General features: G+C 41.8%; 11 protein-coding genes, 7 long non-coding RNA genes and 1 pseudogene across 29 annotated transcripts in view; 12 read left to right on the forward strand and 7 right to left on the reverse strand.

Annotated features, from left to right (window-relative positions):
• Nucleotides 1-10210: 10210 nt before the first annotated feature.
• Nucleotides 10211-11619, forward strand: LOC124201623. Of its 5 annotated transcripts, none has more exons than XR_006877620.1 (4): nt 10211-10298; nt 10375-10471; nt 10816-10960; nt 11078-11619. It is a non-coding gene; the product is annotated as an uncharacterized LOC124201623 (long non-coding RNA). The 5 variants fall into 5 exon arrangements; XR_006877619.1 differs by adding an exon at nt 10570-10604 and having other exon boundaries at nt 10217-10471; nt 10686-10960; XR_006877616.1 differs by having other exon boundaries at nt 10375-10960.
• A 5766-nt stretch (nt 11620-17385) lies between these two features.
• LOC124202950 lies at nt 17386-18099 on the reverse strand. The gene has a single exon (XM_046599472.1). It carries the CDS (start codon nt 18097-18099, stop codon nt 17386-17388), a length of 714 nt encoding a protein of 237 aa, XP_046455428.1.
• A 389-nt stretch (nt 18100-18488) lies between these two features.
• Nucleotides 18489-19970, reverse strand: LOC124202951. The gene is made up of 3 exons (XM_046599473.1): nt 19295-19970; nt 19067-19189; nt 18489-19000 (listed from the first exon to the last, which is right to left on the reverse strand). Exons 1-3 carry the CDS (start codon nt 19968-19970, stop codon nt 18489-18491), a joined length of 1311 nt encoding a protein of 436 aa, XP_046455429.1.
• Nucleotides 19971-32274: 12304 nt separating this feature from the next.
• LOC124202493 lies at nt 32275-33371 on the forward strand. Its single transcript, XR_006878189.1, has 4 exons — nt 32275-32910; nt 32976-33026; nt 33100-33154; nt 33217-33371. It is a non-coding gene; the product is annotated as an uncharacterized LOC124202493 (long non-coding RNA).
• Nucleotides 33372-33543: 172 nt separating this feature from the next.
• Nucleotides 33544-35465, reverse strand: LOC124202494 (annotated as a pseudogene).
• An 11233-nt stretch (nt 35466-46698) lies between these two features.
• LOC124202563 lies at nt 46699-48131 on the forward strand. Its single transcript, XM_046598918.1, has 2 exons — nt 46699-47624; nt 47696-48131. Exons 1-2 carry the CDS (start codon nt 46739-46741, stop codon nt 48079-48081), a joined length of 1272 nt encoding a protein of 423 aa, XP_046454874.1. The 5' UTR covers nt 46699-46738; the 3' UTR covers nt 48082-48131.
• A 1517-nt stretch (nt 48132-49648) lies between these two features.
• LOC124201776 (DCN1-like protein 1) lies at nt 49649-51126 on the forward strand. The gene is made up of 5 exons (XM_046598006.1): nt 49649-49807; nt 50040-50262; nt 50332-50500; nt 50568-50781; nt 50859-51126. Exons 1-5 carry the CDS (start codon nt 49805-49807, stop codon nt 51021-51023), a joined length of 774 nt encoding a protein of 257 aa, XP_046453962.1. The 5' UTR covers nt 49649-49804; the 3' UTR covers nt 51024-51126.
• Nucleotides 51127-51763: 637 nt separating this feature from the next.
• On the forward strand, nt 51764-54488 carry LOC124201775 (rab proteins geranylgeranyltransferase component A 2-like). Its single transcript, XM_046598005.1, has 8 exons — nt 51764-52084; nt 52156-52535; nt 52609-52852; nt 52934-53156; nt 53221-53418; nt 53489-53604; nt 53702-53943; nt 54027-54488. Exons 1-8 carry the CDS (start codon nt 52036-52038, stop codon nt 54174-54176), a joined length of 1602 nt encoding a protein of 533 aa, XP_046453961.1. The 5' UTR covers nt 51764-52035; the 3' UTR covers nt 54177-54488.
• A 4527-nt stretch (nt 54489-59015) lies between these two features.
• On the forward strand, nt 59016-93941 carry LOC124202378. Its single transcript, XM_046598719.1, has 7 exons — nt 59016-59623; nt 74331-74611; nt 78116-78257; nt 78475-78561; nt 79863-79987; nt 87673-88033; nt 92714-93941. Exons 1-7 carry the CDS (start codon nt 59461-59463, stop codon nt 92848-92850), a joined length of 1296 nt encoding a protein of 431 aa, XP_046454675.1. The 5' UTR covers nt 59016-59460; the 3' UTR covers nt 92851-93941.
• A 3627-nt stretch (nt 93942-97568) lies between these two features.
• On the forward strand, nt 97569-104266 carry LOC124201719. Of its 3 annotated transcripts, none has more exons than XM_046597904.1 (8): nt 97569-98061; nt 99877-100239; nt 100736-101584; nt 101678-101838; nt 102228-103008; nt 103110-103313; nt 103459-103656; nt 103886-104266. In XM_046597904.1, the coding sequence occupies exons 2-8, from the start codon at nt 100161-100163 to the stop codon at nt 103960-103962; spliced, it is 2349 nt and encodes a 782-aa protein (XP_046453860.1). In that variant the 5' UTR covers nt 97569-98061; nt 99877-100160; the 3' UTR covers nt 103963-104266. The 3 variants fall into 3 exon arrangements, with proteins under 3 accessions (XP_046453860.1, XP_046453859.1, XP_046453861.1); XM_046597903.1 differs by having other exon boundaries at nt 97630-97758; XM_046597905.1 differs by having other exon boundaries at nt 97635-97884.
• A 6327-nt stretch (nt 104267-110593) lies between these two features.
• Nucleotides 110594-113405, reverse strand: LOC124202580. Its single transcript, XR_006878238.1, has 9 exons — nt 112471-113405; nt 112307-112382; nt 111991-112242; nt 111816-111846; nt 111593-111745; nt 111356-111535; nt 111151-111287; nt 110915-111087; nt 110594-110847 (listed from the first exon to the last, which is right to left on the reverse strand). It is a non-coding gene; the product is annotated as an uncharacterized LOC124202580 (long non-coding RNA).
• Nucleotides 113406-123775: 10370 nt separating this feature from the next.
• LOC124203244 (DNA replication licensing factor mcm7-like) lies at nt 123776-127188 on the reverse strand. Of its 2 annotated transcripts, XM_046599951.1 has the most exons (15): nt 126978-127188; nt 126821-126921; nt 126505-126764; nt 126371-126441; nt 126194-126303; nt 125991-126128; nt 125741-125923; nt 125459-125679; nt 125266-125342; nt 124991-125202; nt 124746-124927; nt 124513-124664; nt 124350-124450; nt 124176-124285; nt 123776-124108 (listed from the first exon to the last, which is right to left on the reverse strand). In XM_046599951.1, the coding sequence occupies exons 1-15, from the start codon at nt 127012-127014 to the stop codon at nt 123907-123909; spliced, it is 2157 nt and encodes a 718-aa protein (XP_046455907.1). In that variant the 5' UTR covers nt 127015-127188; the 3' UTR covers nt 123776-123906. The 2 variants fall into 2 exon arrangements, with proteins under 2 accessions (XP_046455907.1, XP_046455906.1); XM_046599950.1 differs by having other exon boundaries at nt 124513-124927; nt 126978-127130.
• A 792-nt stretch (nt 127189-127980) lies between these two features.
• On the forward strand, nt 127981-128849 carry LOC124203247 (single-stranded DNA-binding protein, mitochondrial-like). The gene is made up of 3 exons (XM_046599957.1): nt 127981-128276; nt 128339-128458; nt 128514-128849. The coding sequence occupies exons 1-3, from the start codon at nt 128105-128107 to the stop codon at nt 128720-128722; spliced, it is 501 nt and encodes a 166-aa protein (XP_046455913.1). The 5' UTR covers nt 127981-128104; the 3' UTR covers nt 128723-128849.
• Nucleotides 128850-130195: 1346 nt separating this feature from the next.
• Nucleotides 130196-131280, forward strand: LOC124202953 (E3 ubiquitin-protein ligase RNF113A-like; the record flags this gene model as incomplete). The annotated part of the gene is given in 3 exon segments (XM_046599474.1): nt 130196-130424; nt 130508-130691; nt 130755-131280. Coding segments are annotated over 3 exon segments (741 nt in total), but the record flags the coding sequence as incomplete, so codon positions are not given.
• Nucleotides 131175-134057, reverse strand: LOC124203246 (protein unc-45 homolog A-like). 3 transcript variants are annotated; one of them, XM_046599953.1, is made up of 11 exons: nt 133826-134056; nt 133675-133745; nt 133538-133606; nt 133300-133449; nt 133012-133217; nt 132789-132951; nt 132611-132730; nt 132029-132236; nt 131709-131970; nt 131462-131630; nt 131175-131377 (listed from the first exon to the last, which is right to left on the reverse strand). In XM_046599953.1, exons 8-11 carry the CDS (start codon nt 132145-132147, stop codon nt 131271-131273), a joined length of 657 nt encoding a protein of 218 aa, XP_046455909.1. In that variant the 5' UTR covers nt 132148-132236; nt 132611-132730; nt 132789-132951; nt 133012-133217; nt 133300-133449; nt 133538-133606; nt 133675-133745; nt 133826-134056; the 3' UTR covers nt 131175-131270. The 3 variants fall into 3 exon arrangements, with proteins under 3 accessions (XP_046455909.1, XP_046455908.1, XP_046455910.1); XM_046599952.1 differs by having other exon boundaries at nt 133300-133467; XM_046599954.1 differs by lacking the exon at nt 132611-132730 and having other exon boundaries at nt 133300-133467; nt 133826-134057.
• Nucleotides 134058-134551: 494 nt separating this feature from the next.
• LOC124203248 lies at nt 134552-136056 on the forward strand. Its single transcript, XR_006878474.1, has 5 exons — nt 134552-135155; nt 135213-135293; nt 135383-135463; nt 135521-135631; nt 135697-136056. It is a non-coding gene; the product is annotated as an uncharacterized LOC124203248 (long non-coding RNA).
• A 677-nt stretch (nt 136057-136733) lies between these two features.
• LOC124203250 lies at nt 136734-138623 on the forward strand. 2 transcript variants are annotated; one of them, XR_006878477.1, is made up of 6 exons: nt 136734-137224; nt 137291-137620; nt 137696-137803; nt 137891-137957; nt 138021-138166; nt 138234-138623. It is a non-coding gene; the product is annotated as an uncharacterized LOC124203250 (long non-coding RNA). The 2 variants fall into 2 exon arrangements; XR_006878476.1 differs by having other exon boundaries at nt 136734-137620.
• Nucleotides 138580-139511, reverse strand: LOC124203249. The gene is made up of 4 exons (XR_006878475.1): nt 139378-139511; nt 139203-139316; nt 138926-139139; nt 138580-138855 (listed from the first exon to the last, which is right to left on the reverse strand). It is a non-coding gene; the product is annotated as an uncharacterized LOC124203249 (long non-coding RNA).
• LOC124203251 overlaps nt 139492-140563 on the forward strand; it is a 1260-nt gene continuing 188 nt past the window's right edge. The window contains exons 1-4 of one of the 2 annotated variants that reach the window (XR_006878478.1): nt 139492-139815; nt 139895-140117; nt 140192-140309; nt 140376-140563. The exon at nt 140376-140563 is cut by the window's right edge and continues 188 nt beyond it. This is a non-coding gene — a long non-coding RNA (uncharacterized LOC124203251). Of the gene's footprint in view, nt 139816-139894; nt 140129-140191; nt 140310-140375 lie in introns of both variants that reach the window. The other variant, XR_006878479.1, reaches the window with a different exon arrangement.

Consider the following 140563-nt stretch of genomic DNA (forward strand, 5'->3'; position numbering starts at 1 on the left):
GAGAGCAGCCAAGAGATTTCTTCCCGTTGGGTTAATCAATGCAAACTTGGCTAATAACAAAGTGCCTCTCATCGCTCACTTCATTCAATCTAATAATCTCGATATCCTTGTCATCACGGAAACGAAGTTTTCGGTGGCGGACGGTCCCGACGATGCTCGTGCTTTATGCCCAGAGGGTTTCTCATCAGTTCAAGTGTCTCGTGATAGTGTTAATCGTGGCGGTGGCGTTGCGGTGCTCTATCGTGATTCTATTGTGGCTACCCACAAACACCAATGCGTACCACAAAGTCACCCTACTACGTTCGAGTATATGTCGCTGGCACTGACAGTCAACTCTGTTGTTGTTCGTCTAGTGGTTGTTTATCGCCCACCAAAGTCGAGTTTGCCATGTTTCATACAAGAATTTGCCGAGTACCTTGAACTTCTGTCTGCGTCGACGGGAAAACTACTGATAATGGGCGATTTTAACATTCATGTCGATCGGCCTGATTCGCCGGCGGTAGCTAAGTTTTTATCAACGCTGGTGAATTTTGGTCTGACTCAGCATGTTGTTGATGCCACACACATTGATGGTCATACTTTGGATCTAGTGATCACTCGGTCGTCCGATGATTTTATCTATGATTCGTTTGTGTCTGACTTAATCAATGATCATTTCGCCGTCATTTCTGTGGTGAGAGCTCATAAACCGCTCTTATTGAAGAAAAAAATCTCGTATCGGTGTATTTCCGTGGTTGACGCCGATGAACTGGCGAGCGATATTTCTCGGTCTCCTCTTGTTTGCAATCCTGCATCGACAATCGACGGGCTTCTTCTGCAGTATAATGCTGCAGTGACTGCTGGTCTCGATAGGCTTGCCCCTATGAAGACTAAGATTTGCATTGTACGACCATCCAGTCCGTGGTTTAGTGGAGAAATCTCTGCCGCAAGGCGTCGGTGTCGGAAGCTGGAACGGGTTTGGCGAAGACGGCGATTGACGATCGATAAAGACATCCTCCTCCACCATATTCGTCAATTGAGAAAATTGATGAACGACACGAAGGCCTCGTTCTTCAAATCGAAGATTGATGAAATGGGTAACGACAGGCGTGGCTTATTCCAGCTGCTGTACAAATGTCTATCGAGAGACAAAGTGTCGAAGCTTCCCGTGCATGCTAATCCGGCCACCCTGGCTGAACGGTTTGGACGATACTTCGATGAGAAAATTGTCAACATTCGTGCAAACCTGGATGCCAAGAATGCCCCTTCAGTCGACTCGTCTTCATCTGCTCCGAATACTTTCTTATCCGTGTTTGAGCTGGTTTTACCCGCCGAGATTTGTGAAATTGTTGACAAATGTCCGGCCAAGTCTTCCTTTGTCGATCCCGTTCCCACCAATATTCTGAAGAAGATTATTCATGTTCTTGCTAAACCTTTTGCTAGCCTTATCAATCTCTCATTGTCTAGTGGTGTCTTCCCTGACTCTATGAAACTTGCCTCGATTACTCCACTGCTGAAGAAAGCTTCTTTGAACCCGGAGGAGCTTTCTAATTTTCGTCCTGTTTCTGGTCTCTCATTTTTGTCTAAACTTCTTGAGCGAGTTGTGCTCAGAAGGTTAACATCTCATATGTTATCGCTCGACTTGATGGTACCAGTTCAATCGGCATATCGGGCTAACCACTCAACAGAGACGGCTCTACTGCGAGTTATGAACGATCTTCTGCTGGCGGTCGACGAAGGGGATGGTGCAGCATTGGTGCTTTTGGATTTAAGTGCGGCGTTCGACACCATCGATCATTCTGTGCTACTGAGCTGCTTAGAGTGCCGTTTTGGGCTCAATGGTGTGGTTCTTGACTGGTTTCGCTCTTACCTCTCTAACCGGAAGCAGTCAGTCCGCATCAGTGGGAAGTCTTCAACACCATCGCCTTTACTTTTCGGCGTCCCACAAGGATCAGTTCTTGGCCCAGTTTTATTCACTATGTATCTCAGCCCACTTGACGACATTGTCTCCCTGTTTGAGGTGCTGCGCCATTACTTTGCGGATGACACCCAACTTTACAAAAGATTTCGGATCTTGGCCGACGGTTCTGCTCAGCGTGCCGCTTTTTCCTGCCTGTCTGACTGTGTTAAGTCCACAAATTCATGGATGGTTAGAAACAAACTCCAGCTGAACGCCGGTAAGACGGACGTACTGATTGCTTCCTCTGCCCGCTCCAGAAAATCCAAACCGGTATCGTCGCCCCTGGACATCTGTGATGAGCCGATCACTCCCTCTCCGTTTGTGAAAAACTTGGGCGTGATTGTCGACTCCCATTTAAACATGGAGCGCCAGGTGAACACTGCTTGCCGAAATGCGTACTATCATCTTCGTCGCATTTCGCGCATTCGAAAATTTCTGGATGCAGCCGCCTGTAACCAGCTTGTTTGTGCCCTCGTCATCCCGCATCTTGACTACGGAAACTCTCTCTTCTATGGCCTTCCGGATTACCATATTGACAAACTACAACTAGTGCAGAATGCAGCTGTCCGTCTGGTAACTCAGACTAAGAAGCGTGAGCACATTACTTGCAAGCGGAAAAGTCTTCATTGGCTCCCGATTCGTCAGCGTGTGATGTACAAAATTGCTGTCTTCGCCTATCAATGTGTTAATGGTACTGCCCCATCGTATCTATGTAAACTTGTATCCCCAAGGTCTGTTAATCGTCGCCTCAGGAGTTATAGTGAGATCTCACGTGATTTGGGGGTTCCGGTGAAGCTACCGGGGCGTACGGGTCTCGTAGTTTCACTTATGCAGCGCCCCAGATTTGGAACAGCCTCCCCATCGATCTAAAAATGTCTCCCTCCATCGAGAACTTCCGAGCCGGCCTGAAGACCCATCTATTTAAACTTGCTTACCCCGACTGATGATTGTAATCCCTGCCTTTGATCAGCGCTTTTGAGCATAATTGATTGGAAAAAGCGCTTTATAAATACAAACTATTATTATTATTATTATTATTAGTTGTTCTCTGGCAGCCGGTTGACTTTCTAAAAGTTCTTCCAGTGCTACCATGTCCTCGACATTATCAAGCGGCAGCTTGATGTTGATGTTTGCGGGCACAGTCTTTCCTTGACCACCGTTTCTCTCTACCTTAGGTTGAAATTCTCTTTGTTACCTCAAAACAATCTTAACATCTTCTTTTCGGTTATATTTGGCCATCTGGGAGTCATTAGAGAAATATGGGATGAGAAGTATGTGATGAGAAATATGGGATGAGAAATATGGTATTTAAACGATGATGGCTTCCTTTGGTCATACAAAATAAAGACTAAACCTTTTCTTCACCAAAGGCATTGGAAATGTCTACTGCAATAAATTGGTCGCCATTTCTCATGTAAAGGGCTACTTGATTCTCTTCGACCGTAGGAGCCCGTTCAATTAACCTCAGCAGCGTCGCCAACAGATTCGTTTTCTTTTTGGCCAGACACTGAATCTTCTTCGTCAGAAGATCCACTGCTCGATTCCTCAGCATAAGGCTTAGGTTATAAATGAGTTGTTGGAGACGGTATGTAGTTTTTATCTTGCGTTGTTTCTTGCATTTTTGAAAAGGCAGTTGGCAACAAAAAATTATTTTCCTTTGGTGGCCTTCCTCATCTTTTTGGTGGTGGATGAACCATCAGAGCTTTTTCATCTCAAAAGTCTACCCCTTTATTCTTCTGTCTCGATTTCGCCATAACGGGACTAACCCCAGTCAAACAACCTAATGAATACACATCAAAGTTAATAAAGAAAAGTTATTAAATCCAGGAACGGGATGTTAACCTTTAGCAATTAGGACAGATTCGTTTTCTTCTTGCCCAGACACTGAATCTTCTTCGTCAAAAGATCCACTGCTCGACTCCTCAGCATGAGTCTTAGGTTGTGAATGAGTTGTTGGAGATGGTATGTTGTTGTTATCTGGCGTTTATTTTTGTATTTTTGAAGAGGCATTTGGCAACAAAAAATTATTTTTCTTTGGTGGCCTTCCTCGTCTTTTTAGTGGTGGAGGAACCATAATAGCTTCTTCATCTCTTAAGTCTACTGCTTTATTCTTCGATCTCGATTTTGCCATACCGGCACTAATCCCAGTCAAACAACCTAATGAATAGCACAGTTAATAAAGAAAAGTTAATAAATTCAGGAACGGGTGGTTACCTATAGGTATTAGGGGAGCTTCAATCTTCTTAAGTTGCACGAGACTGTTTTGTTCAAGTGGTTTGCTAACTAGAGCATCTGAGTTGTTCCCTTCTGAATTGGACCCAGCCCTCGTGCCAAACCTACTGGGCTTTTTTTTTCCTTTTGGGATTTCCGGGCCCACGAAATACTTCAGGAGTTATGTAAGTGTCATAGGAAACGTCTTCCAACACTTCCATTCAATCTGGAACGACATTGTCTTCTTTTTCATTCATCCTAAACAATGGTCAAATCCTAAAGAAACACAAATTAATCAAGTGGTACACAAACTCATACTTCTAAACACTTACGCAAACTCAGCAATTGAGAAACACAAATTCTGGAATCATATAATGAAGCGTGACAATCACGCGCGAAGACGAATTCTATTAGACAGAAATATAATGTCGGAGCCATCCTAATAGCGATACCAAATTAAAAGACAAAATTTTCCCTTTTGCAAATAATATTCTCGAAAGTTATTGGCTATTTAGTATTGGAATTCTTCATTTTAAAAATTAACATTTGCCAAGCAGTTTTTTTGGTTTTTTAAATTTAAAGACCTCTTGGCTAATTCCAATCGATTACTAGTTCTTGGAAATCTGAAACCGAAACGTAAACAACGTGACTTCCAAGTCTCATCACCCTGTTGGAATAGTTTTACGTCGTGTGGGATATACCGCAATTCCAACCATGAAAGAACTTTCAGTGATAGGCTTGGATGATAATGGAGAGGGTATTGTTCCTTCGTTTACGGTGGTTCGTCAAGGCTATGTAAAATGTTGTTTCGAAGGCCCCTTGAATGTTTGTAATTTTAATGTGGATGAGATAGGTATGCTAATTAATAATCATAGGGCTTGAAATGCCAATTATAACACGTAATTTTATTTAGTATTCATAGGTAGCAGGAAAGTTACTGTATATCCAGACGTATCCATGAGACCACCTGTAGGAGAGGGTCTGAATCGCAGAGTTGAAATCAGCTTAAACGGAATCTTGCCTCAAGATAAATCTGGATTTGCTACCACTTATCCCCAATACCACCGCAACAAATCCATTCTTCTTAGGTCTGAAAGAAAACTTGCCAGAGACTTAAACATTTTTTATGGCAACATTCATTAATTATGAACCTATACAAAAGGAACAGTGGTTTTCGAAGTTAACAATTTCTCCCAATATGGATTGGATTTTGATGGTTGTTTGTATGTGGATACCCTTTGAATAAATTTGAGGTGTCAATTAATCTCCAAATAATAAAGTTTGTAATAAGACAGTGATTTCCAAGAAAGATTCAGGTTCAGGATTCGTGAAAAATTCTGCAAAAAAAGTTTATATTACAAAAATGTGTTGATAGCAAAGGAATTATAACATTTTACCTAGGAATGGTGGTGGATTATTGGTACCATGTAACATCCATTATCCGTGGGCATCACCCAGCATTTTGCATGAAAATTCAATTCGTCGGTGGACCATACATGGGAGTTTACTACAAGACCTCTTGATTTGTAAATATTAATTGACCTTGACCACAACGGTTTACTATAGAAACTATTGAGTCTTGGAAATCCTTGTCCACTGATGTGTGATTCAATAATTTCGTTAGTTTTGATTACTAAACCATCGTTGGTTAGGTAAAGGAATCAGAGCGTGTCCCAGCCTTAACACTTTTAAGTAATGGAGTCTTTCCTGTGCTGTTAAATATAGATGGTGAAACTCGGTTTCAAAGGTTGAAATATGATTAAATTCCGAAATTCTTATAACCATCTACGCCAATGGTTTACTGGGAGACCTTATCAGCTTTTTCAATTTCACAAGTTAGTTTTCATAAGGGAATGCCGAGAAGCGATCCAATGGGCCATGAATGTCACACTCGTCACTTAAGTGAATCAAAGAATGGACATTGTACATCAAGTGATGCCACCATAGATTTTCCCGAACTGGTAAACGATGTACTATATCAAAAATTGTTTTGCTAAACTTGAATATTTTTTGCAAAGCAACGGTGAGGCCAATATTCTTATAGCAAAATGAAGATATAAAAAATGTTCAAACTTTTCGGGTGATAGGTTTCCTTTTAATACAGCTGGCCCTGAATAAAGAAGAAAAGATTGTAATCTGACAGCTTTCCACTTTTGAAATTTGATCAATTTTTGTAGATATCCGATGAAATTCCTTTCGATACGTTTTTCTTATCTGACGAAGTTTATTCTTGTCTATATCAGATCTTTCTACATCTTTCTCTGGTTCCGAGTTTATGTTTAAGTTTTTTTGTACCATTTCCCAGTCCAAATCATTACAAGTCTTTTGAACACGCCAAGGCCGGAGTACGAGGTGCATATAATCAAGTGGGAAGGATGAAATCATGTCGATATCTATTTGCTCAAGTGGGCTTTCTCCTGTGTGATGATTTTTCTGTATTTACTTACGAAAGGAAGCGTCAGTACGAAGAACAACATTTTCGAAAAGAGGGAAAATTCTACATCTGTGTTCCTTGATGTGCACGCCTTTTTTAGTACAGCGCTCACAAGCACCGTACCCGCATTGTCTCTTTATGGACTTAACAAACTGCCGGGCAGGAGCATTGCAAATAATCGCACTTAGTTCAATAGTGTACTGCACCCCGTCAAATGTAAGTCCTTCAGATAAGAGCTCAAGCATTTCGGTCAGAAAAAGTTTAAGACAGTGCTTTGCAGATTTGGGTTTTCCATGTCCAGCAAAAATGCTGACGACGAACGACTCACCATCTTCTCTACTCATCACTCTGCATAAAATGGGCCACAACTCGACAGAGTGAAAGAAGATGGGGATTCCTTCAATATTGATTTGGAGCACGATAACTAAGTGGGTTGATAATTCCGGTTTTTAATTTGCGGATGATAACTTCACGAAGAGAAAAGTGATGAAAGTACTTTTGCCCCACTTTACTCGTTGGGGTATTCAAGAATTTTCTCGCATCTTTTGGAATATCATGTCCCAAATCACTAAGAAGTTTGGCGACTTCACACCTAGAGCGCTAAGAGATAAACTCTTTTTCGAGTACAAGAGTGCCAAATGTTGAATAATCTGGTCTTTCGTAAGAGTGGAGGAGGATCGAAAGACACTTTCTACGTGACTTCGTGGGTACTAGCTCATTTCCCACACTATCTTCGCCAGTCAGACAAGCTTTTGGGAGAATTTGTGCCTCAATTGAAGAAGATTTGTGAATTGCATCGTTATAACATTCGTCATGGATTGCGTTATCAACCTTGTCTTCTATGACAGCAGGGATTTGTTGACTGGGTGGTGTAGTCTTGTGTGTTTCCATTTGACGAACTGACGGGAAAGCGTCAATCATAGATCTGTGACAGAAAGAAAATGTTGACTGATTCAAAACATGAATAATAATTAAGGGTTTGCATATAAAATGCTATTTCTCTTCTAACTTCAGTTTTAACCCTTTAAGTAGTGAATAAATGTACCTAGGTATCACAGGGACCCTAGAACTACTTTGAGCACTGTTTGTTGTTGCTCGAACAAAGTCTTGTAGAGCCCGATTGTCAGCCTGTGTCTCTTTTTTTATCTTGACAGTTTATACATGATCAAGAATAAATCCCACAACAGAAGACGAGAATACTTTTCACAATGTGACAAGCTTAGTAAGATATGACTAGAGAGTCTGCTTTACAAGCAATGACATTCAAAATGAGTGGAATAAATGACAGATTCACAATTGGGCCGATGACGTCCCATTCTTGGGAATTAGTTGTAACATAAGTTCATAAATAACTTGAAAAAATTCAGAAACGGCGTGGTTACAACATTATAATTGGCTGAATCACGCGTTCGAATTAAAGAATTTTTTTTTTAGTAATGGGAAAATAATTCAGAAACGGTGTCTGAAATGTTGGATAAAACCTGAGATGAAGCTTTTCGAAATGATGGGGGAAAAGTCTGAAACGGTATTGGCTCTGCGTTGGCTTCGGGATTGAATTACAGAATGTGACGATAAAAATGGGAAAAAAATCATGAACGGTATTGGCGAAAGATTGGTTGAACCCCGTGAGGGAATTTTAGGAAAAAATGGGAAAAAATTAAAATATGATGTTGGTGTAAGGTTGGGTAAACCTCAGGATTCCATTTTTAGAAATGATGGGGAAAAATTAGAAAAACAGTGTTGGTGCAATGTTGGCTAAATCACGGGATTCCACTTTTAGAAATAATGGAAAACAATTATAAAAACAGTGTTGGTGCAATGTTGGCTAAACCACGGAATTCTATTTTTTGAAATAATGCAAAACAATTATAAAAACAGAGTTGGTGCAATTTTGGCTAAACTCTAGGATTTTATTGTTCGAAATAATGGATAAAAAAGTCAGAAACGGTGCTGGTACAATATTGGCTAAGTATCGGAATGCAATTTTAGGAAATAATGGAAAATAAATCCAAAACCGGCGTTGCTACAATGTTGGCTAAAATCTGGGATTTAATTATTCGAAATAAATGGAAAAAAAGTAAGAAAAGATATTGGTACGACATTGGTTCTACCAAAAAATTCCGATGTTGAAATTCCGATGTCGTGACGATAATAAAACGATATATCGCATTGAAAACATTAGAATGCCAATTCAAAATCAACATTGGTACAATCAATATACGTGCAATATGGCATGCTACCCTAGACCGTTTCACAGAACTCTTTAAACTAAGCCATTTCATTTTTGTTCTTGTAACTGGAAGTAAAAAATTATAATAATTGTGGAAGAAATTCTTCAGTTAGTGTTCCCTGCATTTCAAACACCTTTGATTATAAGTGGAAGTTATGACAAGAGCCTTACACGATTCAGCAGAAAAATTGACTAAATGGAATCTTTGACTTTTAAAATTCAGTTGGTAATGCCGCGAAGAGTCCTTCAGCTTTTGTGTCTTGGTAGCGTTTAATTTTAAGCATTTCTGAATTTAGTTTTCCATCTCAGAAAGACGAGGGTATCACTTCCATCATATTTTTCATTGGTATATGTATCTGCAGCAAATGAAATTGACGATAAGCCTATTAAAATGTGTGTTAATGCGTTTACAAAAATAACAACCCCTGATCTGTTCGATTATGGCCGAATCGAAAGAACTTCTCACTAAACGTAAGTAACAGTAGTTTCTATTGGAAAAACTCCGCCTTACAACTCGCTTGAATAAAGTGTTTCATGCCTAAGTTAAGATTCGATAAGTATTGTCGTACTTTCCGATGAGAATTGCACTTCATTATTTTTATAATTAAAGATATATATATATATATTCCGCGCTTGACGTATCCGGAATCCAGTCAAGTATTTATCACGGCTTAAACTTTCGTTTAGAATTCGACCACAGGTCTGTTACAGATCTGTTTTTATTATGTTTCCCATCATTTGGGTAACAGCTAAAACTCAGTCTGTTACAGGGATGTGTGCCACCTGGGCGTGAAGTAGCATGGAAAATTTTTTCAGCCTTATATTTATTAGAACCAATTCTTTGTTTATGAAGGACCCTTTACACACGGTAAGAAAATTTGCAAAGTTCACCTGGCAACCAGAGACAACACGGTCTGTTGGTTTCAGCTTCCTGTAACCTAGATAAGAGGTTTTGATTGCCGACTTTGATCCTGGGCCCCCTCGAACCGGTAGTATCCGGCTTTATCGTCGTGAGTCTGGCTTTGTGGAGGAAGTGCTGAAGAAACTGGCTGCTGGATTTTGGAAAGGGGAAGGATTGGATTTGATTAGTCGGAGTGATTAGTTTTGGGATAATTAATCAAAATCAGTATTCCAAACATAGGATACCCGATTTTGCACGACGACCTCACTGTCTCTCGTACTATACGGGGATACAAAGAAAATGGACGTTTAATTTTACCCTTTTTGTCCTTTTCTATTTTTTAAATCGTTTGATTCTTTATTGTTGGTGGTTTTGGTTGCGCTTTCAATAGTTTTTTATGCCTTTATTATAGGAGAAGGTCGTTTCTGTGAAGACCTGTTCTAAAGAGCGCCTATTAAGAGAGTACTGTACTTCTACAGAGGACTGTTCTTAATGAGAAAAGGAGTTCATTCTCTCTCTGGATGCTCGACTTGATGACAGCCAATTAAAGGCTTCGTCCCATCGAAAACGAGCATCCGAATCGGTGAGCAAGTTGTTTGTGATTTGTTAGTGATTTGTTAGTTGAACTAACAAATCACAATTCGGTTCCTACTCAATAGTCGACCAGCGAGGAATAATAGGTGAATTCGTCGACAAAACCTAGACGACGCCCAGGTCAACCACGGCATCGCGCAAGACTGTGAAGAAGACCTCCGGGTAAAATACCTAAACTTCATTCGGGTTGCTATTTTTTTTTTACAAGCAGTGACGCAGTATTATTCTGAGTGTTAACTTTGTTTGAATTTCAAATTCAGGGACCCAAGTTTGATGCTGTTTAAGCACGGACTACGTATTAAAATTTGAACTAAACCTTATTGAAAAGGCTATTTGTAGATTTAATATAATGTAATTTTTTTAATGTATTTTGTAGGTTATGTACTTTTTTTATTTTTCCTTTTTTAATGAAAAAAATCGCAAACATCCCTTCGGGTAACTTGCTAACGCAGGTAGCTGACAATCCTTTTACAAATATTGATTTTAACTTTTACAAACAATACTAGATGGCATGTTTAGAAACGGTCACGCCATCTGTTGCCATCTACTCTACCGGTACCAACCCCCAGAAAAACTTCCGCACCACACGCGGACCAACATCAAAATAGGATTCTCTTTGTTGGCTTCCAACTTTTTACCGTTTCACCGGAGGTATGCGCAAACATGCAAACGAAAACAATTTAAGCAACGGAATTCTTAAATAAAATGTAACACTCCGTTACCATAGCAGCATTTTTTTAATTTTGAACATTCCTGTATTAACTGTAGAAAAAATTCAACCCGTTACATTAGAGAAACTACCAGAATTTACAAGTAAACACAAGAACGACTATACAATGAAACAAAAGAGAGAACCGATATCAACAAGAATGACGGGAGAATCAGCCTGGCTAAAGACTGTACGATAACTGAAGTACTAGCTTCTTCCATTTGGATTCGTATTCGTCGATCGACGGGAACCGTCCCATTTTCCACGTTTTCCATGTTACATCCACAAAGACGGTCACAAGTATTCGAGCGGGGGCGTCGTGTGGAAGTCGCCCTATATCTGATCCAGTGCGTCCAAATACCGGAGCAGCCGAGGGACACGAGGTACCTCTTATCCAGTTCGTGGCTGTTACACGTTCTGGGCATCCGAGATGGTCAGCCGATATTTTACTTTACCACTGCACTGATTGTTGGAAATTTATTGCATCCCAACAGTGATCGGCACTATTGCTACTGTTAATTCTATGTAATTTGTAGGGACCTCAACAGAGGGCCCCAATTTTACCCTCTCTTTCCACTCAATCTATTGTTCCTATCCTACTCAACCCTAAACCAACTATTGAAAGTCCAAAATGATGTATTATACGGCAGTGTGAAATATAAGGACTAACTAGCAACAACAAAGGTGTCATCTCTTATCTCAATCTTATTGGAAGTTGGACACCGCCAACAAGAGTTCCATTTCCAACACGGTCCTTCGAACCGGAGTTTTCTCCAACCAGTGTTAAGTTAGTTTCGCTCTATCACACTCAAATCTTTCTCTCGTTATCTCCTTTTGCCTAATCACTGCCGCCATTTATAAAAGAAAATTTTGTTTAATTATGGCAGGTCAGTCATTTATTAGTATCTTTCTCTCTCTCTGAGTTTAACTTGTTCTCAGGGGTCTAGTAAGCAAATAGATCTCTTTAAACAGTAAATTATTTTTCTTCTCTCTCTTGAATTAAAGCTAAAATATTTCCTTAAAATTAAAAACACAATTCCTAAATCATTTTTGAAGGGGGATTTTTTTTTCCTTGTCACGCAAATTATCATCGCCTAAGTTGATTATTCTCTCTTCCCTAGTTCCCTTTCAAAGAATTTTTTTTTTGGGGGGGGGGATAGGCCTATTGCTTTCCAATCTCTTAGATTGGGCAAACGCGGGAACTTCCGTACCTCTTAAACGTGTTCACCTCGTGTGAGCCTTGGGTGAAATTCCCTCTCTATCTCTTGATACGCCTCCCATCATTGTCAAAACGAATCTCAGCTGATTGGGTTCACTCTTGGCACGTTCTTTAAAACTGAGACAACGCGGGAATCTCTTTCCTTTAAAGAATTTTTTTGGGGGGCATGCTTCCCTACCTCTTAGATTGGGAAAACGCGGGAACTTCTCTAACCCTTCAACGAGTTCGCCTCGTGTGAGCCTCAGGGTGATAATAAGACTTAAATAGTCCTCACTCTCTTTGCTATGGCGTTCAGCCATACACGAAAACAAATCTCTCTCATTTTTTGAATTAATTTGCATTGTTTGTTATTCAATCATTTGGGTAAATCTCTCTCTGTCTCAGAAGGCGCAACGCTCCCTCAAAATACGACAGAAAAATATTCTCTCTTTTTGGGGGCTTGCCCGGTTTCCCCTTTAAACTGAAAAACGCGGGAAAATTCTCTACCCTTTCAACGCGTTCGCCTCGTGTACGCCTCAGGGTGATAAAACTTAATTTTGTTTTCTTCTCTCTCTCTATTTACAAAAGGCCTTCCGCCATTTTCAAAACAAATCTAACGCTCTTACGCCCATGCATTTTTGTATGTGTAAAAAAAAATCTTTCTCTCTTTCTCAAAAGGTACAAAGTGCCCTCTGAGCACAAAAAGAAAATTGGGAATTAGAAACCGCCGTCTTGCGGCAAAAACTCTTTAAATTCTCTTTCCTAAAAATTGTTATTATGCCGTTTGTGGAATTGTAAGGAGCTAGAAAATTACCCTAGCTCCAAAATCATTCAGTTTTTGCAGATATCTTTACATAAAGGAATTCAAATAAAGTGGAAAAGACAGCAGAATTTTATTCGGCACCACAAATCTCCGAAGACCGAGCAGAACAACAAACAAAAAGGCTAATCAACTTAATCAAAAAATTAATTTAAACTAATTCTCTTCTCTATTTCGTACTCTCAGCAGCTCCTTAGGAGCCACCTCTAACTCACAATGGCTCCAAATTACGCAAGAACTATAATTAAAAGGCATCTCACCCGTATTATTAACCTCGCCAAAGCTTACAAAACAACCGATATGACTTTGGAAGCTTTTATCAAAGTCAAAAAATTAGAAAAAAAGCTAGATGGATTTCACAAGAATTATGAGATATTCTCAAAAAGGATCCAAGATGAAATAAACAAAGAAGGCGTAGACCAAGCGACGATCGATGCAGACTTCAACACCATGATCCAAACAATGGACGAGGTTATTTTTGCAAAAATAATTTTCATCAAGAACAAACGTAGAGAATGGTTAGACAAACTTAAAGACGAAAACCAGGAAGAAGAATCAGATGAGGAAGAATGGGAGAAGGACAGAGAAAAAACGATTCTCAATTTTTTCCACCAACAGGAAGCAACCCATGCACAACTCACTCGTGACATAATCAGTCAGGTGATCGCAGCCATCTCAACAGCCTATTCAGTGCCCTTCGCTCCAGGAGATGTCTACCTATCACCAGCAGCTTCTCAAACAAATCCAGTAGTGGAGTTAATCCCCACAACCCTCGCAACATCTCAATTCGCAGCAGTATCAGTGCCAAACCCAATTCCACCAGTAGTGTCGTCACTTACGAGAGAAAGCTGTAGTTTTCCGCACACCCCTTCATACCAGTCAAAAGAAAATATCCAGACGGAAGAAAAAGAGGCTGGAACGGCCAGTCTCCCTCACCCACCGAAAAAAGGAGACCCACTCTCGGATTCTCTCCCACTCTCGGATGGGCCAGACGGATATCCCGACAAAAAAAGGTTTGAAAGGAAAGAAATAAAAGAAAATAATTCTTTTGGTTATAAGTTAGAAAACTCAGCAAAACTGGATGGAGCAGAAAAAATCACATCATCAACCGCGAAAAGTTGCTACAGCGACCAAAACGTCAAATCAGCCCAGTCAAAAGAAGCCCCGATGGAAAAGGAGCCTGGAACTGCCAGTCTCCAACAACGACCAAAAAAGGACTATCAATCTCAGATCTTCCGGTCCAATCCAGTGGAAACAAAGACAAAAAAAGGTTTGAAGAAGACGAGCTGAAAGCAACTAACCTCAAATTTGCAAACTTAGATGGTGTAGATGCAGTGGAGTCCAAAAATCTCTTGAGCTCCTCTAGCAACAAAAAAACTGCTTGCACACTCAATATTCAAGAAGCTCCAGCTACTCCGACAGAAGCTCCTTGTTCTCTCATTATCCAAGAAGCTCCAGCTATTTCGGCAGAAGCTTCTTGTACTCTCAATCTTCAAGAAGCTCCCACCATTTCGGCAGAAGCTCCTTGTGCTCTCATTTTTGAAAAAGCTCCAGCCAATCCGGCAGAAGCTCCTCGCTCTCTTACTCATCAAGAAACTCCTACTTATCAAGCAGAAGCTCCTTGTACACTCATTTGTCTAAAAACTAGAGATTCATTCACTAGCATTTCGCCGGACGACTCCAAAGGAAAAGCTATTCAGGCCTTTCTTTCTTTCCCATCGGGAAGGCCAGCTGCATCGCTGGAAACACTAAACTCTTTTCCGAGTCAACTTAAACAAACAAACTTCTCTTCTTCTGGAAATTTATCATCATCACCAGAAATCCAGGAAGCTTCGAAAGAAAATCACCAACAAGCCGCTGCATTTGTAAATTCAACAATCGTAGCAAGTAACCAAGAAGTCATTCCGAAGTTCAGATCGCCGTGCAGTCAATCAAAAATTCTTCCGGAATTTGCAAGTCAACAAAACTCAATGAAACGGAAGCGCTTGAAGCCAGTAAAACCAGCCCCTAAACGCCTCTCAAGGTCACCAAGTATAGAAGAACATCTCATCAACCAGTCGCTGTTCTCTTATTCGTTAACCCAGGTACCAAACAAAATCATTTCACATCTACTAAACAATATTCTTGTATTAAAGGCCATGGCCATTGAAGAAGATTCCAACACACACCAATCGGTATGGGATCCTGATGGCAAACTTCCAAAGAGAGTCAGCAAACTCTCAATCGGAATCAAATGGAATGGACAATTAACTGAATCTGGTGCCAGCTAACGAAACAGCTCATCGTAATCCAGGCCATCCATCTTCAACCGCATTCTCAGATCTCTAATCCAACGGATAATCAAGTCGATCAGGATGTCGAGCCAATTGAACGGGCTCTACTGGGGAGTATGTTGGGAATTTATTGCATCCCAACAGTTATCGACACTATTGCTACTGTTAATTCTATATAATTTGTAGGGACCTCAACAGAGGGCCCCAATTTTACCCTCTCTTCCCACTCAATCTATTGTTTCCTATCCTACTCAACCCTAAACCAACTATTGAAATACCAAAATGATGTATTATACGGCAGTGTGAAATATAAGGACAAACTAGCAACAACAAAGGTATCATCTCTTATCTCAATCTTGGAAGTTGAACGGTCCGACACCGCCAACAAGAGTTCCATTTCCAACACTTATCGCATTCAGGGTCCAACTTCACGTCTATTCGGTTGGCCAGGTTTCGCGTATAGAGGAGGCGATGGTTGAATAAGAAATAGGAATCGCGTAGGGGAAAGGGGAGGCGCGGTAACGTTTTCCAAATGTTGGCCCAGTCGAGGGACGGATGTGCCATTTTGACGTGGTCCGGCTAAAACACCGACTTATTCTGGTGGTGATAAATTTTCAGGTGGATGGAGAGGTGGGAGATTCAAAATCCACTACTGGTGTGTCCGGCACGCATTTTTCCGGCGAGTTTAGAAAACAGGGAGATTGGGAATTTTAAAGATCTTTATTTGCCACTTGAAAAAAGGTAACAGCATTTGCCAGATGCAGTTGCTTCTCGTTTTAGAGTACAAAATTGAGTGAGTGAAACTATAAAGTTGGGCGCACAAAGACAAAAGGGGAGAACGGGCTAGGCCAGCTAGTGGACGGGGAAAGCCCTTTCTTTGTTGCAGGATTGATTATTTGGCGTCGTCCGCCACACAGCCGGCCCTGTTTCCAGCACTGGGAACATCTTCTTCTTCGTCAGCTTCTAATAGACACAGTTTGTGTGCGGACCGCACAAAACTGGACGTTTTAGTAGGTGGATTGGAGGGATCCTGTCGGTCTTTTCTTCCGGTAGCCACTCGGATAACTTTCCCCTCTGCCAATCGCACGAAGCCGTCTTGACCATGGATAACGCGAGTGATGCGGCCTATGGGTCATTCTTTCCGCTTCACGTTCGGCATGACGACGAGTACAATGTCGTCGACGACCAAATTTCTTCGCGGGCGCAGCCACTTGCGTCGTTCGATTAAGTCGGGGACGTACTCTTTCAGCCACCTATTCCAAAAAAGGGTGATGAGAGCTTGCGATTCTAACCAGCGCCTTTTGGTTAGACCACCAAATTCTTCCGCGTCTTCGACATGAAAACCCGGAGTGGGCCGTCCCGTCAGGAAATGGTTGGGAGTGAGGGGTTGCGGATCGTGCTGATCGACGCTGACATGCGTCAATGGTCTGGCGTTTAGTAGCGCGGTGACGCCGGACATCGCGGTGAGCAGGACTTCGTCGTTGAGCGTGCGCTCGTTGAGCACGCTACGAAGTGCGCGTTTAGCTGATTGAATGAGACGCTCCCAGCTGTCGCCGAAGTGTGGGAAAGCAGGCGGGCTAAAGCGCCATTCGACGTCTTGATTGGCCATTTTGTTGGCCAATATTTCCCGATTCCAACCGGCGAGTGCGTCCGAGATTTCTTGCTCTCCGGCGACTAGATTCGTGCCGTTGTCGCTGTAGCAGATCCGTGGTAGACCGCGTAGATCGACGAATCCATCATGTGGAATCCAGATCCATCGAGTGGGTAACGTCCAGATGAACTGCACGACAGTCAAGGCAAGTGAAAATGACGCCATAGCGTTTCACCTTGCGGCGAAAGATGGTTAGGAAGAACGGACCGAAGAAATCGATTCCTACATTTGAAAATGCCGGCAAATGAGATTGAAGTCGGCTAGCGGGAAGCGGACCCATCAATGGAGGATCCGGTTTGCTGTTGCGCAATTTGCACTCGAAGCAATCGCGGATAATACGCCGGATTTATGCGCGAGGCCGTAGAACGTGAAATTGCAGGCTTAAATCGTGTAGCGTGAATTCAGTTGACGCATAGTCCAGCCGCTCATGTGCCTCCCGGATCAACATGGTGGAGAGTTGACTGGTGGGATCCAGGATGATAGGATGCTTGGCGAATTCCGGAATGGACGCATGTGGAATGGACGGAATGCGCATGCCTTCCGCCAACGCGCATAATTCGGTGCTGAGTCGTCAGGTGGATTGCCGAAATTCCTCTTGAACAGTCGTCGGCTGGATTGAGATTGCCGGGCAAATGACGCCATTGACTTGCTTTGCTGGTATCGGCGATCTCCGTTATGCGATGGGCGACAAATGCGTGATATTTGCACCTTGTCGGATGGATCCACTGGAGGACAGTCTGAGAGTCGCACCAGTAGGTCACGTTGGAAGCGATTGGTCCGAGCTCTTTTACGGCGCTGGCACACAATCTGGCACCGAGGACGGCTCCTTGCAGCTCCAAGCGAGGGATGGACAATTGACGCAGAGGAGCGACTCGAGCCTTTGCAAGGATTAAATTTAAAGAAAAATTCTCTTCGCCGTATTTCGTGCGTATATAGACGCACGCACCAAAACCAGCTTTGGAGGCGTCGGTGAATACGTGTAGCTCGTATTCCAGTGGCTTCGACTGTTTTCGAAAACAGCGGGGTATCTTCAGTTTTGCGATGAATTCGAGCTCCGATGCCCACGCCTTCCAGACAGCTAGCAGATTCGGTGGCAGCGCGTCGTCCCAGTTAATTCCGGTGCGCCAAACATCTTGCATAAGAATTTTCGCGACCATTATCACCGGGGAAAGAAAACCCATTGGGTCATAAACCGAGGAAATTTCTTGCAAAATTTCTCGTTTTGTCTTGATGTCAGTCCTAGTGGAAGTTTTGAAAATAAAGATATCAGCTTGACAATCCCACAACATTCCAAGCGTGCGCTCGATCGGAAGTCGGTCAGCGTCCAAATCCAAGGAGCGCGATAAATCATTTTTATCGATGGTGGCCAACACGGAGCGTGATGAAGACAGCCATTGAACCATATTGAATCCGCCCAGTTTCAGCAACGCGGATACGTCCTGGCGGAGTGTGATGGCCTCTTCTTCGGTTTCGGTGCAGTCCAAATAGTTGTCGACATAGATGTTGCTTAATACCTTGTTTGCGACGTTTAGAGGTGGCCAAAATCTTCGGCCGTACGTCGGAGCGCGAAAATGCATGTGCCAAAAATGTGGACCGTCATTTGAAAAGTTGTCGGTGGATCTTGGCTGCCGGGCGTCCTCCATAAAAATTTGAGTAGCGACTGCTGGTGTTTAGCCACTTGAACTTGGTGATACATTTTTTCTATGTCACCTGACATTGGTACCGGCAGCATCCGAAAACGCAAAATAACTCCTATTAGGCAAGTTAAAAGATCCGGGCCTTTGAATAATTGGTCTTTCAGGGACGTACTGCGGTGTTGTGCGGAGGGATTAAAAACCACGCGAACTTTGCCAGGTTTCGCGGGCGTTTGGACACCATGATGCGGCAGGATCCATTCTTGGCCGTTTGAAGCAGGATTCGATGGGGCCGGGATGGCATGGCCAAGAGAGATGTATTCTTCTACAACTCGAGCGTAACTTTTCGCGAATGTTGGATCTTTTTCGAAGCGTCGCTCCAGCGAATGAAGATGCCGAAGCGCCACTTCTCGATTGTTGGGTAAAGTTGGAGTTTCATTTCACAGCATAAGCGCCACCTCATACCGCTCACCGATATGGCGAATTGTTTTGTTTAAGATGCTGAGAGCTTTCTTGTCTTCGTTACTCATCGGCGGGTGTGCGGGAGAGTTGACACCGAAGGATTCCGTGAGCCAGAACTGCGTGACAGCATCTTCTAATTTTTGAAATACAGAATGTTTATAAACATGAAGAATTTTTGAATGCGACGTGTCTTGTGGTTGCAGCATTGTGGTTGGGACTGGGCCTGTTAGACACCAACGAAAATGGGTTTGTATTCCGTCAGGAGCTTCTATTCCGTCCGGAGGCATCCGGACGTCCAACACATCATGGACTCTCATGACGTCAGGTCCGAGAAGTACAGATACCTTATTGGAGTCGATGAGAGGGAAGTCAAAGTCATTCAAATGTTTCAACTGGTGTTTAAGAGCTGGCCAATTGATTTTCCGGCTCTTCACTTCCAACTTCGGGACAGAGTATGCATTTTTCACAGCGAAGGCACGACTCTGATCTCGAGGAAAAATATTGAATTTGACTCTGGTTGTTTTGATTTCTGGATCGACGCCGTGGAAGGATCCAAGTCGAGCGATTTCAGTCGGCCCATCAATTTTCAGATGAGCGGATAAATCTTGAAGAATGAGGGAAGCTTCACTTCCAGGATCTAGGAGAGCGAAGGTGTCGACTTTATTTCCCTTATGTTCGACCGTCACGGGCACTACTTGCAATAAAGTAATTATTTGAGCCCCATCTACGAAGTGAGTGGCTACTAATTTCTTTTCTTCTTTTTTGTGAAGAGGGGGTTTCTCCGTTTGAGGTTGAGCTTTTTCCGATTCTTGATTTTTCCAAGAAATGCGTGGGGCACCATGCATCAAAGTATGATGGCGAAATTCACAGTCTTTGACGTCGCATTTTTTCTTGCATGTACACTCTTTGAGCATGTGACCTTTGCTTAAGCATTTAATGCAACAACCGGAACTTTTGATGAACTGCGCTCTCTCTTCTAGAGTTTTTGCGCTGAACTTTGGACACTGGGCGAGCCGATGATCTTCTTTGCAGAGAAGGCAGATTAACTTTTTCGGATGGTTCTCTGCTTGGTCTTTTGCTTTTGCTTTGCCTTCTTTGTTGCCTTGTTGCTGGGGCGGAAGGGGGGGGGGTTGGGAACCGAACGCCTGGATTTTTTTGCCGGCCCATTTTTTGCCTTTGTTGTTGCTGGTCTTTTTTAATCTTTAATTGACAGTGCTTGGCCATCATCTCACCTTTTACTACCGAGTGAAGCCAGTCAGCGAAATCTTGCAGGTTTAGACACCGAGGATGATTCTTACTTATCTTTTTCCCCCACCTGCTTTGGATGTCGGGGGGGGGGCATCTTCGAGTGAACTAGCTCCATAAGTGTCACGGAGTGAAGTTCTTTTTCATATCCGCCGCTCTTGAGTGACGCAACGGACCCGTTGATTGTTAAGTCTGCGTTAGGCACTGTATTCTAAGTCCACAAGGCGTATGAAATACACAAGACGGGAACGGTAAGACCTTCCTCCGCTCTACTCTCGACTCGAATGCCGTTCACTCCGTGGCCCTCTGGCGTAAGCCTTTCGTGCGCCATCTGTGATCGCATTCAATACATCACAACTCCTCCCGAGCCCTCGCTCGGTACAAACAAACAGAACAAACAAATAGAATGATGATTCCATGAATACATCCAATGGGAAGCGAATGTCGGCGACACTTTGGGGTGGATAGGGGACACTTGCATATTAAACGAGCACAAATGATCAAACGGGAATGGTTGTACGACATGGAATAAATTACACAGATGTGATGACCCTCTGCTTCCGGACGCGAGTTCCACGGCGTGGGCCGTCCGGCGCCGGAACGATGGGAGGCTGTTGGGTTGATGCGGGGGGAACGATGACATCCGCTACCGTGGGCGCGCTGCCGTCTGCCGATGGGTTGATTCGGACGATCGTCGCCGTCGTCTCTTCTTCCGCCGGGACCAAGGGGCGGAGGAACCGCCGATTGCGCCACAGGACGCTGCCACTAGCAAATTTGATTCGGTAGGATCGGTAGCGGCCAACCGCCACAATGACGCCCACATGAGTCCAAAGCTTGGAATCCGGGTCTTGGATCCGTACCGGCGTGCCGATCCGAAGTGGTGACAATGGGCGGGTATGAGCGTCGTACCGAAGTTTAGTTTCAGCAGCCGCCGCCGCCTGTCGCTCCCGTGCTATCATGGCGTCCTTCCATTTGGGAGCATAGGATGATCGATGCGCCGGGACGATGGAGCGGAGTTGGTGGCCGAATAAAATTTGTGCCGGTGATGCACCGCTCTCGTGGGGGGTGTTCCGAAACTCAAGGAGCCCCGCTAGAAATTCTTCCGATGATAAATCTCCGGTCTTCGCCACTAATTCTTTTATCGCCTTCACTGCTGCCTCCGCATTGCCGTTGCTCTGGGGGTAATGAGGGGAAGAGTTACCCCATGCCACGCCCCAACGTTTCAGTGTCTCTTGGAAAACTCCGGCATCGAATTGAGGTCCATTATCCGAGCGGAATCGCATGGGCACGCCCAGCTCGACGAAATTGTGCACGACTGCCTGGACTACTTCTCGCGCGGTGGGATCGCGTCGCCACTGGTGGACTACCGGCCAACCCGATAATCTGTCCGCGTATACCAGCACATGGAGGTTTCCGTGCTGGAATAAGTCGGCCGACACGTCTTCAAATACGAATGTCGGTAGCGGGTCTGACATCAGTGGCTCCTGGCACTGGCTCGGTCGCCTCTCCTGGCACTTGGAGCAGCGTTCGACGAGCATCGTGACGTCGTTCGATATTCCCGGCCAATATACCGTCTGCTGGGCCCGTCGTTTTGTCCGGACGATGCCCTGGTGGGCGGCGTGAAGTTTTTGGAGAATGTTACGGCGAGATGAGAACGGCACCACGATGCGGGATCCAAAGAGGACAAGGCCGTCTTCCGTAGACAGTTGGTGACGAATGGACCAAAACTGACGTATGTAGTTCGTCACGCGGGCACGGTCCGTGCCGAAACCTGATTCGACTGCCGCCACTAGGGCCGTGTAGTCCGCGTCTGCCACGGCGGTGGATCGCAGATCGGCCAGCAAAGCGTCCGGCAAATGATCCGACGGGGCCGATTCGTCTTCAGAGTTGCATACAGCCGCGATCGACTGAATCACCACATTCCGAACGGAAAAATCAAGGTCTGCACCCACACGTTCATCTTCTGGCGCTGGGTCGTTGACTGGGGCCCGTGATAAGGCGTCTGGAATGGCGTGCTCCTTCCCCTTTCTCCAAACGGTTGTGAAAGAATAGGGCGACAGTCGCTCTTTCAGACGCTGTATTTTAGGGTTGTCTATAGCATCCAGGGTATGCTTGTCTAAGATTGCTACGAGGGCCTGATGATCCACCATCAGGGTGAAATTTGGAAGACCAGATAGGTATAAGCGGCACTTTCGGATCGCCCACTCGACTGCAGCCAGCTCCAGCTCCACGATGGCGTATCGTGATTCGACATCGGAGCACCAACGGGAATTGGCATCCACTAGACGCCAGCCTCCGTCGTGTCGCTGCATTAGCGCATACCCCATTCCGTTCTTGCGCGAGGCGTCGACTTGGATGACTGTTTCACGGTCTGGTTCGAAATGGACCACCACGGGCGGGGAGATTAAAGCCAACTTAACGGCGGCGAATGCTCGGTCATGGTCCGGCGTCCACACGTATGGGTTGCGTGTGCTGAGAAGAGGTCGGAGGGGTTCCTTGGCCGCTGCCACCTCCGTCGAAAATCCGGCGAGTTGCTCCACCAAGCCCATGAATGACCGTAATTCTGAAATATTAGTCGGCCGGGGAAATTGAGACAGGGCCTTTAATTTGGCCTCCTCGATGGTGACTCCGCCGTGCTTGATCTCGTATCCAACCCACGACACACGATGTTGGGCGAAACGAAACTTTTCTTTGCTGAAGGTGATCCCGGCGTCGCGTGCCGCTTGAAGAACTTCACACACTCCCCTCACGTGCTCGGGGAAGGTACGATCGAAGCGAAGCAGATCGTCGACCACACGCACCGTATTTGACACTGCGGCGAACGCAACATCCGCCCTCCTGTTGTATTCGTCACCCGAGCAACTGAGGCCCATGGACGCGCGGAGGAACTTAAAACGGCCCCACGGCGTCATAAAGGTGGTTAAATGTTGACAGGAGGGATGGAGGGGAATTTGATAGTACCCGTTGGCGGCGTCGAAACTGGTGTAGAATCGGCACTCGCTGTCTATTTCGGCGACCGCATCACGTGGAGTACGCGTAGGGTGAGTTGGCCGCAGGACGAACTTATTTAATCGGGTATGGTCGACACAGATGCGGATCTTGCCGGTCTTGGCATTCCTAATCACCACCAGGGGGGCGGCCCATTCCGTCGCTTCGGTCACTGGCACGATCACTCCCTGCGACACCAATTGGTCCAGCTTGGACTTCACTTCCGGACGATCACTAAATGGGATTGGTCGGGCGCCGTTCACATAATATGGCACTGCATCGTCCCGCAATTGAATCATCATATCTGGCCCCGCCATTGTCCGTAAACCATCTTCCTGGTCGAACACAGAATCGAATTCTGCTGCGATAGCCGCCTCGATTTCTGCGATCTGTTCCGCTGATGGGTCCAAGGGTAAGTGAATGCCCCGTAGAAATTCCCACTCTGATGGTTGAGACGGCTGATCTGCATCCTCTGTCGGCGAAATCTGCACGGACTGAATTGGTGTCAGTGGCTGTGGGTAATCCGCATGGATGATTGCAAGATTCACGCAATCCAAACGGCAGATGAGCATTCCGCGTATTTCCGGGCAAAACACCACCGTCATACGGGTACACCGACCGCCATAACGAACGGAAATTTCGTGCTGCCCGATGGATAGGAGTGGAGTGGACCGGTCAGCCATGACCAGTTCGAAAGGGGAATGCAATAGGTCCGCTTCGGTCATACCTAAAGCCGCCATGACATCGCGCCCGGCCACGCTCACCTCTGCTCCAGGGTCGGGGATTGCGTCATCAATTGTCGCGACCGACGAGCCGCTCTCGTCCAACAAAACCTCCAATGCGATGGTGGGGGATCTGCGTTGCCGATGGTTGGCTTGCACGTTGCCAATAGTAATGTGACCGACTTTTGATTTCGATCCGCCGCTGCCGCCACCGCCGCCGCTGCCGCCACTGCTGCCACCGCTGCTGCCACCACTGCTGCCGTTGCCGCCACCCCCGCCGCTCTTTCCTCTTTCGCGATTGGGGCACTTTGGGGCAAAATGGTCCGGTTGACCGCATGAATGGCACGTGCGTCCTATGGCCGGGCACGTAATCCCAGTGGAGTGCGCTGCGTGACCGCATGATTTGCATTCGTTTGCATATGGGCGCTCCGTGCGATTGCGTTTGTTCTGGATCAATGATATGCCGGAATGGCCACTTAAAGAGCGTTCATTGGCCCGTGCGGATTCTTCACTCCTGCAGATGTTGACTGTCGATTGCAGGGCGGGAAATGGGCTCATTGCCAGCAGCTTTTTCTTGGTTTCAGCATCTCTCGTGCCGGCAATGATGCGCGTGACTAGACGGGTGTCAAAACAGGTTGCACATAAATCTGCCGCTTCAGCTAAGCGGCGGAGTGCGATATAAAAATCGTCGAACGTTTCCGATGGACCTTGTCGCCGTTCTTCAAAGGCGACTCTGTCGAGGGCGATGTTACGTTTCGCGCGGACGTAATCGGCGATGCGATCCAGTACCAAATCCGGAGTGGTGATCGTGGTGGGCAGTATACCCAGCGCCACCTCGACAATTTGTTGCATGGCTGGGTCCAGGGCCATACGGAAAGCCGCCATCTGCTCCGACCCAGGATATGTTGCCAGCTGGCTTAGTTCGGCGAAGTCGTTCCAACGGTTCCTCCAGGACCGCAGGAGGGGAATGGTGACATCGCCGTGAAGTTTTTCCACGCTAGAGGTGTCCAGCCGCCGTCGTTGAGGCGTTGCCGGAGTAACAAGACCGCCGCCGCCGCCACCAGCGCCACCGCCACCGCCACCACCAGCGCCACCGCCACCGCCGCCACCAGCGCCACCGCCACCGCCGCCACCGCCACCACCAGCGCCTCCACCGGCCGCCGTGATCAATGTTTGCAGTTGACCAGAAATGGCCAGTAATTGAGCCTCCAGGGTGTCGATCCGGTTTCCGGCCGCCGCCGCCGCCGCTAACGCATCCGCCGCCGTTGGTGCCGCCGGTGGTGTTGCCATTGCGTGTGTGGCTCGCAGACGAGCACGGGTGATGATGGGTGAAGTAGCGATATGTTGCTTCCTTTTGGACATAAACGGAGCGCGAGTAGAATCACAGCCGCTCACTGGCCACTATGTTCAGCGATGCTGTGTCACGCAGAATATACGATGCAGGGATGGTACAAAAGGCACAGCGACGATTTTGCACCGTGTGTTGCGCCACCTGTTGGTCGAAAGCGAACTTCGTGGGAATACGGAACAAGCAGGCACAAATAAGGCACTAATAACACTCGTCGCACAGAAAAAGAAAAAGTCGGGTTGAGAAATTAACTCAGCGAGAAAAGTAGTTGGGGCCTGATATGCCGTGACTCTGATCTGCCGACATAAACGAGGGGCTGCAAAAACCAAGATGGCGGCGCCCATAAGCCGCGTGCGTTGGTCGGGTTCGCACCACAAAAAAAATGTCGATAAATCGAGAAAATTCAAAGCAATCTGAAATGCCGCACAACTAACCGTACGGGGACCGGCACATGAGTGACGCCTCCGACAGAGTGGCCTCCTGCACTATCAGGAGTGGGGATTCGATCGTCAAGGCAAGATGGCGGCGTACATGGGCCGCATGGACGAAAGTCGAACACTGAGGGCGAGGAACACAGGGAAACGCAGGGTTCACTAGAGTCACGAAAAAAGTACACCACTATGTTTAGCAATCGTAGGTGCGTGAGACCAACTGCGCCATGTTAAGTCTGCGTTAGGCACTGTATTCTAAGTCCACAAGGCGTATGAAATACACAAGACGGGAACGGTAAGACCTTCCTCCGCTCTACTCTCGACTCGAATGCCGTTCACTCCGTGGCCCTCTGGCGTAAGCCTTTCGTGCGCCATCTGTGATCGCATTCAATACATCACATTGATGTTTTTCGAGACTTTCCTCAATGATTTGTAGTCGTTCATATTCAATTTCGGTAGATTGATCAGTGATTGAATATAAGATCTGGAGACTAGTTGCGGGTGGCCGTAGGTTTCTTCTAGTTCCCGAAGAGCTTTATCATACAAAGCTGGACTGCTCAAAGAATCTCTGAGGCCATCTCGAATATCTTGAGTTAAACACTGCTTCAATATTGCCATCTTCTGGGTCGTCGAGATGGACGAATTCTGGTGGACGAGATCTCTATAGATCGCGATCCAATCGGCCCATTTTTTCCAGTCTCCGTCGAAGGGTTGTAATTTCGGCAAACGAAAAACAGAGAACGAGTTTTTGTTGTTGACGGACGGCTCGGGTGTCTGGTTGACTGGCCATTTTTTTTAATCGATAAAATCATGTTTTTAGCTGGACTCGTCGTCGATCGTATAATAAGAAGGCGGTTCTGGAAATTGATCTTCGTCTTCATTTTCGTCCGGTTCTTCATCGGTGAATTCCGTTTTATGGGATGCTTGATGTTTTGGTCTGGCACCCATTTCTTTCTTGTTTGTGTCGACAGTGTTTGCCGAGTTCTTTGAAGCGTGCGAAGCTAATTTTTTATCGAAAGCCGTAGTGAGTTCGCTAATGCGAGCCTCTAACTCTCGTTGAAACTGATTTTTGTCCGTTTGACGAGACATTTTTTCGTCTTCGAGAAGCCGCTGTTGATTTCTGAGATCGGTTTTTAAGGTTGCTTCTAAATTTTGCCGTTCCTGCTGCTCTTTTGCTAGAGCCTCGTTGCGCTCTTTGAGCCACGCTGCCAAATTTCGGTTGTCTTCGGCGATTCCATTGATCGTTTGGGTCCTCAATATTGCTTCATCGGTGTATTGTTGGTTGATCTGCGCTATGGTCGCTTGGAGACGTTGTAGCTCACACTGAAGATTTTGACGAGCTACTTTTTCTTCTGCTAACTCACGGGTTAAAACACGCGTGGTTTTTTGGCTAGGTGATATACTGTCGACAATGCTGCTTTGGTGATAATTTGGGAAATGCGTGCTATTCTTGGATTCTGATAGATGAGACGGCAAACTGACCGAACTGTGAATTGATGAAGCGGCTGAGGGAGCTCTTAGAACATTTCTGATGTAGTCGTCGATTCGTGCGTAGCATGCTGTTGTGACCTGCTCTAAGTTGTTGACCCAGTCGTTTTCTGGAATTAGTCTTTGCGTTAGTGACGACCGAAAAATGTTGTGGGCCCGGTTGGCTAGATTCTTTCTCATAAAATTCAGCTCGGTCCTGTTGCCTAGTTCAGACATGTGTTTTTTTATCCCCGTTATTAATTTCGTGTGACGGCTTTTTTCGTTGGATCTGACTTGCTTGTTGGCGCGATCTTGAAATAGTGGGGGGAAATCGTCGGTGACGTCCGTCTGAATATCAGCATTTTGACTGGGGGGCCTATTGGCTTCGGCCATTTTGACACCAAACAACAGTGAACGAGAGAATTAAGGTGAGCGTGACGTTCGAAAATAAAGGTAGAGAGCCCAACCAAATGCCAGACCAACCAGCTCTTTTTTACAAAAGAGCCTAGGACTAAACAAATTAGGACTACTCTATGAATTTTGAGAGGATTACCACTTGCAGCAAGCAAAAGACCAACCAAGTGTAAGCCCAACCGACCTTCCGGCCTAGGACTATACTCTCTAGGACTATTTGAATGCTAGTGGGAGAAAGATTTTTTTTTTTACTTGCGCTAATTGGACTTGACTTCTTGATCGCCGAGTAAATCTAAAGGATCTGGCTCGATTTGCAAGATGAATTGCTCTTCAGCTTCTTCTTGGAGAATAGCAAAATGTTTATGAGCTTCAATTATCGCCTTGTTGATTTTCTTTGATAATTCTCGTCTTTTTCGGGACGAGCGATTTGCTTGACTTGACGGTGTGGCAGCAACTGGATGCCTCTCTGTGCTTGAATGTCTGCGAGGTATTTATGAGCTTCGGAAATGGCGTCGCGAATTCTTTTTGACCGGTCTTGATTTTCTTCGGGACGATCTTCTGCGGCTCTAGCTTTCTGTTGCTTATCAAGTTTTTCGTTTTGGCGCCTTTCTTCGTGCTGGGCTGTCCGATTTTCCCGGCTGTACGGGCTGTTGTGTCGGCGCGGCAGTTTTGGAGATGGGAGGGGCGCGGAAAAAAAACTTATGGTGGGAGTGTTTCGAAAAGGGACGAAACGAAGGAGGGAGAGAGAGAAATTAACGGGAGGGATTTAACGCAAACGAATGGGATGAAAAGAAAAACTGAACGGGAGGAAAATTTTACCCTAGCGCTTTGTTGAACAAACAAACGAATGTGACTCGCGCGCAATCCAACAAATTGAACAATCGTCGCTTGTGGCGAAACTGTTCTGATTGAGACGCAAATGAATTGAGAAACAAAAGGGGGGACCACGAGCTAGCTAGACTAATGGCTCTCTTTTTTTACGTGAATTTAAAGAAAATTTGCATGGATGTTACGGATGAAAATGTTCAGAAACGCTATGTGTGGGACGACGAGACCCAAAAAAAAGAAAACAAAATTTCAAATATGGATACAAAATGTAAATGTGAATGAGGGGGGAAGGGTTTAATGAAAAAAATAAATAAATAAATTACTGCGAAATGAATTTTTTCCCTGTGACTTTCGATTGGGCAAAAGAGTGAATTTACAGATAGCTAACTTTTGGTACCTTGTCAGATGGGACTGATTTTGAGAGATAACTACCTGGAGATGGTGACGCCGAACGCGTTACTGACAAAGTCGACCACGTGATTCACTAAACGGCCAAGGGGAACGAAACGGATTGTTCTCGAGATCGAAATCGATGCACCGCAATGTACACCGGAGTTGTTTGAATTTGAGAAATGGGTTCGAATGCAAGGTCGATGCACCAAATGTCCGGCACGTATTTTTCCGGCGAGTTTAGAAAACAGGGAGATTGGGAATTTTAAAGATCTTTATTTGCCACTTGAAAAAAGGTAACAGCATTTGCCAGATGCAGTTGCTTTTCGTTTTAGAGTACAAAATGGAGTGAGTGAAACTATGAAGTTGGGCGCACAAAGTCAAAAGGGGAGAACGGGATAGGCCAGCTAGTGGACGGGGGAAACCCTTTCTTTGTTGCAGGATTGATTATTTGGCGTCGTCCGCCACAGGTGAGCTGTACGATGAGACCGAATGTTTATTCCACGTGTGTCTGTCGATGAAAGAAAGCGCCTGGAGCAGGTGTTGAATTGTAATGGCCCAGCAGATTCCTAGTGGGGAAAGCTAGCCAATACCTAAGGAGGAAACGGTCGTTAGTATCCGGCCCAACAAGGAGGATATTATATGCCGTAGGAAAAGGTATCCTAAGAAAATTTCAGTGTGGATCATAGTGAGTCCCTACACTCCTGTGGATGGATCCAGGGGCGGACTTTCCAGCCGGCTGGCCCATAGAAATTTCAGAACCGCTCGATAATTCTTCTCGATTATCAGTTGTGGGCAACTGGGCATTGTAAAATCGACGCCAACGTAGATAATCTTGGAAAAGGCTTCAACCTTTAGGAACATGATTCGTTGGTGGGCTACAAGCTAAAGCAACGGCCGACTTCTCATTGCAGGTGGTCCTGGAAATTGCCAAACGCCGCCTCCCATCTCCCCCCCGCAGCTCCCGACAAATGTAGCCATTGGTGCAATTTCCATTTCGACGTCCCGCTCTCCAATGAAAGCGAAGAAATCGTGGTTGACAGTCTTTACTGAGTTTACTGATCCGTTCCCTCCAGGCTGGGCATCGCCGATCACCTCCGGAACTGTCTTTTTTCAGACGGGCCTCCACTACTGACACAGTAATCTTATAATAACAGTTGAGTAGGGTGATGGACCAGTAATCCGTTGCTTTCGTTGGACGCTCGCACTTTTGGATGAGGAGGATAATTACCGTTATTTGCAGTCGTTCTTTGATGTTATCAACGAAATGTTGCCCCAAGCGTGGGTCACCGTCGTGTACCAGACAAAAAACAGACTGTTATCCGTCGGTGAGGGTGGCATTGATCTTCAGTGTGTAACTCCACTTTTACTCTAACCTTCTTATAACTCCCATTAAAATCCAATCATTACTCTTTTCCTCCCGCACATGGAATAGGGACGTCTATGTCGCTACTGGCCACGCTTCTGCACCGAATTTTTGCGCCTGTGAGTGCACGTGGATGCCACTCACGCGCTTCTTCGCGTAAAGCTTGGAATGTAAGCCAATTGATGTCTATGGCTGGGTCCGCGATTTCAACCACTCTCTCATAAGAGGAGTTTGCTAATAGCAAACAAATGTTTACCTATAGCCAAACAGTTTGGTTTACCTATCGCAGCTGAAACATGAAATGTTGGGAGAAAATGACGAAACAGAAATGTTTTGTTATAAACCACCCGAGGTGGTTCAAGACATAGAAGGTAATGGGAAGAAAAGAAAGGTCTTAGCACTAATCCAAGGTGAACATCCCTCATTCAAAAAATAAAATTCCTATTACGATGTATACTACCATTAGTCTAACCTGGAACCTGGATTCGAACCCACTCACTATTCGTTATATATATTAGTAGATCCGTAATATATTAGTAGATCACTACGCTACCAACTTTGCTATATTATCATGATCATCTTTGTTTTATCAAGAAACATACGTTAGATATTACCCTCGGGAATGACCAAATAGGGACTTATAAATTTTTCGTAAACCAAAGTGAGATCGTCCACACGCTGCACTAACGCTACTTCTCTATGGTGATGTATAGCTATTTATTTATTTCAAACAAACCCAATCGGCGTAATACAGACATATTTCTGCTTATTTCATAGTTGATTTTTCTTTACCCCATGAAATCGTAAATGTCAAACCTGGCGAATCTTAACTTATGGAATCTCTTCGTCCGATAATTCAAAGTGGGTCAATACCACCCTATACAGAAGGGGGATGGGAGAAGTCGTTCCTACTAGTGAGAGAAATGTGGGTGGGAGGTTAAAGAAAAAAAAAGGATTAAAGGCGCTTCACATATGATGGGAGGTTGAGGTGACTAAAAGAGGGGTAGATTTCATTTTCTTTGTTTTCACCGACGGAAGTAAAAGAAAGGGATGCACCTTTTTTTATCCCGCCAGATTCATTGTACACATGTCTCTAAACGAAAATGTTGCGTATAGCAAAATCTAACAAATGTTTACCTACACCTAAACATTTTGTTTCCTATACCTAAACATTTTGTTTCCCATACCTAAACATTTGTTTGGAAAAATCTTCAAACCACAAAATGTTTGCAACTTAGTAAGCCACATTTTTCTCAGAGCAGGCAAAAACGAACCATTTCCTTTATCACAGTCCCACCACTCCAAGACTTTTTCGTTTCGGAGCGGCTGAGACGTGGCGTGTAATAGGAACGTGTTGATCTGCATTCGAAAAGCATCTTCCACCAATATCTTCGTATTAAGATTCCAGATGGATTGCTGGGGAGGACTGGACGCTTCCGGCACTGGGAGAATTTAAGAAACAGCGTGAATCCCCGCATTGTCGGTCACGTACATAGTATCATTAGCAATTAGGGAGAACTTTTGTCATATAGATAGGGAGCAGTAAATGCGGTCGATCCGAGCCGATTCACCCTGGTGGAGTTACATTAGGCACCTAAAGTATCCGGACACCCGAGAGAACCTTGGGAAAACGCTGTTTTCGCAATGGGAAAAAGTGCTCCAATTTTCATTAGATTTGAATGAAAATTTTTGTGTAGGTTCTCTCGGGTGCCAGGAACAATCCAATTTTTTTTTTTTAATTTTAAAATAATGGGAAGGCTAGGTTTTTGTCCGAGGCAAAAGTATCCGGGCAGTAGAGAGGCCCATATGGAAATGGGCTTACTAGTTTAAGTTCAAATTGTGACTCACTGGGAAATGCTAGAGAAACGCAAACGGTCTTTAAAAAAAGATCCTTTATTTGTTTTTACTATTTGATTTTTGCTGGATCGTGATTGGAACGTCTGAGTCCTTACGTATTGCGAAAAGTTGCAATTATATTTCAGGCAATTATTTCCTAGAATAATTTAGAGTCGTGGTTAACTGGTCCCTGAGAGATTTTTAAAATTCTTATTTTAAAAAGCCGAAGGCTTACCGCCTTTTAAGGGTGAGAGATTTGAAGAAACAAAAGTTCCGACAGCGCTCCAAATAGTGTTAACCCTGAGAGGTCCCTGGGGAATTGGGCGGGGGGAGACGAAAACGGTTTTTCATACTTTCACGCTCTCGTGATCCTCCGATCATGAAGCGACCTATCTCATTCAACGTAGAATGACTTTTTACATCTAATACGACTAATTTTTACAAGTGTTAACGAAATTAACGGGGTTATAATCGGGGAAAAGAACAAAAAAAAGGGAAAACTTCTAAATGATGAGAAAAAGTTCGCTTCTAATATTTGAGAATCTAACCACCTCTAATTTAAAGAAGAACTTTCCCTTTAACGAAAAAAACTAGAATTGCGATATCTTATTTGTTTTTCGCGAGATATCTGCAAAAGAAAAAGACACCCAGATTGACTTTTAGTTGGATTCCCCAGCAGACGACATTTTCTATAGCCTGTGTCTGCTTGTCGAACGTCAAGCTCAATCAAAACAATCAACGAGGCTAGAATTTCATTTGATTATCGGACGCTGTGTCTCAATTCGCTTCCCAATCTAATATTTGTCACCCATTCGCAAGGTATGATACAACTTAAGAATTACTCAAACGTTATCCTTTCTTATTTTTAACATTTTTAAATGTAGATCCGGAGATCCTATTCCAGTTTATCCTATCTGTGCATCAGTTTGTTTTCGGTACAACTACTCACTATTATTCTCGATGCTTTGTAATCTTTTAGATGATGGAATAACCACTTTGCTACAACAGGGGCTATACCAGTAATTCCACAAGTATGTTTACACACATCAAGACGCAGGGAATGGTTGGTCTCAAAACCACTCCTTTAATTTCAATTTATGATTTATCTATCTATTCACATTTCAGGTTACTTTACTAAAGAAGCTCAGTTTGTTTTCGGTACAACTACTCACTATTGTTCTTGATGCTTTGTAAAATCTTATTCAAATTCCCAAAGATTTGAATTTAAAAAAAAATTACGTTGTGAAACAATAATAAATAATGAAAGAGACATGGTAAAATTGAATTGCATCACAATTTGAGTACGCTACTTTTCTTTCCAAAAGGTTTCCAGTTAAGTTTCAATTGTTGGAATGTAAAAAATAAAGATTAGGAGGAAATCATTTTAACTAAACCAATTTATTTTTGTTCAAAACACTAAACAGTCGTTAATTTTCTATTATAAAAAAAATTAATAAAAGGAAGGAAAAATAAGGCAGACAGGTGAACAAAAAAAATGTTTAATCTGTAAACGTTTAGGTAATATTGAGAGAAAATCAGAGTTTCGGTAAACCAGCTGTGATCTGACTTTCAATGCCACAATCATCTTTCCCACGAAGAAGTTTGATATAACCATTATCACCCCAGTCGGTATTCCAGTTGTTAGCAATAAGCCAGTATGGAACACCTTCCTCAACGCCCCATCCAAGAATTCGGATGGCGTGACCGCCGACTGCTTTCCATGAACATGTTGGTAAACGCCTAATTGAGAGATCATAATAGCAATAAAATTTGATTGTAAAAAAGGCCTAATTCTTTCATACCTTATTTGTAAGTAGGAAAATCTTCGTAAACGGTTAAAGCTCTTTCAACCGGACCATTGTTTAAAATATCTCTAACTGAATATCTTCCATGCGTTTGTGAACAGAGTAAGAAGAAGCACCTAATTTTTAGGAAACAAGCTCTGTTAGTTATTTTGAATTGAGAACGAGAATAAAACCGGACATACCATAGTGAAGAACTGAAGATCTTGCGTATAATCGACTGTATAACAATCTTCACAAATCTTGAGGCATTTCGGAGTACCACCTCCCTCTGAGCAAGGTGGACGATCACCTGTTGTATGATGCTCACATGCGGGAATAATATACGGCTGGCATCCCTATATGAGGAAAAACAGTTAATTATTCAGCACACCTAAAAATTAAGTATATCGACTTACTTGACTTGAGTTGTAATTGCCTCCAGTGACAATAACCTTCTTAACCCAGTGGCTCCAAGCAGCACCAGTGAAGCCACCATTGCATCCAAAGCCACATGTGTAGCAGCAGCTGACCAAGTTTTCGGCTGAGAGATGAGCATTTACTACTCACTTTGAGTGAATGCAAATATGATCTGACATGACCTCTACAGCTCCAAAAGTCTGAAACCAATATAAATAGAAAAAATAAGAGATATTAATATCAGCAGATTAATAAAATTACCCAGCAAGATCAACAAGAGTCTTGATCTCTAATTTCTTGGATGGTGGGGCAATATCTGGCCATTGTTCCCGAGAATCAAATGCCTCTGGAATAGCTAACCTGGTTACTAAACATCTGGCTGACATTCTTCAATGGAGGCATCTACAAATTTGAATCTGGGTGTACAGCCATCATTTGAGTCAGGGTCCCATCGGGAAGTTTTTACCAAAATTACGTCCAGCCTAGAAGGATGAAACATTAGTAATTCATCAGAATTTAATGTAAGTAACAAGTGTCATATTACCTTCCATGTTGATTTCATGGAATTTATGTGATTGATAAACTCATCTGACAAAGGATTAAAATACTTGTTTGACTTCAACTTTTTGGCCTGGCTTGTCACCAGTACAAAAGCATAGATTATAGACAAAACTGTCTTCATGGTGAAACTCTGGAAAGAAAACAAAAATTTCACTTTAAAATCAATTTGTGGTATAATAAAACATGTATATCAATTATTACAAATAGAAACATATTCATAACTTTCAGAACTTCGAAATGACAGACTAAGACACACTGACTATATATTTTCTTTACAACCAAGAAACTTGTGTACCATTATCAAGGGGAAGGATTCAAGACAATTTTATAATATTTTTGCAAACTAAAGAAAGTGAGGGGCGTCACTTGATTTCTGGAATTCTAGGTAATGCAAAATAACTCAACAACATCTTAACAATCATGACACCAATAATTTTATTTATAATGGAAACTTAACTGAGAAAAGAAATGACAATCCCTGTTACCTTCAATTCCACTATGGGCGTTGCAAGCTACGAACTTGACTATTGCTTACTTTCAATATTGCTTTAGGAAACAAAAATACGCAGTAAATGGATTAGAATAACGAAATTTCTCCTTTTGTTCTGATTAATACCAAGCACTATATTGACAGACGGGCCGCTACAGTGCATTCAATTTTGTTGCCATACGCATTTAAAAGTATTGTGCACCAGAGGCGCTCTGTAACATGTAATTTTTGGAAGACATAAATTCGAATGAGTCATTCTGTCAATTATTTTGTGAAAAACCGGAAACGGAATACATTTCTAACCAAATAAAACCGTCTAACCAAGCCTGCATACAATTGGCAAACTCCGTAACAACCAGTGAACAGGGTTTTCCATTTGAAAAGTATCAAGGTAATTTAGATGTGGTAATTGGGGTAGTTCATGGCCGAATGTACAGGTAAAACTGGTTTTAAATAGCATTTACTTAGCGAAATGCGGATTAAAAATAGACGTCCAGTAAGACCGCAAACCCCCATGAAACAAATACTTAATACAAATAAAATAACAAATTACTTATGCCTTCGATCAAAAAACATTTTAATAATTTACCAAAACTGAAGACGTTGCAAATCGAAAAATATAATGTTTCAAAATCAAAGTATATTTCTCTTATCTTTCATTTTCAGTTTCAACTTCGATAATTTTTTGTTGATCTTTTGATGCCAATGCACAACCAACAAAAATAAAACAATAAGGCAAATTGCGAAAACCCCTGTTGACACATTTTTCCAGAAATTTAAATATTCGTCAGTTTTACTCATCTCTTTGATAGCAGAATTAATGAATGTCAAAGAATTTTTTAATACAACATCAATTTGAGTCTTCAACATTGACTGGCCAGCTTCCGATAATGTTTTCGTTGGTTCTGCTGGTATTGGATTGCAAATAACCATTGTAAAACCAGCAAAAAATACGATAGCGCAATTCATCTACATAAAATACATTGAAAAAAAAAATTGATAACGAAGACCAACACAATAACAACACAAATTTACAATACCTTAGTAAAAAAATCTATAATGTAAGAACACAATTTTTGACGTTCAGTAAGGACAAGTGCAGACTGAAGAATACCATAAAACAACGAAATATTGATAGCAAAGGGGCAGCAAAGAACTCAAGATTTATTAACATTATATGAGACGTTCGTAACTTGACTACACTATGCATACCTCCCCGTTTCGGAAAAAAATTTAAACATTTTGAATTTAACACCACACCAGTTTTTCCTAGTATTGCCTCCCCTCTGTTAACACCGGAACCTCATATTTCCCACTTTAACTGATAACACCCCTCCTCCCTCTTAAAAAAAAAAGTATTTTCAATACACTCATAAATTTCTCAGTATTTCAAATAATTTCTAACACTAAATTTTTTCCTGAGAACGCATACCCCAGACTTTACTAATAATACCGCTTCAAATTTCCGCATTTGTCACTGACACCATCTCATATTTAAAAAAATTTAAAAATAAAAACAGTTAGTGCGTATTTCTCTTCTTCTTTGTAGTCGTCCGTAGCTTTTGTAGACACTATATTCACCACGTCGCTTGTTGCAGTGGAAAGTTTTCGTGTGTAGTTCACCGAGCATTGACATTAATTCGTTAAACAATAACATATTCTATTAACGACGAAAGTGATTATAGTATAACTTGAGTAAGTGTATTTTTGTGTTTCCATAAAACAATCATCAGAAGAAACACATCATAGTTAAAATTTTTTTTACATCAAAATTTAAATTCACAATGGCTGGTAAAAATTCTGTCGAACAATGCTCCGTCGGAATACATTGCAATTCTCCCTGTTTTCTATCAAGATATGTAAAAGAAAATTTCGAGTTACACACATTAGATGATTTAGAAGAAGAAATACGTCAAACTATTCATTTTAGAAGTAATATGGAACACATTCCGACTATTTGTAATCATCACAAATCAACTTATACTACTCGATTTAAATCTTTTAAACAAAGTAAAAAATGTGACAATCCTTTTGGGAATCACTTGCAAAAAAAAAGACCTTTAGGTTTATTTACAGTCACCCTTGCGTCGTGCGTAAAAGTGTCTTCAAAAACCAAGTTTCACTTCTATCCTGGACAAATATTGTGTGACAATTGCAATCAAAACTTAAATTCACTAGTTCTCCACAACGCTAATGAAAAACAATCACTCAATACTGAAGAAACTACAAATAATCAAAATGCAACTCAGGTAATCTTTATGTTCATTTGAACAAAATATTCCACTAATAACCCATAATAATACCTACTTTTTTACAATTGATAAACAAACAACTATATCTATTAAAGTAAATAGGGTACTAGTTCAACTACCAAAAAATTCAAATGAAGTATTACATTTCCGTATAAAGAATTAATAAAATCCCAAAAAATACAATATAAAACTTGAAAGTTGCAAAAAATAATAACCACCTAGCGATAAAAATAAAAACTACATAGTACGTACCTCATTTGTAGCCAGTTTGGATGTATTACATACAAACAGGAGATTACTGCGCGCGACGTGCTAAATTTAGAGCGTTACATTAAATCACAATCACATTATTAAAAAACTCACAAGCATTAAATTTAGAGTGATATTCATTAAGTAGTATTAAATTGTTAATTTAATGCTTCCACTTTTTGTTACGATAAATAAAATTGTGCAATAAAATTGCCCATTTATTTAGCACATAGCATGCAAGTTATCACCATGCGCATTCATTTGCTTTTAATATAATGCAAAATATTAAATCTTTTTATTATCGCGTAGAGGGCCGCCTGCGAAGGATTTTCCACTGAAAATGTCGACGGTACATCACAGGTAACCATATCTATTATTAATTGTGCATAAAAACATAAACATTTCACTAATACTATTATTGTAACGTATTGAATGGATAGGCCTTTTGACTGTTTCCACTCAATACGTTACATTGGTAACAACTTGTTATAACAACAATCTATCTGTCTTGCATGCTATTGTGGATTCTGTTTTCTTTTTCGTCTTGCTATGTTTTCTTATTGTGTGTAAAATTCACGTCAGGTGCGGTCTCCAATTTATTGGATGTAAAAATCACAGCCATCGACGTTTGTACCTTTTGACTCTAGAACCCCCGTGTGGTTATTCCGAATGCACAAGATCTACCAATTCTTGGGGACATTCGAAGACACTGTTGAAAGGTTTAGCGTCCGTACCCGGAACACGGCGTGGATCTTGCAGTGGGATAGGGATTGACTGACGTGTAATTATTGGCTTTCAATCAATTACGTACGAGTCAATCGTCACTTTCTTTTGACTATGTTAAATTGAAAGCAGACCATATTTTCCCTCCCATTCGTATATCGGGGTAAAGTGCACCACACGTTGTATTGCAGTTTTGTTTCCGTCAAAGCTGCTCTGCCATTTTTATATTTTCCCTCCCATTCGTATATTGGGGTAAAGTGCACCAAACGTTGTATTAAAAATGGCAGAGCAGTTTTGGCGGAAACAAAACTGCTCTGCCATTTTTTTATATATGTTCTGTACAGCAGTTGTTTTACCGATTGCTCTGCCATTTTTTTAGTTATGTACAGCAGTTGTTTTGTTATTCCCAATATCACGAATATCGGATTTTTAAACTTCGATCAAAAAACAGTTAACACCTTTAAATTAATAGGTTTGTAGTTCAACTACGAAAACTTCAAATGAAGTAATATCAAAAAAAGAAAAACAAATTCAACAGGTAAATAACCATAACCATAACAGATATACAATATTTTCATTTAAACAATTTCACCACGTTTAAAATTTAACTATTTGAATTTCACAGAAAATACCATTATCCGTAGAAAAGAAAACTCATGAATCAAAGTTGAAAACTGGAAAACAATTTCAACAAGTAATTATATTTATTTTTACATAAACTACTATCTATTACTAAATAATTCTAATTTTTACAGCAAGACAAGATTGGCATTAAATCAACAATAAAAACTCGATCTACAATTGAAAACCCAGTTCCGTCTTGCAGTAATCACGAACTTAAAGACATCCATATGACTGAAGTATAAATGAATATAAATAAAGAATGCATAAATCGCAATTCACTTAATTAAGTTGATTCATTTTTTAAATACATTAATCAATAATTATTTTAATATTCTTTTCATTACAGATTTCACATTCGGATACTCCTTCAATAAGACAAACCAATATTCGTTCAAGAACTACAGTAAGTAACCAATTAAATCTACATAAACACTTGCTGAGTGAAAATAATTTTTACTATTTAAAGAAAACGCCATCTAGCAATAATTTTCTCAATTCTTTATGTATTGATAACTAAATAAATAATTCAAAAACTATAATATCTATAAATAGCGTAACATTATTAAATTCTACATTCAGTTTTCGAACTCGAAGTAATTTTACAACAACTTCATTACGCAATGAATAATTCTTTAAAAAAAATTAAATTGATGTCTACTACGATCAAATTTATTCTAACCCACAACTATATGCCATCTAGCGATAAATTTCCAAATTCTTTATGTTGATAAATCATTTTAATTGAAATTCATAAAACATTATAATTTAATTTATGAATAACGCAGAAAAATTGTAATAATCATAAATTGTTTATCACATTTAATATTCATTCATCTTAAAACAAATTGAAATCAATTCTCTTTGATCAAATTTATTCTTGCCACTACATTTACGCCATCTAGCGATAATTTTGTAATTTTATGTTGATAAATATTTATGTAAACATTTTCAAATATACCACAATTTATCATTAAATGGCGTATAACATATATTTAAAAGGGTAATAATCATAAAATATTTATCCCATTTAATAATCAATCATCTGAAAACAAATTGAAATCGATTCACTTTGAAAAAATTTATTCTTACCACTAAATTAACGCCATCTAGCGATAATTTTGTAATTTTATGTTGATAAATATTTGTGTCAAAATTTTCAAATATACTACAATTTATCATTAAATGGCATATAATTGATATTTAATTCGAAATTTGGTTTCTCGGACTACAAATAATGTCAAAAACAATTGTCATGAAAAAAAACTCGTTTCAAAATAATAATTCAATCTATCCAATAAGTGTACACCATCTACCGATAGCTTTAAAAACAACTTTCAAACATATAACTATATTTCATTTCAAATTAAGCTTAAGATTTACCAACACTGTTGAGTCAAATAGAACTCATGAAAAACTACATTGTGTAATTAGTTTTTGAAGTTGAGTTTGAAGTTCCATCACCAATATATATTTCAATAACAAAAATACAACAGTAACGACACATTGGACATAAATTTTTAAACAAATAAAGACATATTAACAATAACAGAATCATTACATTGGTCAATCTAAATAAATAATAATACATTTATTTTCTTCCATTCATTAGTTACCCAAAGCAGCAACAACAAATCCAACTCCGAGCGTCACACAGCATCCACTACAAGAAGAACAAGAAAAAAATCAGCACACCAGCACAGCACTCAACACGAAACAACATGACCAAAAAGAAAAGAAAAAAGAATATCAGCGCAGATATTTAGCCAAAGTAAAAATACAAAAACAAGGAGCCGTTCATTATAACGCTCAACAAGAGCTGCTCTCCACAAACATGAAGCATGCTCCTTCCGTTGAGCAAATGGAAAATGCAGAAACAAATATCGTGGCAGCCCTGATGAATCTCGTAACCAACACTGGACTCGGCCGCTTTCCTGAAATCACCACGTTGATGGACAACTGGCAAGCTGCTGCCAATCTGGATCCAAACGCACCTCGTCCAACCATAATTTCCAACATCATCAACGAAGTCAACCAAAACGTCACCGAAGACGACATGAGTCGCATCGTCGAAGAGTTCTTGCAATCATGGAACATCGAAGCTAAACTATTTGCTTGCGCCAGCTGTGGAATGAAAGCTTTCGAAATGGGAACCGATCAAGCACATTCCGTACCCATCGATCAACTGAGCAGTTTACTTATGTCCGATACCGACATAGAGGAATTACTCAGCATCCCATTGAAATTCAGGTACACTCACATTCACTTACAGACGTATCATCTTCTTATACATAATATACAAATTTGAATTATTAGACCCATGGTTAGTTACTACCAATCAACAAGCAACAATCATTATTACTACCTGCACCGTGAGTTCGTCACAAGCCAAGCAGCAGCTTCATCCGACGGACAAGATACAGAACACGCTACCCTGTGTTTGCCTTGCTATGAAGCAGCGATTCACGATAGAAAAATCCCCATCTTATCTCTCGCTGCAGGAGTCGATTTCGGAAACGCCGATCGCATTTTTTTGCCAACCCTTACATTGGCTGAAGAATACGTGATTGCTACTGCAAGATTGTTTATCTTAATCATTAAACTATCCGGTTACCAACACGGAGAACGCCAGAGAGGCAAACTGGGACACGCAATAGTCTTTCCCCAATACGGCCCGCAGCTCGAAACAGAAATTCGCAAAGCTCGCATTCAACGACACACGGGGATCTTCCCATGCTTAGACAATATTTACGACACGATAAGCATCGCTTTCGTAGGGTCAGATTTACAGTGGGCGGCAATGGCGGTTAACAAATCACATCGCGCATTTAAACCCATTCGTGTTCGCTCCGCCGTCATCTACATGTGGTTGGCGGCTTTAAAAGCTTGCAATTCAAGATACCGAGACATCACCATCGACGACTCGGAAGAGATGACCGCCACTCTGGAAAGCATCCCAAATCAATTAATCCAAAAAGCCACGGTTGTTGGCGATAAATGCGAAATCGAAATCGATCGACTTGTTCATGAACAAATTCCACAGCCTGTGAACGACGACGACCAGGACAAACTCATCGAGGAGAATCCAACTGGCTACCCGATGTCCTTCCTGACAAGATCCGGTGACCCGAAAACAAACAACACTTCGGCGACAGCCATAGCATTTCAAAGTAATTTTCACGGGATTTGTTTCTTTTTCACACACGAACACTGTATAACCAAAAGTTTTTTCCTCATAACACTCAGGTATCGCCGCGTCCATAGGAGAATCAAACAACCCTCAAGGCGACCAAGCTACAGCGCAAGAAATTTCCACCGATTCCACTCCGGAAGAATTATTAGAAGCAGAGCCAAACTGCATCGACATCGAACAAAGTGTGGAACCTATCAACGAATTTGAAGAAAACCATCATCTTCTTTATTCGGCGTTCCCTCACCTCTTTCCTTTGGGAAAAGGACTTAGAAGAACGAACAGCGTCCCCCAAAAAGATGTCTACCACATGGAGAATCAATGGAGTGGCAAGTTTGCCAAATGCTTGCGTTTTCAGTTTCTACTGTTTGATCAAATGCAACGACACTCTGCAGCCCGAGCCGTCAAAGCCAGCGTGCTTTCAAACACGGTGTCCATGACAAAATTCAGCGAGATGATTGCAAACCCAGCATTCATCGGGCAACTGGAACACGCCAAAAACCATCCCAACACGACCGAAGCCAAAGCTCTTCTGGCCAAAATGACACCACACATCTCTTTGGTCAACCGCAAAGTTCCGTACAGTGCGGCAGAAAGAAAAGCGGCCGTCGGACATCTGATGAATATGGTGCGCTATTACGGGCCCCCCACCATTTTCAACACCATCTCCCAAGACGACATCCACGGATTGCTCAACATTCGTTTAACTTTAAACATGAGAAACAATGCCACTTTCCCAGCTACTGAAGACGGATTTGCCGAAGCCCTCCGCCAACAACAAACTGAGTTTCACTCAATCCCCATTCATCCGTCCGCTCTCAGAATCCTTCTGGCAGAGGGACCCGCTTTTGCGGCAAATATGTACTACAAGACGTCCAACAGCGTCTTTAACCACCTATTCGGAACACCTCCAGACAGTGAGGGCAAAAAGAAGACTGTACCCCTTGCCCATCGCAAAGCGGGCATTTTTGGAACACCGATTGCCGCTTTCGGATGCACAGAAGAGCAGAGCCGTGGATCACTCCACATGCACAGCCTCTTTTGGGGAGGACTCACTCCGATGATGCTGCAAGCAGTTGGGGGAATCCCAATTCTAGCAAGACACATCGCCAGCGCCATCAATCGTACCGTCATGGCTCAGCTTCAACCGGAGATTCACGTCCGTCATCTCCTGCGTGATTTCCACAACGAATCTCCGGCTCACGCAGCCCTATTCAAATGCAACAACCCCGTCACCGAAAAGAGGAAATTCATCCAAGATTTCCAACGCACCGTGGACTTGAGCAACGTGCACGTTCACGGTCCGTCGTGCTACCACACCAGAACGGGTGAAGTGTGTTGCCGATTCGGCAAGCCAACGCACTTGAGAGAGGAAACGGGCGTCGAACAAATCGTGGCAATCAAAGCCGACCCCAAGAAGCCAGACATTTCTTTCGAGGTCTTGCCCGCCATTCAACCACCAGCCGAAGCCACCACCACCAAGCGAAATTATTCCAACATTCCAGTAGCAATACGTGACAACCGAATGATCATGTATTACTTAAAACGACCCGCAATCGCGCCCATCGCTTCGGATTCCACGCCAACCACCGATCCTCCAACTCCCACGCTAACACTTCCTGCAGACCTACAACAGCAGTTCGACACCCTGACCACGGAACAGCAAGAAAAAGTCAATCGAGCTCTGATCGCGAGGAACGGACTGGTGGTAGATTACAGTCCCGTTCAATCAGCGGTCGTTGGATGCAACACCAACGCCAGTCTACTTGGAAGCGACGCTCAAACCAAAGCCGCCCTCTGCTACGTTTTGAAATACGTCACTAAACCACCGGCCGAATTAGCTCACACCTTATCCCTTCTCCACCACGCACGACGAACCATCGAACTCCATCCCTCCAGAGCGACAGATACCGGAACCGTCATTCGCACAGGGATGCACTATCTCAACCGAATCGTCAATCAACTAAGTGGAGCCATCGAAATATCGGCTCCGATGGCAGCTGTAGCCATTCAAGGAATGCCAGCCGAATTGTGCTCCGACACTTTCTGGGTGGCTTACGTCACAGCCGCCATAGCATACGCTAAACACCATCGCGAGACCTCGCCCACTAGCACGGGAGACAACCTCAACGAATTCGACGATGTAGACACCAACGATTCGGACATGGAAGAAGAGAACGACGAAACCAACAGCGACGAAGACATCATCAGCGATGACGAAGAAAGCAACACCAACATCGAAGACATCAACGATTTGAATCATCATTCTGATCACGAAGAAACAGTGGTGATTCACAACGTGAATGGCGATCTCACGCAGGATGAGTTTTTCAACCAAACCGAACCATTGGTCCTCTCCCCCGAAGACAAAACCAGACTCGCGACTCAATCGGACGAAAACATCGTCTCTACAGCAAATATCTACGTCAGCGACAAGAAAATAGTAGCCGTTCCTCAACATATACACTACGCCTACCGAGGTGGCGAATTGCATTTGTTGAGTCTATACGAGTACGTGGCTCTCATTGACGTCATTCCAAAACACTGGAAAAAGCAACCAATGGATCAAAACAGCGAGGAACCGGACACAGCAAGAGGGCGAGTAGCGAATAAGACGTTCGAATTCCTCATAGGCCATCCCCTTCACGGTAAATATACACTTGCTTGAATTTCACAAAAATTCCAAACTCTGCACTAATCGACTTTTCATTCTTTTATGTTCATATCATTATAAAATACAGGGACTCACGTCCAAAGGATCCGATCGAAAACAAAAATTCCTGTTTTAGTAGGATCACCACCAGCTCCACCAACAGCAAAACCCAGACAACGCACCGCCGCGTGGACGTCCCAAGCACGAAAATTCGCCGATTATATCCTAACGCTGTACCGCCCTTGGCAAGTTGAAACCGCTGATAAAAGTACCTTACCAGGATCAACATTATGGAACGATCTGTGCCAGTACATGCACACCCTAGAACACGGACACAATCAAGAGGGTCCATCGTTCCTAAATCGCATTCGTTCCAAATGGATCACCAACGCAGCCCACGGACTTCGCATTTCCGGCGAAGATAGAACAGCGGCCAGCAAGCATCGTTGCCAGTGCGCCAAGCAATGGAACAAAAAAGACGGAAGCGAGTCTCTACGATCGACGCTCGAACCTCCAGAAGGATCGACACTTCTTTCAAACGACATTCGAATCCAAGAAACCATGGCGGCAACGGCGGCTCAAGAAAACATCAACATCTTGCGCGAGAGAGCTTCGGCCGACGACCTGTTGGAGAGAGCCAATCACTCACACTTGGAATACTACCAAGCCACCGCGTTGGCTCTGCGACGCCTCTTCCAGCCGCAAGAACATCAGCGAGCGACGCCGCAAACACCCACCTCGGCCAATCACATGCTGCGATCGGACAACGACGACAGCAACCTCCACGGTATTTTAGCCCGATTGCGAGCCGACATCATTCACCCACCATCTACCGACGGAAATGACGACACCGTCGTTCCCGGACTTTGGACCACCAACCAACACCTCCCTCAAGGTACCCGACTATCCGACAAACTCAATGTTTCTCAAAAAGCCATATGGAATCTGGCCAACGCTTACTTCGAGGAATTCCGGCGCTTCAAAGATGGACAAGGGCCGAAACCGAAACCCTTTCATCTACTCGTGCACGGAGGACCCGGCACTGGAAAGTCATTCCTTGCCGAGTGCATTCAAGAAGCAGCTGCAGCGCTGCAGTTCACGATGGCCTGCGTCGCTCCCACTGGCATCGCGGCCAGCAATCTACCAAATGGAAGAACGATGCATAACTTCGCTTCGATTCCAATTTTTCACGACAGTCGGAGCTTTCTGCCGAAACTGAACGCCATGAAATTGGCCAACATTCAAGAGCGAGCGCAACATGAAACGATGGTGTGCAAAATCATCGACGAGATTTCCTTCGTCGGACCAGAACTCTTCGCCCAAGATGACTGTCGCATGCAACAAATGATGGGCGACAACCATCCTTTCGGCGGCGTAGCCATGATCATCATGGGAGATTTTAACCAGCTACCACCAGTAGCACCAGCCGAATCGTTGTACGCCGCCCTTCTAAAGTACGTCAGCACTCAAGCTCCCACAAATCCTCACACTGCATCGACCGGGCCAAGCACGCGAGGCGCTCAATTGTTCAGCCAATTCCGCAAAATTGAATTGACTCAACAAATGCGAGCGCAAAACGATCAAGAACACATCGAGTTTCTCAAAAAACTCAGATCCGCATCCAGCGATCCTAAAACAAGATCGATGGACACTATCAATCATTTGAAAGTCATTACCAGAAATGATATTGCGCAAGACCCAACTTGGATGAAGGCCCCTATCGTGGTAACCAGCAACGAAGAGCGCTACCGCATCAACGAACACCAATTGCTGATGCTGGCACAACAGCAAAATTGTCCACGACTCGTCTGGTTTCAACCCATCATCGGCATCGTTGCCAACGGCTTGAACCAGACTCAAACGAATTACCTCTACGCCACGTCACCACAGTTCAAAGGTATCTTTGTAACCGGCGCTCCTGGTTTCCTGATGTCCAACATTAACCCCAGGAGAGGACTTACCAACGGGACTCCGGTCACCTTTCACTCCTTAGTGCTCGATCCCAGAGAAGATCGCCAACGACTCGTGGCCGCCATCACCGAAGGTAACAACGACGACGTAATTCTACAATACAATCCCACCCAGGTCTTGGTCAAAATCACCCACGCCGATCCCAACGACTTCATCAGTCTCACCGCAGTAGAAGGAGAAGCCGTCATCCCTCTGTCGCAAACACACACCAGCAAACCATTCGCTATCACCGTCCTGGGGAAACTCAACAAAATCAAACTGCAAACAATTTCACACGGCGTTGACTGGGGATTTTCCGTCACTCTTCATAAGATACAAGGCCAAACCTGCTCCAAATTAATCGTCGACCTCAACCATAGACCCTTCATGCCGCAAATCACTTTCCCCGGATTCTACGTGGCTGTCTCTCGCGTTCGACGAGCTCAAGATCTCCGCATCATGCCTCTTCAACCCAGTAGCTACAATTTAAAGTTCCTCAACGGGCTACAACCATCCAAAAAACTCATCACTTGGATGAAAGGTTACAATGCGCACGGAGATTGGGATGCCAGACTCATCCCATCTGAATTGCTCGACACGCCGCTGACTACTAAACGCAAAAAAAAGGATACACCAACAACAAGTATTTCAAACTGCCGAATCAATTTCTAATAACTTTATAACAAATGAATTGTTTTTTTCCTTTTTTTACAGAACCTCCCTCAAAAAGCACCAAAACTAAAAAGGCGCCAGCACCACCGAAAAAAATGAAAACGCACGACACAATCAACGTAGGCGCCTCTACTTCCAGTCAACCAACAGCCCCATTACCGCACACTTCTACCTCGTCTTCAATTGAAATGGAATTTCCTACCCTGAGATGTAAAACAATTTCAGAAATCAACGAAGACAATACTTCCCTTTCTCAAGTCATCATCACTAGACCTATTGCACGCAGCGAATCGTCTACAACTTCATCATCATCGTCACTTTACAGTACATTCAACATCAGACATCTGTCTTCAGTAGAATGTCTATTTCTCTTTATGTTCATTCTATGTATTCTGAGTATCATTGGAATGGTAATCTACTTCAACTAATAAAATACTGTACTGTACCCATTCAAAACTCATATTAATAACGCTCACTACTGTATGCATTAATAAGTTTTCGTCACATAAAATAAATCAATAAACCATTTGAAAAACATCACCATTTACGAAACATTCATTGAACCCGAATGTCATCTTATAAAATATAAACTTTTTCATCAATCAGATAAAATGAAAAAAGAAAATGCTTCAACTCCATTTTTCATTACACGTCCATGACCTGATAACTGAAAGAATTCTGTCAACGAATTCACTGAAGTGACTAAATACAAACATATTTTTTTAAAATGAGGAATGTACATTGACAATGTAACATACAGCAACTCTCCTTATTCCAATCCACTACTTTCCTTCTCAATTAAAAAACTTAGAATTTATATACTATAAATGAAATACAAACATTAGCCGCTAGGTGTCAAGACGAAAACTATCAATCGCAATTTTCAGTGCCCTATCTACTTATCTCTAATGTATCATATCCCCTTACAATAAAAAAAATCTAAGAATCCTAATAAATGACAATAATATTAACCGACCTTCAAAAAACCTTCCAATAACAAACAAAAAATTTCTTATTTCAATATATTTCTTCACAATCCATTAAATCGATTCAATCATACCATTCGAGCAAGATTTCAAAAAAAATTTTGTCAATAAAAATTATTAATTGCCAACACCATCTTCCGCCAAAAAAATACAACAAGCCTCAATCATTCAAACATTTATATCATTCCTATCTCTGCAATTCATTACATAAAACATTCCATATTAATGAAAAAAAATAGATTGACTCACCACAGCTTTCATTTAATGTTTATCACATTTCAACATTTCACTTCGATAAAAAAAACAATCTTCATTGCTTTCACTTCATTAAATTGTAACACATAATAATTCACACAACATTAGCTAAACTCATCACAATAATTCATATCACTAATCACTATTCATATCTGACAAAAAACTCACTTTAAAAAAATTCTTCTCACAAAACTGATGCACCAACTAACAGACAAATATTCAACAGCAGCCAATTTGAAACAACAACTTTCCAACTAAGAATCTGAATCAACACTGAATATCTGACTGTAAAACATCAAGAAAAAAAGAAAAACACAAGGTTATACTAAGAATAATGTGATATCAACAGTACTAAGAAAACATCAATCTAAATGAAGAACTAACCAAGGCCACGGACAAAATAACAACCACGAAACACTGGCCCTGCCAAATTTATTTCCTTTCCTCTGATTTTATTCGACACAAGAGGTGCAACAGTGAGGTATAGAATGACAAACAGAGAAAACAATACGAAAACTTAATTTTTAAATTTCCTAATCAAGAAAAAAAACGAAAGGAGACTTATAAAATCTCGAAGGTGCCACAAAGGGGCTTGATTATTATCACTGCAACGAACAAAGTTCATGTGCAGTTATATTTTGACGTTACAATAATTATCTCGAGTTTCTTGACTCAACAATATTGCCAGTACTTCAACCGGTCAACGTTTGCCAGGTGTCAGTTTGAATTGAATTTGGCGCCGTTGTAAACCATCCTTCGTTGATATATACATAGTACAACTTCATATTTGAGCCAGTGGCATTGGTTGTGAATCTAAGTAAAACAAAAGTTGTATTTCTCAGCTTTATCAAAATATCATCTGTTCGAACTGCTGAGACGAATAAAAATAGGATTGACTTGTGTTTATATTATGGTAATATTCATTTATTTTAAAAGTAGAAAATTTAAATTCATTTATTACAGTATCACGCAGTAAACAGAAGAACCTGAAATAATATGATGGTTTCCTTTGTAGAAAGAAATGTTCTACTATTAATACTTTACTTACCAACATATTTTTTACATGTCCGACCTCCTTTTATATCTATTATTTTCTCTGATGTTTTTTTAAACTTCTTTGTGATTATATTTTCAATATTTTCCAGCACAAATTAAGGGGAAATCAAAAAGAGAAGGTTCGTCAGTTCATGGGCTTTACACAAGCCAATGAGAAAACTGCAATTGCTTGTTTGACCCAGCATGATTGGAGATTAGACATTGCATCTGACCGTTTTTTTCAAAATGCTGAGCTATACTTCCGGGATTCCCAGCCTAGGCCTGTCCCTGTAGACTGGAAGAAGATAGAACAACTTTTCGTCCAGTATAGAGGTTAATACGGGTTAATATAAACTGAAATATAATAATTTATTACCATAACCTATATAATTTTGTTTGTAGACTCCAGTGAACATGATAAAATTCTTGCAGATGGAATTATGCATTTCCTTGAGGATTTGGGTTTAAGTCCAGATTCTAGACTGGTATTGCTGCTTGCTTGGAAATTCAAATCTTCTACACAGTGTGTATTTACAAAAGAAGAATTTGTTAATGGGATGACTGAAATGGGGTAAAACTATATAACTTTTGCCTTCTCCAATGTCCCCTGTTAAGAGAAAATAATTTTCATTCCCTAGGTGTGATTCAATAGAAAAATTGAGAATGAAACTACCCACTCTTGAAGCTGAAATTCAAGATGCAATAAAATTTAAAGATGTTTATCAATTCACCTTTAATTATGCTAAAAACCAAGGCCAGAAAGGATTGGACTTGGAAATGGCTATTGCTTATTGGAATATCATTCTACGTGGCCGCTTTAAATTTCTGGATTTATGGTGTTCGTTTTTGCAAGTATGTAGGATGTTCGTTTTAGTTCTTGGGCTCATTCGAAAACTTAATACACATCAATATTTTATTTTAATATTAAGGAACACTACAAGCGTTCTATACCAAAAGACACGTGGAACTTGCTTCTTGATTTTGCCCAGCTGATTAATGATGACCTTTCTAACTACGATGAAGAAGGAGCCTGGCCCGTCCTTATCGACGATTTTGTGGAGTATGCCCGTCCTTTATTAAACCATTCGGGTTAGCATAGTTTACTAAATAGGAGTGTAAAATTTCACCAACCAAGTAATGCTTGCAACAAATGCAAGCTTTGGGACGATGATGGCAAATGTACAAAATTTAAAAATATGTCGCAATTTGTTTTAACAATTTTCTGGTTAAAGTGCTAAGTGTGCTGACTGAAGTATCCCACACATAATAAGTAATGAATCCTAAATGAGTTGAAAAATCCTTCATTTTATTGATTCCTGATTCCTCATGTGTATTTACAAACAAAGGCAATTAGTTTATGCATGATTATGAAAGCAAAGAATAGGAATCGAATCCATAAACATAATTGCGTTGATGATAGGTCATTATATTCTGATTTCGATGGTAATATCCGACATGGTTAGGTAGGTCATTATATTCTGATTTCGATGGTAATATCCGACATGGTTAGGTTCTAATAGATTTTCTCAATCGCCCGATATATTACTTCTTTTTTCTTTGTTCTTATTCCAATAATACAGTGAAATCTATTTTTTTTAACCAACTAAAATGAGTAAAATCAGATTCATCAGTAAAAGTTGTTTTCTATATTTGCAATAGTTTATTTTAAGTAAAATTAAAAGATGAATTAATAATCATAATAGAGCTTTTCTTTTTTACGTTAAACGTTATAGGCCCTATGGACATGAAGGCTACGTTTAATTAATTAATTTTAAAAAATCGAAATAAAAACGCTTATCTATCACCACGTAAGATGTCGTGGCAATACGTGTGTTCTTAATCCAGTAATGTCAGTTAATGTTGACATTTTTTGACGAAAAGAGAGAGTGGAGAGACTAGAGAGGGTCACTTTGATTTCTTTGTGGCAATTGTCGACAAACCGTTTGTTATTGACATTTGACAAGAAACGGAAATCATTTCGTGATCGTGGGCTAGCGCCGATTTTTCAATCCGGTCGTCAAACGAAGTCTGTTGTGGCAATAAATTCAACACATTAGAAAACTCTAATATCGTTATTCCAAGTAAATTCGCGGATTTGAGTTAAAAATGACTGACGATATTCCTTCACCATGTGATTTGCTTGTGATTGGTACAGGTAATTAATAGATACACAAAAAATTTTAAATATCAACACCGAATGAATGAAACAATAGTTTGTCTTCACAGGCCTCACAGAGAGTATTGTTGCATCAGCAGCCTCTAGAATTGGAAAGCAAGTTGTACATGTCGACCATCGGGATTTCTATGGGAGCAATTGGGCTACCTTTTCATTCAACAACTTGCATAATGTATTAGGTGTAAACAAAGGACTTACAGAGTGTATAGAAGAAACTAAAAAAGAAACTTATAGTCTTCACATTGGTTTAAATTCTAACACTGTTCTAAATGTTGTTGAAAAATGGTTCATTTCCGATGAAGATGTGGAAGCAACCATTGATAACCAACTTAGGATAGAAGAAACTAATAATGGAATCCTTAAGCAAACATGGACTAAATCTGAAGTTCTTAAACACTCAAGAAAGTTCAACTTTGACTTGTCACCCAAGGTGATGAAACCATTTCTTTACTAGTTATGTCTTCCTAACTTGGTACATCAATAAAATTTGTATTTCTTTGCAGTTATTATATTCAAAAGGAGAGATGGTAGAAGTTTTAATTAGCTCAGGAATTTGTCGTTATGCTGAATTCAAAAATGTCTCCTGCATCTACACTTATGATAATGTTGAGAGTGGTTTACTTCCTGTACCATGCTCAAGGGCTGATATTTTCAATTCTAAAGATATCACAATGATTGAAAAACGTCTTTTGATGAAAATACTGTCCATGTGTATGGAGTATGAAACAAAGCCAGAGAAGTTTCAAGGTTCTTCTATTTAACACAACTTTATTATAACTGCTGATTATCACTACCGTTAATCTTTTTTTTTTGTTGCTGTTTTTTCAGAGGATGAAATGGGAAATTTTGGAAATTTCCTTGATGCCCATAAAATTCAGGGCAAAGTTAGAAAATATCTCATTGACTCGGTAGCTATGGCTAAAGAATCAACAAATTTCCAGGATGCTGTGAAAAATATTCAGAAGTTTGTCCGAAGTATTGGACGATATGGAAATACACCTTTTCTGTGGACATTGTATGGCAGTGGAGAACTACCGCAATGCTTTTGTAGGTCAGTAATAGGTCATACCATTCTTAAAATACATACAAAAAAATAAAAAAATAATCGAGTCTAGGTGTTCGGCAGTGTTTGGAGGAGTCTACTGTCTGAAGCGTAGTACTCAAAGCATAATAATTGGTAGCGATGGACAGGCAACAGGAATAATGTGCGATAACCAAAATTTAAAGGCCAAGTTCATATTAATAGAGGATTCCCTTAATCCCCTAGCGACAATCAAATCTGGAATTTCCCGCGCTATTCTAGTCACAAACAAGTATGCTGTGGTCTGTCGTATTAACAAACGTAATTACAAATTTTAAATACTGCGATTTTGTCACATGCAGAGCTTTAACCAGCAATGATCAAGCAGTTCTTATTAATCTCCCATCATTGAACGGCAAAGAACCCGTGCGAATTCTTGAACTTTCGGCATCAACCATGGCTTGTCCACAAGGCCTGTGTAAGTTTCCTTTCTCAAAACGCGCCCCATTAATGATCTACATAATCTCCACAAATAAATTTCAAATTTGATAATGATAACATTTTCTTTTAAAAAGACGTGGTTCATTTAATTACGCGCCAAGTTACAACAGCAATTGAAGACCTAAGGGAAGTAATCGATACGTTTTTCAGTACCGGTGAATCTAATGAAAACGAAGCTTTACACAAACCCCAAATTATCTGGTCATTGCATTTCAACATCAACGAGTATGAAAGTTACGCTGACATGTTGCCTTTAAATATGTACTCCAGTCCTGGGCCGAATTCTTCAATGGATTTTGACAACCATGTTATTCAAGTGATTATTATATTTTTTTCTATTGTGTTTAATTCAGTAGTTTCTTACATGATTTGAATGGTGATATTTTGTTACACATGTAGGCGCGGAATATCTTCAAGTCTATGTTTCCAGACGAAGACTTTCTTCCTCGAGTACCTGATCCAGAAGATGTCATATTGGAGGGATCGGCAGAAGAGGTCGTATTGCAGGAGTCGTTAGAAAACCAGGAAGTGCAAAATGTTCACGAATGATAATCGATTAAATTCATTTGTTCGTCAGCCAAGAGATAAATCATACAATAATATGATGGGAAGTAAAACTTTCGTGACATTTTTGTATAGTTGAATCGTTTTAGGAGTAATGATTTATTCCATTGATCATTATTCGCAATCTCTACTGCTGTTCAAAATACTTGTCATTTTTCATTGGTAATTATTTGCATGTACACACTGTTCAATGTGTGATGTCGCGAATGTGTACTCCAGTCCTGGGCCGAATTCTTCAATGGATTTTGACAATCATGTTATTCAAGTGATTATTATATTTTTCTCTGTTGCGTTTAACTCAGTAATTTTTACATGATTTCAATGGTGATATGTTGTTAAACATGTAGGCGCGGAATATCTTCAAGTCTATGTTTCCAGACAAAGATTTTCTTCCTGAGTACCTGATCCAGAAGATGTCATATTGGTTTTTTTCATATTTTGAAAGCCTTGGGTTGGGTGCTGTTTGATTTCCTTGCCATCCCTGTCCGTAAAAACTAGGTTAGTTTGGGTCCGAGCCTTAAGTTTAGGAATACCCCGTAGAGCCTTACGGAAAAGTGGCTAACTATCCTCTTCCCTTGATTGAAAAAAAAAAAAAAAAAAAAAAAAAAAAAAAAAAAAAAAACGGCTTATCCCAACCGTTACGTAAAAGAAAAAAAATAAAGATAAGAAAAGAAAAGAAAGAAAGAAGGGACTATTTTACCTAAGTATTGTGCGAGGGGAGGGGGGAGGGCAATAGTCCAATAGAATAAATACCAAGAGGAAAGATAAAGATTCGAGAGCCTTGCTCTCCGTCCGAGCGTGACCTAGCCGACGATATTGCGTGATGGCTAAGCCGGTCAAATCGAATTTCCCCCATATATAGCGAAGGCTATAAAGCCTCTGGTTGAATATGTATATGTATATCCTCTCGGTTCGCTCTGTCCTTTTCCTTCTTTACTATACAACACGGATATGCGTCTTTGGGGGATTCATATTTCTCTTATTCCTTTCCCTTACTCTTCTATTTTTTGCACATTTCGCGTGAAAGGTTGAACGTGCGTGAAAATGTAGGCATACAAGAATGCCAACTCGTTTGAGTGTAGAATAATTGTAGCATTTAATCTGTTTAGACAAAAGGATGTATAGCTGTTACACAGCAGTGGAGACTGGAGAGGTATTAATATAAAATGCTATGATAAATATTGATAAAAATTTTTGAGTTTAGTCTATACTTCTTCTATTTTATCTTCAGGTCGTGAAAAATTCCAGTTATCTATTATGTTCTCTATTTTGTTTCCTCCGTTTAATGGCAATGGAAAACTATGTTTGGTAGTATAAGAGCTGGTACAGGTTTAAGGCTAAAGCGACCAGCGCTATCTATATCTGCTAGCCTAATTTTGCAATTTCAGTGGTCCATCCTATACCGCGTATGTAATCTGGTATCGCCTTATTTGGATAGCCAATCAAAATCAAAAGCAGCTGAAACAGGTTTGTGGACACCATGTCCGCACTGATGTTGCACCATTGGCATCACTCCTGTACAGGAGCAGATGGCGTGTTGAAGCTCGATTTCACGTCCTCCGCGCGGACGAGCGTGTTTAACCGCTACGCTAATAACGATAGAGGATATAGAACGCAGGCTACTTGGAAGCCTGAAACCACATGGCATGCTATACATTTGCACATATCATCGACGCCAAATCTGTTCACTGATGCGGCATTCCATGCAAGTATGCCGATAAAGCTTCTCGCTCCTACGCCTACGGTTCCAGTGAAAATGGCCAATTTTGGCGTCGGGCTCTGTTGTCTAACATAATCACCAAACAGCCTCTGTAGTAAAACTTTTCTCGGACCGCCCAATCAAAGCAATGGCTATGGTATAGGCCCGTTCATTTCTATAATAAAACACATTATAAAACGACACGCAGCAGAGAGCGTGGAATATCAGTTAACATGGAATCGGCGGAATCAAGATCAGTATTCATTTCCAGTGCTGTCAGCAATATGAATGCTCAAACACTCATCTCGACATTTGTAAACTGTGCTCGGGGTAAGATCGTACGTAACGTACACAATACTTAATGCGCAGCCATCTTTCCACTTTCGCTGCGACTCCGATGTCGTCTTGTAATCAAGAAATTCACAAGTTGACTGACAGACTTCGATCGTCAAAAGGGTGCCAGTGGATACCAGCACAAGAAGCATACATGCTGTCTATAACAACTTTCTTGATGTCGTCATCTTGGCCCGTGTATTTACATAGACACATTTTTGTGAGGCTGCAAACTATATATCGCTATATATTATACGGATACGTCCATGTTCACCGTTCAAAGCTTTGATAATGATACCTCCCTATCAATGTGTGTGATCAACTGATCAACTGATCATGCAAGTCGTTGTCAGAAGTGCGTGTTTAACTGTATAGCCGTGTCTGCAATGTGATGTAGTGCACTGAACAGGGCTATACTACAGACACTACAACAACTTGTAATTTACTTTTCAACGGTCAGCGAACCACAAATATCCAACTTCGAATGGAGAAAACCCAAGCGAAAAGAACTTCAGGTATCGGTGCAATCCGGTGCAATCACCCCGTATTATATCCTGTCTCTTTCGCTCTTTGAGTTTCTTCCTTAAAAACAAGTGGGTAACGAGACAAAACACTGGAGGGTGTCTCGTCGTGTTTTCCGGTGATGAATGGTCATTTATGGTCAGCTAAACACAGATCTGGCACACCTTTAATAAATCGTTGTCAGCATATTGACTCTAAGGGTATACCGTGATTACCGTGTGTTGGTGTTAGCCTGACATCGCTATGTATAGCAGCTTTAAAGGACTACAACGTATTACTATTACCTGTATTATATGCATGCCTGCGCGTATGTTCCAAAAGAAGGATGTCCCGTTAATGTCCCGTGTATGCCGACGATCGCGTTGCGTTCGTCGACTTTGTTAGGGCGTTCTGCCAACTCCCATTTATCGATTATTAAATCCCATTGGTTTGTGGAATGTATGTAATGTGCTGTTGACTACTATATTCAAGGAAAAATCGAGTGAAAACTTCAAGACTAACACAACTGCAATAGTTGGCCACATCATTCGGAAAGAAAATAATCGAAGCTTTATCGATCATCTAAAATGCCTATGCGGGCCTATACACAGCAGCCCCACACGTATTATATGTGCGCATTAGTAACTTATTGTTCTCGCTATTTCGCTCTTCCTCCCTTTTCTTGTTGTGTTTCCCAAGGAAACCTGGACGTCGTCAACATCTGCCACATGGCAAACATGACATTATTATTGTAAGCATCACGCCTTTCCGTCGTGTCGAGTACCTATATGGGAGTTACGAACAAATATGGGGAGGGGGGATTGAACTGACGTCGATGAGGGCAGCGTGGGAGGTAGAACAGGGCGTTAGAGATGACATTACGGACTTATTAGGAAGCCATAACCTTTTGGCAACTTTTAGACGGCCGCGGATGATGAAGTACGAAGGGAAACGGGTAGGAACACCTCAAAAATAGCCTCTAAACGTTATGGATATTATAGGCTACAGCATTACCAATGCACTCTCTGGTTGGCACTGAGACAAAACATTATTTTACACATTAGTTTGGTCTCCCATTTCTCGCTTTATTAGACGCGAGGTTTAAACTTAAGAACGTAGAGAGAACAATTAAATGCAGACATCCAAGACAAGCGGTCTGTTAACTGTTGCACTGTTTATAGTGTTGCAATCGATGATTCATTTCTGTCTTCGTCTATTTCTTAACGCCTTTCGGGAGTATATACGTAGAAAGACAAGGTATATTGATTAAATAGGCGATATCAATCGATAAAGTTGCCTTGGAATGTTCATGCTGCGTTCATCTCTGCATGTATATATATATAGCGCTCTATAGTTCGTTCTCTCTACCGCATGCATCAAACCCTGCATTATGGAACAGTCTGCTTGTCAGCATCATTTATTGGTGAAGCGAAAACCAAATGAGATAAACCCGCACCAGTTTGAATAAGCCACGCGGAACACACACAGCACACACACAAAAAACGATCGTGGAATTCTCACCTATTTATGATAGTGATATTGAAGGTTGAGAAGGAACTGAACAAAGCAACGCTGACAAACTGCCCATGTAGATGGCGGTGAATCTGCCAGGGTGTTCAGCTATTGTACAAGCCTCAAGTTAGTGTGCGTGTGTAATAGCAGCCGTGCGTATAGTGAGTTTAGCCAACACATACGGCGTGATGACGATGAAAATGATCAATAAAGTCAAGCCAAGACAAAGACCGGCGGATCATAATACCTAGTGCCGGCTCTGGGCTGTCAAAACGTTGTTTTTCTTTTTTGACATGGGACGCCATTTGGTTGGATGGTGTGTGTAATATCTGTGTAATATCTGAGTCCAAATATTTTTCCCCGCTAGCCATTGCTGCATCTCGGCTGCCTTTGGTTGTGGGCTCAATTCCCTGACCGCTTCTCGTTTCTTTGCTTTTGCCACGCTCCTTTGTGGATCGACGTGGATGATAGAGCACCAGCACACCAGCACTACCGTCGTCTAGCCTAGCCGTTATCTTCGACGTCATCTTGATCATGCTGTATGGAGAAATCTTCATCGCTGCATGTTGCGCCGCGGCCGCGCCTGGCATCACGCGCTTCGCTTTCGTTTCGCTTTCGCTTCGTCTTGCTGCTGCTTCTTGGGTTGTCGATGTCTCCGCCTTCCCGTGTGGAGTGGAGACGGAAGCATCAGAAAGGTTGGGAAAAGGGACGCCCAGCAAGCTGGATGGCCATGCACCCAATCCGTACCATACATACAGTAGTCCCGTCACCAGTGCTGCCTCGCCGGCTGTCAGTGTTCAGTAGTGGCTCGACCGTGAAACGCGCCGGTACGTCTTACTGTGTCTCTCTCTCGCTCCCATCGTCTCGAAAATCTCGACGCTTATCTCTTCCCACTCGAAAATCACACCTCAGGCAAACCACCAACACTATTCCGTAATTAACCTCCTCCGCACAGCGCTTCGCCCTTGCCATTCACGCGTGCAGGCGGGCCCGCTCGTGCCGTTGGCGTCTATTTGGCAGGGCAGGTCTCTCACTTCTCTGACGAGTTTTCATTCACCAGCAAACAATATCAGCTTCTAGGGTATGTTGCGGATGCTGTATAATGCGCTCCGGTGCGCCATGCAAATAATTTAGACTGCTACTGCTGCTGCTGCTGCTGGTGTCGTTTCGGGATAAGCGGGCGTTGAATCTTCAGTTATCGTCAGTGATGATTGACTTGGAGAAATGACGTGCGGGGTCCAAATCACCGGTCAAATGATGCGGATCTGTTGCTTGTGCTACTGGATTTTGTTTCTAGTGAGCGGCATTACCGTTGTCAGTGCAAAACCGACTAGTGCCCAATCTAACACCCACCGGCATCACGCGGCAAATAATAAAGCCTTCAAAGGTTTGATTTTTCTGCCTCATTTTGATTCTTTCCCTTCTTTCTTTCCTTGTGTGTGATTGTGTCATCGAATCTTCCATTGTACTTCTATATTCGTTAGAAATCGGGTCAAAGCAACAAGTCAATTGGTCATTTCCTTGCCATTATGTGTGGCTGCAAATGTGATATCTGTGATGAGGTTACATATGTACACATTTGAATGTTACCTATAGTATGCTATCGGTGGCTAATACAGAGATCGCCAGGCTATACGAAACACGAAGCTACTCGTGGCGACTATCAATCTAATCAATCAGGATATTCCATACTTGTTCATCCTGAATAGACATGCAGTATAGCTGTCGGTTATTCCGTAATTGAATTCGACATCCAATTTGGATTGAATGCATCCTATATGATGTCCCTTTCTTCTGTGTCAATTCTCCCCCCCCCCTCTAACCAGTCGACCACCGGTAGTTAGACGTCATCTCTCCATATATATTGGAAACATGCCGACATAGACTCGAAGCCCGACTCTGTGATAGGAGACAATGTACACGCACCATCTCATCGAACGTGTATAGGCCTAAATCAAATTGATGACGCACTTTAATTTCATTTCGTGTTCAGAAATAGTAGCACATTACCAACTTTTTTTCCGTTTGAGAATTACTTTTTCTTAATATGCGATTGATTCGAAGTCAGTGTGTTGAAGAATGCAAAGTTTAGAATTCCTGCCTGCGCATATTGTTTCCGCGTAAATGATCACAAAAGAAAAACGTAAAATTGAACTTTTTACGTTTGTAGGGATGCTAGGAATGATGGGAAAAGCCAAATGACTCTAGCATTTAGCTATTTAGCATCACGACTATACCATCTATGTTTTACTATAACACTGTATCTTTCTATGAAAATGCCTTATAGGCCTACAGACTGCCTGTGTGTCTGGCCTAGGTGAATCAAAACTGGCTGCATGTTAATAATGCGTAGTACATCCTCGAGGGTGGAATTTTTGGCAGATGTTGACGTCAAAATCCAGGATATATAGGTCTATTAGGATACAGTCCCGCGTGAATTCAAATGCCTCTTGTGCTTTCTTTTAATAGAGTGCTGATGCGTCGAAAGAAATGATGCTGATGAAAACGGGAAGCTCTGCGGAACTTGTGGAAAGGGCGCGAACGAATAAGACAATAATAACGTACCTCATCAGCTGAGTTATAATTTTTTTTTTTTACTGACGAGAAAAAATACGAGCGTTTATATAATAGCTTCGACAGCTGCAAGAAAATATACATAGGTGTAACCATACAGCCAAATGATGTTTGTTATTCTTAAACATTTTTCTTTCAAGCGAGAATAATATGGCGTATTATGGTAATCATTCTCTTGCTGATGCAAGCCTGTGTGTACTCTGTAAACTCTGCAAACTAAACTGAAACTTCCCACCTAATAGGTGACGAATTCCTAAAACTAGCTTAATTGGTAGAAACTTTAAATAAGGACATATCAACTCTATGACAGCCATTTAAAGTGTTTTTTTATACGAATTAAATTTATTCTAATATGTAGGTTAGACCGATCAAAAGAATTAACCAGCTGCTCGGCTCAAATGAACAACAATCGAACAACAAATTTCTCAGGACATCTCGTATAAAGATATGATGGTTGATGGATCATTTAATGATAGTCACATGATTTGTCAAACAATTACGGTGCATGAGGCAAATCCCCTTCGAAATAAAAGAGGAAGAATGAAACGAGAACGTGCAAATTTATTGAATTATGATTTTAAAAAAAATTATTAATAATAATTCCGTTCGGGTGTTCTACAAACAAGTGGAAGGGGTTTAAGGCATGCAGCAATTGTTTGTTATATAGCAAATGTACAGTATGGTGTGGGTGTAATAATGCAGGCCTATATAACTTAACTCCGCAATTAGTGCGCTCAATATAAACCCCAGGAATATCGGGAGCAAAGCCTTGGTACAAGTACAACTGTCACAGGAAATTCGAGCCTAGCCCAGCCCACAGTGAGTAAGCTTGCATGCGATTATGCGAATGCGAAAATATGCCTTCCTATTCCGTCATCTACGGATAATTTATGCGGATAATTTCTTCCAATTCTTGTGTTCGTCTCTTTTGTGTTTTTGTTTCTGTTCACGTTCATTCCTTAGAGATTTGCGTTGGCGTTTCCCTTCGCTTTCCTTATATTCGTGAGTACCGCAGTTAACTTTTGACGACTGATGACGCATCTACTGACGCATCCTGCTGGCTGAGAGAGGACTCACTTGATTTAATGACAAGAAAAAAAATTAACGACTCGTTTCCTGCGAGCCTATACGTACGGTACCTATACGTACCAGGCTTTATGAATTTTCCTATTTTTATTAAAATGGTTAATCGTTTCACGGCGAACGTCATCGCCCTCAAGTGTACGAATTTCTCATTAAATGATGTCGGGTCACGCAAGGCCGTCGCCCACAAACATCTCAAAAGGCGATATCAGCCAACAGTCTAAATAAGCATTCAAACTTATTTTCTTGGTATAATACCTTTTTATAGGATCGTATTATAGGTTTTCGCCTCTAGTACGGAGTTTGGAGACGTTATACAGTAGCTATTTGCTACTTATTCCGTAGTATATAGGCTCCTACTACACGTCTCATCTTTTATCTCGTGGAAATTCTAAGTCTCATGCGGGCGGGCAAAAAAAGGAAAAGAAAGGTTGCAGCGGAGAGAGCGCGAGCGTCTTGTGTATAAATTAGCGTCAGTTGGCGTTACCACGCACTCCAAGTCTGTCATGGAGTTACCCTTCGTAATACCGATACTCTTTCCTCTTTTTCCCGTCTCCAGCATCGAGAAGAGGAGAAAAAAAAAGTAACAAATTCTTTGCCCAGTAATACACGCCATGCACTGTGCACTCTCTGATCTCGCCGGGTCCGCTCTAACATCTCTCCCGCAGTCCTGACTCCTGCCCGTCTTGTCAGTAAAGTGGCACTGGCGTTTAGATCTATAATAGAGTATTAGGAGCCCGCCTAATATCTATATCAGCTTATGAAAGTCCCGTGTTCCTGTGTCGTCCACCGCCATCCATGGCAGCGGCAGCGTGATGGATGCCGTCTATCCTCGTCTGTATACCAGCATCGCACAGCGTATAACTAAGGCACTGATGCTGCTGGTATCCCCCAACGTGATTCGTTTCGTGATGGCATATGAGTTGCTGTTTAGCGAGAGGTTGTTTTCTCTCGCCGCCTTCAATAGTTTTCCCTCGATGTTGTCCTGGCTGAAGAAACAAGATTGCCACGTCACTTGTCCGTTCAGCTCACAGGCTCGGCAACATCACGCTCACGCATTTTCGGTTCGGCTCTCTCTCTCTCGCCCCACCCCTCCCTTTAGACTCGATACGGCACAATATTAATATATGTGTGTCCCGTCGGAAGGCATGCAGGGGGGTGGTGGGGGGGGGGGGGTCGGGTGGGCATGGGGCTGATTGATTTCATATCACAGGACTCGGCTAGTGCTGGTGCAGGGCAGGCAGGCCGGGCCCTATTGACATTCCGATAGCGTCGCCCCACGGCCCCAACGTGAAAAATCCCCAACTGTCTAACAATCCGACGTAGGCTAGTCAAAACCATGCAGGACTGAGAGCTGATGCCTCGTACTTTTTTTTCTTTCTTTCTCCCTTATCCTTTTGTGGTGCAGCTGCGATATGGGTTGCGACAGGCTTGTGTGTGTGTGTGTGCTGATCAAAGATCAGCACAACTCTCTTTTTCCCTTTTCGCTCGCTATTGATTTACATTCTTTCCAGAGTTTATTCATGTTATTTATTCATACCTTATGGAACCGAAAGAAGAAATCAGTTTGTAAATTGCGTTCTCTTATTCCATTCCGAACGAAATAGCTGGATTATATATTTGAATGTTATTCAATCACATTCTCAGGGATGAAAAGTCAGTTGCTGGAGGTGGAACTGGATTAGCTTTAACTCTATTGATAGGATGCCACGCACGAAAACAACAGACCAAAAACATTTTTTTGAAAATTGGATAGCCTATACACCAACTACAATAACAATACTGACAGACACTTGAACTCTTTCGTTTGGCTAGGTAGGCCAGGCTTCTACTCCTCTGATCCGTTAATGATGTGCTGTATACAAGACTCTGACGATACTCGCGCACGCATAGTTTCCCCTTGACAAAATTAATCATTCGAAAGCTTTAGAACTCTTCGTAGCTGTCTTTCACGTTCGTCTCACTGGGGAGCGGCGGGCCGGGGGTGAGCTCTAACAACAAAGAACAAAGTCCAGCTATTGCACCAGCAACACCAGTTAGACTAATACACTGACACAGGACGTACAGTTACGTCTAAAATCCAATGCTGCACGGAAATGTGTTTGGTCTCGGCGTCCTGCCATCCTCGCATTCCGTTCATCACACAGCGGAGCATAATCACCACTTGAGTAACCTGAACTGTCTTTCAGATCTACTTACGGTACAAGAAGATGATGATGCACCTAACTTTCAGTGGGGAATTATGAATACTGGTGTACAAGTTAACGACCCAGTTTAACCCTGTTTTCCTGTGTTAATACCTACGTATGATAGTAGTACAACTCACTATATATGTACACAATATAGTCGATTCAACTGAGAAGTGGAGTTGCCGAGGGAGTTGCATTGTATGTTATAGAAATCCTCGTAGAAATCGAATGTTTGGGAGGACAAGAGACACAAAAATAGCAAATGAGATTATCGATTGTAACGTGGAGTACATATTATATTATACATCGGTAATAGCTTGGCATTTCCGCTATTCACAATAAAAGCTTATCCTATTGTAATCACGGTTTAGCGTACAATGTCTAGTTTTCGTTCTTATTTATCTGTTTGCCGTGTGTATATAGTCACCGACTCACTACGGTTCACAAAATTACGGCACAACGTTACGCTACACGATACTTGAAAAAATATAGACCTAACACGATAGACCGCGATCGATAATGGATTATTGACGACGTATTATATACCTCGGCACTGCAGTAGAGACTTAGGAAAGGAATCAGGAACAATGGGACTCATCTCAGTTGCACGCGCACCTCGTCGCCGTTAATATCTTCGCTTGAAACATGCTGATAGACTAGCAGTGGGTAATACTTGAACGGTTGAACCTACTACTGCCGTCTTACGATTTTCAGATCGTCACATTATACGTATCGATGCGAAAAATCATTTGATTCTCTAATGCGTTTCCAGCAGTATAAAGAGCAAGTACCGGTACTGATTTTGGCTTGACTAGACAGTGTAATGGCTGTTGAATGACACCGATAATGACATGCCTCGAGGCATAACTATGTATTCTTTTTTTTTTTTTTTTCTTTTTTTTACTACTCAGTGAATCTCGAGTGGCTTTGGGGTGATGTAGTGTGTTTTGCATTTATACACAGGCCTGTGCACATACAACTTCACGGATGCTTCGAGCCAAAGAGAGTTGGGCATTATAGTAATGCTTGTGCAAGACTTACTTTTTGTCAAGAAGATGATATATGGCGTGGAGCGAAACCAAATCAATACTCAGTATTATAATACTGGCATTTATGGTTCTTTGCTTTATGTTATTTTCCTGTTTTGGTGTGTCTGTTTACTTACGGTTTCGCTTTTTTTCCGACGATGAGCCGCAAATGAAACAGTTGCTCTTGACTGTTTTCGTCTCTTACGTATAGCACGGTATAGCAGTTCGTCAAGTCTTAATACGCTGCATTACCCGCCGCTCGAGTAGTGCTGCACATCCTGTTTCTCCGGCAGTTAACCTTCGGCTGTTTTGTTTGGGCTTTTGTTTTTCTTTGTTATGTTTTCCAAATTCCCGCACATCTAACATTTTTAACGAGTGTTTTTACTCCGTTAATACATCGATCTACCGTCTACCCCGTTAGATTGCTTGCAGCTTGCAGGGGAGGAAAACAAAGTTTGATGGGAATTAATCGCCGGCTAGATTGGATCATAGTCAAATTCACGTGCAGGTCGACTGGTCGATATTAGTGACAATTCACCAGGAAAAAAAAGGGGGCGTCAGCTCAACGCCATATTCGCCGTATAGATGCATGCGAGGGTGTGTAATGGAAAGCGTATAACACTACACAGTATGTGGCCTGCTGCTCTGCACTCCTATCGATCTCCAAGATGGAATGGAAGAAGAAAGATCTCCTATTTTTGTTTGCTTTTCTTTTGTCTTCTAATTACGTGATGGCGCCAGAATGAAGTGACAGGTCACGATACACGTCTAAGATTTCGGTCAAAAGAACGATCTCTTTTTCGACCCCGGTCAGACTACACATATAGGCTACACACAGCCGTTCATGTCGACATCTAAAAGTACAAAAGGAATATAAGAAGTCACTGTTTTTATCTTTGAACCCCCTTGTCCGGTCGGTGATTTCCCTCTGCGATTCGAGCGCACGCGATACTTGTTTCCCCCAAATGCATACTGTATAACGACGGACGTCCGCTCTTCTTGAGAATTTCTTCTTTCTTTTCTGTTTTATTATTTTTTTTATTCTAACGGTCACCCGGTTGGTTCTGGCTGCACTGTGCTCCGTGTGCTCGTTGGGTGCAACTTCAAAGTTTCGTCAGACGCTTCGGCTTCTCGTTATTCATGGTAGTTAGTCACAATCTAGTCTATTATATAGTTATCGTTATCGACTTGTATATAGTGACGACTTGGCGAGCAAGGCGACGATGAGAGCGACGTAGCAACGCCAAGATGAAAATAAATAAAGGTTACCTAAACTATTGTCAGAAACTCGAATGTTGAAGGACACCGTACTTTTTATCCAAAAGACGTTTCTATTGACGTTTTCACGCGGCCAAAGCAAAGAATATAAGTTGAACAGCAACGCGAATTACCCGAGGAATTACCCGTTTTCTCCATTTTTCTTTCGTTCTTTCTTTCTTCTTTTATTGTGTTGCACAACTGTATTTTGAGGCGTCATTCGATCGTCCTTTTCTTCCGTCAATTGGTGCATTGAAAAATCCCATTGTCGAACAAAAGTTGATTATCAAGAGTTATACTACGTATATTAGGTGCACAGTGAAGGACACACTTCATGCGGGAGAGATAAGAGTTTCGCTTTGGCTCCAAGTTGCTCATAATAGTCAAGCAACTGGGTCTGCCGTCACTGACTAGTTCTACAGTTCACACGTACACACCGAGAATGGGGTATTATTTGTTGACGCAGGAGTTGCCCATCGCCTTTGCCCCCCCCCCCCTTAAATAAACTTTTATGGCGTATACACGTTGGAAAGTGCAAGAAATCTCGAAAAGAAAAAGAAACAGAAAAAAAGGATGAAGAAAAATAATACTCGGATGAAGTACCATTTATGGGAGCAACTGAACGGGCAGATTAGATACCGTATAGGGGAGAGTGATGGGTGCACTAGCGGTCGGTGGCTATGAGAGGGTTGCGCGCCCGCCGTCTAAAGCTAAATACTTGACGCAATACGGCAGCGACGGTCCGACCGACCGACTCCCGACACCTACACGCGATCTCCATTTGTAAAGCCGGAGATCTGGAAAAGTGTCACTTTCTTTTATGCCGTGTCTTCTAAATGATCCCTCTCCTTCGTGGCACGAAATGCATTTTTTAAGACTACACGCAGTCGAAGTTACTAACGAAATATACGTATATACACACTGGAGCCTTATAATAGTAGTCGCTTTTGCAGTCGGAAGTATTATATAATATATAAGGCCTAGATCCTTATTCTCTTCTCTTTTTTGGTTTTTTGTTTTTTGCTTTCGCTCTTCGTTCCATGGCATCAGCTTTTCCCTCTATACATGTGAAACCTAACTGATTCAGATGTTTTTATTTTTAAGCTGGACGGTAATGCCGAAGCACGACAACCCCCCCCCCCTCGGGCGAGTGTGCGTATATACATGTGGCCATGTAGGCCAGCAATGCATTGCATTCATCACGATAGCATTTATCATTGCAAAGCTAGGCTCCAGTTTCATTCTCATCAGTATGTACAAAGTTAAAAATAACTCTTTCGTTCCTGAAGGATAGATTTCTGGATTGCACTTGGTTGGATGAAGCCCTCCTCGAGGCAGGAAAAGCAATGCTTTTTAGATTTCAGTATTTTTCTTCTTTTTTTTTTTTTTATTTGCCCAGCTGCTGCTCAGATTTCTGTTGCTCAGGATATTTGCGTGTCGCTGTCAATTCGTGGACATGATCGTCCAAATAAAGTTGACGAGTCAAAGAAAACGAAGGATCCCGATTAATCGCGAATGTTATACCGCGTGCGGCTTGCCGTTCAGTTCAGTTCAGTTGGCTAGAAGAACGTATTGCTGTGCTGGCACTCGGGAGTTGGTAGAGAAAGAGGCCGTGCAAGAACAAAGACCATACCACTTCTGCGTGGACAAACGGATACTCGGACAGCCAGCCCGGCCGTCGTCATAAGGCACGCGAATTGATAGCGAGGTGACATGCTGTCTCTCTTTCTACTTGGCTAGTTTCTTTTATTGTTTCTCATCGAGCACAACGTCTACCGACATACAACCGGCCGTCCAGTTCGGTGTCCCATTTTTCTCAAACGGAACATAGCGAGCCGATCGCAACAATCTTATATATATAATCACATTAATTTGACATATAAGAATTACAATTTGAACTATAGTTAGTTCATTATACGTAGCTAGGCTTTCTTGCTGCCATGGGACTGTATTATATAAATAGCGGAGGAAGCTATTAAATAACAGTTGAAATAGGCCTACATTTGAAACCTTCATTTTTGACTGAATTTCGTAAAAATAGTTAATTTCGATTTCCGTTCAAATGTCGCAAATAACGCAAGAAAAACTTAAAATATACTTTGATATCGCGTTTCGTCTAGTTCAAAAACACCGCAATATGGTGTAGATAAAAAAACAATAATAATGATAATAACGAAAACTGGTTCAATCTAAATTATTTAGTCTGGAAACCGTGGGAGAAAGTGGGAGTGGAATAGTTTTGGTATTGACCTCGACGTCATCATGCATGCTTCTTCTTCTCATGTCAATTATACATAATACAGTCGCCCGACAGTCCCTTTTAAGCGGATGTCGCTCTTTGTTTCACTTTTCGCTCCGCGACTGAAACTTGTTCGGTTTTGAGACTAAATGAGACCATTGAGATGCAGGAAAAATCTAAATTTTTTAGTAAACTGTCCTGCGCCAGTAGCGCCACCAACAGCCGCCAGCTCTTGCCTCAAGTTGGACCTGCAGGAAAAGCGAGTGCCAAATGAAAAATTCCAGGAAAAGCGCAGTCCAGCATACACACACACACACACACACACTACGCTCGAGGAAATCAGAGTAGGCCTTAGGAGAGACCGCAAAGCGAGTGGACTGCGCCACGGAAAGCTTTTAGCCTATAGAACCTTTGGCGAGAGTTTTCCCGTAGAACATTTGTTTTCCTTCATTGTTTGTTTTTGTTTCGGATTTCCCATTTTTTTTATTTTTTGTTAATATTTTTCTTTTTCCTTTTTTCTTTTTGCCAATGCGTTATTGAGCCACGATGACAAAGCTATTTAATAAATCTAAAGTCATAGACTCATATTGTTGCATTAGTCATATTGTATGCACGGCGCGGACATGTAATGGACTCGATATTTCATAACTCCGCTATATTGTGCTATATAGGTGCTCTCTGGTGGTGGCTGCTGGTGCTCCAAAGGGGGCAAAGCCCTTACAGATATTACGCCGTTATTCCTTCTTTCCTTCTTTCCTTTTCCCTTTCCCCCTTTCCCATATGAAATAAACGGAAAATAGGATGAAATATTACACAACAGCTAGAGAGCATTAGCCAAAAGGAGAAAGAGGTTGAAATGCGTTCAAAAGAAACAGAGAAAGAAACAGCAGAGAAATGCCATGAATATGAGATGACTTTTGAAAAGAGTTTGAAAACCTCTTTCTCTGTATACGAGTATACGAATGCTGTACGACTGTACGTGTGGTTGAACCGTTGAAGTGAGGTGGCAAAAGCAAACGACGAGAGATTCGGCCCAGCTGGGGCGAGAGTTTTGGCTGGCGTGCGCGGTGCGCCAGCAGCAGGGCGAAAAGCGAAAAGCTTGTTCAAACACAGGCGGGTAAAAACAACAACGGGCCGACGCCCGACGGTGGCAGCAAACAACAGCCATCAGCCTATCATCGAATAGCTTCCATGTCCATGGACTCGGCGCTCATGTGGCCGGGAGCTATAGGATTTAGTGGCGACACAACGAAAGGCCGGCTGCGCTCAAGTCAATGGATATAGAGGAGCGAGAGGGAAAAGCGAAAAGGTATACAGAATATGGCGAAAAAGGACACCGGCCAGCCGGTCAATGATGGCCGGCTGGTGACTTGACAGTGCCCAACTGTTATTTACCGGGAGTGTCGACATTTTGGCGTGTGTGGCACATGACGAAACGTCAAAAAAAAGGGGGGAAAAGCTGTAACTTGAGGGACCAACCAACCAAACTTGAACGACAACACGCACGCAAAAACGAGGTCCGCACCGAATAAACTAGTGTAGCCGGTCGTGTAGACACACAGAGCACACACACCACCACCAGTCCGACTAACCAAGTACAGCCGTAGTATAGCGCGCCAAGCAGTAGGAGCCCATTTGCCATCCATGCAGGGGATCGATCGGCCATCAGTCGGCGGAGATATATTCGGCAATACCGTGATTCGCTGTCGTTGGCACGTTTCGGTTCCGATGGGACGACGACGACGACGACGACGTGCTGGCACACTATCGTCAAAGTCCATGTTCAACTTTTTCCCTTTTATTTGATTTGATTTTTTCTTTTGATTTTTCTGCCATCGATTCGTTTTCTGCTAGGTAGATAGGAGCTTAAGCAGCGAATCATCATTTCTGCTAGCTACCTCGGTTGCATGTAGGTCAGCTTCTATACGTACATGTTCGGCAGTATTGCAGAAGAGATGAGACACGCCATTGAGTTGCCGGACCGTCGCGTCAGATTCTCGTGTCTAATAATGTTTGCTAGACATTTCAGGAAAATGCAGTCTCTAGAAAAGAGACTTTCGTAGACGATGAAGAGTGGATTGCAAGTCTAAACGCTGTAGGCCTAGATGCTGTAGGAGTCGTCTCCACTTCACTTTTGTAGAGTGTACGATGATGAAGGTTCAACTTGAAACGCATCTACTCTAAGCTAGCGCACGGGTTTGTATGAGTTGTTGGACGGACGCAAAGGGCAAAAAGGAAAGACATCATTGAGCATTGGACTGGGCTGCAGTTATACTGATATACTTGTACTATAGCGCATTCTACTTTTAACTCTGCTCGCCTAGCTCTCTCTCTCTATCTCTTTCCTCTTTGTCACGTTTCCCAACTCAATCCGACTCGCAAACAGCCAACGGGCCAACCCCCCCCCCCCTTCCCAACTCCGCTCTCTATATAGTCTATAAGTCTATACCTAGAGACTAGAGAGATCTACTATGTGTTATAACTCCAAGGATCACGGTCAACTTTGGTCAGGGTGCTAGGTGCATGGTCTGATTCAGATAGTACTAGGCTACCAGGAGATATATTATTGAAGTCGCTCGGCTATCGCACGAAGCCCGACGCGAAACTTGGCCATCACAGCGTGACGATATAGCCTTATAGGCTATATCGTCCAGCTTTGATTCCGACCATAGTGCGCAGGGCAATCATTTCCCTTTTGTCCTTTTGAGGAATCACATTTGTCAATCAACTTGGACCTTATATTGAGATATTGAATATGAAGTAGCTACATAACAGTCATCCTGTCATTGCAAAGGATTCAACAAATACACAAGGCCGCAAAAACGGCAAAATAAAAATACTACGGACGGAGGGAAAAAGTCCAGCCAAAAAGAAAACGAAGAAAACGCACAAGGGGGACGAGAGAGGCTGAAGGGAGAGAGCCTGAAAGGAGAGAGCTAGCTAGAGACTACCGGAGAATAGAAACGAGAGATAGGGGAACTGGGGAACGTGATTTGATGTCTGTGACCGTTGGAGAGGGGCTTCTCAAGTGGAATCGGCAAGGTATATGGCATTTGCCGGCTGGCTAGTCTGATCACTAGCCGTGACTCTGACTTCCTATCTCAAATCTCGTCAAGACTCGCGCGCAAAGTCGAGATTGGGTGCCGCAGCACCATATGCCTGCTGCCAGCCGCTGCTGCTTGCGCCCGCCATGTTAGACGGGAGAAAATTCTTGGGAGTTGCGACTAATATGTTCTGTGGCGTAGATGCAGTCGTTGTTGCGCGCCAGCAGTCAGGTGTAGTGTAACGAACGCTACAAATGAGGGGTGTCGAGGCTGGCCTCTACATTTTCCTTTCGTGAAACGCTTCACTTCTTTGCCAGCGCTCTGGCCGACTCTGGCCCAGCATCTTGTTTTTGGGGAGTCTGCAAAAGAAAGAAATCTCGGCGTCGTCTTCTTGTATGCAACGGCTCTTGTAAAAACGATGCTGTCGCTCGTTGGGAACGTTGTGCAACATTTGGCATTTGCTACCATCAGCCATCCGTGAAACGTTCACCATAACTCCGCCCTTTACGTTCCCTCCTTCCCGCAGCATCCGGCAGCAGGCAGGCAGCAGCAGCAGCAGCTTCCTATTGACAGAAATTGTGGCTCACTTGGCTCACCGCGTTTATTACCGTGTGTTATATGTGTGTATATTTGAAGGCGTAGGGAAACTGGCGTAAAAAAGGTAGAGCATTATAGACGGAAGACTCACCGCGCAACACGTAGGCGGTTTCGGTAGCGTAGACTTTTTAATGAGGCGGAACATGCATACGAGTGTATAATATCAATCATTTCCAAAAGTGTATATATACTATATTTCCCACATCCTAGCCGTGCCACCCGCCCAAGGGGTCCGCAACTCAAATTTACTACAATAAAAAAGGTAAAAAAGCAAAAAAAAGTGAAAAAAGGAAAAAAAAAGGAAATTTACTTTACGTGCTAAAAGAAGGGCGCGCGCGAACGAACCCCCCCTCCTCCCCATCCCCTCCCTACCCTTTTATTTTCTCTTGAAGGAAAGCCTATCTCACAAGTAAAAAAGGAAAAATAAAGCAAGGAAAAAGTAAAAAAAATAAAAAGTAAATTTGAGTTGCGGACCCCTTGCACCCGCCCCATGCATGCTTGCTCTCTCATGTCAGGAAAATAAAACATGAATGTTAATGCATACAAATATGCGATGCAATCGAGTCCAACAAACCAGCCATGAAGAACTTGGACTTTTTGGAAAACATCAACTCAACTTTCGGCTATTTATGTATGCATCAGCCTTTCGGATTCCTAGAACAAAAGATGCATCACTTTTATTAGATGACACAAACTTTTTTCTTCGTGGCCATTGATTGCTCACTTCCGGCGATGCTTAAAATAGGATCAAAATTATCACAACTTTGATATGCTTATTTCAAATCAACATTTGATTGCGTCTGCCTGCATACAACTGGAAAAGCAATAAGATTCGATTATGGGTCTGGTTTTGTTCAGGACTGGGCCTACTATATGAGTGTTCCGCTCTTCTGCTTCCCTTTTTTATTTGTTGTATACTAACGCGCCGATTCTATTAGCCCGTGTCGAATGGCTTCAGCAATCAAAACATCAACAGCAGCTAAGAAAATAACAGCAATTGACGGGATGACGGGGGCAGATTGGCAAAACTTAACGAATCATCATTCGACAACCCCCAACTTTTCAGTCCATATTCCTCCGTTGAGAGGGAGAATAGAGCGGCGGAGCTAGAAAGATAGCTGCTGGCTGGCTGGCTGGCTGTATCAATATTTGTTGGCTGATTTGCCTCATTTTCTATTCTGTTCACAGGACACAATAAAGCCAGCGGACGTATATATACGGACTCGGAATGGTTTATTTGTAAGAAAAAGAGGAAGAGACGGGGGGGGGGGGAATTTTTTTGAAAGCCGTCGATAATGTTTCTGTTATGCGCTCGATCGATAGAAAGTGATTCAGCAGCAAATGCGATGACAGCTTCAAAACAGGGTTTTTTTTATGGGGCGGTCTTTTTTTCTCTTTCTCTTTTGTCTTGTGCGGTACTACCCAGCAATCCCATTGTTTCTCTCTCTTTTTGCGTTGTTATACATTCCCTGGGTTTGCTCTATCGTTGGCGAGCGAGGAGCTTTCTATAAGAAAATGCGATGGAAGAAGCGATGGAACGGAGAGAAGGACGGGCGGCAAGCGACAAAACAGACAAAAGAGACGATTCTTTATTGGATGTTTCTGGACGATGATGACGGTAACTCGATTTCCGTCTCTTTAGAGTCACGTAGATTCTTTCAGATTAGATATAAGCAGTGACGAAAAAAAAAACGGGGGGGGGGGGAATCAAGTAAAGTGGGACAAGAAAGTGAACGGAGAAATGCCGTCTGGCAGTCCTCGGTTTACTTTTGAGTTTTTACCCCCAGCCAAGAAAGGAAAGGAGAGAGCCTGGGATTTCTTTCTTTTTGTTTCAAAGGTTTTCCTGTCATCTCGGTGTAGTGTGTGCCAATCGATTCGTCTGCATATTTCAAGAGTCACTGAATTCAAAAAGGAACGAGAGATGACGGATATTTCGTGTCGAACGACGTCGACTCTGAGCTGATGAATTGGCCATAGCCCCGGAAATTGATTTCTTAAATGACGGGCTAGTAGTTTTGAAAAAAAAAAAAAATACACAAGTTATACCCCCTAGTAATTATTCCGGTTTATTGGTGATTTTCAGCTGGGGGCGGCACTGTTGGGACTCAATCGCTTCTGAAACGTCTCCATCATCACCATCGCGTCGCTAAAGACTATGCCGACGACTCGCCATCCGGCCGAACTACTACGGCGGCTGCCATGGGGAAAACGGATGATTTCGCCGATTTTCCGGAAGACGAATACCCGTCGGATTTCCGCTGGCCAGAGTCCTATTTCGATTTGGAGGCCTCTTCCGACGTGGCCGTCGTTGTTGGTCAAACGGCATTCCTAGTTTGTCGAGTCGCCGTCGCTGGAAATTGGACGGTAAGACCTTGGGCTTATTATTTCCATTTTTTCAAATGTCAAGTCTGCACAATGTTATGTCATATGATCCATCAAACCATTATTATATACAAGTTGACGAAACAAAAGAAGAGAAAAAGCCGAAAGTTGTCAGTTATGACACACACGCGCCATTATTTGGTTATGCGATCGAGTCTACGTCATATTATTCATCATATACGTAGTCCCGATCAATAATTAGCAGTTTTCCTCCCCAAAATTTTACTGAATTAATCACATATAATCTGATATAACCTTGAACAATCTCGTTTCATTCTTGAATCCTGGGTAACTCAACAAGATTATTAATAGAATAATATCAGACGTTTTGGACCGATGTGTATTGCATAACTCGGTGTAGCCCATGCATGCTGTGTTGTTCGTATTTCAAGGTTCTTAAAAACTAATGGAAATTGTCTTTGAAACTAAACAATTTTCCACTAGTGTCAACTTTTCCGTTAAATTAATAACGCGTAACGTCAAACTAACCAAGCGGGTGAGCACGGCGGAAAAGGAAAAAAACACATTTAAAAAAAAAGTACTTTCCACAATTAATTGGTTTTAATCGATTATTAGGAAATATGTCAATTGAGAGCGACAAATTTTAACTTCAATTCTATTAGTTATTGTTAACCCAGTATTGCAGGAAAAAGCATGGATTTCTTTCTTATAAACAAGGATACTATTTATTATTTAGTGAATTTATATTCACACTGCAGTGCCTCGCGCGAGTTAAATGCATTCGCCCTATACGCGAGTTATATTTTCGACAGCCAATTAGGCCTACTTCTCTCATTCATAGTTGATTCCTTTAATTTGCCAACTACAAATACTTATATTCCTTGCTTTCAGAGACGTTGTTTAATTTGTTTTATAATTTAAAATATACTGGAACTGGAAGCGAGAACATCAGCGCTAATTGTGCGCTACTTCTTCTTGTGTATTCCTTTTTCTTTCTTTTCTAATTGCTATTTAAAAACGAATATTTCAGCTCTATTAACGTTTTTTTAGCATGAGAAAAAAGAGAAGTTGCATTACTCGTAGATGCGCTTCAGTTATCAAATGCTGCTTAGATCCAGACATAATAACTAAACGCATGCAAATGCAATTGCACTTTATCACACAGCGGAGAATTCGATTGTGCCCTGTATACCAGCTAGGCAGCTACTATTTGAAGAAGGGCGCAGGTGCCTGTAAGCACACGTATATGTATTGCTAATCTGAGAGGATAGATATATACGCGGTACTAGGAATAGATTCTTACTCTCACTCTTATTATTAGATTGTATTGCCTCACCAACTTTGTTTATGCATATAGCTTATAGGCTTCAGTATAGATAGACAAATGGCTATTGTGTACCCACTCTACTCTAGCTCCGCCGTGCTCCAGCATCATTTGTAGCGAATCGGACAAAGGGCTCAGCAGCTATAGATATATATACCGCTGCTGCTTTTCGCTTATTCATTCTCAATATTGATTCAGGGCCTTCCATTCAACGCCACTCTTCGCCTTCCCGTCGATATTATTTGAAATTGAAACACTTACGACACTCATTCAAAGAAGAGAGAGCGCAAGACCACCAACTTCTAAACACTTCAAGGCGTTTAAACACTTCCAAATGTTTGGCGAACGATTCCTGCCATTACACTGTAATGGGCATAATATATGCGGACTGCTATAAGTGACTCATTGAGTCCAAGATAATGCCATCAATAATAAAGCGAAATACATCCGAGTTTAAATGTCGTATTGAGCACTTTACTCAGCATACGGCATCTTAGGCGGGGCTCGTCTCCTATGCGTTTACATTTCTGGTTGATCCGTGCCATTAAATTCAGACTAGAACACGAGTCCACATTCGACGGCCTAACTCAGTCCCTTCCCGAGAACAGCAGATGAGAGTTTCCCTATTAAGATGGCTTCTCTCTTTGAAAACCGAGCGCTCTATAATACAAATGGCGAATGTCTACAGCCTTCCGGCCTACCGGCGTATAGAAGACGACGTGTCCCTCGCAGCAGAATAGACTAAATATGCATACATAACGAGACTTTGTTACATAGATTTACAGCACATTACTTTTCTTGTAGCCTACGTATGTATATTCTCTAATCTCTCTGTGTGTGCCCGACTCAACTGTTTAGGCGACGATCAATACTCAAATGCAAATACTTATGCAAGTTTTCTATAATAGATGTCACTTTTATTTGGATTTTCAAATCATATTTCGTAAAAAAAATTTAAGCCACCCAATCTTTAGCTGACACACACAGTTTATGTCAAAATTGGTGTTGCCATATGGTGTCAACATCGAAGAGCATTGCTGCCGAAATAAGGCGATTTACAGTCGATTTTTTTATGGCAAAAGTACAGGAATATGTAGTGGACTTTTGTACTGTTGAAATATACAAGTGCAGGACTGTATATCAAACAACTGCGACATTTCGTATAAAAAAAAAGGACGTTGGCTATGCGCATTTATTATTTTTTAAAAATCCAATTTCACATCATTTTCATAGAACAGTGTAGCTGTATATGGCCACGTACTAGGCTACTATATTATGCTCATTCCCCAATAAATATGACGGGACTATCATCTAGATAAAAGCAAAGTTTTCCATAGAGAACTCGCGTTTATTTGAGGCTGCTGTTTTATAACCAGTGCAGTATTTTGGCGACACTGTCTCGATACTATCCGTGCTGATGGGCATGTAGACATACGCCGCCCGAGGCTCGCTTTCCATCACGTACTGACGACATCGAGAAATAAAACTCGGGTCACGCGGACGCAAAATTTCAATGTATAATTCCGCCCATTACCAGTGCTGCAAAACCACAATTCGATTCTCAATAACAGCAGCCTATATTATCCTCAGCAGCCTATCTGGATATGTAATTAAGATTCGGTGTGTCTAGAGTTATGTTTACCGAAAAGACGAATGTTTCCTAAAGACAAAAAACTTTATCATCATGTCTTTTGCTTTATACGCAAAGCATTCAAACACCAACGCTTTGATGTACAAGATTAAAAACATCGTATATACAAAAGGCTGCTTGCTATTGGTTGATGTGCTATGATATGCTTTTCCTGTCGTGAAACAACAAGAAGAAGATGGAGCGCATTGCACATAGATATTTGCAAGATGATGCGTTACGCTGAGTTGTAGCTATATACGATCGACTAGCTTCGTATATTATATTCGTATACATTTATCTATACGATCGTTAGCGTACATGTTTGGTGTGCTGTGATGTAACAATAAATAATAGATTGCAAATGGCGTACAGAGGCAACTCACGTACACAAACAGCATACTCGTTTTTCTTTAAAGGGCTTATTATTTGCTCTCATATTTTATTGTTATGTGTGGTGTATAACGGTGTATAACGGTGTATAACGACACTGTCATGTCGCATATTTCTTTGACTCTCTTTCCTCCCCTTTTATTTATTTTTGACCATTTTGACATTGTTATTTTCTGTACAGGTTTCGTGGGTTGGGCCGGACCATTCACATGACAACCGAAATGTCAACCTCCTCACGGTCGGCACAGACACGTACACTCCCGACCGACGGTTCCGAGGACTTCACGTGTCCACTTCTCCCGAATGGACGTTGCAAATTAAAGGTAGATTTATATAAAATACCGGTATTCTATTTACCATATGAGTAGACGGAGTAGACGCACGAAGAATTGCCAAACAAAGTTATCAAAAATATCTAGGCTAATTTTTCGTAGCGTATGTTATAACTACTACAATTTTCTCTAATTGACAATTGAAAGCATACTTTGAAGATGAAGAAAATGATTTTAATTGGGCATTTTTTTTCCCCTGTTTGTCCAGCAACGACGCTGGAGGACGCAGGTAATTACGAATGTCAATTAAGTAGCACCCCATTGCGGACGCACGTCATTCGACTCCACATAATCGGTAAGTCGCATTTTGCAAGTAACAATCCTCCGCTATATTCTACACACATTCTAAAGCTAGATATAGACTCGGTCTTGGCGTAGAGATGCCCCACAGGTTGATTGATTTGAGAGCCAGCTTGGAATAAAAAAGAAAACAAGAAAAAATAAAAGAGAAAAACTGCTGACCCGAGCAAACTCTAGAGGATCGGACTAGTTACAGAAAGGGCAATAAAGTCGGCCGGCAGACTAGTTCCGGACGTTTCGTTCAAAGTGTCAGACTTACACGTGTAGAGCGGAGCCAGGCTATTATATAGATCGGTCGGTGCTTCTCTCGGACGTTCTGTAGTTTTGTAACTAGAGCCACGGTGGCCATCAGAACTAACAAAGGCGCAAAGAGGAAGAAGAAGAAGGAAAAAAAAAGGCCGATCGATCCTGCCTTTTTTTTTCCTGCAGGACTATACGGTACAGCACGCACGGTCATGCCGACACCATTTCTATGGACTGTGGAGAAGTCACGCGAATGCTGTATAATCCCGCTGAGGATCGTCAGCATTCGCTTTCTGCCCAAGAGTTCTGCTGACTCTCTCTTGATTCCGTTCTTTGTTTAGTTCCTTCTTTTTTAAGAATTCAAGTAGGAGCAGAACGTGCTCGGGGTTAAATGGAAACACGTCTACATCATGCCCGTTTAGACGATATCCATACAGTTTTATTTATGGGCTGACTTCTGCTGTTATAAGGGGACACTAATCCATAAATAGACTGTCACTCGACTATCGCCTCGTTAGTCGTTCATCTTGCTAGTTGCAAAAAATTCTGACCTAACTCGATCCGACTTATCGCTCGTCCCGTCCCGAAAATCACCTTTATATCTTTAATTATATAACAATATTTTGCTATCTACTTAATATTAGTAGCTTAATACAGCAATTAAACAAAAAAAAGAATAACAAAAAAAAAATTAGCTATAGATGTTGTCAGATGTTGGTAAACTGAATGTTAAAAAATAAATATATTAGAAAACCTTATTCCATTAGTACCGGTGCGTGGCGTGTGGAAATATATATTTTTTTAAATTATTTTTTTAGTTTAGCAATAGAAACATATTGTATACATCAAATTTCAAAGGGATTATCAAGAAAATTGTTTGGCTCGCATTTTTACTATCAAAGTTTATTAATTAATCTGATTGATGATCATTTGAATCAATAATTAATGAAGCTTTCACAGGCTATATCCCTGCCCTAATTAATCAAATCTGATGAGTTTGACTTACTAAATGATGAATCATGATTTTTTCTCGTTGGCTGAAATGTCAAACAGAGCCGCACATTCAGATATTAAACGGACCCGAAGTCTACGTTCATGAAGGATCGATGTTGAACCTTACGTGCGTCATCACACCGGCCGTTGACGCATCTCTTCTCCTCTGGAGCCGCAACGGTCAAGTGAGTTCGGATTTCATTGCTATTTAATCGCCAATTACTAAGAAGAATAATTGAAAATCTGGTTCGTGGTCGTTCTTGGTAGGCCTATGGCACCGTATATATATCACATTCGTCGTGTACATATTACATAACCAGCATATAACGCGGCAAAACAACTATAGTAATTTAATAAATTTATTCTAACATTGTCTTAAAGAATTCCTTAAACAGGTTTTTTTCTACTAACAATAAGCTGCAACTTGATAAAAAATGTGTCTTGCAAACAACTGTGTGTACACTGCACATTACCGTAATCAACTAGCTACATTTAAAAAACGTACAAATTTGTTGGAGGATGTCTAGATGCCTACTGCTTTTTGTTGTCGTTCTTCTGATATGGTTTTGCATTACAATGCCTAATTAAGGCTTGAAAAAGAACAAAACAAAACAAAAACTTTCGTTTTATTTTTAAAAGGATACTTTTAATAGCCAGGAGCAACATTTTTGCATCGATAAATTGAATATTAATAATCTGGACGATTAATTCACATATTTGGCAAAATGAAAGGCAGGCGCGAAATCGCATTGCTGAAACGATGACTAGCGGCCATATATAAATATTTCGATCGTTCTTTTTTCATTCATTATTTCCCGATGGCTTCGTTTAATTATTACGCATGACAGAATCGCTTTGATTGTAAGCTGTGCACATTATTTTTTTTTTTTGCGTCTCATCTTGTCTCTCACCAATTGAAAATTTTTAATCGAAAATTCCCTGATAGAGTGTGCCATGGTATCTCGCCCCCTATCTATCAGTTTAGTCCCTATTGAAATAAAAAAAAAACGCTTGAGAGGGCATGGGAAGACAATATCGCAGGTAAACTGTAAACTTTTTGATTGGGTTTCATATACGATTATTTCGGTGTTTCGATCTGGGGGGATGATGTTCTCATATGACGACTTCATCTAGTTTTTAATTATTAGCTATGCACGCGATATACTTATTTGGATGGGAGTGAGGATGGGAGTAAAAGGTTTCCCGAATTTTCATTTGTTCTCTCTCTTTTTTTTATTAACTTTTTATTCTTTTAGGCTTCTACATGCGTGTACTACGCATTATTTGCAGGATTCGCTTACAGACAAAGAAGTACAAAAATTCAAAACGCTCTGATTGAGACTCTAAAATTGAATCATACAATTGAATCGTGTATAACTTACAATACAATAGAACGCGCCCCGCAGTAAGCGCGAAATGCGCTATGCCTCATCAAAATGTCGAGTCAGCGCATACCCAATTGAATTTTTACCCTCAACTCCTCCGGACAAACTTTCCTATGAATCATTGCCGTGAAAGAGCGCAGCATTCAATGCAGACAGCTATTGTGTGCTCCAGTAAAGGGGCCCTAAAACAAGAAGCCCATCGTTCTCTCTACATGATTCATTCACAACCGTCCGACTGAGTTTGTATCTAGGCCTAATTGTAATGAAGAATTGTTGTGTTATTGCCATATATGAAAGGTCATGTCACGAAACTTATTCGTATTATGTTGTAACGTATTCCAGTCAAACAAAAGTGTCACAGATAGCTATACTGTTAATCTAAAGTTAGTAATTATTGCTTGCCTACATATCAAAGCAACTATAATCCTATACTATAAAAGAATAAGCCTCTTGGGCGGAGCTAAATAGTTTGTGCTCACGCGCTGATTGGCTCCCAGAGTTTCTACCTGTTTTGGGTTCTTTACCCTCAAGGGAAAATCCTCGAGTTGCAGAGGGGAGGTTGAGTCGCTGAAGGGGGGATCGAGCTAGGGGAGAAAATGTGGCGAAAGGAACACGGAAATTCGTTCGTTTTTTTTTACTTACGATAGTTGTTAAGCGAAAATGACGTTTGTAAAAAATGAACTTCATATTTAACACTAAGGGAAATGTGTTCAGAAAATAATAAAGACTAAAATCGGCTTACTAACATAGAAATAACGAGACGGCAGTATGTGAATTTCACTCATCACGGTTGGAGTTACGGCAAAGTATGTAAAGGGTGGCAGAAACTCTTTCAACCACTCGCACAAGGAAAACTGTTGAGATTGAATCAGCATTTAATTCAAAGTTTCGAATGGAACTTAGAATTGAAAAGGAGAATAGGCCCGTTTTCAAGCAGAAAGAAAATCGCTTAAATTATTTTAAAATCGGGTCTTCTCTGTCGGAGTCTAATACTAAGGCTACTATATTTAATACATCGCGAAAAATATTGTCACCAGAAGTAATAATAAAAACCCGAGAATTAACGGATAAGAAAAATCAAAATCAGAAAAATACGAATTTTATTCGCGGTCAAACACATTGTGCAATTGACTCAATTGCCACTCGGAAAAACGTGAGTGACGGGCAGACAGAATAACAAGCGAGAAAGGAACGACAGACAACCCCCCCCCCCCCAGTTTAGTGTTTTATATTGTGCTAGAGGAGAAACAAATGGCGAAGGCAACACGGAAATTTGTTCATATAGAAATATGAACAAATTTACGATAGTTGCGAAGCGAAAACGACGTTTGTAAAAAAACTAACATATGATTAACGAGACGGCAATATGTGAATTTCACTCATTATGGTTTGAGCTCCGACAAAATATATGAAGAGTGACGAAAGCACACAAGTCAAAGTTGGCCACATTACTCTGCCATATCTCTTAAGAAGAATTGGCTTGAATATTTGAATTGCAAATTTTTAATAGTGTCTTATGGAATATGGAACTTACAGGGTGAAATAAGCCAACTAAGGAAAATACTTAAATATATGCGGAAAAGGGTCTACTTCGTCGGAGACTAAATCTTCGGCTACTAAAATTACGCAAAAAATAGTGTTCCATTATATTCACTGTAAGAACCCCGAGAATTAACAAATAAGAAAAAAGACAAAAAAAAAGTATTTGATTCACCGATTCACGGGCAGGTAATAAGTGTGCAACACCATAAAACGTGAGTGACAGCTGGCAGGTAGCTTTTCAAAAGATACCAGTCTTAAGTTAAACTGGTTGATAACGCATCCGCGACTAAAACAGACCAAAATTTCGGGGAAAAGACGAATAGCTCTAACAGTAATATTAAGCGAGGGGCAGACAGTATATCAGGCGACGAATCGACGGGCAGGCAACGCATATTCGGTAATAAATAGACTACGGACAAGAAATGAACAGGCTAATCAAGATACCACGCAATTCAAATAAATTGCAAATAAAAAAATCTTTACAACTTAAAACGAATAAAAAAAAGTGATAAAAAACGGAAATGGTCTAGCAAGAAGAAAATTAACTGGCAACAAGGCGACAATGAGTTTGACGGGCAAGATGTCAACAGGGGGAAAAAGTTTAAATGGCTCTAAATTAAAATAAAACGTTAATCAAATCAATTGCAAATTAAAAAAATCTTCGCAAATTAAAATGAATAAATGAAAAAAGTGACCAAAAAACGAAAAAGGTCTAGCAATAAGAAAATTAACAAGGCATCAATGAGATTGACGGGCGAGATGTCAAGGGGAGAAATATTTGCGAAGCAAGCACTGAGATTTGTTAATTTTTAAAGTTTACGACAGCTGCGAAGTGAAAACAACATTTGTAAAAAAATGAACTTTATGGTTAAGACCAAGAGGAATATAATCATGAAATAATAAAGACGGCAATCGGCCAACTAACTTATAAATAACAAGCAGGCAATGAGTGAATTTCACTCATCTTGGTTTGAGCTAGGCAAAGTATATAAAAGGTGACGGTGTTGTTACTAATTAACCGGCTTTTTTTTATTATTAAAGGCCTTCTTTGACATAGAATTACGCCTGCTATGAATTAAGAATAAACTACTTTGTTATAGGGTCCTCCCTTTAGCAAAAAGAAAATTAACTGGCAAAAGGAGAACGACAAAGAGACAATGAAATTGACTGGCAAGATGACAACTGAGGGGGGGATTCAATCAATCTTAATCAAAACGAAAAAAAATTCAGCAATCCTAAATTGCAACATCGTCCAATCTGTAAAAAAATAACTGCCACTAACTTAGCTGATGCAATCGGCAGCGGAGCGGACGTAGCGAGGATACCTCCAGCGGGACTCGAGCCCGCGGGGGTGGGCGCCCTGGAGGGTCAATCCCCCCGCGGCCGCGAGAGGAATGCTGGAGGTATCCTCGCGGCTAAGGAAGTAAAGAGCGGAGCCCGCGCCAAAAGTTGCAACATCGGCCACTCTGTAAATAAAAACAAATAACTGCCACTAACTTAAGTTAGGTTAGGTCAGGTTAGGTTAGGTTAGGTTAGGTCAGGTTAGGTTAGGTTAGGTTAGGTTAGGTTAGGTTAGGTTAGGTTAGGTTAGGTTAGGTTAGGTTAGGTTAGGTTGCCAAGTGTAGTAGCTCCCGAACAACCATCACGGCGAAGCCGTGAAAAGCCAATTCGGGATCATCACGGCGAAGCCGTGAAATTCACATTCGCTATCATCACGGCGAAGCCGTGAATTCACTTTAGGTATCATCACGGCGAAGCCGTGAAGTCACATTCGGTATGATCACGGCGAAGCCGTGAAGTCACATTCGGTATGATCACGGCGAAGCCGTGAAATTCACATTCGGTATCATGACGGCGGAGCCGTGAAATTCAAATTCGAGATCAGCACGGTGAAGCCGTGAAAATCGGTAAAAAATTAGGTTAAGATAAGTTATAGGTTTATGTTCGAAGTAATATCGAACGACAGGAAAAGTAAAAGTCCAAATTGCTTACGAAAAACACGAATCTACGTTGCCTGTAATAATGATTCACGCACCAAATTCTTATGTTTCCGTTACGTTAGATTACAACTGGCACAAGATTACTCCTCTTCCCCTATTTCTGATTCATAGAGAATGAGATGAAGCTCAAGTTTTAAAAATATTTCAGTCACTCTGAATACAAAATACCAAATACTAAAAACACGAATCCACGTGTTTCCGTTCTGTTAGCTTACACCTGGCACAAGTTACTAGTAGGCCTATAATAAGTTAAGTACCATATAAAACTACTGTAAGTGTTTCGGTTGTTCGGTACGTACTAGCTTTTAACTGCTAACTTGGTTATTCACCCGCTGGCGCTAGTCACGTCTAAACTCATAACTCGCCTTTCATGTGAGCAATTTTTTCAAATATAATTAAGCGAGGTCTTATGATCTAACGAGAGCTGACTCGCGCGACCACTGGAAATATTTTAATTGCGCAAGATAAACAACCGAAAACGAACAAACAGTCTTAACACAGAAATCAAAGAAAATGTGAAGGCAGAAGTGAAAGGATTGCATTTGTCAAGTAAATTATTGAAATTTTTCACGCTTCTGACTTTGATTACAAATTTCTAAGGACTTTCAAAAGTTGTTTAGATCCAGCGAGTGGTCGCTACTCGCTACTCGCTATGGCAGTGAAGGTCAGCAGCCCAAATCAGACTCCGTCAATGAAGACCGCTAATTAGGCCTAGTGAAATTTCTGGCGGCGAAGAATGAAATGTTTAACGATTTAATATCTGGTGATTAGTGAAGGAAGCTGAGTGAAACGACGTCGGCAGGATGATGCATCACTCACATGATTTATTTAGAATGCAGCTCATAGCCTAATAGCGATAGGCATTCCAGCTTCAGTTTCAGATGGTCGTCATAGGTTTACTGGCTCATTTAATAGCTAGCTCTACGCAGCCTGGGTTTACTGGACGGACGCATTCTCGGGCATTGCGTTTCCCACCGGGAAAATGCAAATACACCGGAAAATGTATCTAGCCGGAAGCTTATTCCTTTAGGTCCGATCCCCGATTCCGATCCCGCGCCCGCGCCCGCTCGTCGCTCCCTCGTCTCATCACGACGTCCTAATAAATATAGATAAAAATATTCATTAAGTGGGACGAGTTCCGACTAGAGAATGCAGTAGACGTAGACGCGACTGTGTGTATATAACTTTGAAGATTTCCCTCGGCTTAGCTAATGATTCTCTACGAGTTTCCGCTTCACTTTGTCCCGCAGTAAGTAATATCCGTTTTCATTGCGTGCAGCCTACCAACTGTCATAGGTAGTATCATGGTTTACAATCCGCCTATGTAAACACAGTGCAAACTATAACATTGCCGCCCACTCCATTCTCCGTTCTCCATTCTCCGTTTCTCGTTTCTCCATTCTCCAACGCAAACTCAATATCTCTATCGGCCCTTTATGGATGAAAAAGTGAGACAAATAAGAGAAAGTGCTGAAAGTGCCCCAAACAGACGATCACACGGCCGCTGGCAGTCCCTCCCCCTACGCATCTATTTCATCGCATACCCCGTTTATACACCCCCTCCCCTCCCCCCGTCTATACAAATGCACGTGCGCGTGCTAAAACTATCAAGTGTATTAGCTTTGGAGAATAAGAAATCTTTGGTAGAGTGATGTTAATTCTATAAAATATAGGTATACATGTAATATATATCTCATCGTCTGTCCATTCAAAAGATGGTGCGCATAGTTTGCGTGCGTAAAGGGAATAGATGAACACACACACAAGCCACAATCCTGGCGGACCGAACTTGGTTTCATTCATTTCCTGCGGCCACGGAGGAGCGCTGTGTATTATTTCAAAAGTTGGGTATATATATACTGTCAATAAGAACCCCCTTCCCCTCCCCTCCCCCCTCATTTGCTCATCTCTCCTTACGTACGGTACTATCTCTCTCTCTCGCTCTCTCGAGTCGTGTTGTTGATGTATAGAAAAGAGTCTTCCGACGCTCGAAGAAACTTGTGAGGAGGGAAGGAGGAAGGAAGTCTGAGGAGAACCGAGGTAGGCTATTTCACAGCGGTTAGGTGGATTGTAGCCTTTGATCGAGGAAGACGCAAGACGCCAGAGAGAATAAGAGAGAGAGAGAGAGAGAGAGAGAGAGAGAGATGTTGAAGAGAGAATTCACCAGAGTTTGCTTTTCGGTCCCTCTCTGTGTTCGTCCATCCATCCGCTCTATTTCTCTCTCCCTATCTCTCTCTCTCTGCGCTCTCTCGGCGCTCTTTAGTATACAGGGATGTTGCTGCTCCGTACACTTTCTTCTCTACAGTATATCCTCACAAAGTCTCTACTAAAGACGAGATTCCGTTTGCCACGGCTGCAATCGGGAGGTTTGGTAGAGAGGACAGAGGAGGTTCCCGACGTGATGCTCGTTCAGCCGCATTATTTAAATGAAGCGCCCACCAGCACCAGCGGCGCCAGCCGTCGCTCTTCTAAATTACTTTTTTCACATTTCTGATTTTCTTTCTTCTTCTTTTTCTTCTGTGTTGGCGAAACGAGTTCGTCGGCTTCCGTCCTACTACAAACAAACAAACATTCAACGATTTGAGCTTCCTTTACCGGAAAAGGAGCTTTACTCTTTATATTGACGGAATCAATCTATTAGGCCTAGTTAATTAATTTCTTATCATTCAATATAATTCGAGGTGGATTATAGGCCTTATAGTTTTTCTTACAAGCGAATACTAAATGTTATTCAATGCTTTCATCCTTCGGTCAATACAATTGATTATTGCGAAAAACATTGAATCAGATGAAATAAAACACAAAGTAGTACCGTAGTAAGCTTATGTAAAAAACATAGTACGTAAACCTTTATGAGCGCCTACATGTATAAATGTCAATTGTTTATACATCTGCTGGATTTATAGCAGATAAATTATTTGGGTTCGTTTTTTATTTGAACAGATATTGAATTGGTTATACCAGTCGAACGAAGTTGGAGGAAACGGCCAGCTGGACGCTAGAATCCACGTCTACGACGGACGTTTGTGGGTGGATCGCGGAGGTGGCGGCGACCATAAAGACGGCGAAAACGACGACGGCGACGCTGAAAGTAGCGTCGAACCGACCTCAATTCAAAGGTCGGCAGAAGAAGATGAAGATCGCAGTAAAAGTCAGAAGCAAAAGCAAAATTTGCCGCCAGCACCAACGACGGCCACCATGTCTCAGCTGCTCGTCGACAAGGCCCAAATGTTCCACTCGGGTCGTTACGTCTGTTCGGCGCTAGGAGCCTCTGGCACCTGGACTTTAGTGCACATTCTACCTGGTAAGATTTGTTGAAATTTTTATTTTTTCCAATTGAAATATTTAGACGGGTCTTTGTTGTATTCCGTTCGTCTCCTACAACCTCGTCACCTTTCAACTCCCTTTTATCGGCTATCCGTTTCATTATTTACACGACATAAAAGAGCGGATCCTGTAAAGCCTTGGTTTATGCCGTATACAGTGGGAGTCCAATTAGGAGAGAAAACCTGTGTCTTTCTTGTTTGCCTAACCCTTTTTTTTCGAGCTGGGTCGATCGTCACTGGAGGAATACACTTGACACGCAGCTAATCAGCTGTTATCGATTTGTGTACCCATCAAGCGGCGAACGCCTTCGCTGTTTTTCGCCCTGCCGTTTTCAAATCCCCCAATGACGTCACAAAGATCCCCGTTTTTTTTCCCATTTTCTGTTTCTATGATTTTCATCCTTCTTTGAGACTCGCTGTTTTTCTTGTTTAAAAGGATTTCCCATTTCTCTGGAAATAGCTACACCATTTGAGAATGCGGGAATTCATACGGTACGAAAATAGTTTTCCAATCACTTTCGAAATCTGAAGACCAATGGAAGGAACTATATATGTCTGGCAGTCGATATTTTTATACATTTGACAGCACTAAAAGCGATGCTTTCATTTCGATTGATATCGGAGACTATAGTGCATTCCAACATTGATTGAAAATCAAGGTCTCTTTCAAGTTGCTCATTGTACTAGTTTTTAGACCATAGGGTTGCGCCAAAAATGCGAACTTCTCTCGCGATCCTTTGGTGTTGCTCTATAGGAAAGACTACGCCAAAGTCCGAACTGGCGAGACTGTTTTTAAAAGTTGCTGGGAAGACAAAGTATCGCCAAGTCAAAGAGTACGCCAGCATTTCAGAAGTGAAAGATCGCTACTCCCACCCTCCCAATCTGTGAATTTGACTCTGATGCCCTCCCTTTCATGGCACCCCACCCTTTCAATCTGAGAAAAGGGGCCGAGGTACATAGCCGAGCTGCCGAGCCAAGTTCGAGGAACAGATGAACTTGACGGCGAACAAACAATCAACCCAAGCTGCGCATTGTTATAGACATACAGTACATATAGGTAGAGGGCACCGTATTGATGTTGGTTTATGCTCGTCGTAATAATGCCCGCCGTAAATGTTTTGAACGGCGGCGGGTCTGCTGCTGTTTCAGCGCTTAGCCTGATGAAACCTGTGAAATTCCTACCGAATCCTTCCGCGCTTCCTTTGAACGGAATAACGCAAAATCCCCCGTGTTAGGCATTCTCCAATGCCTGCGGTCATCAGGGTCATGCATTGAACAGCAGCAGCAGTAGCTAGCAGCCCTTTGTTTGTTAAATATTACAAAGTGACGGGTTGTGACATTGCTGCCTTGTGTGTTGCCAGGACAGCTCAAGATCAATACGTAAATGTTACCAGTTGAATAGTGATGAGAAACCAAAAGTAAACCGGCCAGCACGACCAGAAGGTTTGCCTTGCCTATGGGAAAGTGACACTTTTGTCACCCGTGTCCCGTCTCTGACCTTTCCAGCAACAAACACCAGTCAATATTAGTCGCGTCTCATCTTTTTAAAAAGGAAAAAATGAAAAAGAAAAAGAAAAAGAAAAAAAAAAAAAGACACAAAACAGCTTTAAGCTTTTTCTACTGCCGCCAGGACTCCGGGGCTTTATGAAATAATCAATAATTGGGTAGATGATTGAAGGAAGAGCCCCTCCCCTCCCTAAATAATAAAAAATATTTTATATATATAAAAAAAAAAGAGGAGAGGATGAAAAGAATGTCGGCATCTCCATTCATCCATTGGCTTTTGTATAGGCATAGGCAGATCGGCCGCTATTATATTGAAGCTGGGAAATTCCGTACGGTATACTGTATCTTTTTTAGCCATTGACAAGTATAAGGAAAGGTCACCGAGTTAGGCCTGGATAATATTCTATGCGGATGGGCTTCAAAGTCCAGCGGAATAGACGGCGGGAATATGTGTAGGAAGCGAAGCGAGAGACGAATGCGGCCGTCTACAGTCATCTGACTGGGCCATTATTACTAGAAAGGGAGAGGTTGTAGCGACACGATCCAGCCTTCTGGAATAAGCGTCGATCCTCAGTGGGAAAATGATGGCGGCGGAATGGCGATGAAGTGTCCGGGCGTGGTGCGACGTTTCCCACGGTGCCGGCCCATCTCGTGCTGGGCCGCGCACCAGCGATGCATCGCCCCCTCAAAAAGAAAAAACGAAAAAAAATCTTTTGTTGAACCTTCGCTGAGTCTCCAGTGTTGGGTGGAGTCTGTGAGTGCTGGTAATGGGAACAATCTTTTCGGCACATCCCGCCACATTTGCTGGCCGCCGTCAGCCTCGTCTGCCGCCCGTGATGGAACCCATCGCCGTGGCACTGAAACGCACGCAGAACACCCCGTGCATTTTCTATAACGTCGAATAGGAAAATAGGAAAACAAAAGAAAAAGGGAAACAATGAAAACTACGGGAAAACTTATACGTATGTATTCCGTCTGAAATAAAAGGCGGGAAATTGAACCATAAAGAAGAACATTCATCTTGTTTTGCTATGGAAAATTGAAAGATATATTATATGCATATATTTTTTTTTTTCGTTTCGTTTTGTTTTGAAATTCGAAATGCTTTTCCAATATCAAAACCTTCTTCTCGTGGAGTACCGCTCGCATATATCCGCATGTGTGTTTGGAAGGCTCTCGGTTAGACTCTGGAAGAATTGGGAGTGAAAAATCTCCACAAGCTTTCGATCGTGATTCAACGGACACGGTTCTTTGATGTGTGTGAATGTATACACGCGCTGTTTGAAAAGGTTTTTCTTTTTCTTTTCTTTTTTGTTTCTTTTTTTTGAAAACGGAGAGATGACGAGTTTGGTCCGCACACTGGACAAGAGACACTCTTGTGTGTCGATGGTGAACTGCAGATGAGCTCGTAGCTTTGACGAAGAGAGAGAGAGAGAGCGATAATATACTGTTACTCCCGCGCCGTGAAGAACGTCTGCACCAAATACGAGAGCTGATATGTTATAGACGAGTCGACAGACGGACGGAGAGCACGCTCTCGCTCGACTTGCCTTTGAAATCATTTCAAGTTGCCTGTTAGGATGTTACACACACAGCGATCGTTAAACTCGCGGGCGGAAAACCGACACGGGGTGTCGCACCAATGTCTCGGCGACGCAGCGCCCAGCAGTTCACCAATCAAATATAAGGTCGGCGGATGGTGGCGCTGCTGCCGCCAACGCCGCCACCGCTCCGATTCGCTCGTCGCTCCGTAATATCTAATATGTATATATACCGTCGCCGGAATAAGTAATAAGAGAGTGGAGTATAGTCAAGTGTTTTCTTGAGTTGGATACGAGTAAAAAAACGCAGAAAATGTTGAGAGCAAATTCAAGAAAGATGAGGCCAAAGTGACGCCGTCAGGCGCTTGACTCGCGGGGAGAAAAAGTCGGAGGGAGTCCAGGGAGAGAGAGAGAGAGGGGGAGACACGGAATCTGACGACGATTAGCTATTCCGCCATGCGAGATCATCAGAGTCAACTTTTTGAAATAACAAGATCCTACATCTAACGAACGGGAAGAGGGTGGACAAACTAGAAAGCAGGGCGCAGGAAGACGACGAAGGGGAAAGAAAAAACGGAAATCTTTCAGCTATAACGAACGTCTAAGGGAGATAGAACCAGAGAGTCCTGCACCAGCTGATGAGCTGCTTGATGTACATGGCGTACGTAACGTTGTGTAATAGTCAACGCACTATAGTTGTCCTGTGTACCCAGTACCCACAGTCAATCTAGGGTCTGGGAGAGTGTAGGCCCAGAACTCCTTTCTTTTTTCGGCGGAAATTGATATTATTAACCTCTTTTTTTTGGGTTGGGTAGTACAAGGTCGTATACTTCCGTGTGCTGCTTACATGGTTTTCCTTTGACCATCCTTGATTTAAAGTCTCGGGCCATATAACATTATAACAACAAAAACAATTTTATAAAAAAAAACCCATTTTGCCATTTCTTTATTTACTTGGCTGTATATAAAAGAGCTGATGTAATTTGTTCGGTCAACAATGGGTTTTTGGAGAAGGTCGTCGACGAGACGGGGATCATTGACGAACGAGTCTCGAAACGTCAACATCTCCGTCTCCTGTGTTCCATTTATTTATTTTCATCTGCGAGCTAGTTAGATTCGGGACAAAAGAGTTAGGAAAAAAACCCCATAGCAATCAAAAGAATTGATCAGATAGTGGATAGCGCATCAAATTAGACGGTAGAAAAACAACCCTGCCTGTAACTGGAATGATGATCGAAATCCCTATAAGTGTGTAGCTTTTTATTTCTGTGGAATTGCACGTGACGTTGATTTGAAACCGGAACGGAGACAAACCGTCGTCAGTTTCGTCCAATTATATCCGACAAACGCTGGTATCTCCCAGTCCAAAATGTCATATTCATCCCCACTATTATTCTAACTGATGCAGTTCTTTTTTTCCTGGTTGACTATACATCATCCCGACTTCCCAAGACTGCACGTTGCTGTATAATATTTTAAGAAATGCCGCATTATAATATTTATATCGGTATTGTACACCAAGTGGCTCCAGTCTATGGGGCTTTTTTTTTTCCCCCTTTTTTATGTTTGTGTGTGTGTTATGGTCTTGATGGTTTGGTTGTCTAAATGCAGATGAGCAGCCGGCAGCCATGCAGCGAGGGAATCCAGCCTCGTCTTTCAATCATCCTCTTCTAGCTGGCTGGATCGCCTTGAGTGTCTGTTTGATTCATCGATACCTGGCCCCTCCGGCCGCGCTGCTGGCCGGGTGATGAGAGACGACGGTCTTCTCTTCTCATAGACCCCCGCAATAGAAGTGAAGAGTTGTCAAATCCTTCGGGACTCTCGACGGTGCGGACTCTCTTCGTGCGTGCTTGTGTGTCTATACTCTTCTGCTTCTTCACGCTACCACATTTTTTTTATTTATGTAAAGATAAGAAGAGGAAGAAGAAGAAGAAAAAAAAGAAGAAGAAAAAAAGAAATGGAAACCATTTGAATGATTGGATAACTCAAAAAGTCTTCAGTCATCACCATTCAGAAAATCTACATGCTGATTTATTTTACCGTATCCACTTTGTATTCATTCAGTTTAATGTGACTTATCACCCTTCTACTTGACCTGTGTAACACGGCATTGCTTTTCTTTCAGGCGAATATTTTGAATGGTCTTAAACGTTAGTCTACATTTGACTTTCTAATTTTCTTTTCCCATTTTTATTTATTCAATTTTTATTTTGGACTCTCGTCTTGCAAAGTATTGCAAACAAAGTAATGCGTTAGATACATACTGAAAATAAGTGTGTCATCACGAAGGTAACGTCAGTCAATCAAGAAATGTGAGCCAGGGGGAAAAAAATCATTTGTTATTTGTTCCATTTACGTATACATAGGCCCTACAAGTCAATCCAAGTTAAGTTATTTTCTTTGCTGTTTATCATACCATTTGGCTGATAGCACCTCCGAGCAGCTTCCCCATCGTCTGAATATCGTATAAGGGACAACATCGTCATTTGCGTCATCGAAATAAAAACACAAGTTACTCTCGTTTTTTTTCCTTTTTAAAGAGATCGGGTTGATGTATTTGATATTGCTTTTATATTTTATGTTTTCACACACCAACCTCACAAAAAAAAGTGTTCTACATTACGAGCCCTTTTTTTATTGGCCACTCCTCGTGACCCCAGTGCGCATGTGTGTATACGTGGGTGTGTGAATGTGTAATAACCATGTCGGCCTGTGAGAGAGTATGTACCGTGCAATGCGCGTTTCTACCATAACCAGATGTCAAATTTAATACGATTGAGAAGAAAAAAAATTGAATTTGTGTTGAACAAATGAGCAAATAAAAATAAAATAAGAATAATCCAAGTTTATTCATTTCCCTTTTATATCGGTCCTTTGTAGTTAAATCACCTGGTATTATATGATGCGTAGACATACTAATCGTAAATTCATATCTTATGCTTCATACATAGCAAATTGAAGTTGAGATAATATTTGCTTTACTATACACCGGGGCGGAACCAATAAGCGGAACGAACGTTGGACAAACAGGAAACCAAGTCTTAACTTCGTCCTTTCTTCTAACAAAAGTCGGATCTAACGATATTTGATCTATCCCCATAATCCCAATTGACATTTACATTGACACGTCTCCATTATTCGTTCACCTTTAAATCATTAAAAGAGATTAAAAGATAATCAACAAAGCAAACAGAGTAAACTGCCGGGGCGGACGAAATCATTTCGGCCCAACCAGAATTGAGAGAAAAAAAAAAAAAAAAAACGGTGTGTGTGTGTCAAGGTAAATGGAACTGACGTGTTATTGTGTGTATTAAGGTAGGAGGATGAGGAGGAGAGGTAGGGTTGAGTGGGGTGGTGGGGGGGTTGGTCGATAGAGCGGAACCGAACAGAAGGTGGAAAATGGTGGGGGAGTGGAAATCGTTGGCGCATTGTGTGAACGTCATGAAAACGGGCAGACTGCCGCGCCGTCTGTTTTCAATTGAATGCGACGGTCGGGGCCGGGGATATACGGTCGAAACGGTCATTCACTTCGATAATAGGTTAACGAAAACAAAAAAATACAAATAAAAATAAAACGAGGAAAAAATAACACGAGGGTGACGAGCCTTATAATGGGCGCCCATTTTTATTTGGGAATATAAAGAGGGTGGCCTTCCTGAAAGTGGAGAGTCGAAATGACGTGTTAAAAAACAGACGTTGTGTGATGCTCTTCTTTTCTCCTCGCTCTCTATTTCAGTTGGCCAACAAAAACACAGGGAAAACGGGCGAGAGAGAGAGTGCATCCACACGCAACGCAAGTGTCACTGATTCAATGGGCCGATTGGGTTGGCCGCCACCCATTCAAGAATCCATTTGCAAAGCCTGGGAAAATATTCGCCACAGCGCGACACACAGCAGCAGCCAAATCGACCCGCCTGCAATCTATGCGGTTTTGCCAGCGCTGCTGCTGCTGCTGCTGCTGCTGGGGTATCGATTCATCTCATCATTCGTTCATTCCACAGTCTACGCCAACTGCGCTTATAAAAAGAAAGAAGAAAACAAAAAGCGACAAGTTTTTTTTTTGTGTTTCTCTTGTTTTTCCTCCTTCCCTTGATCATTTCCTGATGCTATAAACATTTTAGTTTTAGATGCTGCGCCGAGATACATGGCCCCCTTTTAGGTATATACCTGATAACAGATGAGGGAACCTTTGCTCGTTTTCTTTGCATTTTTACATCGTCGCTGAATCTAGCAGCAGACTATACGGTACGGTGCAGAAGTCTGTTTATTTCTACCTACAGTATTTCAATGAATATTTAATGATTTCTTTTGGTTCGGCTGGTTTCAGACCTCGGCTTCAGGTCTTCTAGTACGTCTCCTTACTTGAATTTTTCATCAAGTGACAGCAGAGCGACGAGCTGCGTTCATCAGGACGACATACGGACCCCCGTTTGGCAGTGCCAAGCGGTTCGCTTGTCTCGTCGACTAATATACTTTCCTTTTGAGTTCTTATTGGGAGTAAACATATGTAAATAGAAATGTTAGATTTGCTCGTACGTGGACATGTAGGGAACCACCATTTGGGTCTCATTTCTGGGTTGAAAAACTTGCCCACGTCACGACCCACAACCAGTTCCAAACCGTTCCAAACTGTTGCAATAAGACATCAAAACTTGACCGACATGTTTCGGGGTGGCTGCGTTTCGATAAATAGACTCGGTTTCGTACGTACACTTCGCGGTCTTATTTATGTACTGGCAATAAATCGAGTGCGTTGTAGTTCATAAAACTACTCCCTCTTTCCCAAAGTGTTTTCCCCCCGTGGTATAGTTAAGTATTTGGCACTCGGAAATGACGGTGTTGATGGACATACAGGGAGGTTCACCCCCCTGACTGGCACAAGCGTTAAAACTTTTTGAGTAGCGATGTACATCTACGAGAGTTGTACACAGTAAAGAGTATCGAATGCAGTTATAGTCATATAGACGACGAGGGAACAGCTGTGCTTTCCAACTATTCCCTGCTGTAGCTCCCAGTTCCAGAGTGAGAGTCGACTATAGGACATGCCTACCGTATATGGCATATTGCCTGTGGGGCTGTGGTAGGGCCTCATACCTTTTTAGCTGCTAGCACAAAACATCTAGAGAAAAAAAAAGAGAGAGAGAGAGAAGGCAGCCAAGAAGCTGCTAGGTTTATGGACGTTCATATTTTTCGTCTTCGATTTCATCACCTATACTAAAAGAAGGAGGAAGGAGAAGATAGCTGTGGGTGCGGCTGTTTCCCTCATTTACTAAACAGCCATGCTCTTATGCTATATGCATTCGTATTTTCCTTTTTCTTTTCCTTCTTCTTCTTCTTCTTCTTCTCCTTGCAGGTTTTCTTCTTTATATATATATAGCTATCGGCTTTTTGTTACAACGTAAAAGGATTGAGCAGGAGTTGACCCAGTCTCGGAGATATACATGCATGCACACATGCATTCATGTATTAGATAGAAGCAGGATAGATGTATATATATATATATATGCAGAGATATTCAAGGGAGGCTATAGGCAATGGCGGCTGGGGCTATGGCATGTCTGCATTCAACTGGCACAATGCCAGAATTGGTGGAACACACGAACCGACCATATTTTCTAGATATGTGATTTCATGGCCTGTTGTTGGTGTTGTTGCGCTGGCTCTAGCTATAGACGCTGTTGTTGTACGGTAGATTCATCTTGTAGGCATGCGCTGCATATAAGAGGCTCTTTGTTTACTAAACAGAAAAAAACACGCTCACATGCAGTTATAGATTGCCTTGAATAATGCGTGATTCATAGTCTCCGACATCAAATAGTTGGAATAAAGATTAGAAAAATGTCGGTCGGGTTTTGGGTTCTATACGAACGTACAGCGCAAGTCGGACGGTTGGCTGAAATCTCAAGGCAGATGGAATTGTGCCGAGATGTTGTATGGTATCAGATGCCATAAAGATGCGAAAAAATAATGGCCGTTTTCGACGTTGTCGCTGCGAACGTATATGCATATAACGGCCGTCGTGATTTATCTGGCTAGTAAATAATATCCCAGTTCTAATAGTGCCGTCCTCTGCTTTGCTGCTCCTAAGCCGGCCGGCGCTGCCTGTATATGCTGTGTATTGTATATATGTGTGTCTAGGCCTTATAGAACCCAGCTGCTGATGTTGTTGTGTGATATCATCATTCATAATAAACACGGGAAAGAAAACATGGCGTCGGCTCGTTGTATAGTTCTACGTAGATTTCGTGTCCCGGTGATTGCTAGCTACATCTGGCCGGTTAATCGCGCCAAGGACGAACCGGCCGAGAGCGGACCATAACAGGATAGGAGCCGTGCGTTGTAGTACTGCACTGCTGCAGTCGTCGTCTCTTTTGCCTTTCGTCCCACAAAAAAATAACAACAACACACACACACACACAGACAAAAAAGGAGGAAAGGAAAATAAAAAAATAAAAAAAAACATGGCGGCCCCTGTATGTGTGAGTATATAGTCGGGCCTTTCTCTCTCTCTCTCTCTCTCTCCCCTCCCTTTCGGTTGGGAACCTTCTCTTTGGCAGCACGCGAGTTGCTCGCAGAAGCCCCTCAGCCCTCAGGGGATTTATTTAGGATTCCTCTCTCTCTCTTCTCACTGCTGTGAAGTCCGGAGAAGAGTAGATGTGAGTTAACGCACACACCGAAAAAAGTTTTTAGTCGGTGATTCAACGTGCTCAGATAGTGACACACTTCTGCGGCCGTCAGCGTGAGCCACACATAACGACGCTGCTGCTGATCTAGACCGCGTTGTGTGTTATTATTATTTATTTTGGTTTATTTTATTTTATTTTTCATAGCGAGTGTGTGTGTGTGTGTGCAGTGTGTGTTTTATTTTTCGTTTTCGCCGGGATATCAAACGCCAGAATAGTTATAGATGTTATTACTTTTGACGTCGCATTGTTCGTCGGTCTCTTGTGTTCCATCAGGTAAATTAGACTTCATCTTGATTGACAAACCGGAAATGCAAATAGAAAGGGAAATTAGAAAGGAAAGAATAATTGGAAAATGTCACGAAATGTTGAAAACAACCGTGACCTGTCGTCTGCTGTGCACGCAGTTTCCCCCTTTGCGCAGTCTCGTCTCTTCTTCGTCGTTTTTTCTTTATTTCTTTTTTCTTTTCTTTTTTCGTATTTCTCATTTTCACGGCGATGATCTTGTACACCGTCAAAAGCGGAACAAGCCCGCCTTGTCTTGTCCTCTTCTTGTTCTCCCCTCATCGCGTTTTATTTTAAGAATGTCTTTCTTTCTTTCTTTTTCCCTGTCCAACTCGCAGCAATGTCGACGAAATTGAAATGCGGAGAAAAATAAGGAATTCGGTGATGCGAACAAATGGGTGGGACACAGACAACAAACTGTTGAAAATTGACAAAGGCCGAAAATAAAGATATTTCCAAGCGTGACGTCATGGCGTACTCATCTCTCACGCACGCGAATAGATTTATACACGATGAGAAAAGAAGAATCATCATTAGACCCGCTGCCGGCACAACCTTGGGTTTGTCTGCGGATGGCAGCCGATGGAGTAGGTAAGCGCCTCGGGTTTGAAGACGACGCATCTTCTCGCGTGAATGGCAGCGCCGACGAACCTTGTGATGTGCAAGAGGAAAAAGAAAAACATGGAAACCGCCAGAGCTGCTGTGGCCCCTGGCCCGCCGTTGCTAAATGGACCCATTAGGATGCCACAGCTGTGTTCCACATTCAATAAATAACATCTAGCTAGTAATACCGGCCTTTCTCTCGTCTGCCCTTTTTTCTTTTTTTATTTCCAACTTCCCGTTTGCTCCAACGAGCGAGAGAAAAACAAAACAGCGTCGCATAGGAGCCAATTTTCCAGCCAAGAAATCGGAGACGTTGCTTATCTCTCGTCATCATCAGACCCAACCGCACCCTTTACGGCTGTAAAGGCTGTCGGAAATTTACATAATCGAAACGTTTTTTTGTTTTTTTTTCTTTCCTCTTCTCTCAAACAGACGACTATAGCTAGTTGGGTGGTTCTTTTTTTCTTTTCTTTCTTTTCTTGGGTGCTGTAAATATAAATAAGCATTTTTCTTCCTACTTTTTTCCGTCTTGTTAAAGACCGAAAATGGGATCCGGAGAGCCGCGTCAATCTAACAAAAGATCGAGTCACGCATGTCAATATATTTATAGGGACGCCGTGGTTGCCTCTTCAAAATGTGACCAAAATGGGTGGAAAATTTGAATTTGTATGGCTGACCAGGTTTTCCTTTTCCTGTAGTCTATAGTATGGCTGCCATATCCCTCCCAGCGCATCCCGTTAATAACAAAACGAATACTCGATACCCTACTCAACTACTCGAAGGCCACAGGAACTCCCTCCTTAAAGGACTTGCCTTCATCTTCTTCTGGTTCGGCATTCCCCCACTACTTTTGATCACATTATCCTCTGTTTTCCTCGAGACTTTTCATTTCCTTTTCTCCATAGCACCCAACAGAGTGTATGTTTTGAGTCTTGGATTCACAATGGCGTCAGAGGGAGACATTCTATCCGTCCGACGCACACCGGAGATAATAAAGGAAACCGGTTTTTCCTTTGGTTTGACGTCAAAAACACAAGAAAAAAATAATATTAATAAAACAAACCAAAAAAGATTTAATCCTTGATATTTTTACACTTAGGGTATTTATTGTTTGTTTGAAACAATTCCATGTTTTTGCTGTTCTTTTGAATTCCCGTGTTTATGTTTTTAAGGTTCACATTTGTTGGTGTTTTCTGTTGACAGATTTCTGGGATTCGCAAGAATGACGCGGAATAATCAGATCGGGTTATTGTTGTCGGCGCCGTCTCAGGCGCCATTGCTGTCGTCGACGTCGTCGTAAACAAGCAGCAGGAGAGAACACAAAAAAAGAAAAGGAAAGAAAAATCAAATAAAAAGGAAGCCGCATGAAAGTCGGATAGAGGAGCGCATAGCATCAACAGCTCATCCGGAATCGGACAGATATACTTTTTGGCTTGAAAGAAAAGGAGAGAGATTCTTTTCCGTCGCTTCCGCATCACCGACCCGCCATGACGACTACGACGACTTCCATCCAGCAAGAGCCATCCGCATGGTGGTTAAGAATGGCGTGCTTCTTCTTTTTCGCTGGTAAATATATCACAGCAGCCATTTTCTAGTGTCCCCTCTATTGCCGCACAACTCGAAAAATAATATCAAGAGCCATTTTATATTTAATGAACAATCGACGGCCGTCTCGTACACAAAGAGCGCTTGAGCTAATATCAAGCAAAGTTTTTGCAATCAGTCAATCTGACAATCTCCACTTTTTAACACAAGCGTGTACAGCCTTTGTCTTCCGCAAGATCGACTCTATACACAGAGTCCTAGCTGTTATCGTTTTAAGTTATCGATCAATACGGTCGACTGAGCTAAACATAACCTCCTCAAGATGTCTGACAAGATGTCAGACGATCAAGTTTGAAAAAAAAAAGAGCCAACAAGATTTCCGTTACGGATCAATCGATCGTATATATATACTGGGGGTACACGTTCAATGGACCCAAAAGTCTAAATTTGGGACCAAGAGTTTGTCGTTGTAATTATATGAGAGTATTGGTTTATTGGTTTTGTTGTTTTTGAATAGGTCTATCATGTTACGTGCCTCTTCTGACGGCCCATCTCCAGTGGCTGGGATTCGATTTACAAGAGATTGGAATCATCAATTTAATTGCTTCATCTGGAGCCGGCCTTGGCCTCCTGTTGGCCGCTTCTTGGACGCCCCGATGCGGTCATCGATCCAATTTGGCTGTTGCCGTCCTCATGGCCGCCTTCTGCGGCGCCGGTTTGGTACTCGTTCCGCGTCTCAATGACAGACTGGACGGTCGTGCCGAGACGGAGCGGCCCGTGGCCGAGATTCTCTGCCGGCCCGAAGGCTCGGCCTTGTTCTTCAGGAAATGCGGCGACACCTGCGAGCTGGACGCCGTGGCGCGGACCGAACTGTCCGTCTCCGATTGCCGGTTTGAGCCGCAGTCGCGACTTCCCGTCAATTTCCTCGACTGGATCAATCGATTCGCCCTAACCAACGCTAATAGCGGCAAAGCAGCCGGCGGAATTGACGACGACCTGAGCGAGCCGGAACGAGGGGATCTGCCACAAAAGATCCCGATTCAGCCATCCGGATCTCAAGAGCAATTCAATCCGATGGATGTCGAAGCCGATGACAATTTGCTTCGCGGCCAATCGGGATCTTCGCCCTCGGGAGTCGCTCCCTACGAATACGACTACGATGAAAATCACCGGCAGGACGACGGCGTCGAGGAGATCGAGCGCCGTCGCAAAAGGAGACAGTCGAATCCATTAATGGACGACCTTGTCCAGTCGCCGCCGGCCCTCTCCATGGACGACGAATTCGAAATTGCCGAGAAAGCCGAGTTGCCTTTCACTTCATCGCCGCACATTTGTTTCTCCAGTTACTCTTCATCGACGACAACCTGTAATTTGATTTTTAGGATTTGATTTCAAACCATTTTTCTCAGCTAGGCGATAAATCGAAATGAATTATTATACATGTTTGGTATTATATTAGGTCATGTCTTCACGGGGACCAATCATCTGTTCCGGTTCAACACGTCCTTTTATTCGGGCATCACTCACAACGGCCAGTGCTTCTACTCGCTGAATTACGACGACGTCGACAATCAGATTCTATCCGAGCTGCGATGCCGATCCAATAAACCAAATCATCAGGTATGTGGTGCTATATACTGTATGTAAGCCCACCAAAAGTCGAATTGCTCTTCTTCTTTTTTACGAGCGATATATTTACACGTCGTCATGAGTCATGAGTCATGACCCAGAAAGTCCGGGTACATGTCAAGTCTAGTCTTCCCTCTGGAGAGGAGGAAGAAGGGGCTCGGGATGGATATAAGGATATAACCAACTCGGCTTTTTTTATTGCTGGCAGTAACAACTTTTTGATGTCGCCCGTTGTGTAGAAATGATATGACCATGAACTCTTGTTTGTGGTCCCCACTTGAGACACGTCAAAATAAATCAAATTCAAAATCGATGCCGCCCAAAAGTCTAAACCGAAATGATGGGCGATTTATTGATTTTCTAATGTGGCGATTTTGCAGGTACGTTGCCGGGCGGAAGGGATGAAGCTACGCGCTAGCGTGACAAGAAACGGTACGAGCACTTGTCACGGCCGAGCGCCCGATAGCAACTTCCACTTGGTCTTCTGGCTCTACCTGATTTTCCGTACGTGCGGAGAAATGGCCGTCATCGGAGCCGTTCTCCTCCTGCGGATCGTCACGCTCAACGAAGATCACGAACGAGTCGAGGCCGTCAGTGGAGCCAGTTGGTTGACGCAGCGACGGTCATCGCTCATCCTATGGTGGATCTGGGGTCTATTCGGTCTAGTTGCAATGGCGCCTCTGGCCGGATGGATAGCCGATGTTGTCAGTCTAGGGATCGCTTTCTTGCTGGGCAGCGTCATGCTCGGACTGGCCGCCTTCTGCATCGCCCTCTCGCCGGCTCCCGCTCATCCAGCCCGCCCACATCCCATCCTGGCGGCCACTTTGGCCGTCGAAGAGGAGCCCGAAGAATTCACCCGTGTGACTCCGCCCGTCTACCGCATCTCGGGACGAGATCTTCGTGCCATTTTATCTGATGGGACGGCCGTTCTCATTCTCCTGTTTATGCTACTGTTGGGAATGGCCGCCGCTGTCAATCCCACCATTCTATATTGGTATTTCCTGGAATTGGGTTCAACCAGGTTAATGCTGGGCGCTTCCGTTTCGACCTGGCTGGTGACGGCCCCGCTTATCCTCCTACTCAGCGGATGGCTGTGGAGGCGGTGCGGCCATCGTTACATTTTCATTATCGGACTCCTATTGTACTCGATCCGCTTCCTTGGTAAACTTATTATTGTCTCAATTTTCAATTGATTTTTGAAACACTGAAGAGTAGTCTGAATGACTTATTAATTGACTGGATTTTCCTTGTGCATTTCGCAGGGTACACGATGGTCGACCAGGTTGTGTGGCTCGTTGTCATAGAAACGCTGGAGCCGTTTTGCAGTTTGTGGATGTTGTTGACCGCCTCGGCTCGCATTGAGCAACTCGAGTGTCGGAATCGTGGCGTGGGCGTCCGCGCAGATCGCTGGCGCTCGTGGAAAGTTAATAGCTGGGCATTGATCATTCTCTTCCACTATTCATTTGGTACTTACAGTAACACGATCGAGCGTCAGCGTCATGTCATCGATTTAGTTTTTTCTTTTTTTGTTTTTCCCTCAAGGGATGTTGATAAATTATCCCATCAAATATGTGAAAGAATAGAAATATTAATGAACACTTTTTGAAACAGGACGAGCATTGGGTGGCTTGGTGTCGTCGTTTGCGGCTCACTATTTCGGTCTGATGAGAGCTTTCATAGGAGCTGCACTCATTAGCCTTTTTGTGGCGGCTGTCTGGTTTCTCTGGATACATCTGAAATCTCCCTGTCAGCAGTCGAGTCGACCAAAGAATTTAAACACCGCCGATGCCACCAGTCAGTTTCCCAAAGGTATTTCGATCCTTCCCAAGTTGTTTCTTGTCAAGGCACTAGCAATTTTAGTACATTCTCGCAGACGGAATTATCTAGCACTAGAGGCTTTGCAAAAGAAAATCCTGAGCTGTTCAGTTGTAGGCTATACCTCTTCCGGACAATGCCTTCGTCTTACTTGAATTATCTGATCTTTTCCCGATCTCTCATCTATTGATTATGACCATTTTTGAATTTGTAATTAACCTAGGAGAGCCACCAGCGAGCCGTCGGAAGGAGAAAGAACCGGAACGGAAACAGAAACTTCTGAAATCTAGCCCCGTGTGATTATCGTAGCCATTAGCCACCTATGTGGTCATTTTTCTGACCCCGAGCCTTAATATAATGATTTTTTTATCTTTTTTCCCTTGCTCACCTCATGCTGTCACATTATGTCACCTCATGAATCCTAACCTGCCTAAAATAAGAATAGAACCGAATAGAACTAACCGTTGCCTTATATTCTATATGATAATATACATAAGAAGAAAAGAAAATGTTTGGCTGCATAATATAACATTGAGAAATAATAATGAGGTTTAGAGAGTTAGAACGACGCGCACTGATTTGGAATACAAGAAGACTATGGAAAGATGTCGTTTCATTCGTTATTTCGTTTCATCATTCATATCCTATCTCGTTATCATATTACAAAAACAAAAACCATGTTTTATTGGATCAAATTAAAAAAAAATGAAATACACAGCCAACCAGAAAGGATTGTTGGATTCATCTTTTACTGGCGGCAATCAATAAACTGTTTTTCCAGGAAAAAGTTGAATTTGTTTGATTTGTCTTCGTCTCTTTGATCAGAAGAATTTATTTCATTGCTTTATAATTTTAATTTAATTGGGGCTTGAGACAATAACAGCCACTCGTTGTTTTGCTTACGGTGGAAAAGAGTAAGGTTATAGTGCGAGATTTCCCGCGCCTAGCTGTAGTCCATCGTTTGAAAGGATCTCTCCCCAAGAAGCCCTTATTGTGGCCTATCTATCATCTAGGTTCACAAGTAGAATCAGCTGTTTCAATATTGCTTTGGCTAGAAGGTTTCCCACGCGCGAGCCACTTGATGAACTCGGATAAAAAGGTATTCGGAGACTACCTTACTTTACTTTTTTCGGGATATGAAATGCAGCTGTTCTATTCTCTGTATACGCTCATCAGGATTGCCTGCGTATATAAATATATAAAAGGGTTATAACGGCAGTTGTGCAGCGGACCAAAAACAAGAATCGTAGAAAGGCCACTGACTACTGAGTAACGAAGAAAGAAGCATTTAAAAGATATAAAATTTGAAACGTACAGTCGAGATCCAGCTTCTAATGGAAAGATCTGGCGCTTTCGCTTTTGTTTGCGGTACTTTTTTATTATTAAATCGCATTTTAATGCCGAAGAAACACCAAATCTCAATTATAATAAAGTTCGAATTCGATTCAAAACTATTTGACATATATGGGACATTTAATTGTTTTCTTGAAGCATTTTTGCAATAACAGAGATTATTCTTTGCCACATTCAGGCAAATTCCTCCTTATCGATCCTTGCGTTGACGTAAATTTCTTATTCTTCTAGTTCTTTTCAGCTCTTTGTATATAGACTTCAGTTCCATCTCTTTCTTTCCACTAGTCAATGCATCGCCTAATGTTTCATAATCGGGGCCCCATGTTTCACATCCCACGACAGAAGTAATGAAGAGTTAAAATGGCCAATCAAACGCATCGCAATCATTGCCATCATCTTTTTATTCAGTTTATAATTAGTCCGGTACTTTTTGCTGTCCTAAACAGTCGAGCACTTTGCTGGAATACGTAGTAATAAAATTCAAAATCAATTGGGAGTAAGACAAGGACGTGTTCAAGACAATCTTATGCAATCTAACGAAATGCGAATTTTTATTTGAAATTTGAAAACAACCAAATAGACAACGTAAGGATGCTGAGTTGCCAGGTCTGGAAAAGGTCGAAAATCTCGATTAGGGACAACATGCCTGAAATTAACACAGCCCTCTTATGGAGCTTCATTTTCGATTAAATAATACAAAGTGAAAGAACAGGTTATTTAGTGTTTAACATTTTAAATTTTAAATTATAAAAATTTAATAATAAATAAACTACAAAACTACAATGTCCAGTGAAGTCAGAAAACAATAAGTAACTTGCCAGAATGATGTCAAATCCTTAAAAAATATTAAACATTAAAATAACCTGTTCTTTCACTTTGTATTATTTAATCGAAAATGAAGCTCCATAAGAGGGCTGTGTTAATTTCAGGCATGTTGTCCCTAATCGAGATTTTCGACCTTTTCCAGACCTGGCAACTCAGTATTCTTACGTTGTCTATAAATGAAATAGAAATAGTCCTTTATGCCAGAGCCATCTAGATTTCAGGTGACGTTAACGTTTCACTTCAAGTCAATAGGTGGTGTGAGACGAACGAAGGACGGTCAAATTAGGCTGCATTTTCTCATAATCGTTATTCGTTATCGTTCATTAAAAAAGTGAGCAAATAAAAGCCACCCCCTCCCCCCCCCCCCCCAAAAGGAGAGATTTTGTCACCTGTCACCCCTAGTGGCCTTCCTTTCGCGATTCTTTTAGTCTGCCTACGCGACAAATCATGGTGTTATGCCGAATAGAGGCAATTCACTTCGCGGTTTTGCGTGTCAATTTTTTCGATGTCCGCCATTGTTGTTGGTTGTTTTGCTTGTCTGTATCGGCTGAAAGTGTGTTTATTTGGCGCTGGCATTGCTGTATTTTCTGCTTATATCTTATTTAATGAGGCGACAGCGTCGTCTGTAGATAGTTTTGTCATTAGTTCAATATGAAGAAATAATAAGAATTTAAAAATATCGGTTAATTAGAGTAGTATGCCCTAAATATAGAGAATATTTTTTTCAAGAGAAGAAAATTTTCTTGTTTACCACCACCAAGAAAATTGCGGAGAAGAAAAATAATGACATAATAATGATAAATGACAACTAAGTTCTTAGATTAAATCTTCTATTATATAAAATGCTTTTGAAATTTAGCAATCACACTACTTTTGGCCTTTTCATGGCTTCGACAATCGAAATAATCGAAAATACTTACGGTAGAATGTTGCTATATTCGAGTTCAACCTGAGTCACCAACCTGAGTCCGGAAATATCCGGCCTACTTATCTCCCGGTACGACTTCGCCCTCGGCATTATACCCGAGAACTATCCCATGCCGATTCCCCGTACTCAGCTCCGTTCATCGTCGAGGGGCGCGGCTCGCAGTGATACGCCCATGGTGACTCGAGAAAGAGTATCCGGATGATCCGTCGGATGAACTGATAGAGGGCACGAGAACGGAACTATTGGGGGAATTCGCCAAGGTATTTGACCAGTCTACGGGTTTGCGATGCATGGACGGGCCGGATATGGTTATAAGCTTGAAAAATGACGCCCAGCCGTATTATGTCAACGGTGCTCGATCCATTGCAATCGCCGACCGACCAAAAGTGAAGAAGCAACAGGACGAGTTCCAAGAAAAAGGCATCATCGAACCAGTCACGGAGCCCTCCAAGTGGGCGGTACTCTCGTGATGGTCGGGAAGCCAGATAACGCCATTCGCAATCTGTGGAACACACTAAGCTTAATGAACATGTCCGTCGACCTACGAGGACGCCTCGTGACGCTATCGTGGAAATAGAAGGCGACGTCCAGTTCTTCAGCACCTTCTACGCGGCCAGCGGGTACTTCCAAATTCCTCTATACCCCGGCTCATGTGATGGAGGTCCATCCGGTCTTGACCGCCACGCACAATGCTGGAATCACTTTCAGCGAAAAGAAGTTCCATTTCACACAAGAATCCATGTAGTGGGTCGGATTCCAGATCAGGTTTTGCGGTGGCCCCGGACAAACTTAAGGCCATCTCGGATTTCCCCCGACCGGCCAACATAACGGGAATTTATGGGGCTCGTAGAGAAAATGGCCGTATTTTCATCAGAAGTGGTGGCCGCCAAGGCCTCATTACGGCCGTTGCTCAGCTCCCGAAATCATTATGTGTTGAAACCGGACCAAGAATGTGCTTTCGTCGCGGTTAAAGCGGCGTTGATGGTGCCTCCAGTGCTGGCTAATTTCAACCCGGCCCTCTACGCAGCGCTATAGGTGGACGCTTCGCACAAAAACAGGAAGGGTTACGCCCTCCTCCAGAGTCACGACGACGTATGGAAGCTCGTCGGCGCTAATTCGCGGTGGTGCACCAACGCAGAATCCAGGTACGCGATAGTGGAGCTGAAGCTCATGGCAGTGGAATGGGCCATGCGAAAATGCAAATTGTATTTGCTGGGTCTCCCGACGTTTACCTTGATGATCGAACGCTTAAAGGAGCGGGCCATACACGTCCTTACGACCGTGTGGAGGAAGGGGAAGGAACATGCGATTATAGACGCGTTGCCCCGCAAACCGGCGAATGACACCGAGCCAGAGGATGAGTTGGCCAATTACATTCAAACCTTTGCCCGGCACATGACGCTGAGGCGTGTAGCAACCATCACCGTCACTCACTCCAATTACGGCGATAAACCGACTCCGTCGCCTGACACTCCGTCCGAAAGGAAGGATACTGTAATCGACAGCCTACGCGAGGTAGCAGCAACCGACACGCCATACTGAGCCCTCATTGCCACCGTCAAATTTGGATTTCTACGTGTCGTGAGCTGACCGCCCCATCCGTGCGACAGTATTGGGTAATTTGGCATGAATTATCCCTGGCTGACCGTTTGGTGCTTTTCGGAAAGCGCATCGTCATACCACAACGCTCCCGTCGTGACATCTTCGCGAAACTTCACGCCGCCCATCGGGGGATCGTCAGAATGAAAAGGCAAGATCGTCAGACGGTGATATACTGGACCGGCTTAAACTATGATATCGTCTCGATGGTTGAGCGTTGCCAGGCTTGCCAGGAACGGCTTCCGTATAAAAAACGGGAACACCGCCTCCGGGAAGTCCTTCCGTAGCGTGTATTCGAAGAAGTAACGGTGGATCTGTTAAAATCCGGCAGCCTGCAATCAATGCATCGAATCGGAGCAGCTTATCAGATTGTTCCAGCATTTATCCGCCGCAACTTGTTACATCGTTGCACCTTGGTCTACACCAGGCCTTGATTCGTCCGTTTCCAGCCTTCCTGTTGGTTCTCTGCAGCCCTCATCGGTTGCTCCCGTCTGAAATCGGCCTCCGCCATATGATTCTTCTGTTCCAGCCTTCGAATGGTTCTCTCTGCTGCCTCGTCGATTGTGCTCGTTCAATATTGGCATCCGCCATTGATCCGTCTGCTCCAGCCTTCCTGCTGATGCCTTAACAACCTTATCAGTCGTTTCATTCCGACAATTCTATTCCACCATGACTACTCTTGACGGCCCGGAAAATGGGGCCACGAACGCCAAGCGATTCCAGGAAGAAATGACGTCATGGAAGAAAAGGAGAACCCAAGTCCGAAAACAAATCACAAATGCTCGGAATGAAATCGACGGGATTTTGTCCAGTCGAGGCTCACGAGGTGCCGTAAAAGGATTCGTCGAACAACTCCAACAGCTGCACCGTGAGTCCAGCAAAATCCATACTGAAATTACGAGTAACGAAGAGGACGGCACCAAAAATGATAAACAAGAAGCTATCCATCTCCGCTACATTCAGAATTCCTGTGAGACGTATGATTTAGTTCAAACTTATCTAAATTCTAGATTGAATGATCCAGCATCGGAAGTGGGAATTGAAGACCCTGGCATAGCGAACGCTCACCGTACAGCTGAGGATCTAGCCCCAGCACGGAGAAGAGGAAAATACACTGCTGCCCAGAGAAAGGCAGAGGAAGTCCGAGCAGCAGCAGATGAAGCCCGAGCAACAGCAGATGAGGCCCGAGCAGCAGCTGAAGAAGCGGAACGAGCTCTAAACCTATTGCATCTGGAAGACGATGATGATCATCATTCTTCCGTCAGTCACCATCATCCCGGTCCAGTTTATCCACCCGTCTTCCCTCCCGCCACAACACTCGGCCGTAAGAATCCGGTCAACCTTCCTCCAGGGGGGGATAAGTCCGTCGCTTGACTGGATCAACCAGTAAAGCCTTGGTAAGTTGCCACCATTTATTCAACCCCGTGGATCCCATACATACAGTACCCACCACAGGTATTGGATAACTTCGATCCAAAAGTGGTGTTTTAACCCCCGCGAGATAGGCCTAACGGTGTCTTGCGCGGGATTTTTTAAAGAATTCTTAGATTGCTCGTACGAGGTTTTTTTGCAGAAAGATAAAGAACTAGTCTTCATCTTTCTGATTTTTAATTTTCAAAACGTGTTTGGTTTCTGTATTTAAATTCATCGTTTTTAAATATTGGATCACCCAAAAATTTATCGCATGGCCTGTCCCTACCCGCGGCATGGCCTCAGGATATGGCAGACGAAGGATTCCTCCCAACCATATCCTAAGGCCCTGCCGCAAGTAGGGACAGGCGGAATATAAAGGGAATATTTATATTTCAGAATCAAACTTTGGGCCGAGATTCAAACCTCGGTCCTTCGACATATCAGCCCGGGATGCTGACCATTAGACCACCGGTAATATGGGAGCCATGGGATAACATGGGCTGTTATAGTATGGCCCAGGTATACCCCCCTTCACTGACCCCTCTCCCATGGGTACGCGCCACCCCCCGCTCGACCCCCCTTTTCTGGCCGGCTTGGGCTGCGCGTCAGCTCCGTAAAACTCAAAACTTTGAACGCGTTTTACGGGCACTTCCGCTCATTTGCACACCCTAAACCCTATGTTAAAAATGATCAGCGTAACGAGATCTACAACCCTGTACTAATCGTTTTTCGATATTAGAAAACCTGTCTTGCTAGGGAAGAGCCAAACTTGGCTGCGAAAATACAAAGACGATTTCTCAAAAATTTTCTAAGTGTTGTGTTGGAACCAAAATCTATTAAAGGGTCGGACCAGAGATGGTAACAAGGGACTGTGAAAGTAGTTGGTTGCGGACGGAAAAAATTGCCAAATTTAAAGCAATGGGTCAGCTTTAAGATCGATTTGAGACGGCCCGTCTCAGTTGTCTCACTGGCGCGCATATTTGACCGGATTGGAACGACAATTCCTATCTGGGTTTAAACCTTTTTGACTGCACTGTTGGTTCTTTTTGTAACATCAAAAACGGATACTGAAATAAACCAGAAAAAATGTTTTTTTAAAGACCTAGATTATTTTTAAATAATCAATTAAAAAACCTTTTGCAATGGCCAATATTTTCCAAGGTGAATCTTGGCGTATGCTTGGCGTCCTTCCGCACAGACTAATTCTTCTTCTAGAACATTGTCCAGAACAATTTGTTGAATCAATCTATAAGCATTGTCCGATATCCAACCCTGGCCTTTGCCAGACATGGCACAGTCATTAACTTCTGAAAATTAATAAAAGACAACTAATTAAATTTGTCTATCAGATTTACAAATTAAATTACCACCGGAATACAACTTCCTTTGTTTTCAGAGCGAAAGACATTCACGATGTATTTAATGATGAAGCTGATGAAGCTGAAGATCGAATTGAATTTCTTATATCACGAACATATTCGATTACATAAATTTCGTCATATATTGTCTAAATTAAAATTAAAGTTAAAAAAAGTTCGAATTTTAATTTGTTCTAACGAAACAGCATATGCATACGTTGGAGCCGCAAATGTCGCAGCAACTTGGTAAATCACGACTGCAGCTAGTGGGTAATTCATCAAGGAAACTTGCAATTTTGACGTTGCGGCAAACGGTGTGGTTTTCGCAAAAAAACAATGTCTTTAAGAGCTGATAACTCCATAGCCTGAAAATAAGCGAGTTTTTTGCCATCGGGATCTGTTGTGTAAATTTTGGTTCTTCAATTGCATCCAATTGCAGTTATTTTTTATTTACCGTAGTAAATGAGTTTCTGTTGAACATAGTAATCTGCATATTTATAAAATAATATGCAATTAGCCAATTGTCCATCCCGGCCACCTCTTCCGCATTCCTGATAGTAAGATTCTATCGATTTCGGCATTGAAAAGTGGAAAACAAATCGGACATCTAAAAAAGAAGGGATTGCTATCGAATGTGAAATTGAATTTAAAAGCACGTTTAACAGGCTTATTAATACCCAAACCGAAAGCAACGGTGGCACACATAATCTAAAAATAGAGTTCCAAGTAGCATTTTTTAAATATGTAAAAATAAGCATCTTTGAATAAAAAGTTATTATTCGCAGACATTCCCAATTTCAAAAAATTGGAAATAAATTCACAGTAAGAATTACAATAATTACACAAACAAACCTTGTCTTCGCCTGACACTTTTCGTGTCTCTTCCTCTAGACCACCGTGATAGTAGGTGACCGAAAACCCACACTTCACTAAACAATCAGCAAGCTCTACACAGTTCTTTTGCGTGATACAATAAATGATATCACATATTGATTTGGATAATCCTCACTGATTAAAAATCTCATCAACGACGTGGCTTTTTCGTTGGACGTTTTGCTTATCAATGACAATTTCAAGTTATCACGGACACACTGGCATACAGATCTAAATCAAGAAATAAAAAATCTCAATTATTGAAAATAATTAGGATCTTAATAAAAAAAATTACATGAACGGATCCATCAGCTGCAGTGTCGAAATGATTTCGCGTTGTGTCCTTGCACTGTCAGTTTCGTTTAGCGCAACTATTGGAAGGGTAGGAAACACGTTACGTAAGAATAAAAAATTTCCATACTCCTTTCTAATTAAAATTAAAATTAGAGCTAGAAATACCTTTAATTAAGAACCAAAACCTAAAGTCCAAGCCCCACATAGTTGACATGACCATCATGGTCAGCTGTGCCGTCATTGTCCGTCTTTTCCTTGTTGTCGAGCTTTTGTCCTCCAGTGCTAGTTTTAGTAGCGTCGTTTTCACTCGTAGCTTTGTTTAACGTTGGTTGTTGGATTGCGTAGATTAGATTAGATTAGATTTATTTGTAACGCGCATTTTAAAGAATTGTCAAATATGACGCAGAAATGTACAGTGAACGAATACAATGGAAATAAATAATGTGTCTTAGTTACAGTTTTTGGACAGAACGGAAGAAGGACAGACGTACGGGAAGCCAGGTATTGACGAAGAGTGCTGTTGATATGATTGCGCTGGGGATTCTGTCTTGACCAACACGACATCAAGACTGATTACGAATCTTAGATTGTCAGAACTCGGTTTCCGGTTGAGGTGTCATCGTAGCCAAGAAAAAAGGCCAATCTTTTTTAGGGTCCCATTTGCGCCGTTTTTCGTCTAGAATTTTTACATAGCATGAGCAACCAAATTGGCGAAGGTGTGAGATGTTTGGCTTAATACCGTAAAGTTTCTCGAATGGCGTGACTGATCGAGTGTCGAAAGAGTCCGGTTCAGGGTGTAGACTGAGTAGGCAACTACCTCAGCCCATAGACGAATGAGGACTTGAGGTGATACTGGAAGTTTCATTCCATACATTGCGCTACGTGCCAGCTCCACAACTGACCAATTGTCTCGTTCTGCAATGCCATTTTGTTGTGGGAAGTATAGGACTGTGTATAGACGTCGAATGCCTAACTCGCCCATCTAGGTCCAATCACCTCCTTTAAACTCCCCTCCTCCGTCTGTCAGAAAGGTTTTAATTATTTTTCCTGTTTCGTTTTGAAAGAGGGGAATGAATCATTTAAATTTACTAGCTGATTCAGACTTGGTCTTGATGAAGTAGACTTTTCGATAGCTGCTGCACTTGTCCATAGTATCGTGCACCACTTAAAGATGGTTCTTGCATGGGGCCACCGACGTCGGCCGCGATCATTTGTCCCACTTCGGTAACTGGTTTTCGGTTAGACGTGGGAAATTCGTTGCGTTTTAATTTTCCATGCACGTAACCTTTACAGACTGGTGGGATTTCACGATTTGTGATGACCATTTCTTCCACTTCTTGGCCTGACGCCGTAGTGTTCTATAGTTGACATGTACGCAGTGACGATGCCAAGTGGTAAGGGAAGCCGACGGCAGTTTTGGATTAGCAGCGTATGCGATGTCTTGTTATACCCCAGTTATGGCTTTTATGTGAAGTCTGTACAGTGTTTTGCCTGTGCCTTGCTGGCCATTCATTTAAACAGTGCCATTGAGTTTAAAGACAAATTGTCTATCTTCGAATTCGACATTCATACCAGGGATGGCCGTGACTACACTGATTGAAATCAGGTTGATTCCAGCAGTTGGCAGTTAACATGCTACACCTCTACACCACACCTCATTCTATTACTATGATGAAAGGGGTAGAAAGGGTGATTTTTCAAAGACTTGAAAAACCCGCGACAAAACTCTACATCTAAAGCGTTATGTCAAAAAGAAAAGTGCACCATGTCCTGCCATACATAAAAGAGAACGAAACTTTTCCCTCCCTTTTTCCTTTGTATTTCGGTGGACTCTGAACATAAAACTAATAGAAATATGGCAACCCTGAAAATTGCGAACGCTGCACGTATGTCTGTGTATTCGCATACGAAAAGTAACATTTATATTTTTTGCTTTACATTTTTAAAATTATTATTTGTTTCTATTTATTTATTTATTTTAAAATTTCTGCTTGGAAGTTAAAACGTACGTGTTTCCTCTATTTTTATGTGGATGACTATTAGTCCTATGGTGCCTTGTCATGAGGGGGGAGGAGTATTGACAATCTTTCTCAAGTCAAGACGTTACAATCAACGAATTGAAGATCACAACCCTTCCCTATCCATCGTTATCATGATGGTATTTAGCATTAAGGTTATCCCTTCCTTTATGAACATCAAAAGAGACAAAATCCCAAACTTCCCAGAGTTGACGGGATTCTTCACATTAATTGCTGAAGAGTAACATACCAAGACAAGTTGGAAAAGAATTACAAAAAATGGAAGGTTGCAAACACAAATCCTGCAGTAGTCACGCCTCTTGTAAATTCTACTACAATCCTGGCCAAGCTGGTGCATCCTTTGGAGAACAAACTGCTGGCTATGTATGCTATGTTGAAACGAGTGTTTATTAAACGCTGTGGTGTGTTTGTGGAGTAATGTCTCAGGTTCAGTTGGTGAAGCAGGCGTATAAGGGTTTGTCTAATTCAAACAATTAAACAAGGTAAAAAATTGAAAGTTACCTCTGTGATAAAAGCACTAGCATCCTGTTTCCTCCAGAACTTAAATTAGTAAAATTAGTAACTCGTTGACATTTCCTTAAAAAAATCGAAAATACTACATAAATACTTACGAGCTTGCTTCTTGAAGGGTCCATCTCTTCTTTCCCTGGGGAGGTCCAAGAATAGAATTAACGTTTGCGTCGACAGATAGTAAATAAACTCTTACTCGTTCCGTTTCGTTTATCTAAATGCATGCATTCTGTGCTTATTGAGACACATCAGTTTTATTTGCATGATCTAGATTTACCACGGGTAGTACAAGTATAACTTACCCACACAGTGGATCACAAAATTAATTCACACGATATAATGAAATACAAATTGTTAGAAGGAACTACAATTTGCTACGTGAGACCTGCGTCACGTCGTCGAGCCAAGAGAGCCACGCTACCGGTTGCTGGGTGCAGACGAATCACTCTGTCGCCCCAATGGTTGCCTAGCAACCCTCGGTTTACGCAACCACTCCGCATCAGGTTGTCGAATGTTACTTCAACACTCTCTCTCATTCGAAACAGACAACAAACACAAATAAAGATTGAACTTAATGTGATGACATAGATCAGTACAGGATGAATAAAAAAAAAAGAATTGTTCAAAAAATAAAAAAATAGTTTTCACTCCAGTCTTCGAGGACAATTAAGAATGCGCAAAAATCAAATAAGAGTAATTAGAAGGAAGAAGCACAAGTTAGCCCGATTCTTTAGGAACCTGCTCTAGGCCAAATCCAATTAAACATTTAGAAAAAGTTTCACCATCTACGGCTTTCGTGAGGACATCAGCTAGTTGATTCTTGGTGTCGACATACTCCACATCTATGGTTCCATCAGCAACCTGCTCACGGATGTAATGGTAGCGCACCTCTATGTGTTTCGAACCTTTATGGGCCAAAGGATTGTACGCTAGACCGATAGCACTTTCGTTGTCGCAACGGAGACAAGTTGGTTCCATCTGACTTTCACCAAGATTGTCGAGTAGTCGACGCAACCACACAGCTTCGCGGGTAGAATCACTAGCGGCGATGTACTCGGATTGCATGGTGGACAGTGCAACAATGGGTTGCTTCCGACTCGACCAAGTTATGGCTGCTCCGTTGAAGATGAACAGATAACCGGAAGTGGACCGCCTGGTGTTAGGATCCCCTGCATAATCCGCATCCGAATACCCGACTAGTGCCTGTCTTGTGGGTCCGTTTCCGCCGAAGCAGAGACCATGATCGCGTGTTCCGGATAGGTATCTCAGCACACGCGTTGCAGCTTTCCAGTGTTCCATCCCCGGATTTTGGCAGTGTTGAGCTAGTTGGCTTGCCATGTAAGCTATGTCTACACGTACAGTGAGCGCTGCATACATGAGACACCCCACGGCTTCGCGGAAAGGGATGGTAGACATGGCAGCAATGTCGGCAGGTGAAGAGGGCGATGAATCACGAGAGAGACGAGGGGCTCCTTTGAGTACTGGGAGAGAAACTGGGTGTGCGTCGGAGAGGTTGAACTTTGCCATAATTTTGTCGATGAACTGAGGGATCGACATGTAGATTTTTCGGTTGGGTCGATCCCGAGTGAGGACGATTCCGACGAAGAGGTCAGCAGGAATGGCAGTAATTTCAAATCGCCTGTTGAGGAATCGGACTACTTCGTTGACAACATCCATGGAACTGCCGGCCACAAGGCCATCATCGACCCAAACGGCAATGATTAGATAGTGGGAATTAGTGATCTGATGATACACACAAGGGTCCGCAGAGCTCTGCGTGAAACCATAGTCGATGAGGGCATCGTGCAGCGTTTTGTTCCAGATGCGAGAGGCTTGGCATATTCCATAGATTCCTTTGTTCAGTCGGCACACTTCACTTTCACGACCAGTGACGACATAGCCTTCGGGTTGAGCGATGTACACCAGTTCATCGATAACACCGTTGAGAAAAGCGGCTGTCACGTCGAGCTGGATGAGTTCCAGATCACGATGGGCTGCGATAGAGATGATGACTCGAAGAGAGTCGTAGCGAACGACCGGTGCAAAGGACTCCTGGTAGTCAATGCCCTTGACTTGTCGATACCCTTTAGCGAAAAATCGAGCTTTACGGCGACAAGGAAGGCCTGATCTGTCCGTCTTCATTTTGAAATCCCAACCGCTGGGAATGCATTCCCGGCCTGGAGGCAGTGGGACAAGGGTCCAAGTCTCATTCTTGATGTGAGAGGACATTTCGTTGTCTGCTGCTTGTTTCCACAGCGTACCTTCAGGGCCATCCACAGCTTCACGGAATGTCTTCGGTTCGTAGTACAGAGAGCTTGACTTCAACGCCATCGCTATGAAACAGTACATAGATGCATCTCGGGGATGTGTGTCCGCCATGGCACAATCCATGTCCATCGGAAAATGTTTCTTCGGTATGAGACCTCTGGCGGATTTCCGGACGGGCAGGTGAACGGCGCGGAGCTTAGTTTTGGTCCCGAGAGCCGGATCCGATGTTGCAGGATGGATGGTGGTCTCAGGTGTGATGTCATCAATGAGAGGTGATGGCAGTGGTTCTGCAACGCTTGAGGCGAGCTCTATCACCGGTGACCAATATGGGATATTTTCGTAAACTCGAACATGGCGTGTGATGTGGGTCCGCCCGGTAGCTTCCACAAACACCCGACTAGCCTTTTGCTCTTCACTCTCACCAACATAGGCACCTTTTGTAGCTTTGGGATCCAGTTTCTGGCGTAGATCATCAGCGACTAAAAAATAGCTGACCGACCCAAAAATACGAAGATTCGAGATGTCGGGTTGTACTCCATACCAGTGCTCAAATGGGGTAACGCTTTTCGTATTTGATAAGGTCCTGTTCAAGACATAGACCGAATAGTTTATAGCTTCGGCCCATAGTTTGAGTGGAATACCACGGGCATGGATTTGGCTGCGAGCGGATTCTACAGTTGTGCGATGATCTCTCTCAGCGATCCCGTTTTGCTCCGGCGTATACGGCGCACTGGTTTGAAGTTTGATGCCAAGATTTTCTAGAGAGGTTTTCAAGTAACGGTTGTTATACTCCGTACCACCGTCACAGCGAAGCATTTTGACACGTTGATTGGTGTCGGTGTAGACCTTTTTGACGTATGCGAGAAAACAATCAGCTGTCTCTGACTTTTGTTTGAGGAAGTAGGCGGTCTTGTACTTGCTAAAGACGTCTTTGAATATGACGTAATAACGCGCACCTCCAATGGATTCTACTTGTAGAGGGCCGACTAGATCGGAGACGATACATTCCCCAATTGCTGAGAACGAGGATTGACTCTTGGCGAACGGAAGTTTGTGCATCTTTCCGACTTCACACCCATGGCAGCATTCGTTGAGAGTGGTAGATCTAGGAGAAATGTCCATCCCAGTGACACCGATGCCTGATGCCATGCGTAGAACAGCCCGACGATTCACGTGTCCCAGACGTTCGTGCCAGGTGTTGAGCGTTGCTTGAGTTGTTGCGACTGCAAGGCCCATGGTCGACGGGGTAGAGACGACAGCGTTAACTTTGTAGAGAGTTTCACCCGACCTTGATGCTGTCATGATAACAGTATTGTCACGCATGATACAAGCCTCTAGACCGTGGAAGGATACTGAATATCCGTTGATAGATAGGCACACGACTGATATGAGGTTTACTCCCAATCCAGGGACGTACAGCACATCCTTCAGGCTTCCATTGATCGTCTCACCGTGTACATGGGAAGACAACTTGATCGTTCCAACACCTTTGGCATGTAGGACCGTGCCTCCGATGCCATTGATCGGCCAGCTGTTTGGTGGTATGTCTCTCAACTCTTGGAAGTAGGAGTGTACTCCACTCATGTGCCGGGTGGCTCCGGAATCAAGGTAAAGAGCATCAGGGTCTGTTGTTGTTAGGTAGCATACAGAGATGAAGGAGAAATCTACTTTCCGTGAGGGACCACTCCCATCGCCGTCGTTGTTAGGTCTTTTGAATGAGGTTGTTTGTTTGTCTCCTTCGTTTGCTATACGAGTCCTGCATTCAAATTCGTAGTGGCGTGGTTTTCCGCAGTACGTGCATTTTGCTGTGTCGCGATTGATGGTATCTCGTGATGCTCCACCTCGGCCACGACTTCCTCGAAACGCACGTGGGAAATGCCCTTTTTGTCCACCGTAGGCTTGAAGAGCAGTCCCCTCTGGAGTGTTAGTTAAAGGTTTAAAACCTTCCTCTTCTGTCCTTCGGAGTTCAATTCGCCGTTGCTCAGACACGATTCTTGCCCGAAGAGCATCCATGGATCGTTCGTTGTCTGGCACGTTGTCCCAGCAGGAAGATAAGAATCCAAATCTGGCTGGCAAACTACACATGATGGTCGTGATTAAGTCGTGCTCTGTCACGTGCACTCCTAGATCATTAAGTTCAGTCGCCATGGACTCTAGGGCCGTTATGTGAATCATAATGTCTTCATTATGTTTGGGTCTGCGAGTAGAATCAGGAAGACAATTGTTAGTCTCTGCTTAACACAAGTGTGCTAGTGAATTGCTTACCGTAGATTCAGAAAGTCTCTGTGTAGCAAGTGCTTGTTGTCTGCAGCACGTTGTAAGTACTGAGTTTCCAATCTAGTCCACATTTCATGGCTGGTTCTGCTGTTGAGTAGGGCTTGCTTCCTGATCTCATCGCAGCTATTAAAGATGAGGTACCTGGCATAGCAGTCACTCATTTTCCATTCTTCAATATCGTCACCGTTTAACATGATGGATGGGTCATCGTCATCAAATTCTACTTCAGGTTCAGTGAGTTGACCCTGTGTGTACAGAAATTGATGCAACGGTATTAGAATGTGCAAATTCTCATCCAACGTAAAAAAAAAAGAGTTGGGTAACTTACATCCACAATGAGTTTCACATTCTTTAATGTGAACAACATCTCCATGTTGTGCTTCCAAGTTGTAAATTCCTTTCCATCGAACTTTCTAGTGTGCTTGATCACATCTAGTGAAAAATTCTGAGCCATTCTGGAATGTGTTCAAAGCTTAGCGTGGCCTGGGCCCATAACCTATTGAGACACATCAGTTTTATTTGCATGATCTAGATTTACCACGGGTAGTACAAGTATAACTTACCCACACAGTGGATCACAAAATTAATTCACACGATATAATGAAATACAAATTGTTAGAAGGAACTACAATTTGCTACGTGAGACCTGCGTCACGTCGTCGAGCCAAGAGAGCCACGCTACCGGTTGCTGGGTGCAGACGAATCACTCTGTCGCCCCAATGGTTGCCTAGCAACCCTCGGTTTACGCAACCACTCCGCATCAGGTTGTCGAATGTTACTTCAACAGTGCTTGAATTTTATAATATATTGGTTTCATAAGGTTTTAATTAATCATTAAAAATTACATTTTCCATCCACACGTCTTGCACTATATTTCAGCTGCAATTCGTTAGTCCATCGTAAGTACAAGAATCACAATAAATAACGTTTAATTGCATTTACAAAATTCTACCTGTTTGTTAGCAAATATTTTCTGCATTTCATCGCCAGTTAGCGAGTATGAATGAAAGAATACTTCACCGGAATTGGTTTAGTGGCTAAACACGAAAAAAACTGCCATTTTTTGTTTTTATTGATACTATAATCTTGAAAATAATTTATTATTTGATTCTAATTATTAAAAGAAAAATTTAATAAAATAATAAATTTAAGTTATAAAAATTGCCTCAATGGATCGAATTAATGATTTTAGTATTTTATTCCAAATATTTAAGACATTGAACATTGAAGATTGTAATAAAAAGTGAACAATTTCAGTTCAAATTGTTCGGGCGTTAAAAATTGGAAAATAATAATGGATATTGTGACCAGTTTTATAACGCTGTTTTGAACTTGCAAACCGCTTATAATCTCGCGCCAATAATTGCTTAGGTAAGTTCAGTGTCTGTTCTTAGGCTTGTGCTCGAAATGATGATATTCTTCAGTCAGGCACACATACGCTATCAACACGAAAAAGGTTACTCATGCACACATTCAACTTTTGCGAACATGAAACTGATCAAAACGAAGATAAAAGGGTCGAAGTGGTCTCCATTTTTTATCCAGAAGCATTTCTAAATGTTCATCCACTTCAATAGTTTTCAGAGGTAGAGCAGAAAATACATTTTTTGATGTTGACAGCCATCCTTGCTTGAAGCCTTCATCAACTCTGGCAGTTGAAAACACGAGAGTTAACAAAGGTTAAATGTAATTATCAAGTAAAGGAAAACGACCATGAATCTCTAGTGACGTTGTTGTTGCTAGAAGGCATGAGGTTGTTTTGCACTTGATGACAACATCAATGTGGAAGGTACCACACCTTTGGGTTATTTAATCACACTCACGTATCCAGGTGGCCCATGCAAAGATGTCTCTTGTTCAAATGGCACACAACCGGTAAAGGAACAGTGGTCTTTCAGTCCATGAACATCACCTGTTCCGGATACAAGGTCTCACTACAGTGCGTAGATGTAATGTAGGAAATACGAGGCACATGGAGATGGATACTTAATGAAAAACCATGACAAAACTCATCTTATAGACACGTCAAAATCGTCCTTTCCAACTGTTCATCTCCCACTTCTTACAATTATCTCAAAGAAAGAGTTATTTAGAATCACCAATCTTGAACTATGAACCATATCTTGCCCTGAATATTACTTTGAGACGTAATACTCCAAACACCTCAGAAAGAGAGGGAACCTCACCGGGGACCCTCCTCTTCCTCTTCAGGGGGTGAAGAGTCTTCTACATAAAATACTTCCAACGACTTGACTAGTCCAAATTTGATTCTTTCTTCTCAAAACAGACTATTACAACACAACGATGCCGGTAGCTCCCGGGGAAGCGGTGTGTCCTCCTGAGTCGTTTAGGGGGTTTAAGGGCACAAGGATTGTGGCTTGCTGTACAGTGAGAGTGCTGATTGGATAGAATAGAAGTCACTGTATGTTATCACTGAACGCTATCAATCTCCAGTAAAAGAAGTGCTGATAGGTAGTTACTTACATTTAATTTTAACAAGATCCGGTGTGACGTGGGGTGGCGGGGCGAAGCCTCCGCCGCACCAAAGTCACGCCTTACCCTTACGCCGCGCCATATCATATTAGGTTTTTTGGAATTGAATTTTTATTTAATGTTTGGATAGAAACATGCGGAAATATTCTTTTAATCTCTTTCTCGATTTCTGCTTATTACAATCTTCCGGAAACTAAGGGCATAATTTTTTTTTAAATGTTATTAATTAATCTTAATAATAGGCCTACCTTTATAACAGAATATTATTATTATTCTATAACTATTCTATAGCTCTGCCTTTATAAAACTATACCAATACTACTATACCAACTAGAATACCCTTAACATTCCCTTCGGGTACCTTGCGGCGTACGTACGCTGCCTACAGTAATCATAGCGCATAGTAATAGAGGTTTTTCCATTTGGTTCGTGTAAGTAGAGGGAAAAGTCGTGCGGCTAGTCGACTGGTGCGCACCATGGCGGGGGATAGCCGAAACTTGCTGCAGACTTTGCTTGATCCAAACTATCTCCCACGTAAGGCCATGTACTGTAACCTGTCAGGCTGTCAGCAGCAAAAGTGAAACCTGTTTTATTTCTTAAGTGTTTAAAATGGTAACAGCTTTTTGTTTGATATGTTCAACTTATCAAAAAAAAAGAGATCGCCGAAGATTTTTCAAAGTGCCAGAATGCAACATTTACAGTAATTCCATTGAGAAAGAACTCATTTCACTTTGAAAAATCTTCGGCGATCTCTTTTTTTTGATAAGTTGAACATATCAAACAAAAAGCTGTTACCATTTTAAACACTTAAGAAATAAAACAGGTTTCACTTTTGCTGCTGACAGCCTGAGTGCCTGACAGGTTACAGTGCATGGCCTTACGTGGGAGATAGTTTGGATCAAGCAAAGTCTGCAGCAAGTTTCGGCTATCCCCCGCCATGGTGCGCACTAGTCGACTAGCCGCACGACTTTTCCCTCTACTTACACGAACCAAATGGAAAAACCTCTATAGATCTAACCATAAAAATTATTTTTCGTCTGATTAGCCATCTAGTGCGACTATTATCAACTAAACGCACCCAATACCAGCAAAAAAAAAAACGCGATTAGAAACCCTTTCGGGTAATTGCATTATCGGAAAAGATAATTGCATTATCGGAATAGATAATTGCATTATCGGAAAAGATAATTGCATTATCGGAATAGATAATTGCATTATCGGAAAAGATAAAAGCGTCGGTATCGAACATTTCCCCTAATGCCTGATGCAAAAAATGGTCAGTTCTGGTCATATTGAGGCGTCAAAAGTCTGTAATTACGCAATGGGAGGCAAAACATGTGAGGAGGAGGAAGAGTAGAAGAGCAGAAGAAGAAACTTTATTTACCAATCTACTAACCTATTAGTTAAAACATACATTAACTGTTAAAAAAACAATTACGAAATTACTGGACTTAAATAAAGATGCTCAGATATTTTAACATACTGTTACGCACAGAATAGCAAAACGTTGAATGATCGAGACATTCTTGGAAATTACGTAAAGACGCGTAAAGAGGACGACTGTTATGAATACATGACGATATGAAGTCACCCTGACCCTGGTTTCCCCTATATATGAGATGACCCCCTTTTAGTTTAGGGTGAGAGTTCAGTCTGACCATGTCTGGTTTGGTGGTTTGTGGGTCTATTTTTGCTGTCTGGTGTTGGGCACTGTTGTCTGAATGTGGGTTGTTGTGACAGTACATGTGCTTTTGAGGAGACTTGGCTCGTAGAATAGAGAGAGCCAAGTCATATCGACATTTCGTATCGGCCAACTATCGGCCCGAGTGGGCTGTGTTACTTGAGAACTCAATTTACTTCATAAAGACTCTTCGCACTTGGTATTTCTATTAAAAAGTGTATTGGATAAATTACATTATCAAAAAAGTAGTGCGATTACATTGGTGAACGGAAAAATGAATAGCTCAGAATTGTGCACTTCATACCAAACGCCTTGTTACGAAGACAACAGCGTTTACACAAAAGTTAAAGTTGTTCTGGTTTGATTGATCTGCCAAACGTTGAGTTCCTCGTACTCTTCCACGCAATCGTCCACCTGAGCCGGAGTGAAACCTTTAGTGGTGCAACGTTCAATTACGGCCGACATTTTAACAACTTTGTTGTCGCCGGCTAAGTCCCTAACTAAAGCATAAATCTGATCCTTGGCGCTTGCAGGTCTTAAAAAAATAAAAAAATAAAAAATAAGCCATTCCAATAATTTACACATCAAACAATATGAGATACCTTATTGGGCGCTGATCGTGATGATTCAAAGAATCCTTGGACATTTCCATGAGACGCATTGCTTCTCTAACATCTTCTTTTTCCACTTCCTCAGCCAACCTAAGACGTGCCTAAAACACGTTAAATTAGACAACTTAGTGTGAAATATGGCGTAAATAACATAAGTATAATTACCAATGCTGTTGATAAACGCAGAATACCCAATAAATTACGGGCCGAGGTGAATGTCATGTCTTTGTTATTTCTTGCTTCTTTACGCATTTCAACATAAGCGCCTATTATAAAATATTTTTAATTATTCAACTAGTATTAATAGGAAAATCTGATGTGTCCATACTGACGATGTAGTCGGTCAAATGTTCTGGGACAGAAGGCTGTTTTTGACGACAGAGAGCAATATACCGTCTCATTAGTTTCATATCAAGCGGCTGCACGCGTGTAGGAGGTTGACAGTAGTGCTGATGAACATACGTAATATGTCGTGCCAGTCTGCCAAATGATTCAATGGGTAAGAAGGCAAATAAGTAACAGATCAAACTCAATAAGGAATTAAGACAACCAAAGTTACACCTTAAGTCATTCTCTCTGTCTGAGCGATCTTGAATCAACCATAAAACGTCAAAACGCGAAAGAAGGGCTGCTGGTAATTGAATATTATGTTCAACAGATTTTTTTGGGTTATATCGACCATAAGCGGGATTGGCAGCTGCTAGTATGGAAACACGGGCATTAAGTGTAGTCATGATTCCTGCCTGAAATATTAATGGTAAGTTAAATAAAAACTTAATTTTAAATTAGTGTTTTGATGAATTTACTTTGGCTATTGAAATAGTTTGTTGTTCCATGACTTCGTGGATAGCCGTACGATCAGACTCAGGCATTTTGTCAAACTCATCAATGCAACAGACACCCTGATCAGCCAACACAAGCGCTCCTCCTTCTAGGGTCATTTCACCCGTAACTGGATCTTTCAGCACGGCAGCAGTCAAACCGACACCAGAAGATCCACGTCCTGTGGTATACTGACCTATTTTTTTTTTTAAATTATTATTATTGTTTTCAAACGTACATTTTGGGCTATTTAAAATACTTCTTGGGGCTAGACGATCGATGAACTTCAGTAGCTGTGACTTTGCAACACCAGGATCTCCCATTAGACAAATATTGCTGTGACGTAAGATAAATAAAAATAATTAGATTAATTTAATACTATTCCTATTCTGTTATGATTCCATGATTTTTTTTAGAAAACATGCATTTATATAAAAAGAAACTAGCCTTACATCGTTCCACGAATTTTCATGCCATTGGGTTTTCGATCAATTCCACCAACAAGCAACAACAACAGCGCTTTCTTAACGTCTTCGTGTCCGTAAATCTCTGGTGCGATGCTTGTAGCAAGCTTCTCGTAAAAGTCTTCTTCGCCGATTTGACGCAGTTCTTCTTCTGTCAGAGTTTCCATGCTCATTTCGTCATCTTCGGTTTTGTTTAACCTAACTACTCTCTGTCAGCAAACAGTTAAGAGCTAATGAACACTATTCAGAATGGAGTTCTAACATATTTACATGTGCTTCGACATAAGCTTCGGAAAGAAGTCCTTGCATTTGTTGACGAAAACCTGCTCGCAACATAGGAAGGAAAATGCCTGTAATGCTGACATGATCTCCAGGTTGAGACAAACGCGTTGTTTCGCCCCGACAATAGACGGTCAAGCACCGCGGTACGTGGCCAACCGGCACTTGATCACTCTTTTGACAAAACAAAATGGTTACATTATGAGTAAAAGTTTAAGTTTTTTTTTAAATATCAGATTACATGTTCCTGTATCTTCAGTTCTTGAAACTTGACAAATTTAGAGCCACGAGTTTGAAGATACAAGCGACCACCACTCTTATTCACTTTGCAATCATCAGTGGGACACATCAACAGCGGCATAAAAGATGTTGAATTAATCTAGAGAAAATACCATATTTAGAATTAGAGGAAAATAACATCAGTGTAAGCTTCTTTGAAATTACAGGTTGATAAGTTTCAGCACCACACTGGTCACATGTATATGTTGCTACCTGCATCATTGGTTTCACTTCAGTGCAACGTGTTACTATGCCACGAACTGTCACTAGTTTACCTAGAATGAATGTGTACAGAAAACTTTTTTAGAAGCCTATCACTAAGCTGAATAATAAATTGCCTACCTATATGAACAGCTTTTACTTCTCTAATGGGTATAGCCTTCTGCAAAGAAGGAGATTTAAAATAAACCTCACTAAAAAAAAATGATTGCTTCAGAAGACATTAATTATTTCAAGAAAATATTAGTGTAGATTACAATCTGCGCATCAATTCTGGAGGATACTTGTGCAGTCTATTTGGTTCATCATTTTGGTGCTGATTTTCAACTATCAGGCGATGATTAATGTAGACATCAAGGGCATCCTTTGCTTCAACATCATGCTCTTTATAGTTGGGTAGCATTTCTTGAACAACTTCCCCAAACAGCAAAGTGTATCGTCTACCATTGTCAACTATCTGTTCTGCTAATTCATCATCAAACTCAGCAACATCTTCCAAATCAATCACTAGTTCAACCTACAACAATCTTGTTTTAAAATAAATTTACGATTGCGAATGTATTTTTACTTTACCTGCTCACGGTGAGCAATTCTAGTTAACTGAGTGGCATATTTGAAGTCTTTACCGTTTTTTCCCACTTTGTGAAATTCGGCGAAAAACGTTTTAATTTTTTCTAAAACAAAAAAAAAAATAATTCCAATATAGAAATGAAATAAGATATTAATTTACCCTTTTGCGCGTTATAATCTACCGGATTCAGAGCCATGTTAAAAGGAAATCGTAGATGGATAACTGCCTAACAGAATCGGTTTATGTTAATAACTGACTCCCTGTGCTGTGTGCTTAACACTGTTTGACAAGTTACTTGGTTTATTGTTCTGCGCAGAAATGGGCGCGAAACGGAGCCCTAACAAACAGCGCTCTGCTGCCATATTTATGTAGTTCTTCGCTTTCATTTTTTTTTTTTTTTATGTATCCCCAGAGTGTATCCCGAATCCCGATCCCATTGGCGCTGTGGCCCGGACCTTTTGGGACGGATTTCTTCTTATATCAGTCAAATTATTAAGCGGTTGTTTTCCTTAATGGGGTTGGAGCCTGATCGGCGTTTAAAAAAAATTTACCGTCCCGCTTGACTGGCTTGAGGCTTGCATCATGTAAAATAACCCAGGTCACGTTATGTCCTGGGTATTAAATCAGGTTAAGGCATGGGTATGGACAGGAGTATGGAGAGATGTTGCCAATGACCATGTTAAATTTCCCATAAGGAGATTCAACGGGAAGCTACTTTTTTACTAGCGACATTTGTATGGACATGATACGGTGGCCTCTTTGAATCAACGCCATCTAGGCTGTTGCGACATATGGACATTCAAAGGGGCCATTTCAAAGGTCGAGTTGACTGTATATATGTCGCAACGTCTTAGATGGCGTTGATTCAACTCGACCTCCATACAAAATCGCTAGTAAAAAAGTAGCTTCCCGTCGAATCCCCTTATAGGAAATTTAACATGATCATTGGCAAGTGGCAACCATTTCTCCATACTCCTGGTTAATAAGGGCACATTTTCAATTTTTATCGATAAATACAATGACTGCGGTAATGAGAACTCGTTTTATCATTATCAATCATAGCTATCTTCAAACTCATAAAAAAGATATAGATTATTAATTTAGAAATTTTTTTTTGATTTTTATGGATCTGGTATGGAATGATTGTTTTATGTGGCAACATTGTTATTGGTAATAATTAACAAACTCCTCAAAATCCAGAAATTTTTTTTAACACAAGTGTAATCTTAAAAAAATAAAATACAGTTTTTCTCTTCGTCTCTCCAGATAAATAAGAAAGAAAAGAAATGTTAACGTTGAAATCAGGAAGTCGTTTCATTTCAAATATGTCTAGATTTGCGTTGAGTCGACAAATATATTTGTCATGTCGCAAACAAGTTGATTCTGATGAATGGAGAACTCACCTTACAAACAACAACACTGGCGAAACTACCCCTCTTACAGTTGGTGTGGAAAAAAGTTAGTTTTAAAAGATTACATTCATTTATATAGTATTTAGGTTCTAATGTTCTTTTATGTAGCTATTAATTCGGTGACTCTGTTGGGTAGAGTTGGCTCAAATCCTGTTAAACGTGGTTCTTTGGAACATCCAGTTGTTACATTTTCTTTGGCTACAAACTCAAACTATAGTTATCCCAATGGTTTGTTAATTGAAATTTAATTCAAAATATTTTAAACTGATTTGTTTTCCTAAAGGAGATGTCAACCAGAAGACTGAGTGGCACAGAATTTGTGTGTTTAAACCTTACCTGAGAGACTCGATATTAAAGTACACTAATAAAGGACAAAGAGTTTTTGTTCAAGGAAGAATCATCTATGGAGAAGTAAAAGAACCTGAGGGTAATTTAAGGCACACATGTTCAATTGTTGCAGATGATGTTATCTATTTTAGAAACAATTCATAAAAACAAATGAAAAAGTCAAATAAAAATGTGTGCGATTGATTATGAATTGCTCCTGAATCTTTAGTGTTAAACAGTATCAGAGCTTTCTGATGTGCATGAGTAAAATAAACTAACCAATGAGAATGAAGATTTCCCGCTAGTAAATATTTTAATAACATTTTAACATCAGTACATATAAATGTATCAGTATTGTAAAGCGGACTTTTCTCCATGTATTCATGTAATACTTCTCATAGAAAACCCAAAGAATCAAAATTGAAAATTGAGAGAATAATACCTGGTAATCCATTTACTTAACCAATTATGTAAAAACGCCACTGGGTGTCGGCCTTCGAGATGTGGGGCTGCGTGGGCCGAACCGTCGGTTAGTTGTCATGTCGTCAAAATTTTGTGAAATGGTTAGTTGTAAAATAAAATCTTACCGTCAAATATGGATCATATGAACTATAATACATGATTTCTGTACTACTGATTAAATGGTGCTGCGGGGCTCCTCCCAGCGCAAATATTCAATAATTAAAAACCAATGGGATAAATTTCTAATCAAGTACCGATTACATTAATCAATATTGCAATAATGCACATAATTTAATATCGCGATGGCTAAAATAGGTAAATAAACTAAAATATAAACTAAAATAGATTAGATTAAAAGTGCTAAAGTGCAGAACGCTAGGGCTACGGCGGGTTAATTAGAATTTGTCATTGCCACTAGATGTCGCTACGCGGAGGACTGATGAATGAGTACAGGGGTAATTTTCATGTTCGAGTCTATTACCACGCCGTTTTTCGTGACGCGACGTTATACGTCGCCTAGTTCCACGATATGTTTTCTTGTCAATAAGGCCTCTGCTTGTCTATTGACACGAAAGCCTATTGACCCTCTCGTTTTCGTTTCTAGTTTTGGAGATGTGACTATCGCAACGACATCTTTTGTTGCTTTTATTAATTTTTTTGCTAATGTCACGAAATTCAATTGGTCCTCTTTTTCCTTCTCTTTTTGAAAATTTCTACCAATGCGCTTTGCTCCTTGGAGAGGTTCCCGAATCACTAAAAGAAAAATCAATTCGTTATAGGTATTAAAGTTACGAATTAAGTTGTTTTCTGTAAGTACCAGTAGACGAGAGAAGAAAAGAAGTTGGGGGCCAATAGTAACCGGTTACGACGGATTTGTTCCGTCGATTGTTTAGCCACCGCATGCAATACGGAGCGGATCAGGTCAGCTTCAAGTAGGTCTGGTTGCGAGGTGTTGGTCAATACCTAAACAACCTGTAGAAATATTCAAATGTTTTCTTTCGATTTATTTTATTTGAAATAAAAGAATTCTAAACGGAACCTGAATAGAATACATTGCCGATTCAAGGACGATAGCTCCAATATTCCACGGCTATCCACCGTGTAATCTTCACAATCTTTGCAAAGTAGGTCAACTTTTAATTTAAAAATGAACCAAAATAATTCTTTTATCTTTTGACAGTCCAGCAGGAGCTGAAAGGCAAAGCAGATGACAAGAAATATCGTGGCCTGGCTAACTATGCCCAGTACTACGAGAAAAGAGATACAGCCCAAGGAAATGCTGCATCTGCCAATGTGAGAAAAGGCCCCATGCGAGCCCCAGCCAACATCAGGTCAACAGTGAGATGGGATTACCAACCAGATCTTTGTAAAGATTACAAGGAAACGGGTTTCTGCGGTTTCGGAGGTATTCAAAATCTCACCAAAAGTTTTTGGGGTTATTATCATCATTCAGTTGAACTTTTATAAAGCTTTGCTGTGTTTTATTAGACAGTTGAAAGTTCTTGCACGACCGTTCCGATTATAAATTCGGATGGCAGTTGGAGCGAGAAGAAAGGGGAAAAGATGAGCCGGCTGAAGACGACTCAAAGTATGAAATACACTCGGACGACGAAGATTTGCCCTTCAAGTGTTTCATCTGTCGCGAGTCGTTCCAACATCCCGTTGTTTCCAAGTAATAAAGACTCTCCTATTCATTTATAAGAAGGAGAATTTAACACAAATTTTGACACGGCAGGTGTAAGCATTATTTCTGCGAGGCCTGCGCCTTGAAACATTACCGCAAATCGCAGCGGTGTTTTGTTTGCGGCAAACAAACTTTTGGTGTCTTTAACCCGGCAAAGAGCCTCATTGAGCGGCTCAAGTTGGAGGAAGAAGGCAAAACTTACAAGGAAGCAGACAGCGACGAGGAGCTCAACAACTTGGAATTGATTATGCAGCCGTCTGGCAGCACTACTGGTAAACCTAAGGGAGCAACAGCAGATGTGGAGGAGATTGAGCACATTCACTACGCAGACGAAGGAGTCGTGGCCAACGATACGGATTCAGATGATGACAGCGATTGAGGATAAGATCATCTTTATTTTTTTTCCCCTATCATTCACGTGTAAGAATACATTATTTTGTAATTCCTTTTTTTTTTAAATAATGCTTTGAATTGACGTATAAAGTGTATTTAACTTTAACGAGTGAATTTGCATAGGCACACAATTAAATTTTTGTTTTAATCATTTCATCAATTCATTAAAATTTATCAAGACTCATCTTCAGAGTCGTCCTCCTTCTCGATCAGTTTCCATTGCTCGGCGATTTCCAGGGTTGATTTGGCGCAGTCGCAAATTTTGGCCATTTCAGGTGTTTCTGTGTCCAGAGCGGATTCAAATGGGTTACAAAAAGGATTAGTTCAAGGCACCATGTCAAAAGTTTTAACTTAATCCTCTTTACCGAATTTGGTGAGAACTTCCAGGACCATAATAACCTCAGGTTGCAACAACTTTTCGGCCAACTCTTTCGAATGACCGGCGATGTTTTTGACGATAACAGCTCCTCGATATTGCACGTCTTTGTCCGTATTGCTCAGTAGAAAGCAAAGGATTTCTTTCCACTCTGCCGGCTATTGACAAATTTAACAAGAGAAAAAAAAAACTTAAAATCAATTTCAGGGAAAAAGTTAAAAAGAATGGAGGCAAACCTCGAAAACTTTCCGTGAAGCCCGTTTACTGACTGACGTCAGAATAGCCAAGGCTCCTGCAGCAGCTTTGGACAACTCAACGTCTTCTGAAGTGGAAAGTAAGACTAAATACTTGGTGCGGTCGTTTTTACCCTCAAAGAGTTTGACCACTTCTTCGCTAAACAGCAAATTGCTCATGGTTTGAACCGATGCTTTTTTCAACATTTCGTGGTTTTCGTACATGTAATTCTCGATTTTAGCAACGCCTTGCTCCTTGAGGATCCTTTTAACCGAGATGAATTATTTATTGGCCAACAATCAATTGTTTAAATATTTCATACCTTTTTCTCGGGGCATCGAATCCAGCTAAATTGCAGAGGGCCATTAAAGCTTCAAAGTTTTCTATAGCGTTGCATTCGAGATCAAGGAGACCTAAGAGCGGCCGGATCAATTCGCACATTCTCTGTCCTGGGAATGCCACTTCCGGGTTGATGGTGATAGCGATCCTGGCCAATGCCTGGCTTGCTTGGTATTTTCCTTTAGTCGTTCCTATTTTTTTACATTTAAATCTTAATTACAATGGAGTAGTTGGACATCCTGCGTTGCGCATTCTCCGCAAATTCGAAAATCTCATTTGTGTCCAACTTGATCCGTGTCGCCTACAGCGTCTTATGGAAACACCAACATCTTCCCGTTAAAACAGTTGTTTTCTTACCTATAACTTTGATTTCCCCCCTTTTCTTCCTAACAGTGAATACTTTATTCATTTCTCTATTACCTAATTTTTATTTCTATCCCCAATTCCATCTGGTTAATTTTTAATTAATTTTTGTTTGTGACTGTTTTTTTTTTGTTGTCTCCTGTAGCAGAAGAATTTCGTTCGTAGCGTGGTCGATTCTGTCTAGAAACGTCTAGAAACGCACCTTGATGTTGTCGTTCCCGATTTGATAGAGTTTCTTGAGAATGGTAACGCCTTGAGCCAAGATGGCAGAGGCTTTATCTTTTTTAGAAGCGGCGGCGATCAAAGCCTCACAAGAGACACGCTAAAAAAAGACGGTAAACTCTCGGATAAAGAAATCAATTATGAAAAAGGTTTCTCACCTGCATGAGGAATTCACCACTGTTTGCCATGACGAGGATCATTTCCAAGACACCTTCTTAGCCAATAATAGAACTACCGACATCTAGAGGTCCCAGAAGTAGCGTCGTCACTGCCACCACCACTCGAACTTTGCTATCCATCCCAGGAGTTTGCAATTGTTCGCTGTTTACAAAAAAAAAGACGGGAATCAAGCTTGTGATTTTTATTCAAAGAGAACATAACTGGATAAAATCTTCAATCTTTGCACTGAAACGTTCTTTAATTAAGTCGTAGTACATGTTGTCATAGACTTTCCCCAAGGCACAGGAGATGATGGTGCGGGTATTTTCCGTAATTTCCATGGACGATTCGTACTTCATTTCCTCCAATTCACTGGCGATTTGCATCATTCGCTTTCCAGAGGAGTCTCTTCTGGCTCGTTTTCCATTCTACAAAAATACAGTAACAAATAGAATGAAATAGATGTATTAACTATATTATATATTTTTAGTTTTGCTCATTATTTCTTACCTTTGATCACCAAAAAAATCCAAAATAGAAATATCACCACCATATTTCTTAGCTTTGCAATCCCCTGCATCCAGACTTCTTTTCCCACTCTTGTTCTCAAAACCATAACTTGACATTGCTTCATATTCAATCGATTCATTTTTCTCAATCCTAGAATTACATAAAGAGCTACAGGAGAACAAGAAATATGTTACATTTAAGTTATGTTACTAGAATTACATAGAATATTCATGAATACCTTTTAACAGGCTGCACTATGACAAGATTGGGTACCAATGGTTCTATCGATTCACCTCTCAACATTGAACTATGATAAAATAAAACTGTCATATAAAGGAATCTAAATAACAACTACTATAATCCTTCGTATCTTACCTATCTAACAATTCACTATTTTGCGGGGTTACAATTTTTTTTTAAGTATAACACCTTTTCGATATTGTTTCCTGTTTCCATAAAACATTTAATCAAATTGGATGTTAACGAAAATGGTAATAAAAAAAACAAAAATAATTTATTCTATTACCCTAGCAATTAGATCTTGTGGATTTGATACTTCTAGTTCTTTAAATTTCTTTGTACTCAAACCACTTCGACGCGACATTTCGTACGATGGAAAATCCGAAGTCAAGTCTTATTTCACACGTCATACTGTTTATTTTGGTTTGGAAAAATCTATTGCACCGTGGAGTCCACGGCGCTCTAGTGTCACTTAGTGCTATTGCACCGTGGATCCACGGCGCTCTAATGTCAAAATATGCTATTGCGCCGTGGATACCAGGTCATAGATAAAGCATAGACAAAGACCACTGGTTAATGCTCTTCATAAGAAAATTAACATGGCCAACTGTCGCCAACATTCTTGCTACCCTTCCTCCGATTTCTCCAATCTTGGACTACTTGTCCTGCCCTCTAGTGTACGTTTTCATCTCTACACTCTGCTTACTTCTATTCAATTGCAATGATTCAATTGATTTCTCTGCTTTTGTAATTAGCAAATGTCAAAATTAAATACAATTTGACTTCTTAATAAAAATTTTTAAGGCAAAATTACCTAAAACTATTAAACGCCAGAAAAGAATTTTACCAAGACAGAAGGAAAACAATCTTCGTCTGCAAAACCCTTCGTAGCCTCGGTGCAGTACAGTACTTTGTCCGCTAGAGGCACTACAAACACTCCAAGAACTCGGGGTCAGTAGGGATAGGGCTAAAAGGATAGCACATGCGAAACCAGTCTTCTTTATCTATGGATAAAGACCACTGGTTTATGCTGTCCATAAGAAAATTAACATGGCCAACTGTCGCCAGAATTCTTGCTACCCTTCCTCCGATTTTCCCGATTCTGTTTTGCTTGTCCTGCCCTCTAGTGTACGTTTTGTTATCTACACTCTCTTGTTTTCTTCCAACCTTCCGCCATTGTTCATGGCAGTTTGTGTGTCCCATATTAGAATTTAGCAAGAGAAATGTCGTTTAACGATAGAAAAAGAAGCTGTGGTGCAAATTGTTTTCAATTTTGGTTTAATTGAAGATGAAAATCATAGATTTTCAACTCTTGAAGTTAACATAGAGGCTTTCATAGTGGGAAAATTGATTCCTTAACCTGGATGCTCAGCTATCTGTGGTCGGCATTTTGATGTTGATGACATTATTAAAGGCAGAGAAATAGGAGGAATTTTCCATCCATTCAAGAAATGGACCCTTAAAGACCTTGCTGTACCCAAACACTTTCTATATAATATATTTTGCAAATGTTAATTTGAAAACTGGTATGTTGCTGAAGTAACTAGACAACTTTTACGTAGGCAAACCTGTTGATCCTCTTGCTGAATCTATTGATTGTTCTCAAGCTAAGAAAGGTACTTTTCTAATATAATTAAAACATGAAACCCAATATAACTATTGTAATTTTACAGGTGGGCCCAAGATACATAACCCTTTTGCTGATTGCAACAATGAAAATCGTAAAGCTCTTGCTTCCAAATCTTCTAATAATGGTAAATATATTTCTAGATTTAATATCATCATATTGTTGCATACATCATTCCAAGGCATGTTGAAAATAATACTGATATTGTTATCACAGGTGGGACATCAAAACAGACTCCAATATCTGATTGCAGCACTGGAAATCGGCAGCCTCTCATTTCCAAAGCTTCAAACAATGGTACTTGAAACATAAGTTTTAATTTAAAATATAAATTGACATTCTCAATTTCTGCAGGTACACTCATCAATTTAGCTAGTTCCCGTAAACACTTTGAGATGATTAATAGCATTAATCAAATGGACCAAAATGTGACTGTTATCAATAATTTGTTAAGAGAAGCTCAAGGTAAATCATTGTGGAAGTTTTAAAATGTAGATTGTAATTTAATTAGTCTTATTCATTTATCCAAGGTGAGGCCAGTGTGACACTTCATGACCTTGGAGTCAACAATTTCCCATTCCTCTGAGAGACTAGTTTCGACTGATTCTGAAGCAACAGATGTTTGTTTTAGTCAAGAGTCCCTTTCAGGTGATCCCAAGACCCTTCAAATTGACAATTATCCAAATGAAGACTACATGAAGTCCTACTTCTATTGTTTGAACCTTTGTGGTCCGTTATAACATTCTATATCGTCCAAATGAACAATAAATTACGACTTCTCCTGTTTAAACCTTTGTGTCCCATTCCATCACATCCCATTTTATCCAAATGAAAAAGACTCGGCGATTGATGAAGAGAGAAAGAAATCATAAATAAAAGAATCGACAATTTTCTATTTATATTACCTTTTTTTATTAATAGCAACATTCAGTTAATAATAAAACAATAAAAAAACTGACAGAAAGCAATTGAACAAAATTACGAAACTTTTCAATAACACTTACGACAAAAATTACTTAAGATTTACTGATTTAGGACGACTTGCATAGAATTTTACCAAGACCCAAGACAGAAGGAAAACATTAAAAAAACAATACTCGTCTGCAACACCATTGGTAGCCACGGTGCAGTACAGCAGTTTATCCGCTAGGGGCAGGACAAGCAAAACAGAAACCAGGCTGGTCGCGGGGCAATATGTATTGCTTAGTCCACAATCGTGGCTGCACTTTTCCTTATGGCAACAAGCAGTCGAGGTTCCCGGAATGGCCACTAGTGTCACCTTTTTGGTGAATAATGTTATGAAAAGGCGTGCCGCGTGCGGCAGTTGTTTTTTGTTTTTTTTTTTCGGTGAAATTTCACCTGCTAATATGCAAATTTGAATAGATTGAATCTTGAAAATTGGAAAATAATTGTAGAAAGAAATGAAATGATGGATGACTTGAATAACGATGAAAATGACATAAATTATGAAGGGGAACCACCCTTTTGAAATTCTCCGTACCACCCTATGTAAAGAACGATTGAATCCTCACAAATAGCGGTTTAAATACATTATTTCGTTTCCTTTTTAATTCTATTAAACCTTTTTATCGTTCTATCTAATTAAAACTGCGATGTATTTACTATCGATTTCTAAGTATCGATAGTAAGTCTGGGTGGCGTGGGTGCAGACAACAGAATTTGTTTATTTACGTTTTTTAAACGATGACGTATTTAGACGAAAGAGCTGTGCAGAAGCTCTGTAGGCATTAGTTACGAATAAAACTTTGGTTGGGCTTATTGGCCCCCGGGGGCCAATAGCCAAAAGTGCTATTGGCCCCCGGATTCCGGGGGAAAGCTATTTGCCCCGGCCGCTAGGGGGCCTACGGGGAAGGGCCGCGCCTACCAGCAGGCTTTTGACAATTGACACCAACATGGTCTCCACGTAAGTACGGGCATGTCCGTACCAAAAAACCGTCGCATTTCTAGCCTTCTCATTGGCTCACAGGCTTCAGAGGGACCAGCCAGTATACAGTTGCTTTTTAGTATCATTCCTGTTTATTCAAGTGCAACTGTCAGGTGTCAAAATACTAGCAATTTATTATAATTACAATTCAAATTCAAATTCTCACATTTCACGTCTAGATGAAAAGCATCACCTAGATGACGCTCGTCAGGGTGTTGTGTATGGGGAGATTTTGCAGCCCTTGTTTACATTTTTTAAACGATGACGTCTTTCGACGAAAGAGTTGCAGAAGCTCTGCAGGCATTAGTTACGCCTGCAACTTTTGAAGGGATTGTTACGCAGCTTGAAGAAAACAACAAGAGAAGCAACGTACAACAACTTTAATCGATCAACGAGTAAGAATCAATAAACCAAGGGAAATCTAGTGCTTTACGAGTCAACCTGAGCTGGCCTGAGGAGGGAGAGTGGATCCTATCAAGAATAAGGCTCAAGAGAAGTATCTTAATATGGTAAGAAGTGTTGCATTTGTTCAACTATATTCCTTTTTTACACAAGCTGTATGTAACCTGGTGTTTTCTTAAAAGCTTATAGACCTTGGAACGGAAGACCCATAATCCTAAGAAGTCAGACGGTGGAAATCCTTGCAATCAGACTAAGCGATTATATAGTCTACATGACAAGCATGAGGCCAAGTTAGTCTTCATGACAAGCATATGCAGGTGTCATTGAATAATCATTGCCATTCTTTTGTCTTTGATTTGTGTGAAAACACCAAACAGTTCTCGTGCAGTGTCAAAGGGTGCTTTATGATGGAGGTGCTGAAATCCCGGGTAGCTAAATTCAGTGGTAATCCATAGACTAAATGTTAAGTTTCATGATTTTATTTCAATTTCAATTATATTTGTGTAGATAGCAGCAAAGCGCGCTTGGTTAAAAATCATCCAAAAGAAGGCGCGTATCGACAAGATCATTGGATCTTCTCAATGAGAAGGATGTTATCGTGACGCAACCAGATTTAGATAGTGGTGAATTCCCGTGACACACACTTGGTGCAGGTAGAGACAAATATTGCTCACCATATTTCGTATTTTATTTATATATTGTCTCTCTTTCCATTTACAGTTCCTTTGATCTAGTACTATGCGGTCATTGACGCACAGATGTTAAGGCTGCGATATAAGGAAGCAATTCTTCAAAACCAGAACAAGATCGCCATATTTCATTGCTTCTCCGCCCGCTGAATCTCCGTTCTCACAAGTGACGCTTTCACGGATGGGTTTACGGAAAAGGAAGAAGAAATATTGGACGAATTGGGGTCCGGTGTAGAGGAGTTTGAAGACGAAGGAGACTTTGGATATGCCACTTGAAGCGCCATTTAGAAGATTGCGATTCGCATTCGGACGCCTTAGCCTTAGATGAGCTCACGTCTACTCCATCAACAAATTACTATGATTTTCTTATGAAAGTCTGTAATGCATGAACCAATTTATTCAATACAAATATTAAACTGAACTCTCCAGTATTTTTAATTTTGTTTTCAAGTTGCTCGAAGGAAGGTTTTGGTGTGGATGGAATAGCTTCAAAAACCAACAGTACGAATCAGAACATCTGTAGTCAATCCAAGAGTCAATCAAAGAGTCAATCCACTTCATCGGCTGATTATGAAGTTATGAAGTAGTGGGTGTATGGCAATTGGAAGATTTGAATTTGAAAAACCAGAAGAGCTGCTTCCAGCTATTGGTGTCTGGAAAAAGAATTTTGTTTTAACGTAAAGAAGTTCTTAAATGGTTATGTGAAGTTGAGAAGGAACTTACAAGACAAACTGCTGCTTCCGAAGCTTCTCTGAGTAAACCACTCAACACAAGCTCTTCATTGTCTTGTTGATGTCCACGTATCTTTTGGCACAAAAATGGAGCAAATGATAATTCACAGAAGAGCTGGCCATTAAGACTGAAGTCAGATTTCTTCTGTACTTCACGTGGACCATACACACAACTTCCCTTGCTCTATGTATGCAGATCCTTTTGCCTATAATAATCAAACATATAAATGAAACAATAAAACAAAATAATTTAACATGCCAGAACTTACAAGTGTGCTGAGAAGACATGAAAATTCCAATGAAAAGACTTCACGTGGACCATACACACGTCACAAATCAATGTTCTCTTTCCTTGCTCTATGTATGCAGATCCTTTTGCCATACTAATAATCAAACATATAAATGTAACAATAAAACAAAATAATTTAACATGCCAGAACTTACGAGTGTGCTGAGAAGACATGAAAATTCCAATGAAAAAGACATGACGAAGAACTATCACTTGTCAACAACACGGCCGGCTGCTGGTACTAGGCGCGGCCCTTCCCCATAGTACCCAAGGCACAGGCAGTGACTTCAAAAACAAAAGACTGCTGTGAGGCGCGATCCTTTTCCAGTGTCCCCCTAGCGGCAGGGGCCAATAGCATTTTTGGCTATTGGCCCCCGAAATCCGGGGGCCAATAGATTTTTCCTAAAACTTTCGAAGGAATTGCTATACGCAGCTTGAAGAATATCAAAGGGAGAAACAACGAATAATCGATCAACGAGTAAGAATAAGCCAGGGGAAATCTAGTGCTAGGCTTGCTGTTCAACCTGAGCTGGCCCAGGAGCGAGAGTTGTCAAGAGATGCTCAAAAGAAGTATCCATCTTGATATGGTCCATGTAAGTGTTAATTTTGTTCAACTATATTTCTTTTTTAAACAAGCTGTATTTAACTTGGTGTTTTCTTGCATGTTTATAGACCAAGTACTTGGAACGGAAGACCCAAAATCCCAAGAAGTAAGACAGTGGAAATCCTAGCAATCAGACTAAGCGATTAAATAGTCTTCATGACAAGCATGTGCTGGTGTCATTGAATAATCATTGCCATTCCATTGTCTTATTTTTGATTTGTGTGAAAACCAAACAGTTTTCGTGCAGTTTCAAATGGTGTAAGTTTTTCAATGAAAGTGCTGTAATCTCAGGTAGTTCACTGGTAATCCAGAGACGTAATGTTAAGTTTAAAATGTTTATTTCAACCAAAATTATATTTGTATAGATATCCAAAGAAGGCGCGTATTGACAAGATAAATTTGATCGTCTCAATGAGAAGAGTGTTATCGTGACAAAACCAGATTTAGATAGTGGTGTATTCCCGTGACACACACTTGGTTCAGGTAGAAGCTACTTTGCTCACCATATTACATATTTTATTTATTTCTTGTCTCTCTTTCCATTTACAGTTCCTTTGATCGAACAATGCATGGTCATTGATGCACAGATGTTAAGTCTACGATATAATTAAGCAATTGTTCAAAAACCAGAACGATATGACCATATTTGTTTGCTTCTTCGCCCGCTGAATCTCCGTTCGCAGAAGGTGAAGATTTCATCGATGAGTTTTACGGAAAAAGGAAGAAGAACTATTGGA

Source organism: Daphnia pulex, chromosome 9 (genome assembly GCF_021134715.1).
Source record: "Daphnia pulex isolate KAP4 chromosome 9, ASM2113471v1".
Classification (NCBI taxonomy): Eukaryota; Metazoa; Arthropoda; class Branchiopoda; order Diplostraca; family Daphniidae; genus Daphnia; species Daphnia pulex.

Coding starts and splice junctions, on each gene's coding strand:
- LOC124202950 (XM_046599472.1), bottom strand. CDS start 18,099: ATGCAAGATGTTTGGCGCACCGGAATTAACTGGGACGACGCGCTGCCA.
- LOC124202951 (XM_046599473.1), bottom strand. CDS start 19,970: ATGCTCAAAGAGTGTACATGCAAGAAAAAATGCGACGTCAAAGACTGT. Junction 19,190..19,294: donor CGGAATACAAACCCATTTTC/GTTGGTGTCTAA, acceptor TTCAAAAATTAG/AAGATGCTGTCACGCAGTTC. Junction 19,001..19,066: donor CAAAACAATTCGCCATATCG/GTGAGCGGTATG, acceptor ACAATCGAGAAG/TGGCGCTTCGGCATCTTCAT.
- LOC124202563 (XM_046598918.1), top strand. CDS start 46,739: ATGAAGGCCCCTATCGTGGTAACCAGCAACGAAGAGCGCTACCGCATC. Junction 47,625..47,695: donor AAAGGATACACCAACAACAA/GTATTTCAAACT, acceptor CTTTTTTTACAG/AACCTCCCTCAAAAAGCACC.
- LOC124201776 (XM_046598006.1), top strand. Junction 50,501..50,567: donor AATGGGATGACTGAAATGGG/GTAAAACTATAT, acceptor TTCATTCCCTAG/GTGTGATTCAATAGAAAAAT. Junction 50,782..50,858: donor TATGGTGTTCGTTTTTGCAA/GTATGTAGGATG, acceptor TTTAATATTAAG/GAACACTACAAGCGTTCTAT.
- LOC124201775 (XM_046598005.1), top strand. CDS start 52,036: ATGACTGACGATATTCCTTCACCATGTGATTTGCTTGTGATTGGTACA. Junction 52,853..52,933: donor AAAGCCAGAGAAGTTTCAAG/GTTCTTCTATTT, acceptor CTGTTTTTTCAG/AGGATGAAATGGGAAATTTT. Junction 53,419..53,488: donor GCTATTCTAGTCACAAACAA/GTATGCTGTGGT, acceptor TGTCACATGCAG/AGCTTTAACCAGCAATGATC.
- LOC124202378 (XM_046598719.1), top strand. CDS start 59,461: ATGACGTGCGGGGTCCAAATCACCGGTCAAATGATGCGGATCTGTTGC. Junction 59,624..74,330: donor AAATAATAAAGCCTTCAAAG/GTTTGATTTTTC, acceptor GGTGATTTTCAG/CTGGGGGCGGCACTGTTGGG. Junction 88,034..92,713: donor TTTAGTGCACATTCTACCTG/GTAAGATTTGTT, acceptor GTCTAAATGCAG/ATGAGCAGCCGGCAGCCATG.
- LOC124201719 (XM_046597904.1), top strand. CDS start 100,161: ATGACGACTACGACGACTTCCATCCAGCAAGAGCCATCCGCATGGTGG. Junction 100,240..100,735: donor GTGCTTCTTCTTTTTCGCTG/GTAAATATATCA, acceptor GTTTTTGAATAG/GTCTATCATGTTACGTGCCT. Junction 101,839..102,227: donor CCAATAAACCAAATCATCAG/GTATGTGGTGCT, acceptor GCGATTTTGCAG/GTACGTTGCCGGGCGGAAGG.
- LOC124203244 (XM_046599950.1), bottom strand. CDS start 127,014: ATGGCTCTGAATCCGGTAGATTATAACGCGCAAAAGG. Junction 126,922..126,977: donor AGATTATAACGCGCAAAAGG/GTAAATTAATAT, acceptor TTTTTGTTTTAG/AAAAAATTAAAACGTTTTTC. Junction 126,765..126,820: donor GAATTGCTCACCGTGAGCAG/GTAAAGTAAAAA, acceptor AGATTGTTGTAG/GTTGAACTAGTGATTGATTT.
- LOC124203247 (XM_046599957.1), top strand. CDS start 128,105: ATGTTAACGTTGAAATCAGGAAGTCGTTTCATTTCAAATATGTCTAGA. Junction 128,277..128,338: donor TACAGTTGGTGTGGAAAAAA/GTTAGTTTTAAA, acceptor TCTTTTATGTAG/CTATTAATTCGGTGACTCTG. Junction 128,459..128,513: donor AAACTATAGTTATCCCAATG/GTTTGTTAATTG, acceptor GTTTTCCTAAAG/GAGATGTCAACCAGAAGACT.
- LOC124203246 (XM_046599954.1), bottom strand. CDS start 132,147: ATGTGCGAATTGATCCGGCCGCTCTTAGGTCTCCTTGATCTCGAATGC. Junction 131,971..132,028: donor TTCGATGCCCCGAGAAAAAG/GTATGAAATATT, acceptor CTCGGTTAAAAG/GATCCTCAAGGAGCAAGGCG. Junction 131,631..131,708: donor CTTCACGGAAAGTTTTCGAG/GTTTGCCTCCAT, acceptor ATTTGTCAATAG/CCGGCAGAGTGGAAAGAAAT.